This window comes from Adiantum capillus-veneris, chromosome 3 (genome assembly GCF_014529385.1).
Source record: "Adiantum capillus-veneris isolate H3 chromosome 3, ASM1452938v2, whole genome shotgun sequence".
In the NCBI taxonomy this organism is placed as follows: Eukaryota; Viridiplantae; Streptophyta; class Polypodiopsida; order Polypodiales; family Pteridaceae; genus Adiantum; species Adiantum capillus-veneris.
The window spans coordinates 123,411,100-123,555,278 of NC_140933.1; positions in this window are offsets into that span (position 1 = coordinate 123,411,100).

Sequence of the window (144,179 nt, forward strand, 5' to 3'; positions counted from 1 at the left end):
CTATTTTGGGCCTTTTTTCCTATCACCTAGTCTTCACTTATCTTGCCCTGTTCATGTTCTTGCTCACACACACTTAGTTTTGCACAAAACTACCTTCACTCTTCATTCCTAATCAGCCCTCCCAAGCTTCCATGGCTGCACTTCATCACCTTCCCCTTTCTTGTAAGGATGTGCACTAGTTAACTACACACACAATCACACAACTATGGATTCAATATGAATTCCTATTTTTCATCACAAATCCCATTTCACCCCACTCAAATCAACCATAAAACTCAGAAAATCCATCTCTTCATCTCCCACTCTCACTCATTCTTATATATATACATCTACCTCTTTACTATGCCTCATTAATCACTTCCTTCTACCAACAATGGTGAGATGAGAACTCAATATATTCAAAGGCTCAAGGGTAAATAAAATTTCTTCAAGTGGGTGATGAAGAAGCACCATTACAAGTGGCAAGGAGAAGGTTCTAGGAGAAGCATCTACAAGGACAAGGTGTTGGCTCCCAAGGCATCTCAGTTTGCCCCCCCCGGTTTAGCCTTGTAAATTGTAATTATCCCTAAATAAAATCATGCAAGAAAATCTATATAAAGAATCCCAATCTCAGCCAAAGGGGGGACTCTTGCTTTGTATATTTCCTTCACTAAGTACTTGAGTGCAACACTAGGACACCACTAGTGTATTGGGAGGCGGGGCTTTATGTATATCATTTCATTAGCAAGTTATATTTGTGTGTGAGCTTTGCTACTTGCAACCTTCCCTTTAATGGAGTTGTGATGCTTACCCTTATTCTACTCGAAATTGAGGTTTTCATAATGTTTAGTCTCTTTTCTTGTGAGTATGTGTGTAGAGCATGAGTGAGTATGTCGCAGATTGTGGAGGCTTGAGACTATAGTGAAGAATTGCATTGTATTGTCATTGATCCTTATTCCCTTCATTCTCTCCACTCTCCAGCACATTTCCATTACCCTCTCATATTATTCTCCTCTCTCTCATCCTCCCTCTCTCTCTCTCTCTCTCTCTCTCTCTCTCTCTCTCTCTCTCTCTCTCTCTCTCTCTCTCTCTCAATCACATACACACACAATTGCGCTTGCCATTGTAGCCATTTGGCAGAGTTGGTCAAGAGAGTTCTTGAATAGGCACCCTTCAAGCCTCCACAACACAAGAGTGGTTCCCTCATACCATCATCCTTACATTTAGATTTCTTTCACGTGCATGTTCTCACTTGGATGGTAGAAGTTAACCTGATGAGGCTGCAACATGAGTGCGTATCCCAATTCCTTTGTGCATGTGTACTATGTGTTAATTCTCACTTTGTGTCCTAGCCGCACTTTTAGCTAGGTGGTGCCCCAAAGTTTTTTTCCCTCCCTTGATGAGGTGCGTGTGCATCGTCTTGCTATAGAGGCCACCAAGTTTCTTTGCACGCCTCTTTAAATGGTGCCCCCACTGAGGACGGTTTGCTAAGCCTTTAGTTTCCTTGTAAATGAGTGAAGAACCCTCGACAAGCACACTCAAGGCAGAGGTTTTCTACATCGACATCCATAGTGACGAGTGCATCCACATCAAGGGAGGAAAGAGAGTAGTCAAACCTATTTTTCTTGACGAATCCTCAAAGAAGAAGAGAGCCATAACCACTCCTAAGTGGCCCAAGGGTGTTGCACGAGTGAAATAAAGGGAAGGGTCTAGACAAGCTTGAAAGTACATGGTACGCAGAGGGAAGAAGGCACTTGGCGATGCTGGTGCTTCAAGTTCAAAGCCCGTTTCAAATGCAGTGGTGAAGATTCCACCGAGGATACCATGGAGGCCGTCCTCTGAGGCAAAGCAACGTAAGGTCGCATACCGTTTTGCGGCTTGTATGCGAGTGTAACCAGTACATTTTGTCAACCCCAAAGTAAGGACATCAAGGGCACTTCCATGTCCAAAGGAAGAGTGGTTCGGCTATTGTCATCGGTGCTTTGGAGAGCGGGTTGAGAGCCTCCCTGCTTTTCCCTTGCAAATCATCTTAAAGAACCTGTCCACCATAGATGCAATAGAGTGGATTGAGAGAGATGTACACCTAAATGGAGTGCTCTTCATGCAATGGTTTGATTATGGCAACTACCAACAATTGTTATTAGCAAAAAATCTCGGAGTTATCAAGCACGTCGTCATCACTCCCTATGTGATGGTACCTGAGGATTTTGGTAAGGTGGAAGTCATGAAGGGTTGTGATCTATTGTGGATATACAACCTTGTCAAGGCCAAGAAGGTACGACTGTAGTAAGTAAGCTTTTACCCTGTGATCATGGATAACGGGCTACAATTTTTTCCTTTTAGCTTCCTACGTCATATGCATGTGAACATATATGTCGATAGGAAAAATTTCTACCAGCAGAAAATAGTCTTCTTGTTTGGACCCCAAGTATTAGATGAAATCCTTAGATCCCCACATCCTATCATGCTGCCTCTACTGGATTATCATCACTCATTTGATGTATCTATTTTCATTTTGTTCTAGCTCCTTAAGCTCAGTTCCAACCCTTTGTACAAACCATTGTGATTTTCAAATCATTGTATATATATAAAGATTTCAAAAAAAAGAAAGAAAAAAAGGTGTTCCAATTTTGAGATCTTGAGCAAATCGCTTTCCCAAACTTCTATGGGAAGTCGGGTGAAGTCGCCCCTCATTTTCTAGACAATTTAGAAATGGCCTTCTTGGTATCCGGGTGAGATGAGGAAGCTACTAAGGTCAGGGCCTTCCCACCGGTTTTGCAGGAGGGGGCCAAGGCTTGGTACCAACCCCAAAATTTCACAACAGGAGCTATTGCAACAGATTATCAATCAGCTGGAAAGCCTCTCCTTAAACTTGGTTCAAGGTGTGAGACCCCCACCACCAGCCAATGGAGCTAATCGTGAAGGTGGTCAATGGAAAGCTAGGGATAAGAGGTATGCTAATTAGCATATCTTGTTAGCTAGTTAGCACACATGGCTAACAAGGTATGCTAATTAGCATATATAATATGATAATTAGCATACTTTTTATGTTAATTAGAACATTGTGTTTAGCCATGTGTGCTAGCTAGCTAACAATGTATGCTAATTAGCATATAAAATATGCTAATTAGCATACTTTTTATGCTAATTAGAACATTGTGTATGATGACTAGCATGCAAGTATGATAACTATAAGAAAAGGTATTCTTATGCATGCTGATTAGCATACCTTTTTCCTAATTAGCATACTTGCATGCTAGCCATCATACAGTATTCTAATTAGCATAAAAATTATGCTAATTAGCATACCTTGTATGTTAGTTAGCACATTGTGTGTGCTAATTTGCATACCCTGTATGTTAGTTAGCACACAGGGTATGCTAATTAGCATACTTTGTGTCTAACTGGGAAACTCTCTATGCTAGTTAGCATGCATAGTTTGTTAACTAGCATAGGAGGTATGCTTATTAGCATACACACTATGCTAACTAGCATACAGGGTATGCTAATTAGCATACTTTGTGTCTAACTGGGAAACTCTCTATGCTAGTTAGCATGCATATTTTTCTAACTAGCATAGAAGGTATGCTTATTAGCATACACAGTATACTAACTAGCATACAAAAAATTCCAACTAGTATTCACAATATGTTAGCTAGGATAACTATCTTTGCTAACTAGCATACACAGTATGCTTACCACCATGACAATGTATGCTAGCTATATCTCATAGTATGCTTACTAGCATAACTAGGTTTGACAACTACCATACACAATATGCTAGACACCATACCCATTAAGCTAACTAACATACCTTATATGCTAACTAGCATACCATCTGTGCTAACTAGCATACCTTCTATGCTAACTAGCATAACTAGGTTTGACAACTACCATACACAATATGCTAGACACCATACCCACTAAGCTAACTAGCATACCTTCTATGCTAACTAGCATACACAGAGCTAGTGTAGGAATCAAGGCTGGATAACTGTTCCTTAACATTATCTTACCAGAACTCTGTGTGATTGGAGGTCCTTTCCCTATGTCCTTGCCACACCATTCAGCTGGTATCCTTTGCTGGCAGGTGGAAGCTCTACATTTGGTCCCCAGGGATCATGCATCAACAAAGTAGATTAGGTGATCGGTATGCTCACATGGCATTTTGACCATTGCACTGATTTCGTGTACTTCTAGTGGCAGACCATAGACAGTACACACGTTGCTTGTTGTCCCATCGCGTTCCCCTCCTATACACTCTGTAAAAGTGTCCATAGATATCTTGCATAGGGCAGTGGGGATGAAGGAGCCTTGTATCATCCTAGTTATATGCATGAGTAGCTGCAATTGACTACCGTAGGCGTGCACTTTCGCTTTCTGCACCTCCACATTGATCTACAAAACAATCAAAACAGAGGCATGGTAAGTACATAGGATAGTTGTGCACATAATCAAAACATAAGGTTCAATCACAAAAACCATCGGCACTTACATGAAGACATGTTATGTCAATATCAACAGTAGTGGGGTTGTCCTCACTGTGAGGAAACCCCAAACCATCCAATGTCTCCTTCAGTGTCTCAATCTTTACCTTGAGCTCTATTTCTCTCCTTGCATCCACATTGTCATTGAGGCCTAAACACCGCAATTCATTCTCAGCATCATGAATCTTATGTCTCATAGCAAGTACTACAGGGCTGACCATATCATGGCTTGCTTTCAAAACCCTCGCAGCTTCAAGCTCCTGACCCGCATTCTTGAGCTGCTGTTTAGCATCCTTTGCCCCTCGACTACAAAAATTACACAAAAATTTTCCTGCAGTGGGATGTTCAACTTGGTAGCTTTCCATCGGCCTGCACATCACACAGGATTATAAGATTAAAACCTTACAAAACCCCACTAGAATAGGGCTGTCAAGTAGTTTATACACAGGCAATTGCGCGGGCTCTCCTTAGATGCAATCATCTAAGCATGCACCTTGAATGCCTAAGGCAATCCACAAGCACCTGATTAGTGTGAGAGAATCCACAACTAGATTGCAGCCAGGGGCTACTACAAAAAAAAGCATATAAGTTGAATGCATAGTCCTCTTTGTTGATTGCAGCATATGCTTACCAACACAATTTTCTCATGGGTGAGAGGATTCACCTAACAGATTAGTAGTCGGGGCATGCTGGAGAAATGTGTCATGCTTTGCTTGATTTACAACTTCCAAATGTGGCCCCCTCATTGAAGAGAGAGAGAGAGAGAGAGAGAGAGAGAGAGAGAGAGAGTACCTGAGTCCTGCTTCCCCTTTCCTGCATGCATGTACTTTGACATTGGGGATCCATGGGAATTAGAAGCATTCAATCTTTTGTAGGGCGGAGGAGAAGCAACAGAACCTTTGCCCCTCGACTTCCTTCTCGGTGGAGTACTGTCAAGATTGCTATCAGAGGTGGTTGGCTCAAGTGATGAGCTATCCTCCACTTGGGTTGACTGCTGGCCTCTGACTGCAGACCTGCTTGCATCTCGTAATCACTTTCCTCCCTCTCTCTGACCTGTGGCCCCTGCGTTGTGCTTCCCTACATGCTTCATGACTACACCACTACCTCAACGTAACCCGGGGCGGTCACTTTTTAGAATGTGTATGATATCACATGAGTTAACCGGAGAGGATTATTAAAAGACCAAAATGTATAAAAATGTATACATACAGAGGGGTGTGGGGTTTTTTTAAATATGCTCACAGTGTAAGTATAGTATGTATATTGGGGTATTATTAATTACCTCTTGAACGCACGTGACATAGGGGTCTTTTGATAAGTGACTGCACCGGGCAACGTAATGACTGAGCTTAACTATTAGAGATTTTAAAAATATTACGACTCATTTTTTTGAAGTCCAAGTATTACACTTTGTATAGTTCATGATGGTGGTGCACACACTTGAAAAAACATGATTGTCCTATCCATGTGTTTGTTATGCTTATAATATGTGCTTGTTGGCATATGTTAACCAAAGCACGACACATTAACATGCTTTCACCCATATGACCCTATGGCAGATGTTAGTAAGCAAGGGCCGAAGATCACTTGGCAGAAACTCCTTCATCCCTCATCTAAGATGAGGAGGGCTTGGTCCAAGATGGTGAGCACTAGGAGAGCTAAAGGTAAGTCTGTTGAGGCCATCAGTGCCCGTGGAATCAAATATATTGTACCAGTAGTAGAGTCTGAGATCAAGGACCAACAGATATCTAATGCTTATGTGGATGGAGGAGCAGAACTTTGTGTAATGACAAAAAAGATTATGCACATACTTGGGTTAGAAGTGAATGAGCACACTTCCTTGTAGGCAAAGATGGCAAACAATGTTTGTGTTGCATGTGTAGGCAAGGTAAATGGAGTAAGGGTGTCGGTTTTTGGGGTGAGTGTGTCAATAGATGCATACGTGATCTCTACCAAGGGGGAGGGCTACTCATTAATCCTTGGGAGGCCTTGGCTCATGGCAATGAGGGCTAGGCAAGACTAGGAAACTAGAGCATTGGAGTTGCAGCTAAAAAGCAAGTCTGATGGGAAGCAACAAAAGATATTTTATGACATGAAGTTAGGTAGGCAACAAGTCTAGAGCTAGAGTCTTCTGCAGATGAGTGGAGTACGAGTGATTACTCCTCATCTAATGAGCAAACGTCCGAGGATGAGGCAAGCTCTCTAGAGGTGATGGGTATACTGTTGCAAGATCCATAAGAGGAGAAGAGCCAAGACATCCAAGGTGAAATAGATGAAAAGGTACTAGAGACCATGCTAGCCAAGGACTTGCCTCAAGAGGAAAGGGAGTCTTACATACAAGTCTTAAAGAAAATGTTGGCCTTTTCATCACAGATCATGAGCACATCAACGGGGTCACATTGACACAACATCGCATTCAGTTTAAGGAAGTTAGTAGACCAGTCGTGCAGAAGCTAAGGAGGCTTGGAGTGGTCTAGCAAGACGCACTGCTAAAGGAGGTAAAGACGCTGCTTAAAGCAGGGCTCATTTATCCCGTAGAGGATTCAGAATGGGTATCCCCAGTGGTGGTAACTCCAAAGAAAAATGGTAAGTGGAGAGTGTGTGTAGATTACAAGCCGCTAAATGCTACCACGAAGAGGGATCATTTTCTTCTCCCTTTTCAAGATGAGATCTTGAATGAAGTGGTAGGTCATGAGAGGTATACTGTGTGTGATGGGTATTCAGGGTATTTTCAGATAAGGATTGCAAATGAAGATCACCGGTTGACAACTTTTATTACACCATGGGGATGTTTTGCATATAGGGTTATGCCATTTGGCCTAACTAATGCCCCATCTACCTTCCAGCGGTTCATGAAATTTGGTTTTTCAGCCCTATTTTGGTAAGTCTATTAGAGGCTTCATTGATGAATTTTTCATCTATAGCTCTAGAGCATTACACTTGAGCAAGATAGATGAAGGGTTTACACGACTAGCTCAATTGGGAGGGAAACTCAACAAAGATAAGTGCCACATTGGGGAATCCAAGGTAACTCTTTTGGGCCACTGATGTAGTGTCTAAGAAAGGGATAGAAGCTGATCCCAAGAAAGTGAAGTCACTTCTTGCTCTACCTTCACCTTCAAACATGAAACAATTGGTATCATTGTTGCAAAAGGTACGCTATTTGAGTCGCTTCATTCATCGCCTTTCACAGGCAATCTATCCACTGCAGCAACTCACAAGGCAAGCTACCTTGGCATGGGATGGGAATAGTGAGAGGTGTTTTGAGGAGGTTAAGAAAATTTTGGGATCTTTACCTACTGTCTTGCAACCTTGCTGGGAGGAGACCTTCTATGTCAACCCTAGCCTTGGCTGTGAGGCATTGGGGGCAGTTTTGATGCAAAAGGACCCAAAGACACTCTTGATGAGACCTGTCTATTTTGTAAGTAGAGTTATGACTGTAGCGGAGAAGGGCTTCACCTCTACATAACAGTTGGTCTTGGCATTTAAATTTGCAGTGGAAAAGTTTAGGGCTTACTTGTTACCAAAAAGGTTTGTTGTGCTTACCACTGAGGATGTTTTCTCGTATGCTTTGCAACACATGGAACTATCCCCAAGGATAGCAAAATGGGTGGTGCCGCTACAGGAGTTTGATTACACACTACAAGCGGAGAGAACTACTATGGCATGCCTAGCAGATGTGCTAACACAATGATGCTATGAAAGACCAGAGAAAGTGCAGCCTAGCAAGACTTCCCCCTTAGCAGAGCCTGAGCTTCTTTTGGAGGCTCACAATTTATACTTTGATGGTGCCTACAAACGGGTAAAAGACAGAGCGTCGGCAGGAATTGTTGTGTTAAATCCTTTGGGAGAAAAGTTTTTTTGCAAAGGGTTTTAGCTGTAAGAGGCTCACTCTAATAATGAGGTAGAGTATCAGGCTCTCATCTTGGGGTTACAATGGTGTCTCTCCAATGGCATAACTAGGTTAAATGTTTTTGGTGATTCCATGTTGATAGTGAAACAAATGATAGGGTAAGAGTGAAAAACTAGATACCAAAATGAGGGAGGCCAAATCTCTAATGAGGAAGTTTGAGAGTGCACGAATCCACTTTGTGCCAAGGGAGAAGAACAAAGAAGCAGATGCGTTGGCTACAAAAGAATTGCAAAATGTCATGTTGGGAGCTATCACTGTAAAGGTCCCACTATTTCAAGGCAAAGAAGAACTAGAGGACATTCTCTATTTCTTGGAGAACTGCGAGGCTCCTAAGCACATGAGTCAAAATGAACGGAGATGGCTAGCTAGGAAGGCTACCAGGTATAGCATAGTGAATGAAGATTTGTACTGCAGAGGAAAGGATACACTCTTCAGAAAAGTTCCTTCTACCAAAGAGATCAAGGGGATTCTAAGTAGTTTTCATGAGGGAGTGTGTGGTGGGCATTCTGCTCAAGAAATCACTAGTAGAAAGATTCTCCAAGCTGGTTTTGTTTGGCCAAGTCTACACCGAGATGTGCAACACTGGTGCCGCACTTGTGAGGTCTGCCAAAAGGCTAGTCGTAGGAGGTTAGCCTATGAGAAGCAGAGTCCTATCTCAGCTTATGGCCCATTTGAGAAATGGGGTATTGATGCAATCGGACCATTACCATGCACGCAGTCCGAAAAGGAGTATGTCCTCATGGGGTTAGACAACATGACTAGATGGGCAGAGGCACGCTCTACTAGGAGGATCACTGCCCAAGATGTGGGTGACTTCATCTTTGAGTGCATTTGTTGCCGGTTTGGTACACCTTTGGAGATCCTATCTAATAGAGGACCTGGGTTTCGAGCAGATCTAGTAGGGGAATGACTGGAAAAATTGAAGATAAAGCGTAGGCACTCTACTCCTTATTATCCTCAATGTAATGGCCGGGAACTAAGCAAGTGCATATGCACCCAAAGGCCTGGGACATACACTTAGATGCAACACTCTGGGCTTACAGGACATCTTCAAGACCTCTTTGGGGTACACCCCTTTTCACCTAGTGTATGTGCAAGAGGCTCTTCTACCCATAGAGGTAGAGTTGGCAAGTCTATGAGTTTTAAAAGACTACCATGAGAATGATCAAAAGAAGAAGGCGGAGCAAAGAATCATCGACTTGGAGTGGCTAGAACTAGATAGAGAATCGGCAATTCAACATTATGCTACACACGTAGAGAAGTGACGAAAAAAGTTCAATAGCTGGTTGATAAAGAAATGTATCAAAGAGGGATCTCTTGTGCTGCGCTATGACAACCGATTCGACCATAGGAAGGATGGTAAGTTTTTGTTGAAATGGGAGGGGCCTTTTGTGGTAGTGCAAAAGTTCCTAAATGGAAGTTATAGGCTACGAGATCTGGATGGAAAGTTGCATCAAACCCCAATAAATGGATAGTGGCTTAAACCATACAATTTCAGATTGGTTGAGGAGTGTGTTGACACTTTTCTATGCAGTGCTCATAACCTTTTAGATTGGGGCATAGGCTAGAGACATGAATGTCTCCAGCCAACAGGGGAGGGCTATATGATGCATGCTTTTCACGACCCCCCCAGAATTCGTCACTTGTACATAGCCAGGAGGAAAAAAAACCAAAAAAATAAAAAGAGAAAAAATTAAAAAATTTCATCTTGCATTTTGAAGGCTTCCATCACGTGCGGACAGAAAGTTATAGCTAGTTGGTGACAGGATACGCTTGAGGGATGCTGCCTAATCATGACTCCGTTTTTTTGCATGCATGAGCTTCATGGGAATGAGTTCCACACATTGGTGAACTCCATTTGTAAAGGGAATGGGAGCTAATTTTACTTAGGGAAAGAGTGAAGTTTGGAAGGTCGAGTGGCAGGATCCACCATTCCAAGATTTTCTATTCATAAAATTCCTTGTGTACAGATAAGATGCTTGGTGACATCATGGGCCCTTGAGGTATCCTAAGGTGTCAAGCCCATGTGGTGCATAATGGAAGACTCCAAATTAAGGTGCATGTGATATGGGCCACCTTCCCCTTTGGCTCATAACGAAAACAAGCCTTTTTAATCATTTTTTTCCGATATTTTTCTAAATGTATGGATCCCATATCATAAGTAGACCCCCCTAGGACCCCCTCCATGCCCTCCCCTTGCCACCTAACCTCAAAATTTGGATGGAACCCTTTGGGACCCATATTGGTGGAAAAACACCTATTTTGGGCCTTTTTTCCTATCACCTAGTCTTCACTTATCTTGCCCTATTCATGTTCTTGATCACACACACTTAGTTTTACACAAAACTACCTTCACTCTTTATTCCTAATCAGCCCTCCCAAGCTTCCATGGCTGCACTTCATCACCTTCCCCTTTCTTGTAAGGATGTGCACTAGTTAACTACACGCATGCACTAGTTAACTACACACACAATCACACAAGTATGGATTCAATATAAATTCCTATCTTGCATCACAAATACCACTTCACCCCACTCAAATCAACCATAAAACTCAGAAAATCCATCTCTTCACCTCCCACTCTCACTCATTCTCATATATATACATCTACCTCTTTACTATGCCTCATTAATCACTTATCCCTACAAACAATGGTGAGATGAGAACTCAATATATTCAAAGGCTCAAGGGTAAATAAAATTTCTTCAATTGGGTGATGAAGAAGCACCATTACAAGTGGCAAGGAGAAGCGTCTAGGAGAAGCATCTACAAGGACAAGGTGGTGGCTCCCAAGGCATCTCAGTTTGCCCCCCCTCGGTTTAGCCTTGTAAATTGTAATTATCCCTAAATATAATCATGCAAGAAAATCTATATAAAGAACCCCAATCTCCGCCAAAGTGGGGCTTGTGCATTGTATATTTCCTTCACTAAGTACTTGAGTGCAACACTAGGATACCACTAGTGTATTGGGAGGCGGGGTTTTATGTATATCTTGTCATTAGCAAGTTATATTTGTGTGTGAGCTTTGCTACTTGAAACCTTCCCTTTGATGGAGTTGTGATGCTTACCCTTATTCCACTCCACATTGAAGTTTTTATAATGTTTAGTCTGTTTGCTTGTGAGTATGTGTGTAGAGAATGAGTGAGTATGTCGAAGATTGTGGAGGCTTGAGACTATAGTGAAGCATTCCATTGTATTGTCATTGATCCTTATTCCCTTCATTCTCTCCACTCTCCAACACATTTCCATTACCCTCTCTTATTATTCTCCTCTCTCTCTCTCTCTCTCTCTCTCTCTCTCTCTTCCTCAATCACATACACACACAATTGCCCTTACCATTGCAGCCATTTGACAGAGTTCGTCAAGAGAGGTCTTGAATAGGTACCCCTTCAAGCCTCCACAACACAAGAGTGCTTCCCTTATACCATTATCCTTCCATTTATATTTCTTTCATGTGCGCATTCTCACTTGGGTGTTAGAAGTTAACCTGATGAGGCTGCAACATGAGTGCGTATCCCAATGGCTTTGTGCATGTGTACTATGTGTTGATTCTCACTTTGCGTCCTAGCCGCACTTTTAGCTAGGTGGTGTCCCAAAGTTTTTTTTCCCTCCCTTGATGAGGTCCATGTGCATCGTCTTGGTGTAGAGTCCACCAAGTTTTTCTACACGCCTCGCCAAGAATTGCACAAAAACATGTGTTTTATATCTCTACAAAAGTGTTCAAGTGTACCCCTTTGCGTTGAACTTCCTTATGGATCCAAGAGTACACAGATCATGGGGTATGTACACACAGCCTTGAACCTTGAGTTTTGTTATGGCTCCAAGTGACCTTGAACCTTGAATTTTCTTATGGCCCCAAGAATACACACATCATGGTATGTAAACCTGACCTTGATCTTTGAAAAGAGTGCCTATGGTTTGCATGCATCACAAAAAGAAATCAATATCAATTGAAAATAAAAAATAAAATGGAAAGTATGAGAAATATAGTAAAATCATGGTAACTATAGCATCTAGATATGAGATGAAAGTATAGGTTTAAAATAAACTCATAGAGCTGTTAAGGCTTTTTATCCTTGTAAATCTCAACAATAAATTTTAGAAAGTTACCCTGAAGGTTATTAGGTACATGAGACATATAACTTAGCCTTATAACACACATATATTGATGCGAGCACTTATGTATATTATTACCAATGCTATCATGCATCTCAAAATTGAATCATAATCATTAGGGAAATTTTGGACTCTCAAAGGGGACCTATAAGGACTTTGACTTTCTCTCTTTTGTCCAAATGGGTGCATGGCAAAAGTTTTAGAAATGAAATCAAAACTTGTTGGACCTTTTGGATTTAAAATGTACTCATTGAGATCTATCCATTGATATATAGCATGCCATCATATTCCTTATATCCTAGAAGATTCTAGTTTTTGATATGACAACTTCGTCTTATAAATGGAATCTCTCCTCACATTTCAACTTCACTGGGGAGGCCATAAATTCTACAAATCAACTCCAAATTTGTCAAAGTTTGGGGATTTAGAGCCTACTTTCTAAGATCTTTCCAATGGTATGCTGTTGATAGGGTTTTGACAAACCGATTATCTACTATATTGGGTTACCCACTTTAGACAAGAGAGGAAAAGTCAAACCTCCTAGTAGGGCCCCTTTGAGAGTCCAATTTTCCATAATGGTATGTTTCCATGATACCGACGCCATGGTGCAATAGCAAACCCTCGAGTTTATTTCTACGTTTTTGCCTCATTATTATGTTTCTCCTCCTTCCTCCTCCTCTATGATTCTCCTTCATACTTGCATATCTACTACATTGGGCCTCACCTAACCTTGGATTTTCACTCACTCAAGCTATTGCAAAGAAAAGATATGCTTTTTTTTTTAGGTTTATGTTTCTCCTCCTTCCTCCTCCTGTATGATTCTCCTTCATACTTGCATATCTACTACATTGGGGCTCACCTAACCTTGGATTTTCACTCACACAACCTATTGCAAAGAAAATATATTGTTTTTTTTTGGGTTTATGTTAGAGTGAGTGTGTATTTGTGTGTGTTTGTAACATAGTGTATGTTTCTGTTTTCTTGAAAGTTTTGCTTCAATCCCCCAAGCTCTTTGTCTCACATTGGTCAAATGTGAATGCTTTTTCTTTCTTTTCTCCTACACACACACACACACACACACACACACACATAATCACATACACATGCACATAAACACAAAAATAAATACACACACATATTTTATTTGCACATAATTATACATAACTCACACACATATATTTTCAAATAGAATGCTATAATTAATAATAAATTTTTACATTAAATTTGTCATTTTGTTAATTTTGACATAAATGTTACCATAAAGAAACTAATTGAAATTTGTTTCATAAAAATATTTAGTCAAAGAAAGAAATTTTTTTGATATGTTTTTGTTTAGATTCATTTATAATTATAGTTAGGCAATTTCATTTTAAGTTTATGTGGTAGTACTCTTAAGTTATGTTAGCCACATGTCAAACTGTTATGCTAGCGAATTATGGTTATCAAATGCAAAGTGGTTGTAAAGGTTATTGTTAGAATTGGCTACTTAGGGTTAGTGGATTTTGGTTTGACCGCATAGGGTTGGGGGCATTTAGTTTGGCCGCTAAGAGTTTTAGGTTAGAGTGTTAGGGTTAGAGTGCTAAGGTTTGCCCACTACATTCATTGTCTTGTAGATGTGGTTGTGTACCTATGTTGCACCCACAAATATTAAGCATTGACCAATAAAAGACGATATTATAACCTGGTGGTCTTGATCTCCATGCACCTCTAGATCGAAGTGTCCGGGGATCGAGCATGGCTAAAGAATGTGAGATGGTTTACACTGTGCCAATTAAGAAACTCTAAAGGGCTAGTGTCTTTTGGTTTTCACGCTAATAGTTAATCATGTTTAGCCGCTTAGGATAGCCGTGTTTGGCTGCTTAGGATTGGTCGCTTAAGGTTAGTGGCTTTTGGTTTGGCCACTCTAAATCTGCTTGGGGACGCATTAGTTTATTTTTAGGGCTAGTAGCTTATGGTTTCAGTTCTTCTTGGTTTGGATGTTTCAGTCTGCTTAGGGCTAGCCCCTCACGGTTAGTGGCTTTTGGTTTGGACACTAATAGTTAGCAGTGCATGACCGCTTAAGCTTGGCCCTGTAAAGCCGCTTAAGTTTGGTGGCTCTATATCACGGTAGGGTGGAATAAGTAAACTTCAATCTATTTAGGGATAGCTACTTAGGGCTAGCGGCTTTTGGTTTGGTCGCTTAGGATTGGTGGCTTTTGGTTTGGCCTCTAGGATTTTTAGATTAGAGTGTTAGGGTTAGAGTGTCAGAGTGATAGGGGTTTCCCACTACATGAATTATCATGTAGACATGGGTGCGTATGTATGTCACATCCACAAATATAGGCATTGACATAAAGATGATACTATAACCCGATGGTCTTGATCTGCGTGCATCTCTAAATCGAAGTGTGTAGGGATCGGACATGGCTTTGATAATTTGAGGTAGTTTACACTTTTCCAATGTAAAAACTTTAAAGGGCTAGCGAATTTTGGTTTGACCGCTTATGATTAGCTATTTAAGGTTGACGGCTTAGGATTAGCAGCTTAAGGTTGGTAGCAGACCACTTACACCTTGGAGATCGCATGAGTTTGATCCCAGCAAGGTGTACAAGACCAAGGAATCATAGAAAGAAGGATTTAAGACAAGAACAAAGATCTTAATAAACGAAAAACTTGTCACAAAAATTATTGGTTCCACTGTGTCTTCATCAAAATTCGATAATTGAATAGCATTTATTCGCAACGGTGATCCACTTTGTTTTTGTTGTCGTAGAAGTCTTCTTTTTGCAATGCGTTCTTTTGCTTCTGCTTGTGCTTCTTCTCGTACCCTCTGTTTCTCCTTCATCCGTTGTTTTTCTTGATGGATTTGTTGAAGCATATCCTGTGTTAGTGGTAAATGATACTTTTTAAACCGACACTCACTAATCCAATTTGGCATTTCTTCTGCTGCCAATGTAGCAAGTTTGACAGCTCCACTTTGTGATAAGTCACTAATCACAAAGGGTCCCATCCCTTGCTTTTTAAGTTTTTTGGCATGTTGCTTCAAAGTATAAACAAGTACATAATCACCTATTTTGAACTCTTTTGTATGCACATGCTTGTCAAAAAACTCCTTTTGTCTTCTCTTTTTAGCATAGATCGAAGCTACACCTCTCAATCGACGTTCATCTAGCTTTTCAAGATCATCTATTCTTCAAGAGAGCTCATGCCCTGTCCATTCTAAGTGCTTCGCTACTCGTAGAGTTGGAACTAAAAACTCTATGGGTAATATAGCGTTTAGACCAAACACCATGTTGTTCCGATTGATGTTTTGTAAGCTACCCTGTATGCCCATAGTGTTGAGTGTAACTGCTGATCCCAGTCTGTCCTTGACTCTGATACAATTTTAGTCAAAACAGTGCATAGTGTTTTATTTGTGGCCTCAGCTTGTCCATTTTCCTGTGGATGATACGGAGCACATTTTCTATGTATGACCATGAATTGCTCTAGCAGATGTTCAATGACTTCATTAAGAAAATGTGTTCCTCGATCTCACTGACAATTTCTTTTGGTAATACGTATCGTACAAAATACATTCTCATACAAAAATTGTGCACTGGTTCTTGCGTCTGCTTTTTGTGTTGCTTTGGCTTCCGTCCATTTTGTGAGATAGTCCGTAGCCACAATGATATATTGGGTATGGATGCGATATGCAGGGGGTGAAATAGGCCCCACAAAATCAATTCCCCATTTTGCAAATGCCCGTGCTCCCATCATTGGCCGTAGTGGCATCTCATCTCTCTTTATTGGCACCTTAGTGCATTGACATGCGTCACAACGCTTTGCAAACTCCTTGTCATCCATGTGCAATGTAGGCCACCATATTCCTACGGGGTTAAGACAATTTTGCCATCTTATCACCTGAAAAATGGCTTCTAGTTATTTCTCCATGTACGTGTTTTAGAATCAGCAGGTATCCTCGCTTTCACTTGCACAGATTCTAAGTTGATTGTCCTTTCCTCGCTTGTAGAGTTGATTTTCAATTAAATTAAAGTCGCGAGCCTCCAGATCTATAGCCCTTTTTCGCGCTTTTGTTATGTTTTCAGGAAATGTCCTTATTGTTAAGAAATCAATGATATATTGACTCCATGCAGGTGCAATGTTTACTTGAAATAATGTCGCGTGATCCACCGATCATTTGGCACTACATATAGTACAATTGTTAACATAAGCATGTGTGTCAGCATACATAGTTGGACACCCAATAAACTCCCAATTGTTTCAATCGGTGTGTTTTCATTGTTGAACAATGAAATGCACAATTTTGGATTTGTGCTTCTTCAAGATAACACTCAAATTCCTCTAGATTTAAACATAATCATAGAATTTGGTCCGAGCCTAGATGGTACAGTCATCCTGCAATCAACTGAAAGTTTTTTGTTTGTCAAAATCTTTGTTGTTTGGATCTGTCTTCCTTATTATCAAATCTACCTCCAAAGGAAAGAATGCTAACAATTTCCTGAGACCATTTGGGTATCATTTCAATATTGAAAAGATAAGCATCAGGCATGTCGTCATCTACTCCTTTAGGGGCTTCCCCGTTTTGTAGCCTTGAAAGATGATCCGCCCGTAGATGAATTTTACCCTTTTTAACTACCACTGTGAAGTCAAACTCTAGCAATATAATAAACCAACGTACAATTCTTTCAGTATTGCATGGTTTATTTACTAGATACAAAAGATCTTGATGATCTGTGAAGAACACAAATTTGTTTGCAAGCAAGTAATGCCGAAATTTATTTACAGCATAAATCATTCCTAATCCCTCTCTTTCAGTGATGGTGTAGTTCTTTTCTGCACTATTTAGCTATCGGCTCGCATAACAAACTCGGAAATCCATTGTTCCGTCTCCAGGTTGAGCCAGCATACTCCCAATTGCATATGCAGATGCATCAATGTGAACATGGAATATCTTTTCCCATTCTGGTGCTTTAGTACAAGTGCTGATACCAGGTTTTCCTTAAGCTTTTGGAATAAAGTTTCACACTCATCAGTCCAGTTGAAACTGACTAATAAGCGATACAGAGGTTGTGCAATGACTGCATACATATATATGAATCTTCGATAATATCTGCAGTGTCCCATGAAGGATTATACTTGTTTGGCATTAGTTGGCCTGGGCAAGTCTACTATGACTCTAATTTTGTCTAGGTCAATGGTTATGCCATTTCTCGAGACAATATGTCCTAAGATGCAGCCTTGCCTAACCATAAAAATGAACTTTTTCGGGTTGAGACAGATTCGATATGTTCTGCACTTCTCAAATACCTTTTGTAAATGGTCAATATGTTCTTCTCGTATGAGAGAGTGGACACAGAGATCATTCATATATATTTCTAAGAATATTCTCAGGTATTCTTTGAACGCATGAGTCGTTAACCTTTGGAAGGTTAGGCATTGGTTAGGCCAAAAGGCATAATTCTATACGCATATATTCCCCACTCTGTGGCAAATGCTGTTTTGTGTTGATCCTCTATTGCAATTTCCAATTGGTTATAACCCGAAAACCCATCTAAAAAAGAATAAGCCCATTTTCCAGCCACCCTTTCAAGCACATGTTCTGTGATCGGAAAGGGATAATTATCCCTTATTGTGGCTGCGTTCACTTTTTTGAGGTTCACACACATACACGCAGCTTTTTGTTCTTTTTGGGGACAACCACTATGGGTGAAACCCAATCTGTATGCTCGATTTCATAGATGAATTCAGCATCCATCAGCTTGTCAATTTCCTCTTTGATTCGTTTAGCGAATGTGTCATTATATGTGTAAGGACGCTGCTTGCTAGGTTTGGCATCTGATTTCAAAGGAATTGTATGTTGGCATATCGATGGATCAACTACTTTGAGGTCTTTGTAGGACCATGCAAACACATCTTTATACTTCTTGAGAAGTTGTGTTAGCAGTTCTTCTTCTTCAGGCTCTAAATCAGTTGCTATATAGACATGCTGAGGCTCTTCGCCTGGTGCAGCGAGGTCTATCCGTTTTGCATTTTTCGGCCCATCGTAAGATTCCTGGTTTATTATTTTCCTTATTGGTGGCATCATTATGGTTTTTCTGTCTTGGATGGTGAATTTTCGATAGTGGGATGGTACATTCATGTTTCCTTTTTCTGAATCCTCCTTACCATCACTTTCTCCCTCACTAGTCCATACCTCTCGTAACGACCGTTTTAGTTCTTGGTATTTCTTTTTACGCTCCATTCTGGTCCACTCTGGATCTTTTTTCTTTTCTTGTGTTGATTGTTGAGATTTTCTCAATTTTGTTTCTGTTTTAGTCTTTCGTGCTTGTTTTATTTCCTCACGCATCCTTTCCCTTCGAACTCTTGAGAATCTTCCTGATAATTGGTCTTTTACACAATCCTCTGCCTTGACAAGCATTAGATAGAGTTTTATCTTTTATCCTAGGCATCAGGTTCTCTCTAATTTTGTTTTTTGATCTTTATTTTCTATAGCATTCCTGGCGTCTAGGGTGTTGATTTGCAAAATCATAAAACTTGATATTCACAGTTGTCTCCCCACGCTCGCTTGAGTTGTCTAAACACTCGTTATCTGCATCATTACTTAATTCCAGGTGCTCAGAGGAGTCATAAAAATCTTCTTGTTTTGGTGAGTCTACATTCTCATCTCCTGCTAGTATAAGGCTTACCATGTAATAGGGTAGCACATCATAGCCATCCTTATCGCAAAATTTTGTCGTTGGGCTATCTGTAATGGTACAGACATCCAATGTTGGTAGTATGTGTTCCCATTACAGAGGTTCTAAGGCATCTTCGGGAAAAGGTTCCGGAATGTAATCCTTGTCCTCAATAGCTCTTTCTAAGATGCATTCCTCTCTTTTTAAGCTCCCACAATGTGAAGCTCCGCACATCCATAGCTCTTTTTTCTGTCCTAACCATGCTGGGAGTTGGGACCCTGCCAATGTAGCTGAATCAAACTCTTCCACTGGTGTCTGGCCCACATCCTTGTAACTATGGTCTTTTAGGTTTATTTTGGTCGTAGTGTCCCCATGTATGAGGTATATGTAGTCGTAACCCCAATCCTGGACCATCTTTAATTGTCTCATGAACGGTCTTTCCAAGATGATCTCGTAATTGTTCTTTTTGTCGAAATCAATTATTGCAAATGTATGCTCATACTCGATTCCGCAAGAGGTGACAATTACTTTTTCTAAAAGTCCTAGTGGATTTTCCATGAACCCATTTGCCAGTTGCAATTTCATTCTGGTAGCTCTCAAAGTTGGTTTTCTCCATTTTTTCCAGATTTCCTTGGTGGCGATAGTGACTCCTGCTCCACTGTCAAGAATAGCTTTGGAAACTACTCCTTGGAATTCTAGTGGTAGTGTGGTATTTCCATCTTCTCCCTCGTAATATTCTCCAACCTTGTTTAAAGGTACTGGCCTAGTGTTTAGTTGAGGCTTGTCCAATTCTCTGATCCCTTCTTGAAGCTTCGAGGTGGGGTCTTTTACTCCAAATTTTTCTAAGCATTTGCCTACGGTGGTCCACATGTTTGGTCGTAACCTCAGGAGTTGAACTAACGTGATTGTGCATGCCAGAGGGGTGGACAATAGCTCAATCAATCCTTGTGAATCCATCACTCTTTTGGAAGAAAGTCTTTGAGATGGGATTCCTCTCAGCTCATACTTAGCTTCATACTCCCCTACGTAAGAGGGTAGATTTTTTAGCGAGTCTGGTTGGTTGTGCCCGAACTAATTGAACCCTAGTCTCCCCCTTGTGAATGCATATCAAAGTTCATTTGTGATCTCAATGCCTCAAATTCTTCAATGGGAGGTAAGCTCTCATTTTCCTCCTTTCTCATGCTATTTATTTGTTGGCTCATCCTGTTAGCTTCATTTGCTTCCACAGGTCATCTAAACTGTTACAATCTTTACCCATTTCTACCAATGTTTTAGGCTGGAAACCATCAATTGTCTCATCTGTTGTATTTGGCACTATGATAGGTTCTCTCCTAGACTCAGAGGCAGTCGTGAGTCTCTCCTTCATGTCTACTTGTTTCTCGAGAGTTGGTTTGATAGGGGTTGGAGCTGGTATCTCGTGCGAACTTGCAGGTTTACCAAGCGGATTTTCTATCAAGGATTGGGCTGTTTCTATCATGTTTCGACACATTTCCAACCTCTGTTTTTCTATTTCTGCATATGGATAAGTCATCCATCTTTGCTCTTGGGTTTGGTTGTTTGTGAGTCTGGCATCGTATGCTTTTAAAAATGTCTCTAACTGCTCATTTACTTTTTCTACCAGCATTGATCCTCCTGATCCTGCACTTTTGGGTTCTACTATTTCCTTGGCCCTATTGTTGTCGCAGTGTGTGAGTTTAAACTATTTAGATTCTCTAACCACTCTAATCTATCCTTTGTGTGTTTTAACTCCTCAGATAGAGCCGTTTGCTCTCATTCTCTCCTGGCCTTCATACACACCTTTCTAGCTTTCCAAGTGCTTCTCTGATTTTTCATTTCTGCACTTGGGGCATTGGTCTTTGGCTCTTCAATTATGTGTTCGTTTGTCATTCTTTGAGCTTGGGCTCGTGTCACTGCCTGAATAGGTATTACTGTCTCGTTTTCTGATCCTCCACTGGAAGGCACTGCTTCCAACATGTTCAAAGTAGTTTTTGCTCCTTTGCTCGGGTTCTTAGGGCAATCAAGAATCAAGTGAATAATTCCACACTCAGTGCAATAAACGTTGACTCTAATGATTTCATCGTGAGGACAGTCTCTTAGCCAATGATCTCCACTACACTTGTATAAGGGTCCCTTAGGCTGTTGAGGTGCTCCTTGAGCTCCTCTTTGTTGGTATGCATGCCTCTGCCCGCCCATGCCTCCGTTGGCTATGAACAACAATGTTCGCTCATCCAAGTTGTATCTTCCTTCTCCTACTGCCTGTGCAGCTGTTGCTGGTCCTGTACTTCCAATCATGCTCGAAGGTTCTGGCGTTGTGGGTTCTTCTAGTGGATAATAGACAAGATTTGGAGCATATCCATTGGAATCTTCGTAATATGCATGCATAGGTACCAAAGCCTTCTCTTCTGGTTCGTTTATCATTGGTGTGTATCTTATGCCGACTGGTCGTAATCCTGGTAGGGGTGGTTGTTGCCCCAATACTGATTGTGGTCTTTCTACACCTACAGGTCCTGGTAGGTTGCCTGCTTGATACCTAGGCATCGGTGGAAGTTGAGGAGATGCTACCTAAACTTGGGGAGCATATGGTCACTCTCTCACATATCCCTTGTTATAATAACATTCCTCCGTCACATGGTTTGTCCATTTTTGTTCAATAGCACACCACTTCGGCTGTTTAGCCTGAGGCTTGGCATATATATTAATTTTTTAGCACTTCCTCCACAAGCTGCTCCTGGCTTACAACTACTTCTCCTTTCAGTGCTGTCTTAGCAGAAATTCTTCCACTTTGTTTTGTGAGGATGAATCGTCATTAAGATCCTTGAATTCACCCTCCTTGTAGACCGCACAATTGTCTACAAGGTAAAGAGCCTCCTTAGTTAATTCATTTAATGTTGTGCTCCTCTTCATATGTAAGTCCTTCTGAAGATCTTTGTTCCTTAGTCCTTGAATAAATATAAGCATAAGTCTGGACTGAGTTGGCAGTTCTTCCACAGGGCAGAACTTCACATATCTTTTTAGTCGTAGGGTTGCCTTTCGCACAGATTCCCCTTCTTTCTGTTTGAACAAGATTTGTCCAAGTTAACAACTATTTAGCGTTCGCAGACTCAACTTTTGAGAATCTGGCTTAAGTCTTACTTTTGTGATTCAAATTTCACCAAACTTGATATGTGGAGTCTACTTCATATGATTGACCTTGTGGCATACTCATCTATGCAAAAAATCTCAATTCTTGAGAAAATGTAATAAATTTGATTATTTACTTTTCTTAATTTTTCTCACTTTTTAGAATTGTTTTACCATATAGACACCTTGTTGTAGTGTTCGGATAAGTTTCACTGAGTTTGAACAAGATTTGTCAAAGTTATCAACTGTTTAGTGTCCAGAGACTCAATTTTTGTGTTCTAAATTTCCCCAAATTTGATCTGAGTAGTCTACTTTATATGCTCGACCTTGTGGTATGTGCAAAAAATCTCAGTTATGGAGCAAATGTAAATAATCCGATTATCTAATTCTGGGATTGTTTAGTAACTTTTTGCCAAATTGTTGACATAAATAGGTAGAGCAACTCAACTTAACTCCCTGGCCAAGTTTCACCAAGTTTCAATAAACTCTGCTCAATTTGTCAACAGTTTTGTGATTACAAATCTGGCCACAACTTTCACTTTATAGATCCAAATCATACCAAATTTGATGTGAGTGCTCAATACAACATGATAGAACTTGTGGTATGCTAGGTGGGCCAAAAATGTTTTAAAATTGGACAAAAGTAAAGTATCACGATTATTTACTTTTTGTCCTCTGAGCATACACACATGTTAAACACTTTAAATTAAGTCTCTTGGACAAGTTTCACCAAATTTGAACAAGATTTATCAAGTCAAACTCAATTTCTTGACTCAAACTCATAGGTGAATAAAAAAAAGAATCTTCTAAAATATGAAGAATCTCATGGCATGCTATATATTAGTAGATAGAGCTTGAAGAGGACATTCTAACTGTCAAACCTTCTCCAACTTTGCATTTTGTTTGCAAAAATTTATCCATGTGCCCGTTTTGGTAGAGAGAGGTACAGTCAAACTCCTTAAAGGGCCGCTTTGTGAGTCCAAATTTCACCTAATGTCTATGAGTCTTCAACAAAAGATGTGTGTAATCATGGATAGAGTCTTTGGTATCAATCTTGATCAATTTTGAGCTAAAAGTAAATAATTGCAATTATTTACTTTTGGCCTAAAATGAACACTTTTTGTAAATTTTTCACTGGTCAGTCTTTTTGTGACATGTTTTAAGCCTCTGACTTAAGTTTCACAAAATTTGAACAAGATTTATCAAGTCAAACTCAATTTCTCAACAATCAATATATATTTCAGTTTTTTTCAAGTTTTTTGTTTACTTTGTGATCCAAACTCTATGAACCTTCACAAAAGATGTTTGTAATCATGCATAGAGTCTCTGGTATTAATCTTGATCAATTTTGAGCTAAACATAGATAATCGTGATTATTCACTTTTGGCCTAAAATGAACATTTTTTGCAATTTTCTCAATCGTCAGTCTTTTTGTGACATGTTTTAAGCCTCTTAGTCAAGTCAAAACTTAATTTGGTCTAAATTCTCAAGGAAAATGTAAATAATCTGAGTTTTTGTAAACTTTTGAAAATTTACCTCAAATGCATCTTTAAGCTTACGCACTCGTCCATGCAACTTTTATGAGCATAATCTCCAACTGATTTCAGTGGCTAATAGTCTTTTGGTGCTATTTCAAGCCGTAGACCTGAAATTCTACAACTTCACATAAACAACTCACAGATGATTCTTTTGGAGTCAGCAACGATTTGAGATCCCAGCTTGGATTCTACTTACCCTACTCCTAGGTTCTACTGCAATTGGGTTGTGGTAGGTATCCACAAACACTTGTTTTCTTGTTTTTTATGGTTTGTTGAGCATTGATCTTAAGACTTGTCTTGTCCATCAATCATTCTCAAAATCCTTACCTAATCCTACAATCCTACAAGGTACTTAGCAAGTACAATCTACTTCCAAGCTACCTCTACACAACAAAAGACAACACTCTTAAGCTATGCGGTTTTAAAGAGAAAGTTTAACTCTAGTTGATCCTAGAGGAAGTTAAAGGACAACTACACAAGACACTCTTTTTTTCCCTAGTTTAGGTCTATTCATCCCCGGAAACGGCGCCAAATGCGGATGGGTTTTCTAACCTCACTCTTACCTTATTGCAGACATAGCAAGAACCACGAACATAATTGTCAATCCATGGGACGAATTTGACGCGACTAGTGCATAGAGGCTACAAGAGGGTGTTAATATCTTGGAAAACAACAGACAACTCGCATCTAATGCAAGCTACACTCAAATGACCTAAGTGATCAAAATATAATCACTAATCGGCAAACAAAACATGAGTGTTACAGCATCAAACGACATTTGAATGTTACGAAACTTCTAGGGAAAGTATATAATACCTAAGAACACATGCTTACAGTCTCAAATATCACTTTTGATCAAGTGCAAAAAATGAAATTATTAACAGCAGCAACAGTGAGATTTTGACCTAGTTGTTTCTGACTCCAAATGCATCTTAATGCGTAGCAATGATGCCCCAATATCCCACCTATACTTATTTTGTGATTTTCTAGCTTAAATTTCTACTTGTGATGAAATTAGACCGTGGGTTGGAGTCCCCAAAAGCTACAATTTACCATGACATGTTTACGTCAATGTGTAGAGCTCTTACCTATTGTTGCAATGCAACAGATGGCATTGCAATGTGACGACCGGAAAGGGAGATGGAAGCATGAGAAGGAGTGAGCGCCGCTAGCTCACACTATGTATTTATTATCCAAAAACATAATCAAAACTTTACAAAGCTGGATTTTATACCTTAGTCAAAGTTTAAAATGTGTAATGTCCCAACACTCAAGACCTTTGAGGCTCCACAACTTATTGTATTTGCAACCTAGGTAGACTAACTGACCTATTCTTTACATCTAGGAACTCTTATTGAGCCTATAACACGTTACAATTATCACAATGGCTAAATAAATCAGGAGATTACAATACATGGCCATTTTGGAAAAATGTGAAAAGTGTATAACTCCAATCTTCAGTGCTTCTTCATATTCATCTTCGTTGTGTATTCATAATGCTTTTTTATCTTTAGCAGCTCCTATTAACTGAACTCAGCTCAGTTAACAAGAAAGGTTTACAAAAATAATGTACTCTAGATTATTTTTAAATTAATAAACCGAGAAGGAGAGCAAAGGTCCAACTGATGACGACAATTGTGGAATAGCCCATTTAGATTCTTAGCCTTTTTCCAATCACTTATGGTTAAATGGAGTGATTTCTATTCTCTCTATGCCATGTTACTCTGGTAATCTAGAGAATGAAACTTGAAATATAAGTATGATCTCTAGTCACCTGTGGTTTAAAGAGAGTACTTTCTTCTCTCTCTATGCCATGTTAGTTTGGGAATCTAGATAGCTTGAAACAACGAAACTTGAAATAACATCGGGGTTTGTTGTTAGTAACATGGTTAGTTATGATTAGTAATGAACCATAATTAGAGGAAAACAACAAAATTAAGTAGTTATTTCTTCTTCCCAAGAAAAATGCTTGCATATGGAAAAATCATAGCTTAAGCATAAATTTATGTAAGCATGAGAGTAGATCGCTTTCAAGCAAGTGCAAGGGCATAAAAAGAATAAGCAAACATTACCTTAGTGTGTGTATGACCTAGTATTCTCCTTGCTTTGGATGTAGTCGGCTTTTCACTTTGCTTGAAGACTACCAATTTGGCTATTTGGAATGAGAGAATGGTATGAGGCAAAGGGGATTCTGATAGGAAATATGACGTAGCTAAATAGATATTTGAGTAGATTACTTAATGAAGAGAGATAAATTTCACACACAAGAGATTATAGAGTAAAGAGAGAGAGAGAGAGAGTACACACGATATACGTGGTTCACCCAATGTGGGCTACGTCCACGGGAAAGCAGCCACTGAATGGCTTTAGTACTTCAAAATAAGAAGTAGTCTACAAAGGGATTATTCCCTTAATAGAGCTCCCTCCCGCCTTGCTTCACTCTCACCACCTCACACCCACCTTGTTGCATCAACTTCACACTATGAAATGTGTGTAGAAATGGCCTCCTTTTATAGGCCAAAAGGGCTACCCTCTCTTATGAGAAGCAACCATGTGTAGCCACCCTTGTGTAGATAAGTCCAAATCGGACCCTCCAATCCGTCCATGTATGGTCGTCCTTGAAAAGACAAGTCCGCTTTTGAATTCAGCCACCGGCCATTGATTTCGGCCACCAGCCCGGCCACAAGCCCACCGGCCATTGACTACCGGCTTTCGGCCAACCGGCCAACCGGCCAACCGACCGGTCGTTTTCCGACCACTTTTCAGCCGCCCTCCGGCCATAATATTCCGGTGAAAAGGAATATTTCGACATGAAAATTTTGGTTTGCGGCGAGTGATTTTATTTTCTAGCAAGTTATTTTTCTTCACGTATGATGGCTTCTCCTCATAATGAGGGCCTTACAAATGTGCGTTTTTACCACAAAAAATTACAAGGGGTAAATGACGCTCCATACTTAATAGATTGAAGCTATGGAAATCTTGAGAATTAAGAGAGAGGAGAGGGAGAGTGTAGTGTGAAGAAGAAGATCAAGTTTAGGCAAACTTGATTAGGTCTTTGGCCATGGATTCTCTTGGAATGATGTGTGTGTGTAGGAGGTGTGTGTGTGTGTGAAAGAGGTTTGTGGCTATGGCTTTCTCAAGCTTACTCTCAAGTTTGCACCTTGAGAAAAATGAAGTAGAGAAGTGAAAAATGAGAAGAGAAGCCCTCTTTTTAAGCACATTTGTTATAAGTGTTTTCACTTATTTTCATAATTTATCTTCCTTATCTTGATAACTTATCTTTCTTTAATAGCTTATCTTACTTATCAAAACTTTTTCAACAAGTTACCTACTCACCTTATCCTTATCTTCTCTTTTTCTTCTTTATCTTTTTCTTTTCCTTTTTCCTTATCTTATCTTTTCCTTTATGCTAATTCTCTCAAAATGAAAAGGTAATTTCCTATGCATTGGTGATGTCTATGTTCCCATGGCATAAGCCAAAAGTGTCTCGTGAGTATACTTTGGTGCTTGAATTGAGCCCGAATTTTCTCAAAAAAAAATCTATCATTTTCTTTTTCTTTTTCATCTTTTAAGTCGGTGGCTTAGATGTAAGTTGGCCTTGCATAAGGGCTAGGAGAAGGACCTTGCAAACTCCCCAACAAAAAGAAACAGTTATTCTCAGCTCAAAACAATAAAGAAAGGTAGTAAATATTTAACCTCAAGTTACACCTTTGACTTCTAGATAACGCTAATTCATTCATCTCTAGTTGTTTCATCTATATAAGACATAATCTATCCTCATCTCTTATGGTGTTATTACCTCAATCTTCCTCCCTTGTTTCCATCTTCTTGTTGAGAGTTTCTTAGGATTATCTCTTTCAATCCTTTACGCTGTCTCTTTGTTCATTACCTTACTTCATGGATCAATGTTGTGTGCAAGAGCTGATCTTATATGTGGAAATTCCTCATGTGCAACAAACAAGCGAATATGTGAGGAGAGATTTTGTGAGGCGGTATGAGCGCATGCTTTTTCCTGACTTTGGAACTTCAATAGCTCAAACCCAATAGTGGATGTTCTGAGACATAACAAGGGTGACACTTTGGGGTCAATATAATTTTTGCAAGAATGTCCTATTGGCTATGGAAATTGAAGCAATGGGTTTGGGTCCTCAATACTACTGTGTGATGAAGTCGATGTATCGTGGGTTCTCTAAGCAAGTCTTTTCTCTTGCACAGCTTCTTCCTCATCAGAAGCTATAACTTTACACTCATGTTGGTTTACCTCTTAGAGGGACCTTTATCTTCTCACCTCATACTCAGGAGATCACTGCAACAATTTCACAATGAATTCTTCCTATGGTTGAAAGGGCTAATATATGCCCCGCGTGTGATAGTTTCTTTTGTGATCATGTGATGGAGGGGCTTATTGACTTGTAAAAAATCCAAGCTCAAGCAAATCGGATCTCTTACAAATTATATAAACAGCTGAAGCCCAAAGATCAACTACATCCTACTCCACAAGTGCTAGAAAGTAGTACATCACATTCGCTAGGAACATTGGGCTGGACAATATTGCATGTACAAATAAATCAATATGTTTACCCCCACAAGTTTTATGTGGTTGAGGATGCGAGCACACTACACCCCATGTTGTTGGGACAACCTTGGCAGAAAGAGTATAATGTGTAGATAGATTGGAATTCGGATACAATCAAAATTCAGCATGCACAAGATCAACAGGTGGTAGCCTTTGCTCATCAAACCCGGAAGAACCAGATGACAGCACCACCATCACTGGATAAAGAACAAAAAGGATGGGTGCCAATAAAGCACAACACGATACCCATGGAGAACAACCAGGAAACTGCCAACCATGTTCACTACAAAAATAAGACAACACAAACAACAGTGAATAGATCAAGGTTAGCAACACGCGAAAAACAAGTATGGGTACGGAAGGATAGAGGTGACCTGGCATACAAACCACAATACAACACCAAAAGTCAATAGAAGAATACAGTTAAACCAACAACCATGGGAATAAAAAAGATATGGATCGCACAGAGAATGCTCACTAAAACAACTTACATGCGACTCGCATTTGGATCCCAAAACCAAAGCAACAGGAACTCCCTTCAGTACAAGCAATACGAGTAGGCCGACACTCAATACAGATGAAACCGGCAAACTGATCTATGTGGGTGTCGATCTGCAGAACACAAATGATGACCAAGGACGAGGAAATAAACCTACAAAAGCCTCCAAAACAAAGCTACAAATGGCAAGCAAAAGTGAAAAAGACTACGGCCAATTCAGCCACGACAATTCTCCCCACGGAGACAACCACGGCCATATCGACAGTAGCAGCAAAGCAGACGATCAAACAGAGAGCTGTAGAATTACAACTGTTACTTGCAAAGAAAATCATCCAATCAAATCAACAACAAAGAGGAAACCTCGACGTCGAATGCCAATAAGGATCTTGCTTCCTCTCGCACATCATTGATTTTTCCATGCATTGACTGAGTACGCATCAAATAGGGCCACCTTACAAGGCCGCGCATTAGCACAATTTTTTTAATCCATGCACTGCACATACCCCGAGGCAGTACCTTGTCGTCTAGGAGGACTCCGAATAGGAGGGGGGGAGGCATTCTCAATGCGGACCCAATGAAGGTGAAAAGAGCAAAAAAGGGCATGTTTTTTGACTATTTTGAAAGGTTTTCATTTGATTGCGAAATTTTATGGACTAACCTGAGTACATATGCCCTTATACAGCACGAATCTACAAGTACATGGGACCATACGCCAAATTAGGCCCCTAGGTGTGTGTATATATGTAAAAATAACCATTTTTCGGACAAAATATTGGTAAAACGAAGAAATCCCGCCATAAAAATTGCATGTGAGTGTATAAAGTGTTTTGCGGTGATGTTTTTGAGTTATTATAATTTTTGGGGATTATTGGGGTTTAATTTGCTATTTTCTTTTTAATTTTACTAATTATCGGCAGAAAAACTTAAAAAATATAAAAAGCAGGTGAAATACGGTCGTAATGAAAAACAAAAAATATGGGGATAATCAGTGACTATAGGACAACCTATGGTACAATGGGGGTGCAATTATGTGAATGGAGCGGAAGGCATGTTTTGGCCAGATTTTGACCGAAACGTCAAATTTCTCGGAAACTGGGCTACCGGAGTTCAAATCAAGAACTTTTTGAGCCTAAACCACATCTCGCAAGAAGTTGGGAGCACATGTCAAATTTCATAGAAAGTGGTTTGGGGACCCCCATTATAAGATTTTTTTCACTTCACTTAGAGCTCATTTCTACTATTTCCTTCTTGAGAGAGAGCTCTTGCCACCTAGAGCGAACTAGACTCCCAGCTGCTTCTATGACGCGCACGACCACCCGACAGGCTCCAAATATGAGAGGTAGGCTCACCACCTTGAACTTTTTGTGTATGTTTGATGTTTTGTCGCGAAAACTAGTATAGGGTTCACACGAAAAACGGGCAGTAGAGACCTACAGGAAGAGGTGTCCACCTAACGGCTAACCAAAAGCAATAAGGCTTCATAGGGGGTTTACCCTAGCATAGGAAGCCACTCTTGAATGCACAAAGGTGGCAAAACACCATTGGAAAAAACCCTAACTTCTAGAGCCCTGCAAGAGGCCAGCAAGTGGTAAATCGGTGGAAAGTCACCCAAATGCTACCAAAACTCATGGGTAGGAGCATCTCGACATGCTCTACAAGGCTATATAGCCCACATGACCATAAGGCGACCCGAAGCGGGACTAAGCTTCAGAAACGGCATCAGACACACAAAGCGTCAATTGGCTCTCATGGCCAAACTGGATGTCCGTTTGCCACCAAACTTCACGAGCGGCTTTCCTAGACCATCAACAACCAATTCCTATGGTGGTAGACCACCAGAAGTCATTGATGACTTGTAAAAGCAACCACGAGCGCTTCCAAACCGACAAATTGAAACCATATGGCAAGGATCCCCAAGGAACCATGAAGCTATGGAGACTAACATCAAGAAATTTCATCGCCGAAAATCACTCCAAGAGTCAGAAAACGACTCAAAGGCTCTAAGCCAAACAGGGAGTTTCTATCTATCTTTTTAACTTTTTTATTGAAATAGGGCTTAAAGGGGACTCATGGGGGCTCAGGGCATGAACTAGTAGCATTTCTCATAAAAAATTCATCAAGAGGCATCCTACGCGTAGGATGTCTCAAGGCCATGTTTGGGCACCAAACTCAACATCTCACCTCATACACAGCTTCTACATAGCTTATACATGCTAGCCGTCAAGTTTCATTACATTTGGACAAGAGTTGACCTCATATGCATAAAAAACGGAAAGTCAGATCATAGAGGCAATAATGGGTCATAGACCTACCAAAACTAGTCCAAATCACACGAAACTTGCACAATATATTCATTATCACATTACCAAGCTAACTGTGGGGTCAGATATGAAAATTAATGAAATAGACATGCTACGCGTAGGATGTCTAAATGACCTATTTGACCTCCAGTTGGTATTTTTGAGTTCCAGATATCTTTATTACATCTTCACAAGCTCATATATCAAATTTCAAGCGAGACAAATCACATTTGGCCCCCAAAACCTCAAAGATGCACTTTTCTGAGCCAAAAACACTACACATGCTCCTAACAACACCAATGCTTATCCAAATCAAAATCTAAGAGTAGGGCCATGTTCTACATGCTAAGGGCTACCCACAGAACCAAAGTCAAGTCATTCTGAGAAAGTAGACATCCTACGCGTAGGATGTCTCTAGTGTCATATTGACCTTCTGTGCAGGAACTGACTTCATGGGAGTCTTTTACATGGTATAAGAAGCCTATATATCAAACTTCAATTCAATTCAATATCATTTGCCATCCATATAGGACATCCTACCCAATTTGTGAGCCAAAAGTCTAAATATACTCAAAATTGCACTTTTTGATGTCCAAACCAAATTCCAAGTACATAGCCATGTTGCACAGGTCAAGGGCCACAAGCCTCTCAAGTTTCATCAAAATCATAGAAGGTGGACATTCTACGTGTAGGATGTCTACATGCTTATTTTTTAGCCAAAAATCTACTGTGGGCACATGCATGTTTTTCCTAGTCCCTTTTGAGTTCTTATTTCAATTTTCAAGTCATTTGGGTAGTCAGAACTCATTTTATCAGCTAATCTGTAAAAAACGCTAGCTTTGGACTACTGAGTGCAACAGGATCAATGGCAGCCACAAAGTCACCTGCAAAGAAGAAGAGGATTACTATCAAGGACTACTTAGAAGAAGTGGAGCCTTTTGTTATCCCAGAGGGAACCCTGAAGCCCACAAGCACTTGGATTCAAGATGACTTGCTAGAAACCAATGATCTGAGAATCTACCAAGGAGTATTTAAAGATCCGGAGGGAAACGCAGTGGAGCTACCCATGATACCTCAAGAGCTCAATGAATTTGTCAAGAGCAAGATGGGGGACTACTTGGAGAAACTGGATCTCCACAATTACTTTGAAGCCTTGCCAGCAGGGATTCATGTTAAAAGAGTGTGGGAATTTGTCACCACAATCAAAGAGGATGGCATAGCCAGAGTTACATATCTGCAATGCTAGCCTAATACCATGATCATCATCACAGAGAAAGTGGTGGCAGCAGCACTTTGACATCTCTAACAAAGGAGACAGTGTGACCAAGAGGCGAGATGACATTAAGTTCTACTCGGAAAAGAAGAATAACTATACATTTGAAGATATTGCAAATCCGAAGGTGGCTATCATGAGCCAACTATACAATCAGTACTTCCACATGTGTACCAAGCGGCCATAGAAATACAGGATGCCACCTGGAGCTATTGCCACCACTTTCACCTGGGCAATGCAGAAGAGCAAACCAAAGGAGATAAACTATGCCGCTTACATTCACGAAAACCTTGTGAAGATGGGGACAAAAAATCCCACCTATATTGTGCCTGGTGAATTGATAACCAAAGTCGTCTATGGAGCATTGCATGCCAAGGGAAATTGGCCTCTACCTCCCTCCCAAAATGATTGGCTCAAGCTGAAGGAAGACAAGGAAGAAGAACCTCCTAAGGCGCCAAGGGTAGCCACAAGGTTGAAGCGTCGTTTAGAGACAGTGCTAGAAGAGCCGCCAGAGCCAAAGAAGGGAAAGAAAGAAACTCTACAGGTGCCAGTAAAGGAAACAAAGTCACAGAAAGCAGCAAGGCTATAAAGACTAATGGAAAGTTTCAGAGCTGAGAGAGCGCTAAAAGGGGATCTGAGCGAGTTATGGAAGCCATCAATTGAGGTTATGTCTGGATCATCTCAAAGGATTCAAAGGGATCGGTTTGAAGATTATTTCGAGATCTTAGATGCTACAACGGAGAATATCCCAAATATACCTTTTACAGAAGAAGAGGTTGATGATGTGAGATGGCAGCTGCTAGAAGAGCAGGAAGGCCAAGAAAGAGAGAGGAAAACAAAGGTGGATCGGGATTTCAAGAAGAAGCAACCAACTCCACCATCAAGCTGAGAGTCCAGCCCACCACCGTCACCACCTCCTCTTAGTCCTCCCCAAACCCGACAAAAAGAGGAGTTGAACAAACCTCATGGGCAACAAGACTCCAAGGAAGAGAAGAACAAAGAGGAAGAGTCAGAAGTTGAGCCAAAAGATGAGAAGCCAGATCCAGAAGAAAAAAACTATAGAATATTTCTTGATCTCCTAGCTGCTGGATACTCTTGAGAAGAGGCATCTAATGCAGCTTTTGAGTTGTCAAGCACTAGACCCAAAGAATACATGCTGAGCCCAAAACTCACTGGGCTCAGAGCAAGATCTATGGCCACTAAGATTGAAATTGATAATCTCAAAGCAAATGAAGTTCAAATCAAAGCCGAGGTGGACTCGCTGCAAAAGCAAGACCAAAAGAACACACAGAAGCAAGCCACGCTGTAAGCCGATCTGGAAGCGGCACTAAAAAGATGCCAAGAGATGGAAAGACAGAGTCAAGCAGTAGACCAAAAGCTTCAAAGAGCAGAGGAGGAGTACAAGAAAATCAGAAAATCACTGACGGATGCGGAGAAAGAAAGGGACAATTTGACGCTCCAGCTTGCTGATGAGTCCAAAGAAGTGGAAACTTTGAGGAATGCTAAGGAAAAAGGTGAGCTAGAACATGAGGCAAGCCAGGATGAAGTGATAGAGCTAAAAGATCAAATAAAAGTGAAAGATCAGACCATCCAGAGACGAAGGGAATCTCCAGGAAGAGTCAGAGCTGCTACCTGGATTAGCACTGCTTCAGAGAATGATATATATGAAGAACAGATGAAGGAACTCCAAAAGGAGTTGACACTAGAGAAGAGACAAAGACTCATGCTGGCCAAGGGCTCCCTAGTAATGCAAAGCCGTCTGGAATATGAGAACAAGGCCATGAAAGATGAGCTAGAAGCCTTGAAAAAGAAGATGGACGAGGATTTAAAGAGGATGCAAACAGAAAATGAAGACACCAAGAGGAAGCTAGAAGAGGCTGAAAAAGCCAATGCAGAATTGAACGACCTCTTAGTGAACATGGGGGATCAAGATGAAAAGGAAAATAAAGCATATCAGAAGCAAATTGATGAGCTGAAAGGCCAACAGCAAAGACTGAAGAGTCACATATGAGCACAGGGCCAACAACAATGGAAGGAATTGACATAGACAATGTGTCAGATCCAGTGGACACAACAATGCAAGAGGACATCCTTGTGGGACCATCCCAAGAGCCCAAGGATCTAACACAAGAAGAAGAAGAAAATCTACAAAAGGCAATAGAAGCGGCAATAAAAGACACGGCCAAGGAAGCAATGGAGTGGGAGCAGACAGTATTGAAGTCTATGACCATTCAGAAGTTAGATGCCAATGTCGTTCGACATGAATGGCTACAACCTTCTCTCCCATATCCTCTTCTCAAGTATGAAGCTGCTACAATAAACAAGCGGATCAAAGAAGAGCCAGTAGTACCACTATACAAAGAAGATATCTCCAAACCAGAAGGTGTTAAGCTTATTGTTGACTCTCAACCAAAATGGAGAAAGGCATGGCTAACCAAATACCCACAGTATTTAGTTCATCTAGTAGAGGCGCCTAAAAGAATCAGAGACAACCTTAGCTTTTGCCCTCTACCAAGAATGCGGACCTGGAAAGAACAAGAGCTACTGCAAAAAAGCCACCCCATGTGGCTCAACCACCCAAAGATACCAGGCTTGAAGGCAGGTGAGAGAATGAGTGAACAATACATGGTGAAAACCCTAACGGGCGCCATTAAATTGTTCACTGGCTCGCCTGACCTCTCTTGCATCATGCTCATAAAAATCTGTAAAACCCTTCTGGCAGACAACATCTCTTCTTTCAAGACACATATAGATGTGCATATGAACTGCCTGTTCAGTCTTCCCATGAGGTCATACATGCTCTCTACCAGCGAATCATGTTCTTACCCTCGTATCATCTCCAGGCCTTTGAAGAAGCCTTCTACACCGGTTTCTTCACCATCAATACAAAAATATTCGACCCTACATTACTGGCCCAGCATGCACAGTATGAGTCTCTTCTGAAGATGCACGAAAGCCTCCACTGAAGAAGCAACTATATTGCCATGTCAGGGACGACATGATCTAGGAGGGGGGGAGTGTTAACTGCTAGACACACCCAACGGAGGATGAGTGCTTGGCGGGATATTAATTTCCTTTGTAATTATTCCTTAATTGAGAAGAAACTGTTATTTCACCTTTGTAAATAGTGGGGCTTGCAGAAGCTTCCAGATTGTATCCCATTTTTGACATTTAGACTGAGTAAATGGTTAAATTGAAACATTAGGGTTTGAGATTGTAAGGTATTTATACCACTTTTGACCTTAATGCAAAAAACCTTGGTCATTTTTATAAGTTTTTGTCTGTGTGAGTTGAGCGTACTCTGTGTATTAGAGAGAGTGAGAGTTTTATCATGATGCTACGCGCGCACTGGTGGTCGGAATCAAGTGCGGAGAAGTACAGCGTGTTTCCCCCGAAGAGAGCTACACGCCAACACCTACATTGCAGGTGTACGGCTCGGCTTCGTGAGATCCACCCACGAGCTATATCTGGTGATTCGGTGAGCATATGTTGTCTGTTTTTTCATTTCAACATATCCACGTGTTTGCATTGAGTAGAGATACACATTAGGCACTTTATTTTTTGGAAACGACGACCTGCAAATTTCTATCAGACATCTTACGTGATTTTGCACCGGGTGTTTAGGGTTGGGGTTTGGGTCCATGGACCTTAGGGAGAGCGACCTATTGGTGTTAAAAGGGTTTCCTTCAAGTTCCATGGCTTTTCGAGAACGTTTGATGGGTATTTGGATCTTGAAAGCGTTGTAGGAAATCTCCTCTTATGTACTCTTGAAGGCTGTAGCTTAGACATTGGGTAGAGACCTCTGTAGGAAGTAGTCGAGAGTCGGTCAAGTGTAAGTTGACACCCTATGCTTGCTTCCACGCGCCTGCGGGTCGAGCTTAATCCTTAGCTAACAAATCTTGTTAGGTGAGTTCTCACTGTGCTTTAACTGACGATGTGACAACTCTGTCAAAATTTGAGTGAATCAAAAAAAGAATCTTCTAAAATATGAGGAATCTCATGGCGTGCTATATATCAGTAGATAGAGCTTGAAGAGGACATTCTAACTATCAAACCTCCGCCAACTTTGGATTTTTTTTGCAAAAATTTATCCATGCGCCCGTTTTGGTAGAGAGAGGTAAAGTCAAACTCCTTAAAGGGCCCCTTTGTGAGTCCAAATTTTGCCTAATGAATGGTTTTAACATTCCTGAAGCTTTTGATCTGCAATCCCCATACAAGGATTGCACATCCATGTTCATATCAGAAGGTAGGTTATCCAACCAGACTTCCTCTATAGGAGATGACTTTAGAGTTAGGCTCCCATCATTAATCTCTCTTTAAGGAATCTTCGCTTTTAGGCACTATAAGCTCTGGTTCGTTTAGTTCAATGTGGGGTTCTTCTACCACATTGGATTTTTCTTTAGTGCCTTCTACCAAAAGCTCTTCAGGTTTTGTGATACTTTCAAGCTTGGGTTTTTGTTTTTTCAGTATATCTTGCGTGATTCTTACCAAATTTTGATAAGCTTCCAGCTTAGTTGCTTCCATGTTTGGAGATGGATTGTTTTTCCATTTGTTTTTCATGTTTTGGCTTGCTTTAAGTTCTGCTTAGCAGGCTTCCAAGTTGGAATTAATAGGCTCAAAGTTTTATCAACCAGAATGGATCCCCCAAATTTCACAGTTGTTTCTTTAAACTCACTGTCAGTAAAACAAATAACTTTTCCTGGAATAGCTTCTTTGCTTTCTCCTCGATTTCAACCCGTTTTTTTTGTTTTCTCATATCATATCGTTTGCTTCTGCTCCTTTTGATTCTTTGAGAAGAAACTTTCATATTTTCCGAATCATCAGAGGAGTTATGTTTCTTTTTCTTTGTTTGGGCTCTAGTCATTACCTTGATTGGAATAATCAGTTCACTCTCTGATGAGCTATTAGGTATCACTTGGACTACGTTTACTACCGTTTTACCCTTGTTCAAAGGATTTTTTGGACAATCTTCTGGAAAGTGTCCTCCCTTTTTGCAACATTGTATGCACTGAAGGCTTCAATTGGTTTGAGGTTTTTGTCAGGCTCCGGACATTCATTTTTCCAATGATCATTAGCACCACAATTATGACAATTTCCTGTTATTGGCTTCATCATGGGTCTTACCATGGGAGGTCTGACACCTTGATTAGATACATAATACATTGGTGCGAGCTCTGGTGGAGCATAAGTCACTGTTTCTTCCATTGGTGGTGGATGTGGATTATACCAATCTCCTTCTACCATTACTGTAGATGGACTAGGCTCTGCATAGGGTGTAACCGACACTAATGCTTGTTTATCTATGACTCCTTCAGAGTGCATGTACTTTACATGCACTGCATTATGTCTTGGATAGGCAGGTTGTAATCCCAACACAGGTTGATCTCTTTCCATACCCATTGGTGGTCTTTGAGCTTGGGCCATATTAGGATGATATCTGTACATGGGTTTTCCTTGTGGTCGCATGGGCACGTACTAAACATTCCCATCATACTTTGGTATGAAGTAGCACTCATGGGTCTCATGGTTGGTCCATTTACCCTTGATTGCACACCATTTTTTTGGCCTAATTGGTTGTCCCTGTGGAGTTATCCTTTGTCCTGGTCCCCTCATAGGTGCTTTTTGCATGTTGTTCATCATGTCGTTCATCCTTTTTAGCATATCTTATATGGATGAGAGTGGTACTGCAGAGGCCGTTCCCACTTGTGTTGGTTTAGTGGATGCTGTTTTCTCATTTTGGTTATCCTTAGGGACATCTTCTTCATTGAAAATCTTGCAATTGTCTCCTAGGTCAATAGCATCCAACACACACGCTTCTAGGGTTGTATGGTTTTTACTATAGAGTATAGCATGAAGTTTTTTGTTTAGCAGTCCCTCCAAAAACAAAGATACAAGTCGTTCTTCTGCAGGTATCTCCAGCTCTGGGCATCTGGCAATGTATTATTTCATTCGATTTGCACAGTCCCTAATAGACTCACCATGTTTTTGTTTAAAGCTGTAGATTTGAGCTACCGTATTATGTTTGATCCCAGTTTAAAAACAAGCAGCTACAAATCCTTGAGCTAATGTGTTCAAGTCCATGATTGACCTGGGTGGAATGTTTTGGAACCATGTCAATGCTATTCCTTCTAAAGTCATTCCAAACCCCTCGAATTGAGTATGGAAATCGAATATACGCTCTGCTCTTAGCACTTGCTTAAAGCTTGCTAAGTGGTCGTATGGATCCCCTGATCCACTTTATTTTTTGATCCATTTCTACAAATCAGCTGGTCTGACCCATCTGCTTGGTTCAACTCCCAGTCTCCTGGTAGTTGGTCCTATTTTGAGTCCTTCAAAACAGTCTGTTGGAAATAGTGACTCATGTAGCTCTGGACTGGCCTTAGTATCACCCGCTTTTCTACGTGATGAGGTGGTTTCTGGTTTCTTCACATTACTCTCAGATGATCTCTCATGGTGTTCATCTCTTGGAATTGTTTCTGTTCCTTGCCCCAATATCCAATCCCATATGAAATACCCTTGGTATTTGGTTTGTTCTACCTCCTCAGGAGTCATCATAACAAAGTTGTTGTTATAACAATCCCTAAACATGTAGGTTGGTAGGTCCACTGATCCCTTATCTTTGATCTTGAAGATATAGATGATCTTCATGGCCGTTAATTGTCTTGGTTTGGCATGGGAAGTCCACAAAAGATGTTTTATATTTCTATCTTCCCAACAATAGACCCCAATCCTAGGATTATCCGTACTAAGCCGTTTCAAAGGCTTCAAGTCTACTTGATCATATCCCTCGAATTCTAAAGTTGGTGGTCCTTCCTTTGCTGACATATCTAGGATTATGGTGTTTACTTCTAACCCCCATTTTTCTATCTCATCAGGGTTTTCACCTTGTAAATACTAAGTTCCGTTTCGATCCATGTACATTTTTCCTTGTTTATTTTCCCTAACCTCTTCTTCGAGTCCACAAAAGATGTTTTATATTTCTATCTTCCCAACAATAGACCCCAATCCTAGGATTATCCGTACTAAGCCGTTTCAAAGGCTTCAAGTCTACTTGATCATATCCCTCGAATTCTAAAGTTGGTGGTCCTTCCTTTGCTGACATATCTAGGATTATGGTGTTTACTTCTAACCCCCATTTTTCTATCTCATCAGGGTTTTCACCTTGTAAATACTAAGTTCCGTTTCGATCCATGTACATTTTTCCTTGTTTATTTTCCCTAACCTCTTCTTCGAACTCAATACCATGGTCATCAATGCGAATAGCATACTCCTAGTTAGGGTCCAAGTAAACCTGGGCTCCATGATGATTAGTTTTGTAAAAAGATAGTATATTCTTATAGCGCACTGTCATTCTGTTTTCTGAGTGAATTGAGTAAGAAGACATTTCGGATGTTGAATTTGAAAAAGTATCCGAGACTTCTTCAAGAACTGTGTGCAAGAAATTGCCTTGATTCCTCGTTTCTTTGGTAGATACTCTAATGGAGGTTTCTCCGAGTATGCCCTGATTTCCTAGTACACGACCAGATCTATGGTTCATATAGACTTATGAAGCCCTCGATAGAGTACTCACCTTTGGATTGACTTGTCGTCAATTTCCACTTGATTCAATTGCAACTTTCTGTCAAGCCATTGATTCCTCGTCTGCAACTTGATTCCTGTATAAATTTGATCAAGCTAGCTATTCTTCTATAAAGATAGTAGAGTTTTTTCTACTCTCGTGATCGGCCTCTGTGTATCACTTCAAATCGAGCTATGGGAGTCAAAATTTGACTTTCAGATTCGACTTTAGCAAAAATTCAAATGTTTGATCTGCAACCTGTAAACTCACTGTACATGTATCAATTTTGATTCGATTGAACCCAAAATTGCCATGTGGCTATATATTTTGTTGGTCTAACACTGTATAAGTTCAAAAGTCAAAATTGATGTCTTTGGATAGCAGAAGTAAATAATCGTGATTATTTACTTTTGCCAGTTTTTTGCACTTTTTTAATGGGGTTGGCAAGTATACAACTTGTTAAAGTCCTTGGACAAGTTTGGACAAAATCCGATCAAGTTTATGAACTGTTTTGTGTCCGCAGACTCTAATTTTGAGAATCTATCTTAAGTTTCACTTTTGGGATCCAAATTTCACCAAAATTGATTTGTAAAGTCCACTTGGTATGCTTGACCTTATGGTATACTCAAATTTGCAAAATCATCAAGTTTTGAAGCAGATCTAAATAATCGCGATTATTTACTCCAGCTATATTCTTACAAGTTTTTGCTCCAACTTTGATACAGATCTGTTAAGCACCTTAAGTTAAGGTCACTAGCCAAGTTTCATCAAGTTTGGACAATTTTTTATCAAATGGTCATCAATTATCTGATTGCAAACTAACTTTGCAATTTTAGTCACAATTTTCAATCCAGTGATCCAAATCTTACCAAATTTGGTTTGTGAGCTTATTACAACATGGTAAAACTATTGGTATGCTGATTGGTCAAAAGAATTGAAAAAGTGGGTAGATGTAAATAATCACGATTATTTACTTTTGACAAATTTTTGGTCAACTGAGCATGTACACATGTTTATCACATCAACATAAGCCTATGAATCAAATTTCAACAAGTTTGGATAAGTTTTTTTCTAATTTATACTCAAGATTCAAAAAGTCAGTACAAACTTTAGTTTTTACCCAGTTTTTTGCCAGTTTAGTGATCGAAATCTCTTGGGCCTTTACAAAAGTTGTTTGTACACATGCAATGAGTCAATGGTATGAACCTTGGTCAACTTAGAGAAAAAAGTTAATAATCGTGATTATTTACTTTAGGCTTAAAATGAGCACTTTTTTCAATTTTTTCATAGATAGGCTTTATATGAGCTATTTTAAGCCTATGAATCAAGTCAAAACTTAATTTGGCCTAAAATGTCGAGAAAAAGTCAATAATCTGAGTTTTGGCCAACTCTTGAAATTTTTACCTCGAAGTGTCTTTGAGCTTATCAACTGGTTCAGACAACTCTTAAGCTTACACTCCAGTCGGATTGAGTGGTTTTGAGTCTTTTTGAGCTATTTCTCGCCGTAGACCTAAAATTTTGCAACTTCCAATAACAACTCACACTTGATTCTTCCAGAGAGAGCAATGTTCTGAAATCCACCTTGGATCCTATTGACCCTACTCCTAGATTCTCATGCAATGGGATTGTGGAAAGTGTTCACAAACACTCGTTTTCTTGTGTTTTTTATGTTTTTCAGAGCCTTGATCTTAAGACTCGTCTCACCTTTCAATCATTCTCCAAATCCTAATCTAAATCTACAATCCTACAATCTTAAAGGCAGTTAGCAAGTACGATTACTTCCAAGCTACCTCTACACAAGAAAAGACGACAATCTTAATCTATGATGGACAACTACACACGACGCTCTTGTTTTTCCTAGTTTAGGTCTATTCGTCCCCAGCAACGGCGCCAAATGTGGGACGCATGTTTAACACTAGGTTGGTAACCTAACAGGACATAAAAGTGTCCTTTCAGGGTTTTGAAAAAAACCTCCAAAACCATAGTAGATCCACTCATTTTGTAAAATCCTTTCATGAGGTTATAGTTCAAGGCCTACTAAACATGGAAAAAATAAAAAAATTGTAAAATTTCTCATCTTTTGGTCACACCAAGCCTCCAAAGTTGATGGACCAGTGAATTTTCATAAAAACAGTCATTTCTTACGTTTTGTTGCATAAAAATAAGATTAGGGATTTTTGTAGGACTTGAGATAAATTCCCTAGTTAACTTCAATGGGTTGGTGATCAGAACATATGATTGCTTCTCACTCACTATTTTTTGTTTTTCCAAAATAAATAGGTACAAAAAAGTTGAATTTTTACCATTCTGCAAACCTATCATCAAAGTTTCTATAGCCATGCTCAATACAAATAATATATGCATGTTTTCTTAGTTCCCTATTGTCCTTTATGTTCATAAGGAGCCATGGAGCATGTCAAAAGAATAATACATCTCTTACCAAGGGGAATCTTGGGGACAAAGATGAAGTGTTAAATACAGCAAACCTAAAAAAACTGGGTTCAACATTATGAGTTGTAGAATCCCATAGAAACTATTCAATATCTAGCCAAATTTGATCCTTATGACTATATATGGTTATTACCTACAAAATGCATGTAGTTGTCACAAGAAACTAACAATATTGAAAAAGCTATACTTGATATACTAGAATGTTTTGTTTTCTTCTATAATTGAAAAAACCAACCATCATTGTGTACTATGAAAAATAGGGTATTAGGTGCCCCAAAACTCAAGGAATGTTAGCTTTATGTTACAATATGCGACAAAGAAAATAAAAAATGCATTTGGATATCATGAAATCCACTTAAAAAATCATAGAAGAGCTAAAATTGGCTAAAAAACAGGATTTGACAATTTTTGTAATTTGGTCATAACTTACAACTTTAATAATTATTTCTCCCTAGAAGCATCACGACATGTTGAGGACTACTAAAGATAGTTCTCTAGCATTATAGACCTCACAAACATGAATTCTACAGTGGTATAGATGCAGAAAGTTGAAAAAAGCCAAAAACAGGACCCGTTTTTTCACACAGTTTAGGTTGTGAAATGTTGTGCAAGGACAATGTTAAAGATGGAATTGATGTTCCAAAAAAATGTCGAGTTTTTTTCAGCTCATGAGACAACTTTCTAGATAGATAGCACCTCAAAATCAATTTTGAAACTCTTGACATAATTCAAGGAAAATGGTCACTTAACAGGACATAAAAGTGTCCCATTACCAACCTAGTGTTAACCTCACCATCCTATATTATTGCAGTATTAGCGAGAACCACGATTAATTTGTCAAACCATGGGACGCAGCTGACTCGACTAGTGCATAGAGGCTACAAGAGGCTGTGAATCTCTCGGAAAACACTAACAAACTGGCATCTAACTCAAGATACACTCAAGTGACTGAAATCACCAAAAGCCAATCTCTCATCGGCAAAAAATTCACATCCTTTATAGCATCAAATGACATCCAAAGGTAACGAGACTTCTAGGACATGTTCATAAGACCCAAGCACACATGCTTATGGTCTCAAACTGGAAATATAATCGTGTTGCAATTATGATTATGATCATTTTTTCCATCTAGAGATTGAGATTATGATTGAGATTGAGAGTGTGATTGAGATTGAGAGTGTGGTTGTGAAATTGAGATTGTGCACAAGATTGATATTGAGATTGAGAGTGACAGTGTGATTGAGACTGAGATTGAGATAGCTCGTGGGTGGTTGGGAGGTTATGAAAAGAGATATGTTTGTAATTATTATCCATACAGGCTTTTTATTTCATCTATTTATTTTGCATCCTCTATATTTCCCTTGTTCATCGATCTATTTCTCTCTTCCATGTCACGTCACAAGTGGTATGGGAGCAATTTTGATTCTACAACATCAATGAAAGAATGCAAGAAACAATTGAAGAAATAAGAAGATAAAAGTGGAGGTAAACTATCAAAGGAGAAGAAGCAAAAAAGAACCAATGACAATGACGAGGACTCTGATGCGGGAGAAGTGGTAGTCAAATAATTCTTCAAGAAGGCTAAGCTCAATGAGTTTGATGGCATAGGAAAGACATACAAAGATTTAGAAGCGTGGATTGAATAACTCAAAGATTTGGATTATGCTTTCAATGTGTAAAACAAGACCACCACACTTTCAAATGTCCGCGAAAAGTATCAATAAGGAAATATATACCAAGATGGCTCAATCGAAGACTACTGGCAATGCATATGATAAAAGTAAGTCATCTAGCCCTTCTTTGTGATGCTTTATGCCTTTGGTACGTCATTTGAAAGCTTTTGTGTGGTCAAATTCATGGATTAAAACAGAAATCTAAAATTAAATTTCTTAATGGATTCAGGTAGTATACATTACTTCTTGTCCTTTGAACTGATTGAGAAATTAAAAGACTTGTGGACTTAACTAGTGCTAGTAAAAGTTTCACCAAAGAATTTAATTCAAAAGCACATTTTGATTGATTATAAAGAAAATTAAAAAAAAACTAAAAATCTTTTGATGGGAGTAGAGAAGAAAGAGATAGTGAAATTAATAAGGTGACTTAAACAAGGAGAAAGAAAAAGAGAAAAAAAAAGTTGTATATCTTGGAAGGGTAACTTGAGAGAGGGTATCCACATTGATTCTGACAAGGTCAAGGCAATTGAGGAATTACCGATACCAAAAAAAAAACTAAGATAGATATGAGGATTATTTTGGGGTTAGCACCATATGAGCAAGTACATAGTAAGAATTTTTCTAAGATTGAGAGACGTGTAATTGAATTAACAAAGAAAAATAAGGAATTTGTATAATCTGAAAGATTTAAAGCTATATATTTGAAATACTGAAAGAAGAGAGCTTTAAAAATTATATTTTGAAGATTCTATAATTAGAAAACCTTCTTTGGTTTTATGTAATCCAAGTGGAGAACAAACGGGATGTGTTTTATATGAGCAGAAAAGAGTTGTGATATATGAATATAGAAAGTTGAGAAGGCATGATTTGAACTCTTCTTTGTATGATTGAGTATTCGTTAAGAATATATCTTCACTCTTCCATCACTCAATAATAGGTAGAAGATTTTATGGAGCGTCTTGTCCTTGCTAACACTTGCCCAATATTTTTGCACAAGTTATGCAATGTAAGACGCTTTGTAGATGATCTTTTTGTCCCTGACGTTCCTTAAAAACCGATATATAATATCATTTATGTGGTATGTAGTAATTTGATTGATTGAATTTGATATGAAGTGAGTAATGATCGTTTTTACTCTAACATTATCTCTTATCTAAATTCTCATGTGGGAGGGATGTTTGAGAGGATTTGTTTTCTTACATAAGGGTAACTTATATTAACATGATTGCTTATGTGTATCTAAAATTTCCTCTTTCATACATCAAATTTTGTGTGAATGCCAAAAAATATATATTTTTAGATAATCTTGTTCGAAACAAAAGATATGAGATAGTGAAATAGTCATTCTGAAGGGAGAACTAGAAATCAATATGATTGTAGAGCTAGATATCTTAGAAGTAGGATTCTTCATGAAGTTTTGGTTAAGTGAGATGTATCATGTAAAAGATGCCTCTTGGATTGACTTTGATGTTTTATATCTTGAAAACCTCTCTTTCCAACTCCAAGGACAGAGTTAATTTTGATAAGGGAAGAATGTAATAGGACTTATTTATGAAAATTCTTAAAGTAAAAAAGAATGTAATTGGCCATATCTTTCCTTAAGCATGACTTGAAAGATGGTTGAATAGTCTATTAGATGGAGATTATTAGTCATATATAAATAACTTTAAGATATTGAGGGAAAAAAATCTATTCTCTTCTTTTTAAATAATATATTAAGGACATATTTGATAAAGATTAATGTATAATAAATAGTCTACCTATGAATAGTATAATAAAAATGTAGTTAAAATTAATGTTTTTTTAGTATCAATGTTTTATTTTTATGTATTTTAGCTTAAAATACATGGGTAAGCTTAAAATAAGTTGAAAAAGTTATGGAGACGTAAAAATAGTGTTTTTTTGAGTTGCAATCTAAAAGTTGCTTTTTTAGCCAAAGAAAAATATTTTTCATGCCTATGTTGCCTTGTAGATTAGACCTACTAGTACAACGGCGCCGCCTTCGGCGGCGGCATTGCCTCTGGCAGTGCTATGCGGATTTTCTTACCATAGGCATGCCAACACTATCTACAATATCTGGAGAGACACCATCACTTAGCATCTACTGAAAAACACCCAAACCTCCTTGGTCCTGCCTAAGTTGGACATAACTTGCAATTAGTTCATTCAAAGAGAGGACATCCTCAACACGAAGCACCTCAAGCACCTTTTGTGCTTTATGAAGTGCACCACATTTGGCATACATGTTGATCAAGGCAGTTTCAAGACGTCGCATTCGTCGAAAGCTCCTTGACCCTCCTGCCCAGGTTAGGCATATCCTATAGTCAATGCATTTCAAGAGATGACATCCCGGACAGGAAGCTCCTCAAGCACGTTTAGTGCTTTATAAAGTACACCACATCTGGCATACATGTCAACCAAGGTAGTGCCAAGCATGCCATTCCTTCAATCAATCACTGACTAAGGATATCATTGTGAATTCTTTTGCCCATATCAACATTTTGTGTAATGCCCCCATCCTTCAAGCTGCAAGTGTACGTGATTGCCTTTAGAAATATGCCCTCTCACTGCTTCTACTGAAAACAAATCTCTCTCTTCCTGACCTGACCCTATTGGACATATCCTACAATAAATGCACTCCTTGAAACAACATTGCATCTAGAGAGATGCCCGCTCTGCATCAGGTAAAAACATCCCAAAACCTTAAAACATTTGGAGAGAAACCCTCGCTTGCAACCGTCATTGAAAAATGGCCAAAGCTCCTTGGCCATGCCCAAATTGGACATATCTTGCAATCAATGCATTCTAAGAGACCACATCTCGGATAGAAAGTTCCTCGAGAACTTTTTGGATTTTGTTATTGTAGGCACTAAATTTCTCAAAAAGTTAAAGGTTTTTACACTAAATTTCTCAAAAATTTGCAAGGTCTCTCTCCACTGGTTGTGGTTGGATGCTCCATTTAAAATTTGCCTCCATGTTAGACGAAATTTCTTGAGATTTTGATGTTTTACGCTAAATTCTCAAAAACTTGTTGCACACTTATAGGTTGTTCTATGTGTGTGTTCATGTGCGTATATGAATGTGTGCATGAGAGAGAGAGAGAGAGAGAGAGAGAGAGAGAGAGAGACGTCTATGATAGTGTGAAAAGTTAATAGAACCTCAATAAATTTTCTAAACCTTCCTCCTTGGAAGTTACAACTAAAGGTAAAAGTGTGCAATTACAAAAATGATTAATTTTCCCACGAACTCTCCTATATCATGTTGCTTACTCACCACCACCCATAGATGGTAGTGGGGGCATGAGGCTACATGGAGCTAGGGGTTCAAAATTTCTTGGCCAAGGCTCAAAATCATGTCGAACATGGAGGGTTGGAAGAGAGTGATGAAGAGCCCTTGTGCAAGCTAGGATGGGGGTTCAATTGGAACCTTAAAGCATTACACGTACCAATCCACCATCGAGGTTTTGTTGTAGGCTCGCATCACCCTCTCCCACTTTGGAGATTGCCTGGTGGGTGTGTAATTTATCCCCATTCCCACAAAGGGGTAGATACCCATGACTCATGGTTGTGTGAATCTAACCTCATCTACTACTTGCACCAAAAAAAAAAAAATCATTATGTTTTGTTGAAATTTCCTTAATTTGTGGTGTGTTAATGTCTTGTGCACCAATTGTGTCATTGCTATATCATTGCATCGTCCACACTACCCCAACCGCTGACTGCTATTACCAAAGGCAATCATCTCTAGAGCTACAAGTAATACTCGATGCCGCAACAGGTTCTGCCACAATCCAACGTCAATGGAAAGTCATCATTGGCCAAACTTGGTGCCTCTAAAGTCCCAAATGCTTGATCTACACGCACATACAGATACCTTGAATGGGTTGCATGCATATCCCACGCTCATTTCATGCACTTAGCTCCGTTGCACACAAAGATGCTATCATGAGAGCTCATTGCCTTATTTCAAGGATGCAATTTACATCATGAGAGTTCCATGTGATTTACTACCTCGTTTCAAGGTTGGGGTTGGGGGGGGGGAGAGAGAGAGAGAGAGAGAGAGAGAGAGAGAGAGCCAAAAGAGAGAGGGGATCAAAAGACTTTGCAGTGGCCATAATTAGGCAGTCTTTATTTGTTTAAAACTTAGATTCCTCCACGAAATCTTTGATCACGGGTTAATCAATCCGTTAGCTTCCTAAATCAGCACAGAGTATTCGATCCTAGCCCCTTAATCGAATATCACCCATTCGAAAACCAACCCACCTTCGCGAAATCTGTGTTTCTAACCTTAGTGTTAACATATATAAAAATCACGTTGCTCGTCAACTGCACACTCGTCCACCTGGGCTCCCACATGGTCCCCGTCTTCGTCCCTTGCTTCAGTGGCGGCGCAATATAATATTTTATTCGCCTATGTTTTTTTTTTTTTCCGAAATGGGTAACACCTACTATAGCAAAGCACGAACGCCAACATGCCCAGGTGAAGAAGGATACAATACACCAGTAAAAGCAAGTGTGTGCGCACGCATGCTACAACTTGAAGCCAATAGGTGTGCGTGCATGTGTACAGACAGTGAGAAGTCAAACATCAACCATCGGAGCCTGTATTGCGCACACCATCAGGATGAGTGCGTGTGTGTGTGTGTGGGTGAGAGAGAGAGAGAGAGAGAGAGAGAGAGAGGATGTCACATGTGCTTGTGATGCCCTGGAGAGACACCATCACTTACCAAAAAACGGGGCTCTATAGTCGGTCTCTCTCTCTCTCTCTCTCTCTCTCTCTCTCTCTCTCTCTCTCAACACACGCACAGAACATGCACGCATGCCCATGCAAACCGCACTTCGTGCTCAAAGTCGTTGTAGCTGCTACTGTTGGAGCTGCAGACTCTCTCTCTCTCTCTCTCTCTCTCTCTCTCTCTCTCTCTCTCTCTCTCTCCACCTCCACACGCACAGAACGTGCACTCCCCTACTCTTCGCGCTCAAAGTCACCGTAGCTGCTCCTGTCGGAGGCATCCTAGGTGCTCTTGCTGCGTGTGTGTGTGTGTGTGTGTGTGTGTGTGTGTGTGTGTGTGTGAGAGAGAGAGAGAGAGAGAGAGAGAGAGAGAGAGATGTTGCCGCTCATAGGTGTGTGGGCCATGGCAATGGCAAGCTCCAAGCACCGGCACAGAGCAACGGCTATTGCTTAGCGCTCTGCAGGTGTTGTTCGCCATAGGAGCAGTTGGATTGCCTCACATAGTACTCCAGCCTCTCGCCCTACGCCTCCACCATGATGGCCATACTCAGGAAGAAGTGATGCAACTCCACCAGACTCTTGCAGGAGGTGCGTGCAACAGAATTGAAGTGGAGGAAGATGAGGAAAGGCGGGACTCGGGAGAGAGTGAGGAAAGGAGACCCGAGGCAGAGAGATTTGAAATTTGTAGGTGACGGCCGTCCTGTGGTTAATGGCTTGGACAGGTCTGGCACCACCCGCTCCTCCGCTCTATATTCAAAGAGAGTAATGCCCGCAGCCTGTACCTTGTGCCTCCGTTGCGACACGTGTAAAGGGATAGTTTCCTATGACGTTAAAACTCTCTTCTTCTTCTTCTTCTTCTTCTCTCGCATAGTCACCGAGTTGCAGGCTTTACTCACCGGATGCAAGAGCTCTGGACACGTGTCAGGGAGGGGGGGGCGGAATCCCTCCCCCCATTATTAATAGTATAGATTCCGTCGTTTTGAGTACCTAGAAGTTTATGTTCTAAGCTTGTATCACAAAGTTATGACAGAAACAAATTTCTAGAAGCAAAAGGATAGCCTACAAGTAGCAACATGTTAGCTTACAAACAGATATACACAGGCAATGTCTCTTTTGTTTGATCGAGCCAAGAAGTGAATGTACTCTTTTATGATGGTACAAAATTATATTTTCTAATTTGATTATCATGTTGAATTGTTTGCATGAGTATGTTCTTTTGGCTATTTTGTATATATTCTAGAAATCAATGTGATATCTACTCTATAATGCAAAACAATATTTGTGCAGGGTGTCATGATATTGAGATTGTGATCGTGTTGCAATTCCGATTATGATCATTGTTTCCATTCACAGATTGAGATTATGATTGAGATTGAGATTGTGCACAAGATTGAGATTGCGATTGTTATTGCGAGTGAGAGTGTGATTGAGACTGAGACTGAGATAGCTGGGGGGTGGTCGGGAGGTTATAAAACAATCTATGCTCTTCTTGTAATTATTATCCATACATACTTTTTATTTCATCTATTTATTCAGTGTACTATGTATTTCCCTTGTTCATCAATCTATGTCGCTCTCCCGTGTCCCATCACACTCATGGGAGCTATACACATTATTCTCATCAAATTTCTATTTGGTAAAATGACTGAAACAAGCCTACACCTTGCCCAACAGATCACCTTTAGTACAAGTGGATGGGTGACGTCTAAACACTGGGATAAATGCTTCTATCAAATTTGGTGGAGATCAAGTACTTAATGTAAAAAAAGCATGGAAAATCAATATTTTTTCTCATAGAGTGTGACCAACATCTCAAAAATAGATTTGATCCTAGGCCAGATTTGGTATAAGTTTATTAATCAATCCTATGTTGCTAAAGTGGAAAAAAGGTCACATATCCATCACACATGATGCTAAGAGCTTGAAGCAGATGCCTGATACCTTGATCATGAACAAACCTCCTACCCAAATCTCATCAAACTAGAGAAAGAGCCTTTAATTGAAGTGCTCGTCAAGCCCATGCAATCAACATCTCAAAAAAATCCCTTGATCACAAGTTTGAGAAATAAACGTGTTTTTTCTCTGTTTTGCATGAAAACATAATTTTTTCAAGTGTTGAGATTTTGCAAGATATGTACATGAGTTTTGAACAAGGTTATCCTTTAACAAGCTTCTCAAATGTGACAAAATAGGAAACACATCACTTTTGGCTCTAACAAGTCTCTGAACTGCAACAATTGTTCACATGAGGCCAAGCGTAGCAAGAAGAAGTGCATCCACAAGAAGAGGCTAAGAAAAAATCCCCAAATTCACCATACTCAAAGATTCTCTGAAAGAATCCTCCACTTATATTGAAAAGGAAAGACAAGAGCTTGAAGGAGCTATGGTGTATGAAGCGGTCTATTGGGATGCAAAAAACAATATGGTCATGCTTCCCATGATCCCTTGAGAGGCTTACAGACTAGGAAGGAAACTGCTCATTGAGGAAGCACTGGAAAAGACGGATCTACTAAATTACTTTCAGCTACCTCCATATGGGATTGATATATAGAGAGCGCAGGAGTTGTACACTAGCATTACAGAGGAGGGTACAACTGAGATATGCACACAGAACAGTGACAAACTCCAAGTAAATGTCACATTGGAATTGATTGATGAAGTTTTATAGTTATTAGATAGAGGAGCCACAATGAAAGAAAAAAAAGAGATGGGGTTGAAGTGTTTATAAAGAAATGACATGCCGGGAAGCAGAATTGTCCTCCCGCATGTTCATGCAATTCTTTTACATCAACGACAAGAGACTAGGCCAATACACTGCACCCAACCATACGGTGGCCATAGTGTACGTACACATGGGATTATCAACAAAACACACCGGTGACTATTTATCATGCCCAATATATAATCAAGATGCTCACAAAAAATAAGAAACCTACACCATGCTCACATAACTATGAGCTCTGAAAGTATTGAGCTGAATAGCTTACCAAGCTATTAGAGCAGCCTAAGATTTACCAGAATCTCCACCTCAAAATGATTGGATTCAACTCTGGAAGGAAGATAGTGACAAGGAGGTGACAAAGTGAGGCTCTACTTAGACCATTGCTTATACAAGATCTAAAAGAAAACATCAAGATTCAGAGTCGTTGAAAAAAGAGCAAGTAGATAGGAAGGGTAAAACACCAATGCACATGTCTAAACCCGATAAGGAAGATAATTCACAAAATAAATCTCAAGGATAAATATTCACTAAAGAGTTTAAAAAGCAAAGAAGGGGATTTTGCTGAGAAATGGGTACCCCACAAAATCTACACCAAAAACCCATCGGCTACTTCTGACATTGCTGAGAAATTAAAGGAATTGTAGGCTCAGATGGACCAGACCAAGATAGCAGAAGAGGAAGTCAAGAAAGAAATCAAAGAGTCAAAGAAGGATGAGGAGAGACCAAAAATATACAGCACCATCAAGGGTGCGCTCTCTAAGTCAACAAATGCTTCTTTGAACATTTTTTGAACAAAATGATACAAGGAGAGACCTCTCAACCTAAAGCATCACAAGTTCAAGACACCCAATAGGAGCCAAAGGATCAAGATAGCTTCCCAAAACCACAAAATCCTCCTGTCGTCACACAAGAAATCATACGGTTGGTCCCCATACCTAGAACCTCTGCTCTTGACAATGGAGCATGATAGACACGTATTACCAATCCCTACAACACGTAGCTGTAGACAAGTATAATGTGGGTATGCAAGAGCATGCACATGATCTCAACACCATCCTTACACTATAAGGTGAGCTTAACGAAGCTTATGTTGAGCTACATACACTCAAAAATGAACAACAATACATAGACATAGAGGCTTTGATCACAAGGCAGGAAGCTCAAGAGTCAAAGAACCAGCTACTTCCCCAACAACAAAAATAGTTGACACCTATGAGGAAATAGAAACTCCCTAGAGAGCTATTGCCACACATAAAGAAGTAATCAAGATTTTTAGGTGGTATTTATAGATGTCCTCAACCAAGCTGACACACTGGAAAATCAATTAGCAATTATGAAAGTTCAATTAGTGTGTGCTAAAGAAGAGTTAATGGATCAATGCCACATAATGAACAAAATCAAGGCCAACCCTTGATTGACACGAGTAGAAAAAACCAACACAACACCTTCAAATGCAAGTTCTAGAATTTAAAAGCTAGAGAGGGAAACTAGAGTGCAAGAAAGAATGCGACATGATGCCACTGCAGTAGCCTTATCTCGAGAGGAGAGTCTGCAGCATAAAATGTATCTCTAAAAAAGAAAACCTAAGGTTTGAAAGCTTTAGTAGCTACATTACAGGCTAAGCTTGACTGTAAGCTACCAAAATTCACAGCCACAGGTGATCATGGAGACGATGCCCAAGGTGGGAAAAGTCTTTGGGGGGTCACTATATGTATATTTTGTATATCCCATGCGTTCAAGAAACATTTCTCAAACTCCTTACTTGTAGATTTTTGACAAATAAAATACACCCCTTTCTTATTCAACCTACAATTTTTTTTTCGAGTGCATTTTATGGTACCCTTTTGTATGTGAAAATGTGAAAAAAATGGAATTTAATACGTCCTTCTTTTTCACTCTACCATGGCATAGATAAGACTACCTACTACTAAACAATAGGACATATTTTCCATTTCCTCTTTCTTAAAATCAAATGTCAAAGCATCATTTTTATAAGTTTATAAGCATATACATGCATTAGGGTACTCAATGTAGCCTTCCTCCTTGCATATTAAAACACTACAAGGCCTTGTGGATATATGTTTCCTGAGATAATCCAGTATTCCATGTTTCCTATCCCTTTTGATATGCATACCAAGAAAGTAACTTGCATCTCCCAAATCCTTCATAGTAGCTGTGTGCTAAGTGAATTCTTCAAGATAGAAATTTGAATGAGAATATCTAGAATATAAAGTATCAAGATGATAAATGATCCATCATTCAACTTTTGGATATACAAACAGTGATCTTCTTGGGTCCTTGCATAACCATGGGACTTCTTGTACTGGTCAAATTTTTGGTACCACTGCATTGAGACTTGCTTTAGGCTGCCATACATTGCCCTACGCAATTGTTACACGAGTTCTACCCTCGTAAGCTTTGGCTATTTAGGGTGCAAGATATGATAGTCCATCTCTCCATCTACAACATATTCAATAAAGATGCTATTAATAACATCCTATTCTAATGAAAGATAGCATGAAGTGGGAGGAGGCAATGGAATCAATGTATAGCTCAATTATAACAAAGGAGGATTGGAAATTGATAGAGTTGCTAGAGGGCAAGAAATCCTTGCCTTGCAAATGGGTATATAAGAAGAAATACAAAGCAGAAGTTCCTGAGCCTAAGTTTAAGGCTAGATTGGTTTTTAAGGAACTCAAGCAAAAGAAAGTCGTGGACTTTGATGAACTTTCCTCTTTAATAGTCAACATGACAACATTTCATCTTTTTTTTGGACTCATAGCAACTGGTAACACGGAATTTATCTAGATGGACATGAAGGCAGATTCCTTTCATGGCGAGGATCTAAAAAAAGATGTCTACATGAAATAGCCAAAGCTTACGAGGGTAGAACTAGTGTAACAATTGCGTAGGGCAATGTATGGCAGCCTAAAGAAAGTCTCAATGCAGTGGTAGCAAAAATTTGACCAGTACAAGAAGTCCCATGGTTATGCAAGGACCCAAGAAGATCACTGTTTGTATATCCAAAAGTTGAATGATGGATCATTTATCATCTTGATACTTTATATTCTAGATATTCTCACTCAGATTTCTATCTTGAAGAATTCACTTAGCACGTAGCTACTATGAAGGATTTGGGAGATGCAAGTTACTTTCTTGGTATGCATATCAAAAGGGATAGGAAACATGGAATACTGGAGTTATCTCAGGAAACATATATCCACAAGGTCTTGCAGTGTTTTAATATGCAAGGAGGAAGGCTACATTGAGTACCCTAATGCATGTATATGCTAAACTTTTAAGAATGATGCTTCGACATCTGGTTATAAGAAAGAGGAAATGGAAAATGTGTCGTATTATTTAGTAGTAGGTAGTCTTATCTATGCCATGGTAGCCACCAGACTAGACATTGCATTTGTAGTGGGAGTTGTTAGTTGTTAGTAGTGACTAGCACTTCATTGATTGTGCACAAGAAAAGGATGTGTACCATAATACTTTCCATTTATTTTATATAGGTCTTGGGCTCATTGGAGTTCCAAATTGAATAAGCTATAGGAAAAAGGGCTTAACTTAACTCTATTGCAAAAAGGCTTGGAGTGATAAGGCATTCCTGGGTGAGCTTTGCTCTTTGTACGATTGATTGTCATGAGATTCTTGGGACCTCCATTCCCTTGAACTCTTGATTTTTCTATCAATGAATCATTCTTTTTTATTAATCCACTTATCTTTGATTATGTGTATGTGAAGTTGTGTTAGTGAATTTTAGATTTCTAATCCCTTTCTAAGTAATTTCTTCTAGCCACACCATTGACCATGGTGTGTGAGTTCTATGCCTTTCTTCTCCTTCTTTCTCTACAAAGAGTGTAATTAGTGCTTGTGCATGCATAGTAGCATTGAGGGATTGGACCAGAATGTCCACACTAATGTGAAGTAAGCGTGCTGATTACATTGCTTGTGTATGTGTGTGATTGAGAGTTCTGAATAGGGTGATTGATAAAAAGACTAGTTTCAGTCACAGAATGTGTGCAAAGTGATTAATAAGTAGGTTTACATGTTTGATTAGAGGAAGCCCCTTCCATGGATTCTCTCTATGATGGGTAGAAGGATCCATTGAATCCTCCATTCCAATGCATTTGATGATGCTGGTGCCTCCAAGCCCTATCTAGGTTGCTACTCCACGGAGATAATTTTGTTGGTCATGGGTTGCAAAAATTAAGCCAATTCTACAATGATCCCCAACATTTGGCATCGTTGTTGGCAATCAATAACCTAAGATAGTGAGTAGAGGATGTTAAGAACCGAGTAATTTCGTTACTAATTTCGTCGGTTTTCATATGTGTACCTCAAATTAGTATGATTTGATGATGCATGTGCAAGGAATGGAAGTTAATTTGTGAGTTATGATAACCCAATCCCCAGTTTCACTAATTTCATACTAACCATTACTAATTTTACTTTATTCCCATGTTAAGTTTACTAAATCAATGATAATTTTCATTAACTTTTGACCAATTTCACTAACCTAACCGCTGCTAACCTTCGAAGTGTATTGTATGCATAATGCCTTGATTAGAGACACTATTGAATCCAAACCTTTTAAATCAATTTATGAGCAAAACAATGACCTATTGGAAATTTACCTTGAATTGAGCGACCTTCTTCTCTCTCTCTCTCTCTCTCTCTCTTTGAGCTCACAAAAACTCAATCTCTCTTTTGTTGTGGCTTGTGGCGTTTAGCCCCTTGCCACCTTGATATGTGAGCTCTATGTGCGGAGCTCACAATTCCTACATAGATATGGAAGGTCTAAGCTTTGACGTGTTGGTCATGTGAAGCTTGCCGTGTAGAGGGAAACACAAAGAGAGGAGTAGCACCACAATATTCAGCTTTGATACCACTTAAAGAGTGAGCTTGCATGGATGCATGAGTGCAATTCTATGTGAGGATGGAGAGCAAGGAGTGGATGCCGAAGAACAAAGAGTGAATTATCCTCTCTTGCTCCTTACTCTATATTTAAGTAAAGAATAAGTGATGGGTTACCAATGGGCATTTTTGGCCAATTGGCATGAACCCCAACACTATCAAGGGACATAAGGTGCATATCAGGTAGATAATAGTGCCTCTCACAACCTCCTTATTTATAGTTAGTTAAGTCTATTATAGATGCAAGATCACAACATGATAATAGAAATGATTCTCATAGAGGTCACCTAAAATGCATGTATGTGTCACAAGGGTTAAACATAAAGAGATTTTTAATTCCAAATATTCTTGCATTTTTATTAGAGAGGGCTATCATTTGACGAACTAAAAAAAATGTTTAGAAAATGAATATGAAAAGGGTGTGTTATAACCATAGAAAAGCACATAGATAGGTCATTTTCATGATACTGTAAGGTCTCCACTACCCTAGTAGAGGGGGTCTCCATGAAAAATAAAACAATACAAATTTATCAGACCATTTTGGTCATAAGAAGTAAGTTTCTATTTTTTGTAGTTTTTTTCACTTTTGATGAGTTATTGATGTATGTATTAATGTAGGATTTTCAAAATTGAAACTTTTTGATTTTTTGTCACTTTAGTTTAAAAATAGTAAGTTTTGAGGTGCTTGAACCTAGCTAGACGCGATCGTCTCATCTAAATGTACCCCCACTTGAATTTCCATAAAAATAGTGTTCTCCTCTAAAAAATGATAAATATAGTAGGTGTTTGCATCTGACACCTTAGTTCGTTGTCCTCAAGCTCCCCTTTTAAAAGAACCTTTCAGAATTGCATTCTGATAAGCAAAGGTCACTCTAGTCAATAAATCATTATCCTAATGTAAATGGAATTAATTCATAGTTCTAAGGTATGTATGTGTATGCATGTGCATGGGCATGTGTATTCATGTCCATGGATGCCCATAGAATGACCCATAACATAGAAACTCTCCGCTCCCTATTTGTTTAGAAAAAGTAAAATTAGAACCTCATTGCACCAAGAGTGGAGAAGTCTCAAACATCCATTGATATATACCATGCCATTCGATTCCTTATATTCTAGAAGATTCTATTTTTTAATGTCACAACTCCATCTTATAAATGAAATCTCTCCCCACTTGCCAGCTTCAGTAGGGAGGCCATAACTTCTATAAATCAGCTACAAATTTTTCAAAGTTTGCGGATTTAGAACCTACTTTCTAAGATCTTTCCAATGTTATGTGGGTTGAAAGGGTTTTGACAAACCGTTTTTGTACTTCACCAGGTTGCCCACTTTGGGCAAGAGAGAAAAATTCAAATCTCTTATAGAACCTCTGTGACAGTCCAAATTTTCCCTAATGTGATTCCTTCCTCTGAAAGATATGGGAAAAAAAGCATTTGAGTTTCTCTCTTTTGGAAAATGAGATCTAGGAACGTTTAAATAGTCATGAGAGATCATGTTTCCCCTATGAGATAGGACTAGGGAACCTTTCTAATGGCTCAGGCTCGAGTAACCTTGTGAGGGAAGCCTATCCATTGGAATTGGTACTATCTTGACCATGTTTTTATTTTAACAATTTAGACCGAGTGACTTGTCAGGTACCCTCCAGCTTGCCAAGAGGATTTGGTGACAGGACATGGACCTCACACATGATATCATAGCTAGGTGAAGAAACTAGAAATCCAATATTGTTTGAACATTTGAAAGAAAAAAATAAAAATAAAATTTAGAAGCTCAAGTTCAAGAACTTACTAGCATTGATGTTCCAAGATGATGCCAACACTGTATATCGCAAGTTTAAGACTTTTGAAATAATGTATTTGGAGGCTTGCCACTCTTCAAATTTTACATTATGTTGCAACATGATGAAGATTTTGATGAAGGCTTTGTCTCCTCCATCAACGAGAATCCAAAGGGGATGGGATCTTGGTTGGTACTGTGAAAGTGGCATATTCTACATCAATGTAAAGAAGCTCCGATGTCTTTTTGTTGATTTAAAGAAGATTTGATGAGGAGAAGAGCTACGAGTTATCTAGCTTTACTACTTCCTTGGACGTACCACTAGGGATGACTATGTTGTTATCTTTGAAGATGGCTTTATAATGGGTTTTCAATCAAGTGGTCAAAGTGATCCCTAGTTGCAGGATAAAATCCATTTCTATCCTTGATATTTTTTCCCAAAATAAGAGCCTTGTATTTTACAATCCTCTCCAGGATGTGTACAAGAGATACTACTCAAATGAAAAAGTGGATTGTAAAAACTTAACTACAAACACCTATTGATTGTACCACTATGCTCCTAGGAATCCGGCTCTGAGAATTATCTATCTTTTACCAAAGCTAACACTTGTATATATCATGATATACCAGAGAGAGGATTGTCTAGCTTCTCAGAAATAACAGCTTCTGTATATATCTTGAATAAATAAAGTTGTGACCCCTTGAATTAAGGGAAATAAATGGGTCACAAGTTTTTGTCTCGAGTTTTTGAAGTTAAAATACTTAATTTTGTAATGAGTCTTAAGTTAGAATTCAAATAGGTGTATTTTTTCATAGGTACCATCCACGACTTTGTACAATTCCATTCATGAGAAAAAACGTCTCCTTAAGAAAGCCCAACCTCCCAACTTTAAGGACAAAGGGGCTAATATAGAATATGATTCTGAGGTTTGGATTGAGGCAATGGAAAATTATTTTGAACTTGTAGGGACTCAACCTAAAAATCAAGCAATGCTTCCAATGTTTTGTCTCACTAGAGATGCAAAGACCTGGTGGAAGCAATGTTGTAGGGATCTGGGTGTTTTGGGATCTTCTCAATCTTGGGAAAATATCAAAACTACAATAATACGATGCTACGTTCCATCAACTCATAAATATATCAAAATGAATGAATTTTCTTTCTCTTTGATTGCCAACTATCTTTAAGAGTTGAGGAGTATTACTCAACTTTTCCTACCCTAAGAAGATATGCTCCCAATATCTCCCTTGAGAAACAAGTAGCATGGTTTTGTCAAGGGCTCATTGAATCGTTAAATAGTGGTATTGAAGCCCTTAGACCAACATCTTTACATGATGCTTTGCTAAGAGTGAAGCTTTAGCTGTAAAAATTCAAAAGACCAACCAAGGAAGACGAAACTATATGGCAAAGAGAGCTAGATCAAATGGTTGGAACAATAGTCCAACTATCTTCACTTACCAAAATCGACATATAGTAGCTGTAACTAAAACCACTAAATTTCCAAATGTGCAACGTTATGAAGTCCACAAGTATGGACATTATAGAAATCATTGTCCAAAGAAAGTTCATGCTTCTGGTGCTAATAGAGTTCCCTTATCTACAAATGGAGGAGTTCAACCAAATGTTCACGTAGGATGTGGAAGAGCAAATAAAGGTCGTGGACGTGGAACTCTTGCTAGAGGAAATACCGTAATTGATCAGCCAATTGTAGGAGATGAAGCAGATGAAAGAGCAGTGTTGCATGTTTCCATTGACAACCCCATAGCTTTTCAACAATATGCACTCATCCAAGAACTAGGATCTTCCTAAGGTGAACGAGTGTACTTCTTAATTGATTGTGAAAGCACACACTCATTTATCTCTCCTAAATGCATGAAAAAATTGAAACTAAACCAATATCTTGCTAAAAGGCTAGTTGTAGAACTAGAAAATGGGAAGGAAGTTCTAACTCAACATACAACAAGACACATAGAATTTGAACTAGGGGGATACTCTACATCTTTGCATTTTTGCACTTTAACTCTAGGAGTTTATGATGGGATATTGGGAATGGATTGGTTGAAACAAAACCAATCTCACATTCATTGTTAACAAGGAAACGTTACCTTTATATATGACCTTGGGAATGAGGTTCTAGTTCAAAAAATGGGAAAAGTAAGGCTCACTAAGAAGGCCAGTAAACTTTTGAAGGGGCTACAAAAGGGTCAAAAAATATATACCATTAATCTTGACAAAGTAGACTAATTAGACTCAAACTTTTGTCTTGACTTGTTGAAAGAATACTCTGATGTGTTCCCTGAGCACCTTATAAGTCTTCCACCACCTAGAGATGTTGATCATGAAAGTGAGACTATCCCTAATCGTGAACCCAATTCAAAGAGACCATATAAGTTGTCACTCCTTGAGGCAATTGAACTCAAAGAGCAACTCAAGAAACTTAGTGAGCAAGGATTTATCAAAGCAAGTACTTTGGGTTGGGGAGCTTCAAACCTTTTCCAAACGAAGAAGAATGGTTCATTGCAACTTTTCATAAACTATCGTGGACTTAATCAAGATACCATTAAGAATAAGTATCCAATTTTGAGGATTGATGAGCTATTGGATAGGCTACATGGGGCTAAGAACTTCTCGATCTTCCGTCTATATACTACCAAATAACAATTAAAGAATCAAACACTCCAAAGATAGCGTTCAATACTAGGTATGGACCTTATGAGTTCACAATAATGTCTTTTAGTTTTATGAATGCTCTTGCAAGTTTCAATGACTGATGCAAGATATTTTTAGACCTTACCTAGACAATTTTGTCTAGGTAAGACAATTTTAGACCTTACCTAGACAATTTTGTCTTGGTTTTCTTTGATGATATACTGATGTGGTCTAAAGATGAGACATATCATGCAGAGAATGTTTGTAAATTTTTAAAGCTCTTACGTCAACATCAAATTTATGCTAAGGAAATTAAATGTACCTTTTTTCCTCCCCAATCCAGCTATCTTGGCTCTATTAAATCTTCTGAAGGTATCTCAATCGATCCCAATAAGATCAAGGAAATTATGGGATGGCCTCAGCCTACTTCCGTTCACTGAAGTAAGGAAATTTCTTGGGATTACAGGATGGTATAGGATATTTTTCAAGGATTATGCTCTTATTGATGCACCTTTAATAGAGTTATTAAGAAAAGGTATGAGGATCCAGTGGAGATTAGAACAAGAGACCAACTTTGCATAATTAAAAGGATACCAGATATCAGCTCCTATTCAAAAGCTTCTTGATTTAAGTAAAGAGTTTGAGGTTATAATTGATGCCAACAAACTTGCCTTAGGGTAGTGCTTACTCAAGAAGGTAGTCTCATAGCCTATACTTTCCAAAAGCTCAGGGACCATGAGAAGAATTACCTTACTCATGAATTGGAACTCTTAGCAATCATCCATGCATTAAATCTATGGAGACATTCTCTTCTTAGTCATATATTTCAGTTAGTCACTGATCATAAAAATTAAAGTGGATCTTTACGCTATCGAATAGTGGGCATTCTTGCAAGGAAAGCGTGGGTCTTCTCTCTATAAGAGCTTGCAAGGATTTGTAGGATACTTTGACACATTGTAACTTATTAGTTAAAGATAAAAGCTTTGAGCATGGCCCTATGAGCTTAGCTCTCTCACACACACACATTGAGGGCGAGCTTTTTGAAATGGGGCCTCTTAACCTAAACCAATGGGCCTACCCTCACAAAATGTTCGTAAAGAGGTACGCACACTACTTGGGGCACCACCTTCTTTTGGGAGTGGAGAAGGAAAACAATCAAAATAACACTTGCACTTACCCACTCAAGCAACACACTTTGAAAACCCCCTTACTCTATATACACTTTGGACACTTGAACACCATCAACGATTATGCAACCCAATGCCGTGCATCAAAATGAAATATGCAATTTGTGGAATAACATTCACCTTCTCCCCATAAGAATACCCATAATACATCCAAACTCTTCCTCTCTCAAGCACTCATCAAAAAATTATGCGCACAAGACTTGCCTCTCAAACACACAAGAGAATCACTTACATCAAACTAACACAATTTGCATAGAGAGCTCATCTCCATCTATGCAATGCCGTGACACAAATAAAATCACCATGAGAGGTAGCCACATGCATATGTAATGAAGCAAAAGAGAGTTGGAGTGAGAAATTTCTTTAGACCAATTGAATAAGTGTGGAGAAACAAACCAATGGTAAATTGAGAATAGAACACTTACTTGATTTCTCGCACACCTTTTAAGGGTAGGACAGACGCTGGCTAACCATCACGGATTGTGACACTTGAAAGTTTTGAAGATGACTTCATGATCATTAACATAACCATGAGAGAGATAATGATGTATTTACAAGTTATTGAGGTGCTACAAATGATTTATTGGGTTGATGGAGTAAGAGATTGTAGAATGGAAAGAGTGGAGAATAGAGTTGCACTTCCTCCAAAGAGGAGGGTTAGGAGGGAGGATGTGAAAGAGGGAGAGTTGGGGTTTTCTCTACTATTGATCTAGAAAAAACATGAAGTTGAAAATATAGGTGTGTGTCCTTGAGTCTCTCCAAGGGGGGCTATTTATAGTTGTGTAGGAGTGGGATTATGCTACACTTAATTAGAGTAAGTGATTAGACCTAATTAAGTGTCCTTTGACCACTCATTGAATATTGGACATAAAAGGGACTATTTATTCACCAAAAATATCATTTTAGACTGTGAAGGCTCCATAGGGGTGCATAATGTAGATGGGACCCACCATGAGGCCCTACGGGTGGCTCCTGCGGGGTATCTCAACTTGTCCGTCTTCGCATTTAGAAAGCATCGTTAGGTTGGTCCCATCACATGCAAGTGACCTTGAACACTCATTTCTCTTCTAGAAGATGAGCAGGGGAAAAATAAGATCTCACCCTCTTGATTTACTTGATTTATAGTTCCCTTTTGCTGCGAATCTGACAGATTTACACTATTTTGACCATAACTTTTTACCTGTAGCTCGGAATGACATGCTTCAAAAGGCAAAATTGACCTTCTCAACATGTTTGATATGAATTTGGACTATTCTTCACGCCCATGCACCAAGGAATTCGGTTTGGAAGGTCCACACTAGGCTAGGGAACCTTTTGCTTCCAAGTCTTCTCGTATGGACCCTTTGCTTGTATGCATCCAAGGAGAATCATGTTAAGTATGGAGCCTGATTTACCCTTGTAATTTTCTGTGGTAAAAGCGCACATTTGTAAGGCCCCCATTATGAGGAGAAGCCATCGTGCGTGAAGGAAAATCACTCACCGGAAACCAAAATTTTCATGGACAAGAATCAGGGGCAACTTTAAAGGCCTCGGGGGCGGAGGCCCCCGAGACTTTTTTTTTCGCCGGAATATTCTTTTTCGCCGGAATATTATGGCCGGACGGCGGCCGGAAAGTGGTCGGAAAACAACCGATCGGTTGGCCGGTAGTCAATGGCCGATGGCCGGTGGTCGGAAGTCAATGGCCGGTGGCCGGAAGTCAATGGCCGGTGGCCGGTGGCCGAATTCAATGGCCGGTGGCCGAATTCAAAAGCGGACTTGTCTTCTCAAGGGCGGCCACACATGGGCGGATTGGAGGGTCCGATTTGGACTTATTCGCTCAAGGGCGGCTACACATGGCTATCTCTCATAAGAGAGGGCAGCCCTTTTGGCCTATAAAAGGAGGCCATTTCTACACACATTTCATAGTGTAAAGTTGATGCAACAAGGTGAGTGTGAGGTGGTGAGAGTGAAGCAAGGAGGGAGCTCCATTAAGGGTATAATCCCTTTGTAAACTACTTCTTGTTTTGAAGTACTAAAGCCATTGAGTGGCTGCTTTCCCGTGGACGTAGCCCACATTGGGTGAACCACGTATATCGTGTGGACTCTCTCTCTTTCTCTCTCTACTCTATAATCTCGTGTATATAAATCTGTCTCTCTCCATTAAGTAATCTACTCAATTATCTATTTAGCTACGTCTTATTTCCTAACAAATCATGCTTTTTCAAAAGGCTATGATGCTTAAACAAATAGAGGAGGGCCCAATATTATTTTCTTGTGAAAAGAATATATAATTGGAGTCTTTTTGAAAGGAGAGAAACCATACGTATATTCTTAAGAGATACCACCTATGTAGGGGGCATAGAAGACTTGTAGAGAGGGACCATAATCTTTGGTAAAGACAAGTGGACAGTTGATTTCCATGGGAATTTATCTATATGGGGTGGAAGATGGATATATTATTTTTCTACTACTAATTCACAAGAGGTAAGAAAATTTGGGGGTATATAGTTGGTTATTGTATGCTTATTCTATTTACAAAGCAAAAAAGAAAAGGATGGTAATATAAATATATGACTAAGGTGACATTTTTGGGAAGAGTATAATGTATGTGTCGCCACAAAGGTTAAACGAAGAGGGAGAATTTACTCTAGATAACTTAATAGCGTAGAAAAATATATACACATATGAGGAAGAGGACGTTGAGTAGGCTGACAAATGTTGCAAAAAGATGGTTACCATTTTATGCCACTCATATTATCCCTCCCCCAAGCCTAGAGATATTCATATCTTTAGGAGGACGGTGTTGCTTCTTTTTCTTCTTCTTTTTTTCTCTTTTTTTGGTCATTTTTCCTTTTCCACTTTTTTTTTTCAATAGGAGGAGTGTCATGCACTCTTTTACTCCATTAGACCTGCTTTTCATTACCTCAATCCCGTAAATCGGAGATGGAAGGGTTGCCTTGGGTATGTTCAGATTCCAAGGCTAGTTCTTCTTTGCACATCAAAGATTTAAAAATAGGTGGAGCATTTGCCAAGCCGAAGGGAGGCATGTCAATTTGGAGCTTAGACGATGTAGGCAGATGACTGCCTATCAACGGATTGATACGTTGAAAGTAGGGCTTTAATCTCCATCCATTGACTCTGGTCTTGTGGAGTTTTCCTGATAAATCTGCTAATCTGTAACTACCATTCCCAAACTTTGTTTTTATCATGAAAGATCCCTCCCATCTTTGCAAAAACTTTTTGTCAAGTCGAGTATCAAGTTGGTTATCATAGTGAAGAACCAACATACCTTCCTTCAATCCTTTCCCCTTGAGCTTCTTGTTGATTTTATCCCTTTGGCTTGTCTCTTTGGTGATGTAGTGATCAATGGACTCTTCTCTATCTAGCTCAAGTTGTTGGAGATCTAAGATCCTTTCATGTAGAACCTCTTTTGGTTTTTTTGCCACTCTTGCAATAACACGCAAGCTTGAGAGCTCTACCTCAATGGGGAGAAGTGCCTCCTGTCCATAAACTAGATGAAAAGAGGTGAATTGAGTAGATACCTTGAAAGATGTCCTATACGCCCAAAGAGCAGCTGTCAAATGGCGATCCCAATCATTAGGCCGGTCCACAACCTGCTTAGAAATGATCTTACATATCATTCCATTCACTTTTTCCACCAATCCATTGCATTGAGGATAGTAGGGTGTGGAATGCAGGTGTTTCACTTTTAACCTCCTCAAGAGATCATTCAGAAGGTCAGCCCTAAAATCCGGGCCTCGATCTGATAAGATTTCTAGGGGTGTTCCAAACCTACTACAAATATGATCAAAAATAAACTTTGATACCTCTTCAGCTGTGATTCGGGTTGTGCTTGTTGTTTCCACCCATCGTGTCATGTAGTCAACACCCATGATGATGAAAACCTTCCCTGTAGAAGTATGAGGTAGGGGACCTATTGCATCCACACCCCACTTTTCAAAAGGGCCATAAGATATTATTGGGACTCGAGGCTCATATGTTAGTCGTCTATCCCCAGCAATTTGGCATGGCTTACATGCCTTACACCAATATTGGACATCACGATGTAAGCTCGGCCAAATAAACCCTGCTTGTAAAATCTTCCTACTTGTAATATCTTGAGAAAAGTGACCACCACAGACATCATCATGACATGAAAGAAGAATTTTCTCTATCTCTTGCACACCTGGTACTCTCCTCAAGACCAAATCTTTCCCTTTGTGATATAAATCATCCCCGATCAACTGGTAAGGTGTGGCCTTCTTAACTAGTCTATGTCTTTGCACCTTGTCTAAGTGTTTGGGACACTCACCTGCTTGTAGAAAGAAGATAATGTCTTTTAGCTCCTCTTGACCTTGATATTTGGGTTCATATAGTTTCACACCTCCTACTGCCATTTGAAGCTTTTCATTTGCGAGTAAGTCTGCTTTCTTGTTATGAGTTCTCACAATGTGTTGTACCTGTGTTGCTTTAAAACCCTTCATCAAAGCTCTTACACTACTAAGCCACTCAAACAATGTACGATTCTTGCACCTCCAAGTCCCTTCGATTTGCCTGACCACTAGCAAAGAATCACCTTTTATAATAAGTCTTTGTATGCCTAATTCTTTGCATTCTTCTAACCCAAGGGTTAGAGCAGCATACTCAGCCTCATTGTTAGAGTGAACACTGGGTAGAGTGATACCTTTTCTAACCATTACCTCCTTTTGTGGGTTCAAAATGATGATTCCCCCTGCTGCTTTGTCTTGTTGGCGTTGATAAGCTCCGTCAAAGCATAAAGTATGGGCATTATCAATCTCCTTCACTTTGAACTGTTTTGAGCCTTCCTCTCTTTGTAGTCGTGATCCTTCCCTTTGTCTCACTTTGTAGGTGAGAATGTCTGCAAGTCCTGATCTTGTGCTATCTTCTACAAGGAAAGTGTATTCAAATTCTTGGAGTTCAAGTACCCACTTTGCTATTCTAGATGAGAGGCTCATGTGTTGTACTACATATGGTAGATTGTGCTCTAAGGTGAGAAAAACAAATGGCACAGGGAGAAGATACGATCGAAACTTCCTTACCGCAAACAAGATTGCAAAGACCACTTTCTCCATTTCAGTGTATCCCTTCTCGGCCGGAGTCATCACCTTGCTTGCAAAATAGATCGGCCTCATGTATGATGTTTTAGGATCTTTTTGCATCAAAGCAACACCAATTGCTTCGAAACCTACACTTGGAGTGACATAGTAGGTCTCCTTTGGATCTGGTGGCATTAGGATTGGGAGAGAGCTAAGAATTCCCTTCACTTCCTCAAAAAATTTTGCATGTTCCCTCCCCCATTCAAATGTAGATTGGCTTGCCAACCTATGCAAAGGGGCGATGGCTTCTTCTAGGAGATGGATGAAGCGAGACATGTACCTCACTTTGTGGTTGAAGGTCATTAGCTCCTTAGTTGTTGTTGGTGGAGATAATGACAAAAGGGCCTCTACTTTAGAGGGATCCACTTGAATTCCTTGTGAAGAAACCACATGGCCTAGCAAAACCACCTGAGATTCACCGATATGACACTTCTCTGGGTTGAGTTGTCCCCCAAATTGATGGAGCCTCTTAAGCCCCTCTTCAACCTTTTGGCAGTGAAGTGATCTACAACTATAAATACAGAAATCATCCATAAAGACTCTTATAGATTTTCCAAAGAATGGCTGAAATACAAATATTGTGAATCTCATGAAGGTGCTAGGAGCATTGGTGAGCCCAAAAGGCATTACTCTGAATGCAAAACATCCCCAAGGTGTGATGAAGGTGGTTTTTGGTTGGTCCTCTTCTGCTATTCTAATTTGAAAATATCCTGAATATCCATCACACACAGTGTAGCATTCGTGACCTGCTACTTCATTCAAAATTTCATATTGGAAAGGGAGAGGGAAGTGGTCCCTCTTTATCGCAGCGTTGAGGGGTTTGTAATCCACGCAGACCCTCCACTTACCATTCTTCTTGGGAGTGACTACAATAGGTGATACCCATTCGGAGTTGGATACTGGATAGATGAAGCCAGCCTTTAAGAGTCGATTCACTTCTTCTAGGAGAGCCTTTTGTTGCACAGATCCTAGTCGCCTTAACTTTTGAGCCATGGGTTTGGTCCCTGGTTTCAATTCAATTCGATGCTCTATTACATCTACACCTCTTATTTGTGAGTAGTCAGTGATAAACAAATTGGGATACCTCCTTAACATATTGATGTAGGACCTCTTCTCCTCACAAGTAAGATATTTTGCAAGCATCTTCTCAAATCCTTCTTCAAGGTGGTGGCATCTTTCATCCCCTCGTGTGTGATTGTCTGTTGTCTTTTCTTCTACAGGAACATCTTGAGTGTTGGCGTTGAATACAATTCCCATTACCTCCAAAGAAGACTCCTCTTCACTGGTTGATGCACTGGTTGATGCTTCCTCATCACTTGAGTAAGGACTCTCCTCCTCGCTCTCTTCATCTGCCGTGGTTTCATAGTTGATATCTAGTTGCTTTCGTTCTCGCCAATCATACACACCGGTTGATCCTTCTTAAGAATCAAACGACCACTTCCCCATTTTTTATCTGCATTCACAGCAATGAGCCAAGGCCTCCCTAGGATGATGGGATAGCCCTCCCCCTTAGCTGGCATGACATACATATCCACTCGTGCATCTATGTTACATACAGAGACTTTTATATTTTCAATGATCCCCAAACACTTCACACTTGAGTTGTTGGCTAGCCTAGCTTGACAATTAGAGGACTTTGTAATTTCAAGCCCTAACTTGTTCATTGATTTTTCCATGATCACACACATTTGAGCTCCACCATCAACATATACATTAGAAACCTTTTTACCCCTTATGTAAGCATCCACAATGGGTTCCACATCTTTTTGTAGCTTTGAGGCCACAAACTTAATGGAAAGATTTGCTTTCTTTTTTGGAATTCTTGTACTTACCAACTTTGGCCATTGCCTTCTTACTTTGGCTGATAGGTGTAGAAGTTGAGGCCATGAAATGTTTGGCTTTTGGGTTTGTAAATCCTCCAGGATGTTGTAGGGCTCTAGCTCCTTTCCCAATGGGAAGTGGTTGATACCAATTTCCCTTCGCCTTGATCTTTTCTTCCTGCTACTTTCAGCTTCTTCCATCTTTGACTTCTTCTTCTTGTCCCTTCTCGTTGAATTTGTTCCTTCACTTCTCATGTCTTCATCCTTATCATGTGCTCTTGTGCGTTTTTCTGCCGGCATAACATCAAAGTTTCGAGTATGCTCATCTATTACCTCTTCTAGCTTGATGATGTTGACTCCTCTTTCTTCCTCCTCATGTGGGACGGGAGGTATATTTGCTGGTGGTGGTGGTCGACGAAGGATTTGTGGGCCTTGAGCTAGTTCTTGCTGCACAGTGAGAGGAGGCGGTCTGGGGGGATATATGTCTCCCGGAAGTTGCCTTGGATGTGGACAATTGTACATGCCATGGCCCATTTCATTGCAATTCCAACATCGCAACTCTTGAGCTTGTCTTCATTGATTGCGATTCCCTTCTCTTGGTTTTTGTTGTTGAGGTAGGCCTTGTACTAGATTCAGAGTGAGGTTCTCAAGCTGTTGAGTTAGCCTTTGTAAAACCTCTTGTTGAGAGTTATCTCCTATTTGTGAAGATTGTGCAAGAGGGGCCCTTATTGTTGCTTCCATGGTTTGTGAAGACTCCCTCTCACTCACTTCATTCAAACCCCTTACTCTATGTGCTTGGAAGTGTAGTTTTCTAAACTTGATGATGGCTACCTCATGTGCTTCTTCGAAGGTGGATGGGAATATCTCTTTATTTAGAAAGTTAGGTGCACCACCATGATTTTCTAATTTTGCCTCCCACCTACCCCATAGATTGACAAAGGTTGCTTCATAAGAGGGATAGTCTTCAAGTGATACCTGCTTATGCCCAATGAGACATTTCCATAGTCCTTCAGAAGTATCACCTTGCCCGAACTTGGAGAGGAAGCTTGCTCGCAGTCTCTCCCAATTGGACTTGATTTGGGGTTGTAAGGTCTCATACCATGCTTTAGCTTCTGCTTTTAGAACCAACGGGAAGGCTCGTAGCTTTACTTCCTCTTCATCTCTCCCGGATATGAGATGTGCCATCTCCAAGTTGTCAAGAAACTCTTGCGCATCTTCCCCACTTCTTGCATAGAACGTGGGAAAAGAACTTGACATTTGTTTAGACTTTTTGAAATTTCTTTTTTTTAAAAGAAACTTTTCTCTTACGGGCTGCACAAGATTGTTGACACTATAAATCTGATTACATTAAAATGAAGATGTACACATCCATTGTTAATTCGTACTTTATCATAGGTAGAATAAATGGATTAATTGAAGCATTGATTTCATTGAGGCGAGTGGATCCAAATATCCTCCTTGTGATAGATTGAAACCTAAACTTACTTGTAATGATTATATGAATGGATTGCCAAGCAATAGGCCTAAAAGGTTCATTGTTTTGATCGTGATTCATGTGCTACTCCTCGTTGTTGGTTTGAAGACCTCGTTCCTTCATATGGCCCTTGAGCACCCCTTCACCACTCCTTGTTCCTGCCTTTAAAACAAAATGAAAACGTGAACATCAAAAGAAGTTTCATAATTGATGATTGGAAGTATAGTTGGATTGGGTGATGCAAGTATTTCTCTAAGTCTTTCTGCAACAAACATAAAAACAATGCGTTGCTGGAAAAAGACTTTTCTATCTATGTGAACATTTACTCTAATGTGTTGTGCAAAATGAAATGGATAGATGGGAACTCCATTGTTCATCACTAAAAAATTTGAAGGTAACTTGGAAATATGTTCCTCAGTGGGGGCACCACTTTATGAGGGCAAGCTTTTTGAAATGGGACCTCTAAAAACCAAACCAATGGGCCTACCCTCACAAAATGTTCGTAAAGAGGTACGCACACTACTTGGGGCACCACCTTCTTTTGGGAGTGGAGAAGGAAACCAATCAAAATAACACTTGCACTCACCCACTCAAGCAACACACTTTGAAAACCCCCTTACTCTATATACACTTTGGACACTTGAACACCATCAACGATTATGCAACCCAATGCCGTGCATCAAAATGAAATATGCAATTTGTGGAATAACATTCACCTTCTCCCCATAAGAATACCCATAATACATCCAAACTCTTCCTCTCTCAAGCACTCATCAAAAAATTATGCGCACAAGACTTGCCTCTCAAACACACAAGAGAATCACTTACATCAAACTAACACAATTTGCATAGAGAGCTCATCTCCATCTATGCAATGCCGTGACACAAATAAAATCACCATGAGAGGTAGCCACATGCATATGTAATGAAGCAAAAGAGAGTTGGAGTGAGAAATTTCTTTAGACCAATTGAATAAGTGTGGAGAAACAAACCAATGGTAAATTGAGAATAGAACACTTACTTGATTTCTCGCACACCTTTTAAGGGGAGGACAAACGCTGGCTAACCATCACGAATTGCGACACTTGAAAGTTTTGAAGATGATTTCATGATCATTAACATAAACATGAGAGAGATCATGATGTATTTACAAGTTATTGAGGTGCTACAAATGATTTATTGGGTTGATGGAGTAAGAGATTGTAGAATGGAAAGAGTGGAGAATAGAGTTGCACTTCCTCCAAAGAGGAGGGTTAGGAGGGAGGATGTGAAAGAGGGAGAGTTGGGGTTTTCTCTACTATTGATCAAGAAACAACATGAAGTTGAAAATATAGGTGTGTGTCCTTGAGTGTCTCCAAGGGGGGCTATTTATAGTTGTGTAGGAGTGGGATTATGCTACACTTAATTAGAGTAAGTGATTAGATCTCATTAAGTGTCCTTTGACCACTCATTGAATATTGGACATAAAAGGGACTATTTATTCACCAAAAATATCATTTTATACCGTGAAGGCTCCATAGGGGTGCATAATGTAGGTGGGCCCCACCATGAGGCCCTACGGGTGGCTCCTACGGGGTATCTCAACTTGTCTATCTTCGCATTTAGAAAGCATCTTTAGGTTGGTCCCATCACATGCAAGTGACCTTGAACACTCATTTCTCTTCTAGAAGATGAGTAGGGGAAAAATAAGATCTCACCCTCTTGATTTACTTGATTTACAGTTCCCTTTTGCTGCGAATCTGACAGATTTACACTATTTTGACCATAACTTTTTACCTGTAGCTCGGAATGACATGCTTCAAAAGGAAAAATTGACCTTCTCAACATGTTTGATATGAATTTGGACTATTCTTCACGCCCATGCACCAAGGAATTCGGTTTGGAAGGTCCACACTAGGCTAGGGAACCTTTTGCTTCCAAGTCTTCTTGTATGGGCCCTTTGCTTGTATGCATCCAAGGAGAATCATGCTTTTTCAAAAGGCTATGATGCTTAAACAAATAGAGGAGGGCCCAATATTATTTTCTTGTGAAAAGAATATACAATTGGAGTCTTTTTGAAAGGAGAGAAACCATACGTGTATTCTTAAGAGATATTGGGCCACCTATGTAGGGGGCATAGAAGACTTGTAGAGAGGGACCATAATCTTTGGTAAATACAAGTGGAGAGTTGAATTCCATGGGAATTTATCTATATGGGGTGGAAGATGGAGATATTATTTTTCTAGTACTAATTCACAAGAGGTAAGAAAATTTGGGGGTATATAGTTGGTTATTGTATGGTTATTCTATTTACAAAGCAAAAAAGAAAAGGATGGTAATATAAATATATGACTAAGGTGACATTTTTGGGAAGAGTATAATGTATGTGTCGCCACAAAGGTTAAACGAAGAGGGGGAATTTACTTTAGATAACTTAATAGCGTAGAAAAATATATACACATATGAGGAAGAGGACGTTGAATAGGCTGACAAATGTTGCAAAAAGATGGTTACCATTTTATGCCACTCAACATATATACAAAATACTTTACTTAATTCAAGAAAAAAATAAATACATCAAAGCTCAATTCATATCTAATCATAGGTAGGATGAAATGTGCTAATGACGCATGAAAGGCAGATAATCTTTGTGGGCCAAACATACTACAAATTGTCCTTTGGAATTGTAGTACTCACCATGATATATATATTTTGACTAGAAATTGGGGCAAGTTTTGTATATAAATCCTCTTGGTTTATAGCAAAACCAAGTAGAGGCTCAATTCTTATAGAAAAGAGAAATTTCCACAGTTGTTCGAGCTCAGTAAGAAATACTAAAAATTGTCGAAAGAGAGCTACCATAGATAAACAAGATGAGAGACCTTTATGTACTAGGCACAAAGAAATATCACAATTGGAAGAGAATGAAAGAAAAATTACACTATATGGCTCTTGCACAACCTTGATTGTGAAATTGTAAGGTCTCCGACACCGACCAAAAAGAGCACCATTGTACCATGGAATGAACATAATGGGAAAAGTTACTATTTTAGCAGTTTTTCAAATTCTGTCAGTGCCATGATGTTTAGAATGATATAAAGCTTCGAAATTTGAATTAAAATAATTTTTGTGAAATTTTTTCAAAAATAGTAAGTTTTTGGTCACACGACCCGTTTAGTTTTCACCGTCTTGAAAAACGCACCTGTATCCTGAATTTGAAAAAAATGCACTTTCGGACCCCAGGGGCTGCTAAATATGGCAGGTACTTGGACAGATACACCTTGGTTAGAGCTTAGTATAGCAATTTACGGAATTAAAATCCGACTCGTATGGCTCGTTTTAGCCTAAAACCAATTTTTCCTAAGGTTGAGCGAGGAGGCACCCGGGCTCGAGGCTGTGTGGGAACAGGTCCCAGGCCACTCAGAGCCTGCTTTAGCAGCTAGGGGGCGCCCTCTTGTCTTTTGGGAGTTGTGGGAGAGTTTCCAAGATTGACAGTGAGTGTGAGAATCAGTTACACTAGCTAATTGGACACTTGGTAGGCATGTAAGTGGACTTCCTATGCATAAGTAGAGTAGCTCTCATATGCAAATAGCAAGCCTGGAGCATGAAGGAGCCTATTTAAGAGTGTGCTCAAACACACACACACACACACACACACACACATATGCTCACACACACACCCAGTACACACAGACACACACACACACACACATACACACACACACACACACACACACACACACACACACACACACACACACACACACTTGGGGAGGTGTTGCCGTCAATCATAGTTTTTGGAGAGCAAGCAAAGGAGGGAAGTGCTGCCCGATTCTTTCCTTGAGAACTCCATTGGATCAGAAATTCGAGTGGATTTCAGCCCCTAATCATGGTAATATCGATTTAATTGATGTTTTTCTGCAAATCTCTTCATCATTCTCTTAATTCCTCATCTATGCTGCTTAATCATAGCTAGTTTCTCAATAGTTGCTCTCTAATTATCCATATCAATATTCTATTACATAATCATCATCCGATTGTTAATTATGCAAGCAATTAACCTTTCCTAATGATACATCAATGCATGATTAGTAAGCGGAAATATTCTGCTAGCCGGCATAGTAATTAATTATCAAGCCGGTAATGATGTGGATTTCGTTAATTTCATTCTATTACCACACAATATTGGTGTAGCTAAGTCAAATTCAATTTTTTCATAGATTAGGATGTAATTAAAGGAAATTAATCCGTCATTAAGTCACTAGGAAGGGAAAAGTCTTCGCATCGATGCATATGGCAATTCTGCATTTTCTTTACTTACACTAGGAAGGGAATTGAGCATGTCTAATTCATCTCTCTAGTAATTTAATTAGTAAAAATCTAAAATTCTTAACTACCTAAGCCAAGTAATTAACTTTAGATCCAGTTCCCATAGGACAAGTAAAGTATTATCCATCAAATTGCTATGTCTCGAAGGAAAGCTAATTCTCTCGTATAGAATGAATTGTTCAGTGATTCTAATCTATCATCTTGATTGTTATGGTACTCTTGGACATTAGTTCTTTTCTCCAAGTTTGTCAATTAAGTAGTGAGTAGAAAATGGCCACCGTAAGGAGAACTTGCTTTGGTGGTTCCCACGACCGTGAGGCAGGGAGAAGCATCATGAATGGGAAAGGCAAAGCTCCCATGAACGACCAAGTACCGGCCATGTCATAGGCCATTGACGAGGAAATGGAGGAGGTAGGTCACATTTTCATTCAAGTTGTTTAATTTAACATTGCATATGATAAGTTAGGAAAGAACATATCCCTAAACATGTTGGAGAAATCCGACGGAAACCTCGGCATTTGAATTCAATTGTATATTAAATTCTAAGTAGGAAATAATGGTTGATGGATATACTGTTTGAAATAGGAAAGAATGTATGCTAGGGAAAATTTAGCTCGGCATGTTCATTATATTTCCAATGTTGAACTAGTCCTGATCCCCCTACTAATCACAGGGGGCGGCTCGCGACGATTTCGCAGTAGTAGCTACAGTTACTAGCTTAGGGCCTTTTTCCAAGACTTTCTTTCTATTGAGGCGGTCCGGGGCGGGCAACAAGAAGAGCAACCTCTAGACACCCTTCAAGGCTCCCGTGCTGCTCAATGGGGCTGGGGCACAACACAACACAAACCAAAACAACAAACCCCCTGCCAAATCCCAACTACACAAGGGACACCACCTAGTTTAAGAGCGAACTAGGACGCAAAAGAGGAGAATCGTTAGAGCAACCCACAAACAAGCAAGGAATTTACACTAACCCTAACACCAATGGAACACTCTCACACACTAAAACACGAGAGAGAGAGAGAGAGAGAGAGAGAGAGAGAGAGAGAGAGAGAGAGAGAGAGAGAGAAAGATGGTGCTCGGGCTGCTTTGAAGTGTATCGTTAATGATCAAGCACACATAAATATATATATGTAAGAAAGAGAGAGAAGGGGGAAGGGGGTGCTTGTTGCACTAATGCCTCCTTACAAATCTGTCATGACTAATCAAAGTGAGATTAGTATTTGTTCAACATGGCCTGAGTAAATTACACCACAACACATCACAAGAAAAAAGCCACCCCAATCACTGTCTTAAGGCCAGGGGAGTCCTCTCCACCCTGTCGCCCTCTTACAGCATGTGGGATTTATGGCTAAATTGATAACAATACCCGGAGACAAGCTATCAAGAACTTAAATAAAACACCAAGACACTTACACATCATTATTGTCCATGACTTCACGTTGGAAGGGAGACAAGGTATCCATGCTTAGTCCAAATTCACCCTCCTTGATTCAGCAAATGTTGGGCTTACTCTAGTAGGAGAAATGATAGATTTCCTACTCTCAATTTAATGATCACTCTCTCTTACAATGGCATAGAGTTCCCTTGCTAATCACCCCTAATACAACACATACATATGCCTAATGCCAATGAGATTCCACTCAAGAGCTCCTTCTCAAGAGGTTGAGCTTGGCTTCTCAAGCTATAGCATAATGCTCTTTCTTCTCCCCTTTTTTGTGCTAGCTACACCCTCCTTTTATAGCAATTTTGAAGGCTAGGGTTACTCCTCTAACCATGGTTGGGTTAGATTTTCAGCAATTTATCTAATTTTTTTTGCTTGGAATTATCAAGAAGTTGGTGGGGAAAGAGAGAGGAGAGAAATGGAGGTGATAGGACTTTTCATAGTGGGTTAGTGTTAGTAGAGTTAGTATTAATTTACAAATGGAATTGGATATTTACAATGGGAGTATCCATGTAGGATACAAATAATGAAGAAAAAATCTTAAGAGGTAAGAAAAGGTGGATTTCTTACAAGGTTGATGCTCCAAGTGTCTTGAGTAGGGCCAATTTTGACGCTTGTTGACGGTCCACTAGCTTTGACGGTACATTTTTTCTCCACTCTTGAACTTCCTCGAGAGACAAGGTAATTGAAGCTGAGTAATCAACCACCATGATGCTGTCTTTTAAGAGAAGAGGCTGAATTTTGTGGTTTTTTTGATAGATATGGGTAATTTGGAGGAGGAAAAATGAGACTAGGTGGTCAATTTTGGAATAAAATTGTGTGTGGGAGGTATGAGTTCACCATGGTTTCTCTTATTCTTCAAGGTTGAGGAGAAGGTGAGTAGGGTGCAGAGAAGAGTGGTGAGAGAGGTGGGGATGACGAGTGGAGAAGTGTGTGTGAAAGAGGAAAATGATAAAGTGGAAGAGAGAGTGTGGCTGCATAGCATGGGAAAATTGGGGTCCACTAATAAAATCATAGCTCACAGATCGTAGCTCAAAAAAATATGAAAAACTTTGAGGCAAAAGTTCAGCCCACGAGCTACAACTTTTGTTTGTATCACCTTTTCAAATTTGGAGAGCAACTGAACTTTAAAAATTTAGCAAAACCGACCGTTTTTTTCCACTGCACAAGGTCCTTGTGGGGTCCTTCTTTGGATGATTCTTTTGAATACCTCCAAGAGTGAGCCCTCCATAGTGCATGTATGCATGCCACCTACCCTTGACCTTATTTGGTAGGTCTATAATTGAAGATATTGTTGAGATCATGATATAAGTGAATAGTACAACTAAGAAAATCAAATATTGAGGGGTCTAAAAAATATGTACATGTCAAATATAAATAATATAAGTGGAAAAAATATAAAGGGGTCAAAAGAAATCTCTCTTATTATGAGGCTACCATAAAAAGATAAATATTTTTGGTGTTCTAATTTTTTAGAAAAAAAACAAAATAGATGTAGGAAGGAAAAAATCACAATAGTGAAAAAATATACACATAAATAAAACTAGTTTTTTTGGATTTTTGTTGGGGTGGAGTTACACCAAATATAAGAGAAGCTTACATGAAAATATTTCTATATGGAAATAAGAGTATGAAAAATGGTAAGAAAAATTATGGTAATGGTGAGGCAATGTACAGAGCATAAATAACACACACCTAGGTAGAAATATTTAAATAAATATCAAAATAATTATGAAAAAATCTTTTATTTAGGCCCTATATACAAAGAAATATTTACATACGCATGGGCCATAATATACTTATATTTTTTATATTTTATATTTTTTTGTCTCAACTAGCTCAATGACTAGCTAATTGAGGGTTTTTTATTTCAGTAAGGAGATATGGGAAAAGTCTCCTAACTCACACGCACCTATATACAGTGAAAGGGTGAGGGTAACCACAGTGTTTGAGTGATTTGATAGGGTGAGATAACTCACTATGGCAATTACAAAGAGCCGAAAAACGGCTATCATTAGCCCTCCCCAAGGATGATGGTATATTCATGTACCATCATAAAGAATCTTTTCCAAAGAGAGTGCTTCAGAGTCCTTGACACGATCTTCATTGTTTGGCCGCTTGGAATTTTGGTTTGTGTTACACTCATGCTTCATGGAACAATACTTACAAGGGATAGTTGCCTTTTGCTCTGGTAGATCCTTTGGTATAAGGCGACTCAAGTAAGGCTTCAAGCGATAACCGTTTACCTTCCTGGAGTGCTCTTTCCCATTCAAGTCCATAAGTTGATATTAACTTGAATTGAAAGCCTTCTTGACTATGTATGGCCCCTGCCATCTTGTTTCAAATTTGGCATCAAAACGATTATCGAGTCGATTGTCATACCTTAGCACAAGATCTCCTTCATTGATGCCTTTGTCCTTCAGTTTCTTGTCAAGCTTCTCCTTTGTCTGTGTGGCTTTCCTCTTATAGCACTCGTATGCTGCTTCTCTTTTCCACTCAAGCTCAGCTAAGGTAAGAAGTCGATCCATCCATGCTTCTTGATCATCTTGTGGTGATTTGCCATGAAGTCGCATTGTTGGAATATTTAGCTCAATTGGCTGTAAAGCCTCTTGACCATAGACCAAGTGAAATGGTGTGAACTCCGTGGCTTCCCTATATGTGGTTCGATACGTCCACAAGGCACCATCCAGGAAGTCATCCCACAACTTTGTCTTGTTTTTCACCATCTTTCTAATGATGCCTGCAATGACACCATGAGCTTTTTCTACCAAACCATTTGATTGGGGATAGTAGGGTGTACTGTGACGATGTAGAATGCGAAGTTCTTCACAGACTTCTGTGAGCAATCCCTTTCTAAACCCTGGACCATTATCAGAAACAATTTCCAAAGGTTTTACCATTTTTTGTCCTAGGCAGAGGACCCATAGCATCAATGCCCCACTTTTCAAAGGGTCCATTTGCAAGCACAATTTTCCTTGGACCATAAATCAATCTTCTATTCCCATTTACCTGATAGTTGTGACAACTTTTACACCAATGTTGGACATCCACATGCAGACTTGGCCAAACATACCCCGAAAGCAAAATCTTCTTCACAGTTAATTCTTGGGCAAAATGACCACTACATGCCTCTTCATGCAAACCTTTTAGAATGGCTAGAATTTCCTCGATAGTTGGTACTCGTCTGCACACTTGATCCTTCCCTCTTTGATAGAGGGAGCCTTCTAGGAAGAGATACATGCTTGCCTTCTTCATGAGTCTCCTCTTCTGAGCTTTTGTGAAGTCTGGTGGAAACTCACCCTCCAAAATGTAGCCAATGATGGGAGCCAATGACTCCAATCCCTGGTACCTTGGTTGCTTCACAGCAGCCGCCACCATGATGACCTGCACTTCTTTCTTTACACATGCAACGGCTTGTTGTGCAAGTAAATCAGCATCTTCATTTTGTTTCCTAGGAATACGATATAATTGCACTTCTTCAAATTGATTTAACATCCTACGAATGGCATGAACTTTTGTCCTTAAGCTTTCATTCTTGCATGCCCAAATGCCTAAAATCTGTTTAACAATGAGAAGTGCATCTCCCTTTACCATGAGACGTTGTATCGCTTGGCCAATGCACATCTTCAAACCATGAAGTAGTGTGTCGTATTCTGCTTCATTGTTGCTAGTTGAACCTGGTAGATTGAACTTCTCTTTCATGACCACCTCTCCACTTGGGTTGAGCAACACTAGCCCTCCCCCTGCTTTTCCTATGGCTCGACGAAAAGATCCATCAAAGAACAAGGTAAAAGCATTAGGAATACTTTTTAGTGGTGGCAATGGTAGGGTCTTTACTTCAGGCACCTTAATCTCCTTTTCATGCACCCTATAAGTGAGAATCCCTGCCAATTGTGCACGCACACTATCTTCTACCTTGAAAGAGTATTGAAACTCTTGCAACTCCATAATCCACTTTGAGATCCTAGTACTAAGATTCATTTGAGATGACACCCAAGGGAACAAATTCTCTGCGGTGAGAATTACAAAAGGTTTTGGGAGCAAGTAGGATCTAAACTTCCTTATCGCAAACATGAGAGAAAGCATCATGAGTTCTGCCTTCGTGTAGCCTCTCTCTAAAGCATTCATGACCCTACTAGCAAAGTAGATGGGCCGCATCCTGGTACTATAGGGATCTTGTTGTAGCAAAACTGCACCAATTGTTTCTTTCCCAATACTAGAGCTAACAAAGAATGTGTACTCCCAACAAGGAGGCATGAGTGTTGGTAGCTCTGACAAAATGGCTTTAATGTTACAAAAGTACTCTTCAAGCTCATCAGACCATGCAAATTCTACTTGTTGTGTCAACTTTTGCAAAGGGTGAAGTAACTCCGAGGCTAAGTGAATGAAGCGTGACATATACTTCACCTTTTGAATGAATGAGATGACCTCCTTAAGAATCTTGGGTGATGGTAGCTCAATAAGAGCCTTTGCCTTTGAAGGATCCACTTCAATGCCTTTGTAAGAAACTTTATGACCAAGCAAGATTACTTCATCCTCACCTATATGGCACTTGTCGGGGTTGAGTTGACCTCCCATGTCGTAGAGCTTCTTTAAACCTTCTTCTACCCTTTGTAGATGCAATGATTTTGAGCTATAAATACAGAAATCATCAATGAACACCCTAATTGACTTTCCAAAGAATGCTTGAAACACCATATTCATGAAACGTTGGAATGTTGCAGGAGCATTTGTCAGACCAAATGGCATGACTCTAAAAGCATAACAACCCCAAGGAGTGATAAAGGTTGTTTTCAATTGATCCTCCAATGCAATCCCTATTTGAAAGTAACCTGAGTAACCATCGCACACAGTGTACTTCTCATGACCAGCTACCTCATTTAGTATCTCATCCTGGAATGCGAGGGGAAAGTGATCTCTTTTTGTTGCCTCATTGAGGGGACGATAATCCACACACACCCTCCACTTGCCATTTTTCTTAGGAGTGACAACAACAGGAGAGACCCACTCTGAATTCTCCACTGGATAAATGAAACCTGCTGCTAGAAGCTTTCTTACCTCCTTGAGTAGAGCCTGCTCCTTTATAACTCCTAGCCTTTGTAGCTTCTGAGCTTTAGGTGTGGTCTCAGGCTTTAACTCAATCTTGTGTTGAACAACATCTACCCCACGCACGTCGGTGGAGTCTTTAGCAAAAAGCCTAGGAAACTTCCTTAGCACACATTTGAACTCCTCTCTTTCATCCTTTGTAAGTGTTGTTGATAGCATACCTTCCAGCATCCCTTCATCTTGAACACCTTCATTCTCTTGAGGACCTACCTCCTCCAAGCCTTGACAAGAGGTCTCTTGGTTGCTTGGCTTAAACCTTACCCCCATGACTTCGATGGAAGACTCCTCTTCAGTAATGCTGCCGCTACTTTCTTCTTCTGAAGTGCTATCGGTCCAACCTTCTTCCATCTCACTTTGAGATGATTCTTCATGGAGCTCCTCTTGGCGTTGCTCCTTCATGTCAAAGACAACCTTCTTATGATTGTCATTCCTGCAAATTAATTTACCACTCTCCCAATCCTGCAAAGCTCGCATTTTCATTAGCCATGGTCTTCCTAGGATAAATGGATAACCACTTCCCTTGGTCGACATAACATAAAAATCCACCGCTTTCTTAATGCCAAAGGACTCTACAAAGACATTTTTACAAATGCCTACACACCTAGCCTTGCTATTGTTTGCCACCTTGACTTTGATTTCAGGTGTCTCATGGATGTGCATGCCTAGTCTTTGCATGAGTCCCTCTGTCATGATGCAAATTTGTGCACCCCCATCCACTAGACCTTTCCTAACCAATCTTCTTGATGTAACAGTCTAGCACCGGTGTAATGTCCTCATTCATTTCAGCTTGTGCAATTTTTACAACATGCACACTCTCTTTTACCTTTCTCCTAGTGCTAACTGTCCTTGTTAAATCCCTCCTAACTTGTGGACATAATGCAAGAAATTGAGGCCATGAAATATCAGGACCCTTACCTCTCATGTCTTCCAAAAAGTTGTACGGAGCCATACCATGTCCAAGAGGGAAGTCTTGGAGGTTGATACGACGTTGAGTCCTCTTGGTTTCCTTGGTTTCCTTTGCCTTCTTGCCTTGTCCATCGTCACTCTGTGATGTGACTCCTTCTTTCTCTTTACCTTTTCCTCGGCCACGCTTAATGCCATTGGCTTCCATGTCAACTTCATTTGCATTTGTCACCTCTACCACATGCACATTTGGATCTGGCAAAGGTGGAACTCCTTCTACCCCTTGTGGAGGTGGTCTTGGTCCATTTGGCCTTTGTAGAAGCCTTGGTTGTTGACCAGCTCCTTCTCCTGCATTCATCACTGGGTAATTCAAGTTAGGTCTCCCTGGCTCTCCACGGGGCCAAGGACAATTATACATCCCATGTCCAGACTCTCCGCAATTCCAACATTGCAAGACTCTCCTAGTTCGTGGCTCTCTCTCTTCTGACTTCTTTGCTTGTCCCTTTGGACCTACAGCTTGTGCAAGGTGAATTGACAGGTTGCTTAAAGATTCATTTAACTTCTCAATCACTTCAGCCGTTACCTCAGGAAGCTCCCTAGATGTTGATGCTTGTGACTTACCTTTGGGTCTAAGACCTTCTATTGGAACCTCTCCCCTTAAGCACTTGAGTTTCCTATACTTCTCAGCAGCCCTAGTTTCAGCTGCATCAAAAGTAGCAGGTGCACCCGCCTCAACTTTTACCTTAAGGTCAGGAAAGAGTCCGGCTATGAACCTCTCCTTCTTTAAAAATTCTGCACCATCACCAGGGTTAGCAACATTCCGTATCCATAGAGCCCAAAGACGTAGAAACTCTTGCTTGTACAAGTAGTAGTCATCTAAGTCTTTTTGCTTATGAGAAACAATGTCTTGCCATAGTTTTTGAGTGTTTTGGGGATCAAAGAAGTATCTCTTAAAACGATTCAAAACTTCTGTGTAATTCCCCTTAACTTCCTCAGGCAAAGAGTCAAACCAAGTACTAGCATCTTTCCTAAGGACCACCTCAAACATTTCTACACGTTCTTGATCGGTTACTATCCTCTTGATACGGCAAGACATCTTGAAATTTGCTAAAAATAATTCTGCATCCTCTCCAGGCTCTCCAAAGAAAAGAGGATATCCAGACATTTGGCGTTGGCTCTCCATTGAATTGATTTCAAAGTGACGCGTTTTTGTTTTTTCTTTCTTTAAAAGATTTACACAATAATATTTTCTAAATTGCAATCTATTCTACAACAAAATAAAAATATTCACATCAAATGACCTATGATAATCAATAAGAGGTAGAATGACAGGGTTTGGTAATGCGAGAATTTCTCCTACTCTTTGGGCACCAAACATGAATACCATACGTTGTTGAAAATGGATTTTTCTACTAATTGCAATGTTTACTCTAATGTGTGGAGTGAAATAAAAGGGAAAAACCTGTATTCCTGGGCCATTATCCATGGTCTATGCATGACCTAATTCTTAAAACAAAACAAAAATATAGACGTCCAAACTAAGGTCGTACCTAATGAGAGGCAAAATAAAAGGATTTACTGATGCGTTTATCTCTACCAACCTAAGAGGACCTAAAATTCTACGAATTACTCGCTGAAATTGTAACTTAGTACTAACAATTATGTGTACCTTTTGCCTTGCAATGGGAATGAAGGGATCATACAAATTCTCGTGATTCATGCAAGCTACTTGATTATGCTAAAGGTTGAGCCTTCACAAAACATACACAAGCCTGTCCTCAGTGGGGGCACCAATTTGAGGCGGTCCGGGGCGGGCAACAAGAAGAGCAACCTCTAGACACCCTTCAAGGCTCCCGTGCTGCTCAATGGGGCTGGGGCACAACACAACACAAACCAAAAAAACAAACCCCCAGCCAAATCCCAACTACACAAGGGGCACCACCTAGTTTAAGAGCGAACTAGGACGCAAAAGAGGAGAATCGTTAGAGCAACCCACAAACAAGCAAGGAATTTACACTAACCCTAACACCAATGGAACGCTCTCACACACTAAAACACGAGAGAGAGAGAGAGAGAGAGAGAGAGAGAGAGAGAGAGAGAGAGAGAGAGAGAGAGAGAGAGAGAGAGAGAGAAAGATGGTGCTCGGGTTGCTTTGAAGTGTATCGTTAATGATCAAGCAAACATAAATATATATATGTAAGAAAGAGAGAGAAGGGGGAAGGGGGTGCTTGTTGCACTAATGCCTCCTTACAAATCTGTCATGACCAATCAAAGTGAGATTAGTATTTGTTCAACATAGCCTGAGTAAATTACACCACAACACATCACAAGAAAAAAGCCACCCCAATCACTGTCTTAAGGCCAGGGGAGTCCTCTCCACCCTGTCGCCCTCTTACAGCATGTGGGATTTATGGCTAAATTGATAACAATACCTGGAGACAAGCTATCAAGAACTTAAATAAAACACCAAGACACTTACACATCATTATTGTCCATGACTTCACGTTGGAAGGGAGACAAGGTATCCATGCTTAGTCCAAATTCACCCTCCTTGATTCAGCAAATGTTGGGCTTACTCTAGTAGGAGAAATGATAGATTTCCTACTCTCAATTTAATGATCACTCTCTCTTACAATGGAATAGAGTTCCCTTGCTAATCACCCCTAATACAACACATACATATGCCTAATGCCAATGAGATTCCACTCAAGAGCTCCTTCTCAAGAGGTTGAGCTTGGCTTCTCAAGCTATAGCATAGTGCTCTTTCTTCTCCCCTTTTTTGTGCTAGCTACACCCTCCTTTTATAGCAATTTTGAAGGCTAGGGTTACTCCTCTAACCATGGTTGGGTTAGATTTTCAGCAATTTATCTAATTTTTTTTGCTTGGAATTATCAAGAAGTTGGTGGGGAAAGAGAGAGGAGAGAAATGGAGGTGATAGGACTTTTCATAGTGGGTTAGTGTTAGTAGAGTTAGTATTAATTTACAAATGGAATTGGATATTTACAATGGGAGTATCCATGTAGGATACAAATAAGGAAGAAAAACTCTTAAGAGGTAAGAAAAGGTGGATTTCTTACAAGGTTGATGCTCCAAGTGTCTTGAGTAGGGCCAATTTTGACGCTTGTTGACGGTCCACTAGCTTTGACGGTACATTTTTTCTCCACTCTTGACCTTCCTTGAGAGACAAGGTAATTGAAGCTGAGTAATCAACCACCATGATGCTGTCTTTTAAGAGAAGAGGCTGAATTTTGTGGTTTTTTTGATAGATATGGGTAATTTGGAGGAGGAAAAATGAGACTAGGTGGTCAATTTTGGAATAAAATTGTGTGTGGGAGGTATGAGTTCACCATGGTTTCTCTTATTCTTCAAGGTTGAGGAGAAGGTGAGTAGGGTGCAGAGAGGAGTGGTGAGAGAGGTGGGGATGACGAGTGGAGAAGTGTGTGTGAAAGAGGAAAATGATAAAGTGGAAGAGAGAGTGTGGCTGCATAGCATGGGAAAATTGGGGTCCACTAATAAAATCATAGCTCACAACTCGTAGCTCAAAAAAATATGAAAAACTTTGAGGCAAAAGTTCAGCCCACGAGCTACAACTTTTGTTTGTATCACCTTTTCAAATTTGGAGAGCAAGTGAACTTTAAAAATTTAGCAAAACCGACCGTTTTTTTCCACTGCACAAGGTCCTTGTGGGGTCCTTCTTTGGATGATTCTTTTGAATACCTCCAAGAGTGAGCCCTCCATAGTGCATATATGCATGCCACCTACCCTTGACCTTATTTGGTAGGTCTATAATTGAAGATATTGTTGAGATCATGATATAAGTGAATAGTACAACTAAGAAAATCAAATATTGAGGGGTCTACAAAATATGTACATGTCAAATATAAATAATATAAGTGGAAAAAATATAAAGGGGTCAAAAGAAATCTCTCTTATTATGAGGCTACCATAAAAAGATAAATATTTTTGGTGTTCTAATTTTTTAGAAAAAAAACAAAATAGATGTAGGAAGGAAAAAATCACAATAGTGAAAAAATATACACATAAATAAAACTAGTTTTTTTGGATTTTTGTTGGGGTGGAGTTACACCAAATATAAGAGAAGCTTACATGAAAATATTTCTATATGGAAATAAGAGTATGAAAAATGGTAAGAAAAATTGTGGTAATGGTGAGGCAATGTACATAGCATAAATAACACACCATAGGTAGAAATATTTAAATAAATACCAAAATAATTATGAAAAATCCTTTTATTTAGGCCCTATATACAAAGAAATATTTACATACGCATGGGCCATAATATACTTATATTTTTTATATTTTATATTTTTTTGTCTCAACTAGCCCAATGACTAGCTAATTGAGGGTTTTTTATTTCAGTAAGGAGATATGGAAAAAGTCCCCTAACTCACACGCACCTATATACAGTGAAAGGGTGAGGGTAACCACAGTGTTTGAGTGATTTGATAGGGTGAGATAATTCACTATGGCAATTACAGAGAGCCGAAAAACGGCTATCACTATGTGGTGGGAGCCCACGCCTTGCTTTCTATGCGGTGGAAATGTCCATGTCGTGCTTTCTATGCGGTGCACAAACCTAGTTGTATGGGCAGCTAGGCGACAACGGGAGGAGTAAACTCTCGCTGGAGGGGGGATGTTGTACCTCCTGAACATTGGAATTTTAATGAATAAGTTTGAGTAGAGTTTTATTAGAACTCTGTCTTGGTGCCTCTTTGCAATACTGCTTGAAGGGCTGTCTTAACGAACCTTGTGAATCGGAATTTAATCAAAGAACTTTTATGTTGAACAACCACTGTGGTAGTAATTAGGACACACAAGGAAGTGTGAGTGTGGGGGTGCAAAGTGGGGGCTTGGCTCAGGTTGCCAATGCCTATGAGAAGGGTAGTCCCGATTGGTGGGAACTCTCTGTCACCATAGTACTTAAATCGACACTAGTATTACTCATTGCCCCTAGAGCAGCAAAGTCTCAAGTGTACGTGCCTCTGAGACATGCACCACTGATGAGCTAATATAGCGAAACGCGTTTGGTGTTAAAGGCGGTCCGGGGCAGGCAACAAGAAGAGTGGCCTCTAAGCACTCTTCTAGGCTCCCGTGTTGCTCAATTGGGTTGGGTTTGGAAAAAAACAACAAACACACACACAAACCCGTAACCTAACCCTACACAAATTTGGGGCACCACCTAGTTTTGGATGCGAACTAGGACGCGTAGAGAGAGAGAGAGAGAGAGAGAGAGAGAGAGAGAGAGAGAGAGAGAGAGAGAGAGAGAGAGAGAGAGAGAGAGAGAGAGAGAGTGCTCGGGCTGCTTTGAAATGTATCGGCCGTGATCAAGCAAACACAATTATATATGTAAGAAAGAGAGACAAAGGGGAGGGGATGCGAACTAAGACGCGTAGAGAGAGAGAGAGAGAGAGAGAGAGAGAGAGAGAGAGAGAGAGAGAGTGCTCGGGCTGCTTTGAAATGTATCAGCCGTGATCAAGCAAACACAATTATATATGTAAGAAAGAGAGACAAAGGGGAGGGGATGCGAACTAAGACGCATAGAGAGAGAGAGAGAGAGAGAGAGAGAGAGAGAGAGAGAGAGAGAGAGAGAGAGAGAGAGAGAGAGAGAGAGAGAGAGAGATAGTGCTCGGGCTGCTTTGAAACGTATCGGCAATGATAAAGCAAACACAACTATATATTTAAGAAAGAGAGAGAAAGGGAGAGGGGGTGCTTGTTGCATTAATACCTTCTTACAAATCTGTCATGACAAATCAAAGTGAGATTAGTATTTGTTCAACATAGCTTGAGTAAATTACACCACAACACATCACAAGAAAAGCCACCCCAATCACTGTCTTAAGGCCAGGGGAGTCGTCTCCACCCTGTTGCCCTCTTATAGTATGTGGAATCTATGGCTGAATTGATGACAACACCCAGAGACAAGTTATCAAGAACTTAAAAAAAACACCAAGACACTTACACATCATTGTTGTCCATTACTTTACGTTGGAACAGAGACAAAGTATCCAAGCTTAGTCCAAATCCACCCTCCTTGATTCAACAAATGTTAGGCTTACACTAGTACGAGAAATGATAGATTTTCTACTCTTAATTGAATGATCACTCTGTCTTACAATGGCATAGAGTTCCCTTACTAATCACCCCTAATACAACACATGCATATGCATAAGACAATGAGCTTCCACTCAAGAGCTCCTTCTAGAGAGGTTGAGCTTGGCTTCTCAAGCTATAGCATAGTGCTCTTGCTTATGCCCCCCGCCCCTTTTGTGCTAGCTACACCCTCTTTTTATAGCAATTTTGAGGGCTAGGGTTACTCCTCTAACCATGGTTGGGTTAGATTTTCAGCACTTATCTAATTTCTTTTTCTTGGAATTATCAAGAAGTTGGTGGGGATAGATGAAGAAGAGAGAGAGGAGAGAAGTGGAGGTGATAGGACTTTTCATAGTAGGTTAGTGTTAGTTGTTAGTAGAGTTAGTATTTTTATTGATTTACAAATGGAATTGGATATTTACAATGGGAGTATCCATATAGGGTACAAATAAGGCAGAAAAAACTCTTAATAGGTAAGAAATTATGGATTTCTTACAATGTTGATGCTCCAAGTGTCTTGAGTAGGGTCAATTTTAACGCTTGTTGACGGTCCACTAGATTTGACAGTACGTTTCTTCTCCACTCTTGACCTTCCTTGAGAGCCAAGGTGATTGAATATGAGTAATCAATCAACATGGTGCTGTCTTTCAAGAGAAGAGGCTGAATTTTGTGGTTTTCTTGATAGATATGGGTAATATGGAAGAGGAAAAATGAGACTGGGTGGTCAATTTTGGAATGGAAGTGTGTGTAGGAGACATGAGTTCACCATGGTTTCTCTTATTCTTCAAGGTTGAGAAGAAGGTGAGTAGGGTGCAGAGAGGAGTGGTGAGAGAGGTGGGGATGACGAGTGGAGAAGTGTGTGTGAAAGAGGAAAATGATAAAGTGGAAAAGGGAGAGTGGCTGCATAGCATGGGCAAACTGGGGTCCACCAATAAAATTATAGCTCACAGATCCTAGCTCAAAAAAATATGAAAAAATTTGAGGTAAAATTTCAGCCCACGAGCTACAACTTTTGTTTGTATCACCTTTTGAAATTCAGAGAGAATGTGATCTTTAAAAATTCGGCAAAACCGACTGTTTTTTTCCACTGCAGAAAGTCCTTGTGAGGTCCTTCTTTGGATGATTCTTTTGAATACCTCCAAGAGTGAGCCCCCCATAGTGCATGCATGCATGCCACATACCCTTGACCTTATTTGGTAGGTCTATAATTGAAGGTATTGTTGAGATCATGATATAAGTGAATAGTACAACTAAGAAAATCAAATATTGAGGGGTCTAAAAAAATATGTACATGTCAAATATAAATAATATAGGTGGAAAAAATATAAAGGGGTCAAAACAAATCTCTCTCATTATAAGTCTACCATAAAAAGATGAATATTTTTGGTGGTCTAATTTATGAGAGTAATAGAGAATAGATATAGGAAGGAAAAAATCACAATAGTGAAAAAATATAGAACTAGTTTTTTTGGATTTTTGTCAGGATGGAGTTACACCAAAAATAAGAGAAGCTTGCATGAAATTATTTTTATATGGAATAAAGAGTATGCAAAATGGTAAGAAAAATATGGTAATGGTGAGTCAATGTACATAGCATAAATAACACACCATAGGTAGAAATATTTAAATAAATACCAAAATAATTATGAAAAATCCTTTTATTTAGGCCCTATATACAATGAAATATTTACACACAAATGGGCCATAATATACTTATAATTTTTTATTTTTTTATTTTTTTGGCTTAACTAGCCCAGTGACTAGCTAATTGAGGGTTTTTAAGAAGATATGGGAAAAGTCCCCTAACTCACACACACCTATATACAGTGAAATGGTAGGGATAGCCACAGTGTTTGGATGATTTTGGTAGGGTGGGTTAACTCACTATGGCAATTACGGAGAGCCGAAAAACGGCTTTCAGTGTATACATTTGAGTTTTTTTCTCTGTCCCCCCCCCCCTCTTGTCTAAAGCAAGTTTCGGTCACCATGAAGTAGTATTACAAGAATATCTGTCTTAGGATCGCTAGAGGTTAATCACGCTTCCCCTGTGAGGTGGAGCTAGATCTCATTGCTAGTAGGCTTGAACTCAACTCACTTTGTGATGAGAGATCATCCGCTAGTTGAAACCCGAACCACTTTGTTTGCTTCAGCTATAGATCTAGTGGCGACCATGTTTACCATCAGATCCGTCATTTGAGACGATGGGGTGGGGACTTAGACCTGGTATCAGAGCCAGGTTAGGTTAGACTGAGGAATAAAGTTGTATTGTTTGAATACTTAAAAGGAACTAAGGGTATATAGGTATCTTATCCGAATTCCTTGCATCGGTGTTGTAGGAAGACCCCATGATAAAATATCGGAAGTTCCAAGTGTTTGAGCTTATTTACGAACAAGCTCGACGATCCCCAGTTTACCAGTTCAGGCGAGATGTCATGGAGATGCTGATGAAGGCTCATACACCGCACTCCACTCGCATCGATAGAGGATGGGGGTTCGATTGGACACTTACAAGAGGGGTTTACTACATCAACACTCAGAAGCTAGGATGCCTGGTTACCGATTTGAAGAAGATACGTTGGGGAGAATAATTGAGGGTGGTACAGATATTCTACTTGTTGCCTACAGGTCTGGACCTGACTATCTCTGACGGCACCAATCAAACCCTCAACGAGTGGCTTTTGGAGATTCAGGTCACTAATGTAATCCCAGCAAACAGAGTTAGAACTTTTGGAGTACCAAAAGAAGAATCCCGGCTCGACACCATAGTTTACTATCCTCTCAAGGATGAGTATAGGAACTACTTTATGAATAAAGTAGAGTATCATGTGAACACAACCTGCTGGGCGTATCTTATAAAGCCATGTAATAAATTGATCATGAGTTATCCTAAATCTTGAGGGGTTTTGATTGTAATAAATTTTCATCAATAAAGTGTTTTTGTCTCTGAATCTCTGTCTCTTGATAAAGTGGGATCTTCAATTTTATTGAAGTCTCGTGTCTATTTAAAATCCAAGAAATGGTATCGAGAATCTCGTATAACCCATGTAGGCACTGCCTGCTGCTCTCTACTCGGCAACGCAAGAGAAGAAGCTCCTCCTTAAGCAAGCCCAACCTCCACTCTTTAAGGGCGAGGGGGCAAATGTGGATAGAGATGCGGAAGTGTGGATGGAGGCTATGGATGACTACTTTGAAGCTGCGGGAACCCAACCCATGAATCAAACCATGCTTGCGATGTTTTGCTTGTCTGGTGATGCCAGGATATGGTGGAAGCAACATTGCAGGGACTTGGATATCAAGGGATCTTCCCAATCCTGGGAAGACATCAAGGATGCAGTGATGGGGCGATACTTACCACCCACCTATAAAACCTTGAAGATGAACGAGTTCTTTTCACTTCCGTAGGTGACTAAATCTGTCAAAGAATATTATGCAAAGTTCGTCACCCTTTAGCGGTATGCTCCTAAGATGACCTTGGAACAACAGGTAGCGAATTTATGCCAAGGGCTAATCGACCCTTTGAATACTTGGTTGGAAGCTCTCAGGCGGACAACTCTGCAGGATGCCTTGTTGAGGGCCAAACCTTTAGCTCTTGAAGTACAAAAAGTTAATCAAAATAGGAGGAATCATTTGGCAAAGAGGGCAAGGAAAAATGTTTGGAATAACAAACCAGCCAACCAAGCATATGACCAGCGCCCTATTGTGACTACCACCACAACCATGGAGTTCCCAGATGCTTGATACTATGGTTGCGGCGAGTTTGGACATTACAGATCCAAGTGCCCCAGGAACACTCAGACAACCAGTGCTAATGCCATACCCTTGAATGCCCATGGGCGTGGCCAATCTAATGGAAGAGGAGGACGTGGAAGGATGAACAAAGGGCGAGGGCGTGGAGCTACCGCGAGAGTGAATGCCATAGTGGTACAACCAACTGTGGGTGATGAAGCAGTGGAGAGAGCAAACTTGCATGCTGCAATTGATAACCCCAATGGTTGCGAGCAATACGCAGTCATTCATACGCCAGGATCTCTCAGAGGTGAAAAATTTAACTTCCTTATAGATTGTGGTAGCCTCTTTCATTTCTTTCACCTAGATGCATGAGGAAGCTTAATCTAGATAAGTATCCAACAAGCAAACTAGTCGTAGAGTTAGCCAACGGCAAGGAAGTAGTATCTCAACACTCTGCAGGAAAAATCAACTTTGATTTAGGGGGACACCCAACTTCTGCACAAATTCGAACCCTACCCTTAGGATTCTTTGATAGGGATGGACTGGTTAAAGCAAAATAAGGCCCACATCCATTGTGCACAAGGGAACTTTACCTTTATAGATAACTTGGGTAAGGAAGTCTTAATCCAGGGGAAAAATGGGAGCCCTAGGGCTACCTTAGTTAAGGCCAATAGACGTTTGAAGGGACTGAGAAAGGGTCAACAAATTTATGCAATAAAGCTCAACAAGGTGGACCAATCAAACACCAAACTTCGACCAAACTGGTTGAGGGAGTATGATGATGTATTCCTTGAAGACCTTACGAATCTTCCACCACATAGAGAGGTAGATCATGAGATTGAGACTATCCCTGGGTGTGAACCTATCTCAAAAAGACCTTATAAAATGTCACTTCCAGAGGCCATAGAACTCAAGGAACAACTTAGGCAACTCATTGAGCAAGGATTCATTCGACCCAATACTTATCCTTGGGGTGCACCAATTATTTTCTAGAAGAAGAAGAATGGAACCTTAAGGCTATGCATAGATTACCATGGATTGAACCGGGTAACTGTCAAAAACAAGTATCCAATTCCAAGGATTGACGAACTCCTGGACAGACTCCATGGCGCCAAAATGTTTACAAAGATTGATCTAAGGTCACGATATTACCAAATCAGGATCAAGAAATCAGATATTCCAAAGACAGCGTTCAACACTAGGTATGGACACTACGAATTCACAGTAATGTCTTTTGGTCTAACAAATGCTCCTCCAAGCTTCAATCGACTTATGCAAGATATTTTCAGACCTTATTTGGATGATTTTGTCGTGGTTTTCTTCGATGACATTCTGATCTATTCTAAGAACGAGGCAGATCATGAGAAACATGTTCACAAAGGACTTGATCTTCTTCAAGAACACCAACTTTACGCTAAAACGAGCAAGTGTACCTTCTGCTCACCAAAGGTCAACTATCTTGGATTTTTCATTTCGGTCGAAGGGATTTTAGTGGACCCAGATAAAGTCAAGGATATCGTTGATTGGCCTCAACCATCTACCGTCAGTGAAATAAGAGGATTTCTTGGGATAATGGGATGGTACAGGGATTTTGTCAAGGACTATGCACGTATTGCTGCACCTTTGACGGAACTCCTGAAGAAAGGAATGAGGATCGAATGGAAGACCGAGCACGAGTCTTGCTTTGCTAATCTAAAAGAATTCTTGGTCTCAGCTCCTATCCTAAAGCTTCCAGATTTTAGTAAAGAATTTGAAGTAGTGATTGATGCTAGCAAATTTTCCTTAGGCGGAGTTTTTTACTCAAGAAGGAAGACCAGTGGCGTATACTTCACGAAAGCTAAGGGATCATGAGAAGAATTATCCTACTCATGATTTGGAACTTTTAGCAGTTATACATGCGCTGAAGTTATGGAGACATTATCTTGTTGGGTGCAAATTTCAGCTAGTGATAGACCACAAGTGCTTAAAATGGCTTTTTACTCAACCTATTCTCAAAATGTGACAACGGCGATGGATAGAGATCTTACAAGAATATGACCTTGACATAAAGTGTAGACCAGAAAAGGAAAATGTAGTTGCAGATGGACTTAGCCGAAAATCCTTTCTCGGAGCATATAGTATCATTAGTCCAACATAATAAGATGCCTGAAGCTAAAGATTACTCTCTTATGGGATGATGTGTTTACTACAGACATAGACTCTGTGTACCTAGAGACCCGGATTTAAAGAAGGCTATTCTGTATGAAGCACACAATAGCCCTACATCTGGACATCCAGGTTATGCTAAGACTCTTCATGTTGTCAGGAGGAGTTATTTTTGGTCTGGAATGAAAGGAGACATACTTCGCTATGTGAGGAAATTTCTTTCTTGTCAGTGAATAAAAGCTGAAAGGATCAAGTTACCAAGGCAACTTCAACCTCTTGACATATCCCAGATGAAATGGGAATGCATCAGTATGGACTTCGTTACAGGATTACCTTCTATAGGAGGTTATGACTCTGTTCTCGTGGTTGTTGATATGTTCACAAAAGTGGCTCATCTAATACCCGTAAAGACAACCTTTACTGCTTTGGATATTAGCCGGGTATTCATCAAGGATATTATTAGGTTACATGGTTTACCCAAGCGTATCGTCAGTGATAGAGATGCCAAATTTACATCAAAATTTTGGACTTCTCTTTTCCAATGTATTGGGTCACAATTAGCCTTCAATACAACGTATCATCCATAGACAGATGGGCAAACTGAAAGAGTTAATCCATTGAGGACATTCTCAGAGCCTATTGTTAGCAAGAGCCAAAGAAGTGGTTACAATGTCTTCCTTTTGTGGAGTATGCTTATAATCCTTTGGAACACAGAAGCATTGGAATGTTGCGCTTTAAAGCTCTTTATGGACATGACTGTTTAGCACCACTGAACTTCTCCGATCCAACCATTAGGGTAGAAGACTCTAGGAAGACGCTAGAAGATATGGAAGCTCAGACTAGAGCTATTCGCCAAGACATTCAGGCCGCTCAAGATAGACAGAAGCACTATGCAGACAAGAACCGTTCAGAAAGAACTTTCAAAGAAGGAGATAAGGTTTTTCTACGAGTCTGGTCAAAGAAAATAAACTTATCTCTAGGCAGATACAAGAAGCTAAGCCCAAGATATTGTGGACCATTTGAGATCGTTAAAGTTGTGAGTGACCAGGCCTACAAGCTAAAGTTACCTACGAACTTAAAGGTTCGTGATCTATTCCACGTCAGCTTATTCAAACCCTACATCCCTAATCCTGATCAATTCTTAGACTCGGATCAGATAGTCATGCCAGCACAAGGAGTTCTCGAACTTCAACCGGACTATGTACTCGAAACAAGGGAAATAAAGTTACGCAACAGAACAATCACGGAGCATCTAGTAAACTGGAAGGATTACCCTAAAGAAGATGCAACTTGGGAGGACGAACCAACGCTCATAAAAGATTACCCGAACACATTCTTGAGATGAGGACATCTCAAATTCTTCATGTTCGGGAGGTTGTAAGGTCTCTGACACCGACCAAAAAGAGCACCATTGTATCATGGAATGAACATAATGGAAAAAGTTACTATTTTTAGCAGTTTTCCAAATTCTGTCCGTGCCATGATGTTTAGAATGATATAAAGCTTCAAAATGTGAATTAAAATAATTTTTGTGAAAAATTTCCAAAAATAGTAAGTTTTTGGTCACTTGACCCGTTTAGTTTTGACCGTCTCGAAAAACTGCACCTCTATCCCGAATTTGAAAAAATGCACTTTCGGACCCCGGGGGCTGCTAAATATGGCAGGTACTTGGACAGATACACCTTAGTTAGAGCTTAGTATAGCAATTTACGGCATTAAAATCCGACTCGTATGGCCCGTTTTAGCCTAAAACCAATTTTTCCGAAGGTTGAGCGGGGAGGCACGGGGCTCGAGGCTGTGTGGGAACATGTCCCATGCCACTCAGAGCCTGCTTGAGCAGCTAGGAGGCGCCCTCTTGTCTTTTGGGAGTTGTGGGAGAGTTTCCAAGCTTGAGAGTGAGTGTGAGAGTCAGTTACACTAGCTAACTGGACACTTGGTAGGCATGTAACTAGACTTGCCATCCATAAGTGGAGTAGCTCTCATATGCAAATAGCAAGCCTGGTCAATTTTCAGCATGAAGGAGCCTATTTAAGAGTGTTCACACACACATATGCTCACACACACACACACACACCTTGGGGAGGTTCTGCCGGCACACATAGTTTTTGGAGAGGAAGCAAAGGAGGGAAGTGCTGCCCGATTCTCATCTTGAGAACTCCATTGGATCAGAAATTCGAGTGGATTTCAGCCCCTAATCATGGTAATATCGATTTAATTGATGTTTTTCTGCAAATCTCTTCATCATTCTCTTAATTCCTCATCTATTCTACTTAATCATAGCTATGTTTCTCAATAGCTGCTCTCTAATTCTCCATATCAATATTCAATTACATAATCATCATCCAATTGTTAATTATGCAATCAATTAACCTCTTATAATCATAGATTATGCATGATTAGTAAGCGGAAATCTTCCGCTAGCCGGCATAGTAATTAATTGTCAAGCCAGTAATGATGTGGATTTGGTTAATTTCATTCTATTACCACACAATATTGGTGTAGCTAAGTTAGATTCAATTTTTTCATAGATTAGGATGTAATTAAAGGAAATTAATCCATCATTAAGTCACTAGGAAGGGAAAAGTCTTCGCATCGATGCATATGGCAATTTTGCATTTTCTCTACTTACACTAGGAAGGGAATTGAGCATGTCTAATTCATCTCTCTAGTAATTTAATTAGTAAAAATCTGAAATTCTTAATTACCTAAGCATGGTAATTAACTTTAGAGCCAGTTCCCATAGGACAAGTAAAGTATTATCCATAAAATTGCTATGTCTCGAAGGAAATCTAATTCTCTCATATAGAATGAATTGTTTAGTGATTCTAATCTATCATCTTGATTGTTATGGTACTCTTGGACATTAGTTCTTTTCTCCAAGTTTGTCAATTAAGTAGTGAGTGGAAAATGGCCCCGGTAAAGAGAACTCGCTTCGGTGGTGCCCACGACCGCGAGGCAGGGACAAGCAACGTGAATGGGAAAGGCAAAGCTCCCATGAACGACCAAGTACTGGCCATCTCACGGGCCATTGACAAGGAAATGGAGGAGGTAGGTCACATTTTCATTCAAGTTATTTAATTTAACATTGCATACAATAAGTTAGGAAAGAACATATCCCTAAACATGTTGGAGAAATCCGACGGAAACCTCGGCATTTGAATTCAATTGTATATTAAATTCTAAGTAGGAAATAATGGTTGATGGATATAGTGTTTGAAATAGGAAAGAATGTCTGTTAGGAAAAATTTAGCTTGGCATGTTCATTCTTTTTCCAATGTTGAACTAGTCCTGATCCCCCTACTGATCACAGGGGGCGGCTCACGATGATTTGGTAGGAGCTAGAGTTACTAGCTTAGGGCATTTACCCAAGACTTGCTTTCTATGCGGTGGGAACCTACGTCTTGCTTTCTATGCTATGGGAATGTCCATATCGTGCTTTCTATGCGGTGGACAAACCTAGTTGTATGGGCAGGTAGGCGACGGGAGGAGTAAACTCTCGCTAGAGGGGGGATGTTGTACCTCCAGAACATTGGAATTTTAATGAATAAGTTTGAGTAGAATTTTTACTAGAACTCTGTCTTGGTGCCGCTTTGCAATACTGATTGAAGGGCTGTCTTAACAAAACTTGTGAATTGGAATTTAATCAAAGAACTTTTATGTTGAACAGCCACTGTGGTAGTAATTAGGACACACAAGGAAGTGTGAGTGTGGGGGTGGAAAGTGGGGGCTTGGCTCAGTTTGCCAATTCCTATGAGAAGGGTGGTCCCGATTGGTCGGGAACTCTCTGTCTACATAGTGCTTAAATCGACACTAGTATTACTCATTTCCCCTAGAGCGGCGAAGTCTCAAGTGTACGTGCCTCTGAAACATGGGGAAAAAGGCTCTCAAGATTTATCTCCTCTTGGAAGGTGGGTCTTAGGATTGCTAGATAGGTTAATCACGCTTCCCCTGCAAGGTGGAGCTAGATCTCGTTGCTAGTAGGCTCGACCTCGACTCACTTTGTGATGAGAGATCGTCCGCTAGTTGAACCCTGAATGACTTTGTTTGCTTCTGCTATAGATCTAGTGGCCACCAAGTTTACCATCAGATCCATCGTTTGAGACGACGGGGTGGGGACTCACATAAATAAGGAGTATCCCTTATACACGTTTCTTTAATGGTCAATAATATGGCTTTATTAATAAGACATAATTACATAAATCATATGAGCGTTAACAATGCTACTTGTAAGGGCAAGATAGGACGTGATGATGGTACTTCAAGCTTGGTTTGATAGAGTTGAAAAGATTGGTTTGAGAGATAGAGGGGCTTGGCTCGTGAGAGATTGGCTTGTTGAAGTAGAGGAGCTCTACTTGTTGGAGTAGAAGAGATTGGCTCACGATATCTGGGATAGGTTTGATGAACTCATGGTTGAGAGGCTATGTATTATCTTGTCTTGATACAATACAATGAAATATAATGCAATACAATACCCAAATGAGGGAGAGAGAGCCTTATTCATAGGTGAGGTTTCCTCCTTAAGAAGAAGATATTGTGGAGTATTGGACAAGTGTCAATATACTTTTGCCTCCATGCGGGGAATATGAGTGATATTTGCTTCTCCAAAATATCTCCTTATTGGTGATGAAACTTGTTATTCTAGAGGTCTTTTAGTCTTAGTAAAAGTCTTCCTTTTGCCACGTGCCCATTCTCTTAGCCGATTCTAACTTTTATAAGTCATGGGTTTTCTTAGGTTGTCACTTGCTTCCAAAAGTAGACGGATCATCGCTGATATAATCATGCTATGTAGTCCTTGACTAGAATTAATGAGAGGATTAATAAAATTGATACTTGGTAGGAAAAGACAAACTAGTGCATTGGGTTATGTCATGTTGTTTTCATACTAAATATGCATGAGGACTAATTATCATAAAGAAATTCAAAATAATTTATACAATTACTTATATATTGTGCATGCATATGTACATTTACAAAGAATGTTTCAACACATCTAAATACATGCATCATGGTACTCATCACTTGTTCCTATTATGGATGTGCTATTGCACGACATCCACCCCCTCTAAACATACACATCCTCCGATATGTGCCATACTTGAAGTTCGGTGGCTCAATCCTCATGAAGGTTCATTGTCTCCTTCTTCTGGTGAGTCTGAGTTTTCATCTTCATCAAATGTTTGCATTGTCATCCCTTGTTTTGAGCATTTTGATACTCTTTCCAGCAAAGAGGAACCTTTATTTGTGTCCCATCAAGCTCACTTAAGGTGTGAGTGGCATTGTCATGCACGTTCTTGACAATACATGGGCCAAACCATCTCTTAAGAAACTTTCTCATGATTGTATGTTGATTTTCTAGATTGCACCCAATCACCTTTATCAATGTGTTTTGACCAAATCTTGTGTTTCAAACCTATCTTTGTTCGTTGATCTTGCTTCCTTCAATCTTGATAATGATGTTTCATGTCCTCTAGTATCCTGTCAAGCTGTCAAATCCACAATGCAAGAAGATCTTTTCTAGCCACGTTTTCTTCCCAAGGTAACACATTTCATGTGGTAATGACATCCTCTATAGGCATCACAAGTTTTTGTTCGTACATTAATTTAGTATTAATATAACATGTGACTAAACTGTGGGTTGTACGATTGGCCCACAAAGCATATGGTAATAGCCTTGGCCATTCACAAGCTCTGCCTCTGCAAGATTTTTCTAACACCTTGATGATTGGGGGATGGCCCTGTTCACTTTTCCCATTCCCTTCGAGATTGCAAGCAAACGTGAGAGAAGGTATAATGCCCAACCTATTAAAGAAATTCCTTGCTTCATCAACATCCAGCTCACCTTTATCTGTAGTTATCTTTCCAACACATCATAGCTACCATATCTACAAATTACATCTTCTAAGAGGAACCTGCATATTTCTTTTGAAGTTCTAGTTCTTAATGCCTTTCCTTCAATTTGATTAGACAAGTCCTCTTGTGCAAGCACCAAGTATCTCATTTTCCAAATTTCCAAGGGATAAGTAGGATGAAATCCATCTCAATGACATACATTTGAGTACATTTGGCATGTAGCACAAGATTCTACAAACAAGGATACATCCTTATACATATCTTTCCACCAATAACTTTCTTGAATCTTGGCAAAAAGTAGCCCATACACCATGATGTCCTACCACAAGTATCCATCCTATAAGAAATATACATATGCTTTTTTGCATATCCTCTTGAATTCTTGTTCAGTCCAAGCTTCCTTCTTTGTCAAGGTACTCAAATATCGGCCTATGAGAAACCATTGTCCTTCATATATATCCTCTTCAAACCATTGGAGTGAACTTTCACAACATACATAATTACCTCTAGCGTGAGATATGGTGTATAAATTTATCCCTACATCATGAATCTCATTCATCATCTCTTACTCATCTTCATACCTTGCCCTAGAGAGCATATCTTCAATTGGATTATCTTTCCCTACAATAGGCTTGAATTCTGGATTCAAGGACTTGATGTATGCAATCCAAGAAGAGGCAAGAATCCTGTTTCCACAATTACACTTGCTCCAATCAAATATTCCTTATCAAATTTTATAGTTGTAACTACACCCCATAGTTCCCTCTTCACCTTTGGATATTTTATTTGGTCAGTATTAGGACTTTAGCTCCAAATCTCACCACATACATGTGCCTCTTGTCATCATCTTCACCTATCACCCATCCAATCCCTGTAGGGACTGTATCCACTATCACAATGACATGCCTTCCAAATGCATAATCCACCTTTCTCAATGTTGGTGCACAGTGTAATAACTCCTTCAACTTCCTCATAGATTCTACATGTACATCTCCCAATTAAAATTTGTGGTTCTTTCTTAGCAATTGATAAAGAGGATCAACTGCATTCACATAATGTGGTAGCTAGATGACATAGAGACACATGCATCTAAGAATCTCTGTACATTAGTGATACTTACACATCTCTCCTTCATTATTTGAATTGTGTCAACCTTTGCAAGACAAGTTCTTCTCCCATAGGGTTCACACAAATGCCCTACACTAAGTAATTATTTTACTCCAAACACAAGCTTTGTTCCTGACAAGGTAAGGTTGACTTCCTCTAGCTAGGATAGTAACCTTTCACAATCATCTATATGGTTTTCCATAAACCTTTGATACTCCTTGGAATCCAAAGCCTCATCTTTGTCTTTTATGTTGCATAATTTAATTGACACTTCATCTAGAAAAGGCACAGTAATCTGGGAAATGAAATCACTTAATACTTTGTTCATGCCATTTATCATATGTGCAACCAAGTTTGTTGCTCCTTGCGGTAAGGTACACATCCTTACCAATCCGAAGGGGGTCTACATGGTGTTGAGCTTCTTGCTTTCCATTACCACTTGGATCTGATTATATCCTGAGTACAAATATCCCATAGAGTATATTGCTCTTTGTGAAATTACTTTTGAAAATTCATCCACAATTGGCCCTGCACCTACTTCTCTAATTGTGTAACCTTTGTTTATTGACTGCATGTCTTGGATGAAGAGCAAGGACCCATTGCTCTTTGGTACAATGAACCATTTGTTTGAATATGGAGCACAAGAAGGCTCCAAGATGCTCATTTTAATATTTTCAATAAGAAAATGAATTAACTTTGGTAGGTGAGCTTTAGGAACTGGAATTGGTTGCAAGCTCCAAGGTGCATGAGGTATAGTGAAAACTACCATAGGTGCAAAAATGCTTGGGTCTACACATCCTATCTCACTTGGTTTGAATGAGAAAGCCTTACCATGTCTGGAATAATCTCCTCAAAGCACTTCTTCTCAATAGGTGTAGACTCTCCACATCCAATTTGAAGCTCTTTCAAAGATTCATGTGTAAACTTGTGCCCAATCTTCTTTGGATTCCTAAGGTTTGGTTGCAAGGAAGCTTGATCTATCTTTTCCTTGCAATCTACAGGTAGAGGTAAGGCCAATGGTATAACCTTCTTTGGCATAGTCTTGTATTTTATCTCCACACTGAATTTTCTCCTGGTCACTAGAAATCATTATGGATTTAAGCTCAGCCATTGTATCTACAAATGAAAGCTTTTCAAAGACACCTATCATATATTCACTATCCTTTAGCAAACCAATATTCTTAAAAGACTTCTTGTGTATTATGTACATACTGCTAAGAAATTATCTTCATTCCTTCAAGTTTTGTGAAGCATACTCATCCATTCCCTCTCAACCTATAAAAACCTGTGAAAACAGTTTCATGCATAGCTAGATCAAGCTGTCCAATTCCTCATTGTATGTGTATCATGAAAGTAGGCTATCACGGTTTCTTTCATGATACACATACAATGAGGAATTGGACAGCTTTGTTATTGTTTTTACTTTTTATCCTTGCTAAAGCCGATGCATCATCCATCACCTTTGTCTCCATCCATTCATTTGTGATGAATGGTTGCCCTAAGATGAGTGGGTAGGTTGACATCTCTTGCACAAAGAAATTTTTCTCATCCTTTACATCTCTTATAGTCACTTTGACATTAAATTAAGCTCCATATAGATCAACTGAGGAATTGTTTGCAGCTCTTATCATCCGTCCATGATCTCTGTCAATTGGCCACTTCCCCTTGATATAGAGACTTGTGGACATGAGGTTGGTTTGAGAGCCATGATCAACCAAGGATAGAAAGGGCTCATCTAGATCTCCCACCTTGACCAAGGTTTCTATGGTGGCTCTTGCCCAATGGCTCCTTGCATAATGAATCTTGTATATAGTGTCATCATCCTCAACATCCATAAAGTGAACGTGTTTTGTGCTTCCAATACAATGGTAAACCCCTGCCATGCTTTTGTCATGGTCATTGTTGTATACCTATATTACTTGTGCCTTTGAAATATCTCCTTCACCCAATGCTTGTCTCTTCCTCTTGATTATATCTATGATTTCTTCATGGAACTCTCGATTTACAATCCCAAGGACCTTACCCAATGTAAACTCAACTTGTTACTTTACCCGTTAAAGATTCTTTTTTCCAATACCTTCTTCACATTTGTAAATGTATCTATATTTGATTGCAATTTATATGCAAGAATATTTTATTTGCTCTTTGTCTGCTTCCTCTTGAGCAATGTATCCTCCATGGGTATTTTTGATGGTGGAACATAAGCTTCCCTTGGAGGAATAGTATCTTTATTTCCTCCACTTCTGGTATCCCTTTTTGAGGTTCCTTCATCTCCATTTTTGCATTTGTGCTTCTCTTCTATGATAGCTTCATGATTTTGACATCTTTCAATATATGCATGAACTGACAAAGCATCCACTGGATCATTCCACCTTGTTATTTTACAAGTACAATCTCCAAATTTATGCAATATTTTTGTAGTCAGCTTCCCCTTTATAGTAGTAGACTCCAAAACATATGGCTATAACTCATCTGATACTTGCTCATAATTGATTTCATTCTTACTTTTTGACACATGTTAAATCTATAGGCAGCCAGCTCAACCCTGGCAATAGCCTAGCTTGCAACCATGTCTTCAACTAGCTTCTGCATTCCACCTTTTCCAAAGTTGGTCCCCAAAAGCAACCTCGTTTTTGTGAGATGAATTTTTCCATCCTTGAAAAACACAAGGTCTTTGATCAAAGTATCCTTAAAGATGTCACAATCCTCACCATAATATCTCCTAGTATGACCAGTGCTATTACACCATATACACCTATTTACAAAGCCTTTCTTGTTTGATGTTCTTTTCCCTTATGGTTGTCCTAACCCCTTTTCTTCTAGCCTTGCTAGTTTCAACTTCATCTCTGTCATGCCATTTACCAGCTCATCTAGTGTGGATTCTTCCATTTTTGGAGTTGGATTAATTGTCTTTGACGGTTTTTCTTGTGTGGAAGAGAGAGAAGTACCATTAACCACCTCCATCTTGTCTCGCAGATCTTGTCTCTTGTCAAGTAGTGAGATTGCAACTTCAACTTCTTTCCATTTTGTCTTCAATCCTTGCTCTCTACTCTTGTCTTCTAGGATTAGTTCAAGCTTCTCTTGAACCTCAGCTTTGCATAACTATTCCCTACAGCTTGCAGAAATAGTTATGTCTTTTCTCTATTCAAGGTATGTATTTCTGTTGTTGATAATTGGACATATGTACGCTCAGACTCCCTTAATAATTTGGTGATGGAAGTCCCTTATTTTGGCTTTGCAACCCACTCTAGGAATGTCCCTTTTGTAACCCTCTCATCATACTCCATGAAGGTATTCATCCTTTAGAGCAACCTTGAAAGCTTCCCAATCTTCACCATGTTCAGCCCTTATGGTCTTCACATGATCTTGGATCTCTAGGACCACAACATGCTCAAAACTTCTTATCATTTTGATTCCTAGAACCCTGTTTAATTACATCGCCTTTTTAAAGTGACGGAGATACTTTGTAATATTTCCTCCATCAAAGTGATCAATCTTGTTGACAATTGAGTGAAGCACCTTTGTGATTGAGACTTTCCTCCTTTCTGTAGCTTGTTGTTGCTACATGAACATAGAAAAAGCTTGAAACATATGCATTGTCCCAACATCGCATTGCATACCTTGAGAGCTTTGTTGTTCCGCCATGGATAAAGCCTTGAAATGCACAAACCCTCATGTTGGATTTTTCACATCAGGATCACCAAAAGAATGTCAAAAAGTGGGAAAAGTGCGGGGATTCTAGCTGTGAGAGTGTTCAAGGAATTGTAGCATACTTTGACTTGTTGCCACTTAGTAGTTAAAGATAAAAGCCTTGAACATAGCCACATGAGCTTAGCTCTCTCGTATAGACATATATACAAAATCCCCTACTTAAAGAAAGAAACAAATAAATACATCAATAGCTTGGATAAAAGGTGCCATTGATGCATTAATGAAAGATAATATTTGTGGCCCAAACATACTACAAATTGTCCTTTGGAATTGTAGTTTACTACTCACCATGATATATATATTCTTCCTAGCAATTGGGACAAGCTATGTATATAAATCTTCTTGGTTCATAATGAAACCACGCAGAGGCTTGATTCTTAGAGAGAATCAATTTCTCCACATTTTTTCAAGCTCAGTAAGAAACACTAAAAATTGTTGGTAGTGAGCTAACATAGATAAACTAGACGAGAGACCTTTATGTACTAGGCACAAAGAAGTATAAGGATTGGAAGAGAAAAGAAGAAAAATTACACTATATGTATCTTGCAAAACCCCGAGTGTGAAATAAGGAGTGTGGTATACCTTTAATTACTCAATTTCCGTAAGCTTCATGCCATTTTGATGAGGTAATAAGAAGAGATTCCCTTATACACATTTCATTAATGGTCAAAAATATGGATTTATTAATAAGATATAATTACATAGAGCAATGAGAGTTTATAATGCTACTTGTAAGGGCAAGAATAGTACGTGATGATGGTAGTACAGGGTTGGTTTGATAGAGTGGAAGATCTTGGTTTGAGAGATAGAGGGGCTTGGCTTGTGAGAGCTTGGATATGTTTGATGAAAGTGTGGCTGAGAGGCTAGGGCTTAGCTTGTCTTTAATACTATACAATGCGATACAATACCCAAATGAGGGAGGAAGTGCCCTATTTATAGGTGAGGTTTCCTCCTTAAGAAGAAGATATTGTGGATCATTTGGACAAGTGTTGAGCTACTTTTGCCTCCATGTGAGGAATATGAGTGATATTTGCTTCTCCAAAATATCTCCTTGTTGGTGATGACATTTGTTCTTCTAGAGGTCTTTTAGTCCTAGTAAAAGTCTTATTCTTGCCACATGCCCTTTCTCGTAGCCAATTGTAGCTTTTAGAAGTCTTGGGTTTTCTTAGGTTGTCACTTTCTTCCAAAAATAGACGCATCGTCAGATATAATCATGCCATGAAGCCATTGAATAGAATTAATGAGAGGACCAATATGAATTGAATATTGATGCATGGTAGGAAAAGGACAAACTAATGCATTGGCTTATGTCATGTTTTTTTCATACTAAATATTCATGAGGACTAATTCTCATAAATAAATTGAAGTGAGGTAGAAAAATGACTCTCCAAATACTTTATTACATAATGTATATAAATTTACCTTATATATTGTGCATGCATATGTACAATTATAGAGAATGTTTCCACACATCTAAATACATGCATCATAGTATTGATCACCTGTTTTTATTATGGACGTGCTATCACATGACAATGTAGCAAACGTCAACATGAGGCAAAGGCTATGGATTGAAATTCCTCAAGAATACAAATTTGATATAAAATATAGACCTGGGAAGGAGAATATGGTTGCAGATGAGCTTAGTACAAAATATTTTCTTAATGCTATCTCTATACCTAATAGTCCTATCTGGGAAAGGATTAAGGAAACATCTTTAAAATATCGAGAGTACTATCAATAATTATCCTTGCAGATTCAATAAGGCAAGACACCTAAATCAACACACATTCCATTAAGGGATTACTCTCTTTTGGAGGGATTCATTTTATATCAACAAAGGATTTATGTGCCTAAGGACCCAAGAAAGAAATTTATTTGAGGGTCATGATAGCCCAACATCACGACACCCTGGGTATGCAAAGATCCTAAATGCTCTTAGGAAAATGTACTTTTGGCGAGGTATGAAGGGGGATGTTCTTTGCTATGTGCAACAATGTCTCTCATGACAACGAATTAAGACTGAGCGAATCAAACTACCCAAACAACTCCAACCCCTTGATATACCCCAAATGAAATGGGAATGTGTTAGTATAGTCTTTGTCACTTGATTAGCCATATTTTTGGGCTACAATTAAATATTTTTATTTGTTCATATTCTCACTTGATGCTTGTAAAAACTTCCTTCACTGTTTTTGATATCAACATAATCTTCATTAAGGAGATGTTTCGACTCCATGGTCTACCAAAGAGAATTTTCAGCGAGACAAGGATGCAAAATCTACCTCAAATTTTTGGACCTCTCTCTTCAAAGCTATTGGAACACAACTATTTTTTAGCACAACATATCATTTGCAGACATATGGTTAGACTGAAAGAGTAAACTAGGTGATAGAGGATATTCTTAGGGCTTATTCTCCATAGGATCCAAGAGAGTGGATTCAATATCTCCCTTTGGTAGAATATGCCTACAATTATTCTAACCATAGAAGCGTAGGGATGTCCCCATTCAAAGCTCTATACAGTGAGGAATGTTTAGATCTATTAAATTTCTCAGATCCTACTATTAATGTGGAGGTCTCAAAGAAGATGCTTACAGATATGTAAGCCCACACAAAGAAATATTTAAGGATATTCAAGATGCTTAGGACATACAAAAGCATTATGCATATAAGAGGAGATCAGATCAAACTTTTTTGATTCAAACGCAGGAAAAGAAACCTATCCTTGGGAAAATACAAGAAGCTCAGGCAGAGATATTTTGACCCCATGAGATTGTCAAAGTAGTAAGTGGCCAAGATTACAAGCTAAGGCTACCCTCTAACCTCAAAATTTGTGATGTCTTCCATGTTAGTCTACTAAAACCTTATGTTCCTAGCCCTGATCAAATTTTGGATACCAAAAAACATAGTTGTTCCAACCCAAGGAGTCATTGAACTTAAACCTGTCTATGTCCTAGAAATACAAGAAATGAAACTTAGGAATAGAAGCATCACTGAGCACCTAGTCCAGTAGATAGACTTTCTTGAGGAAGATGCAACATGGGAAGACAACTTATTATTCATAAAGACTATCCCTGCTTATTTTTGAGATGAGGACATCTCAAATTTTTCATTTTGGGGAGGATGTAAGGTCTCCACCACCCTAACAGAGAGGGTCTCCATGCAAAATTATATAAAAAAAATTTATCACACTATTTTGGTCATAATAGTTATTTTTATCAAATTTTTTCACTTAATGTAGGATTTTTAAAAATGAAACTTTTTACTTTTTGTCACTTTTGTCCAAAAATAGCAAGTTTGAGGTGCTTGCACCTAGCTAGACGCGATCGTCTCAACTAAATCTACCCCACCTTGAATTTTCATAAAAATAGTTGTTTATTCCAAACACTACTAAGTATAGCAAGTATGCGCATTTGACACCTTAGTTTGTTGTCCTGAAGATTTTCTATCAAAAGAAACTTTCAAAATTGAATTCTGGTAGCACTACAAGAGGTTATGTGCAGTTGTGACGCTTTTAGCGCGACGAAAATACATTGGATTTTTATACTCCCCGGTGTCGCTAAGACCACTGCTAACAGCATCGCAACAGGATCGTTGCTATAACCGTCGCTATATGCATCGCTATATAGCAATCCATATAGCAATGCATATAGCGATGCTTACAGTCCTTCTGTAGAGACACTTATAGCGACGTTGCAGAACCTTATATAGAGACGCTGATAGCGATGCCCGAGAGTAAATTTTTTTGGGTGGCAAGGCATTGAATTCGCTGCCACCCATCAACCATATTAAATGTTTCCACAATAGAGTAAACCTAAATGAATCCAAGATAAGCCAAGATTCACCTTTGAAAGAAAGTGCAAGGTATGAATCCAAGCAGTCACCCACAAGACAATATAACCATTAAATCCATCATGCATAGTATTGTTTGCAGAATAAAGATACAAAACTGACAAAAGTAATTGGACAAAAGTAAATCAATGACAATTATACACATCATACGCAAAATCACTTGATTGTTAAGATTTACAAATATAATATTTACAACACAATTGTCATTATTGAGAAAATACATAGTTTTCCAATAGTTACAAATAGACGTATACACGTCATCTCATTATACATGCCATAACAAAAAAAACTAATGCTATCTGGTGATAGCCGTTTTTCGGCTTTCCATAATTTCCATAGTAAGCTACCTCACCCTATCAAATCACTCAAACATTTTGGTTATCCCTACCATTTCACTGTACATAGGTGTGTGTGAGTTAGGGGGCTTTCCCTATATTTTCTTAAATACCCTTAATTAGCTAGTCACTAGGCTAGTTGAGCCAATATATATATATATATATATATATATATATATATATATATATATAAGTATATTATGGCCCATTTTTGTGTAAATATTTCATTGTATATAGGGCCTAAATAAAAGGATTTTTCATAATTATTTTGGTATTTATTTAAATATTTCTACCTATGGTGTGTTATTTATGCTATGTACATTGACTCACCATTACCATATTTTTTCTTACCATTTTGCATACTCTTTATTCCATATAAAAATAATTTCATGCAAGCTTCTCTTATTTTTGGTGTAACTCCATCCCAACAAAAATAAAAAAAAAACTAGTTTATTTATGTGTATATTTTTTCACTATTGTCATTTTTCCTTCCTACATCTATTCTCTATTACTCTCATAAATTAGACCACCAAAAATATTCATCTTTTTAGGGTAGACTTATAATGAGAGAGATTTATTTTGACCCATTTATATTTTTTCCACCTATATTATTTATATTTGACATATACATATTTTTTTAGACCCCTCAATATTTGATTTTCTTAGTTGTACTATTCACTTATACCATGATCTCAACAATATCTTCAATTATAGACCTAACAAATAAGGTCAAGGGTATGTGGGATGCATGCATGCACCATGGGGAGCTCACTCTTGGAGGTATTCAAAAGAATCATCCAAAGAAGGACCTCACAAGGACCTTGTGTAGTGGAAAAAACAGTCGGTTTTGCTGAATTTTTAAAGATCACATGCTCCCCGAATTTGAAAAGGTGATACAAAAAATGTTGTAGATCGTGAGCTGAAATTTCACCTCAACTTTTTTCATATTTTTTTGAGCTATGAGCTGTGAGCTATGATTTTATTGGTGGATCCAATTTGCCCATGCTATGCAGCCACACTCCCTCTTCCACTTTATCATTTTCCTGTTTCACACACACTCCTCCCTCTCCTTCCCACTCTCAAACCTGCAACTCCCATGTCCTAATTCACCCTCTTCACCATTGCCACATGTCTCACACCTCCATAGCCTTCATCCTCTATTTCCATATTACCATACTCTCTTCAGCTTTGTAAAGGACTTCAAAAAATCAGCAAAATCCAAGGATAACCTCTGCAAATGAAGTCTTTTATCATGAATTTTCCAAGGTTTGAAGATAACATAGCTTCATCGACACGCGTTACTTCGCCATGCTGACCGCTTCTTCTACCGGTGCTGTAAAGAGGTGAATGTCAACTTCTCCAAGCTTCAACCTTGCTTTACAAGCTTATCCCTTCTTTAAATTTTCTCATCATATATCTCACCATTTGGTGAATGATTTTGTAAATATTTTTTAGTGATAATTACTAACTACTAACTACTAACCACTAACCTTATTGTAAAATGCACCCTCTACTAGAGTAGGCACTCCCCAATTATTCACTCAATCCTCTCTCCTTTCATCCTCAATAATTCTCTTCCCTTGAGCCCACATCCATGTGACTCAAAGGACAAGAGAGACCCACCCTCATTAAGAAAGATAAAAATATGCATAATCTTTTATTCCTTCAAATAAACTTGATTAGGCCTAATCCAAATCGGGGCTTCTAAAACCTATAAATAGAGCCCTTCTCTCCCTTGTAAATCATCACATGATCACACTACACCACACCATTCTCATCACATAACACACCACTCTTCAAGCCTAGTTGTGTAGAGTGTGTGCATTGTGAGTGATCTATTCCATCACTACACATAGGTGCATGGAGAAGCTGGAAGTTAGTTATTCCATCTAGAGGAGTGGAGTGATACTATACTCTGCAATCACACTTGTAGCCTACTCTTGTCCATAGATAAGATTCATAGTTTTGGGTGCAATTGTATGCTGCAACTACGACTCTTCTCTCCAAATTGACTTGATAAGTTGGCTCATCAAGGCGGTTGAAGGTATATTGTCCTTGGAGTTTGTTGTGCCATTTCATGCTTGGTGGTTTGAGGACTTGTTGAATTGTTTGTCTAAAAGGTCAAATTGTAAGAGGGTGCTCGGTGAGAGGGTTCCCGTGACCCTAAGACAATTTGTGTATTGGCAACAAGGTCATGTTTTGTGTTGTCTCTCTATTTCTTATCAAGATTTGTGTGCATCTAGTCTTTAAGGCTAAGACTGAGTTGCTCAAGTTGATTTGTGCTCTTTACCTCTCTGTGGCATGGTGAATGTTTGTGTTTGGTGTGTGTGGCTATCTTGCATTCCCCTCTCTTTGTGCGTTTGAGTACAAGGAGATATCACGTGCGTCCTAGTTCTCATTTACAACTAGGTGGTGTCCCTTTTCTTGTTTGGTTTCTGGCTGTGGGTTGTTGTTTGTCTCTGATTGTGCTTTCCCCAGCCCCAATTGAGCAGCACGGGAGCCTCGAAGGGTGTTTAGAGGCCTCTCTTCTTGTTGCCCGCCCCGGACTGTCTCAAATTGGTGCCCCCATGCAGGAATGACTTTGGGCTTATTGTTGTTGTATTGCATGAATGCTTTAATTTTGACATAATCAAGTAGATTATATGAATCATGAAAACTTGTGTGACGGAGTTTAATTTCAAGGAAACAAAAATTGATATAGAATATGGTTTGGATTAGCATAACATAAGAAAGGGAAAAAAAAATTCACATAAGAATCTAGAATTCATATTGAAAAACCTTTCAAAACTTTGTGTAGTTAGTGGATGTCATGAGAGAAAATGATTGTTTGGAACTAATCTTTGTGTGGTTCTAGCATTGAGAGACTATGACACGCTATACCTTTGATGATATCCCAATCTTCTTCGAAAATCTAGAAGAAGATGTTGATGATTTTCTTGTTGATTTTAGAATGGTTTGTCGTATCCTTGGTAAAAGGGATGACATTGAAAAAGTGGATTTTCTATTGCTATGCCTTAGAGGCAATGCTAAGCAATGGTTTTGGAGTATGTCTTCTCAGATTGAAGATGGGTATACCCAAATTTCCAACGCTTTGAAGACCAGATTCTCTAAATTTCCAACAACGAAGAAAGCATGGGATTCATTAGGGAGACTTCAACAACATGGTGAAGACTACTATGCTTATGAGGATATTTTTTCTCGTCAATGGGGAGGATATGGTTTTAGTTCTACATTTCCAGATTATGTAAAAATGGAGTAATTTATTTCGGGACTGTCTCCTTTCCTAAAGACTAAGGTTACTTGTAGTGGACCCTCTACCTTTGAAGAAGCGGTCACTATTGCCCGAAGGAAGTTTCACAAGTACTTCTACATCAAAAATGGTTTCCATCATGCTGGAAGAACCAACCATCATGAAAATGTTTCTATCAAGGAGTCATCTCCTTTGCCATACTTGTCTCCTTCTATTCCGACAAATGTTGAAGAAGTTACTTACATGCCAACTGATTATTCAAGTGCTAAAGTGTGTGGCCAAGATTCAAATATGGAATCGTTTTCTTCTACCTTTATCACAAGCATGAAAAAATCGACACAAGATATCTCAAGTGGCATTGATGATTCAATAATGGATACATCCAACCTTTTGGCAGAGGATCAATTTCTAGTCCGAGCAGACGAAGCTTTTGTGCAACATGACTCTATGGAGAATGAAGACCTTAAAGGTAACCTTGATCTTATGGAATGTTCTGAGAGTGTATCTTGTCTAAAAGAAGAGAGTGAAGAAGAAGATGAAATCATAGGTGGGGAGATCATAGACCACATTGATCATAAAGAGATGATTGTGTACATAGAATGCCAACTCCAAAACAAAGTAGAAGAGTGTGAGTTGAATCCATGTGAGGATAATCTTCAAGAAGTGTTTGAGGATGTTGAAAAGCATTGGTATGACCCATGTATGTTAAGCATAGAGGAACCCATCATGCAAGAAGACAAAGTTTTCACAAAATCAAACAGTAATCCATCAACCTTTGAGGTAGTACAATGTGAGGAGTTACAACCTTGCCAAAGGGGGGGCTTAGAAGGGGATGAAGAACATGGGAGAGTAGTAAAAAATAAAATCATAAAAGGAAATTGTCAAAAGGGTATCATTCTCTCCAATGGTATTTTAGTGGGTGGATCTTCATTCATGGGACAATATCTTAGCAAGAAAATCCAAACTTTTGAAGCCCAAATCATCTTCACATTGGGTTTCACCTCTTCAAAGTCAACTTCTCCTCTCTTCACAGATACCTTTCATCGGGGACACTATACCTTCTTAAGTGGAAGAGGACATGAATACTTGGTGATGAAGAGATGTTTCCAAACCTTCTACATTTGGTTCTTTGGTGTATGGAGGTCGCACATTGTGATGCTTTTGGTCTTCATCATAGATGAAAAACTTGTTGATTGCTACATGTGGATATTTCATCAATCAGTTCTCTTCCAATGTGTTGGAATCAATAGAAACCTTCATCTATTATCTACTTATGTGGTAAACTATTTTCAATATCTTCCAATAGAAGTTGGAAGCATGGATCAAGCTTTCCTAAATCATGAAGGTCATAGAATTTTTGACTTGATGAGCCTACCCAGGTTGAATGAATTTTATGAGCTACAGTTTAGGAATTTGCTCATACAAGCTCTTGAAGATTGTAGCAGATACATCAACTTTACACAAAAGGAAGAGCAACCAATCTTTTATATCACATTCATAGTGCTAGATGCAATGATGGACAACAATAAAATCTACAAGTTTCTTCGACCAAAATCAGTAAGTGATTCCATACCATACATCTCTCTTTGGGAAAGATATTTCAAGATCTTTGATCCTGGGGGGTGCTTATGGAAACTTTCTCAATGGAGGAGGTTTCCTCAGTCACTTCATCCTGCTATTGGCTCTGAGAACCTTTCATATCACACAAGGTTTTCTAATCCTACAACAAAGTTTCTTCAAAGATGAGAGCAGACAAAGACAGACGTTACACAATCTACATGCTGTATGGTCGGATAAATGGTACATGAATGTACCATTATCTAAGGGGGGGGCTAATGATAGCCATTTTTTGGATTTCCATAGTAAGCTACCTCACCCTATCAAATCACTCAAACATTTTGGTTATCCCTACCATTTCACTGTACATAGGCGTGTGTGAGTTAGGGGACTTTCCCTATATTTTCTATAATTAGCTAGTCACTGGGCTAGTTGAGCCAAAAAAATAAAAAAAATATAAGTATATTATGGCCCATTTGTGTGTAAATATTTCATTGTATATAGGGCCTAAATAAAAAGATTTTTCATAATTATTTTGGTATTTATTTAAATAGGTGTGTTATTTATGCTAGGTACATTGATTCACCATTACCATATTTTTTCTTATCATTTTGCATACTCTTTATTCCATATAAAAATAATTTCATGCAAGATTCTCTTATTTTTGGTGTAACTCCATCCCAACAAAAATCCAAAAAAACTAGTTTATTTATGTGTATATTTTTTCACTATTGTCATTTTTCCTTCCTACATCTATTCTCTATTACTCTCATAAATTAGACCACCAAAAATATTCATCTTTTTATGGTAGACTTATAATGAGAGAGATTTATTTTGACCCCTTTATATTTTTTCCACCTATATTATTTATATTTGACATATACATATTTTTTTAGACCTCTCAATATTTGATTTTCTTAGTTGTACTATTCACTTATATCATGATCTCAACAATATCTTCAATTATAGACCTAACAAATAAGGTCAAGGGTATGTGGCATGCATGCATGCACCATGGGGAGCTCTCTCTTGGAGGTATTCAAAAGAATCATCCAAAGAAGGACCTCACAAGCACCTTGTGCAGTGGAAAAAACAATCGGTTTTGCTGAATTTTTAAAGATCACATGCTCCCCGAATTTGAAAAGGTGATACAAAAAAAAGTTGTAGATCGTGAGTTGAAATTTCACCTCAACTTTTTTCATATTTTTTTGAGCTACGAGTTGTGAGCTATGATTTTATTGGTGGACCCCAATTTGCCCATGCTATGCAGCCACACTCCCTCTTCCACTTTATCATTTTCCTCTTTCACACACACTCCTCCCTCTCCTTCCCACTCCCAAACCTGCATCTCCCATGTCCTAATTCACCCTCTTCACCATTGCCACATCTCTCACACCTCCATAGCCTTCATCATCCATTTCTACACCCTATGTGTCCCCCTTTCTCTCTACATATATGTCCATATTACCATACTCTCTTCAGCTTTGTAAAGAACTTCAAAAAATCAGCAAAAATCCAAGGATAACCTCTGCAAATGAAGTCTTTTATCATGAATTTTCCAAGGTTTGAAGATAACATAGCTTCATCGACACGCGTTACTTCGCCATGCTGACCGCTTCTTCTACCGGTGCTGTAAAGAGGTGAATGTCAACTTCTCCAAGCTTCAACATTGCTTTACAAGCTTATCCCTTCTCTAACTTTTCTCATCATATATCTCACCATTTGGTGAATGATTTTGTAAATATTTTTTAGTGATAATTACTAACTACTAACTACTAACCACTAACCTTATTGTAAAATGCACCCTCTACTAGAGTAGGCACTCCCCAATTATTCACTCAATCCTCTCTCCTTTCATCCTCAATAATTCTCTTCCCTTGAGCCCACATCCATGTGACTCAAAGGACAAGAGAGACCCACCCTCATTAAAAAAGATAAAAATATGCATAATCTTTTATTCCTTCAAATAAACTTGATTAGGCCTAATCCAAATCGGGGCTTCTAAAACCTATAAATAGAGCTCTTCTTTCCCTTGTAAATCATCACATGATCACACTACACCACAACATTCTCAACACATAACACACCACTCTTCAAGCCTAGTTGTGTAGAGTGTGTGCATTGTGAGTGCTCTATTCCATCACTACACATAGGTGCATGGAGAAGCTTGAAATTAGTTATGCCATCTAGAGGAGTGGAGTGATACTATACTCTGCAATCACACTTGTAGCCTACTCTTGTCCATAAATAAGATTCATAGTTTTGGGTGCAATTGTATGCTACAACTACGAATCTTCTCTCCAAATTGACTTGATAAGTTGGCTCATCAGGTGGTTGAAGGTATATTGTCCTTGGAGTTTGTTGTGCCATTTCATGCTTGGTGGTTTGAGGGCTTGTTGAATTGTTTGCCTAAAAGGTAAATTGTAAGAGGGTGCTCGGTGAGAGGGCTCCCGTGACCCTAAGACAATTTGTGTATTGGCAACAAGGTCAAGTTTTGTGTTGTCTCTCTATTTCTCATAAAGCTTTGTGTGGCGCATCTAGTCTTTAAGGCTAAGACTCAGTTGCTCAAGTTGATTTGTGCTCTTTACCTCTCTGTAGCGTGGTGAATGTTTGTGTTTGGTGTGTGTGGCTATCTTGCATTCCCCTCTCTTTGTGCGTTTGAGTACAAGGAGATATCACTTGCGTCCTAGTTCGCATCTACAACTAGGTGGTGCCCCTTTTCTAGTTTGGTTTCTGGCTGTGGGTTGTTGTTTGTCTCTGATTGTGCTTGCCCCAGCCCCAATTGAGCAGCACGGGAGCCTCGAAGGGTGTTTAGAGGCCGCTCTTCTTGTTGCCCACCCCGGACCGTCTCACTGGCTACGGCTAGACTAACGTCGTCTAATCAGACGTCTCATCGCGTCCAAGCCGCTGATCTGTCAGATTCTGTAGAAAAAACAATAAGACTTTCTGTAAGTATAAACATATAATTACAAAACAATCTATTTTTTTAGCTTATCATTAAAATACAACAAAGTAAAAGAGTAAAGTGAAATACTAAGCATGTCACTGCGAGAACTTAAAATGTCCATGAGGGCGTTCAAGCCCTTTCTACCCTGCGTACTCATGCTCGTGTACGGTGTGGGATCACGTCCTGTCATCTATCACTGTTAAAACATACAAAGAGTCCATTATGTTAGAACTTAAAAGTAAAAATAGATGTAACTACCAAACCTAAAGAGAAATGCAAAAACACTTACAAAATCAGCCTCAAATGATACTCACCCGCCGCTCCCCAAGTGGTGCAAGCTCCCTGCCTCTACTCGCGCTTTGGCTGCCTCCTTTTGTTGCTTCCACTTGTTAAAGTTCTCGCGTGCTGCTTGCTTCGCATTCTTCCAATCTTCTTTGGCCAGCCAATCTGGTCTGCTCAACCCATGCTTTATTACTTTTTGTACTTCAAAACGCTTGTGCTTGTAGTAATTTGCGCATTCGAACCTTCATCATGTCAACATTAAAGCGCTCATCTCGACTTGACACAAGAAACTTGTCATGCAACATGTTGATAAACTCTGTCTTTTAATTCATTTGTCAATTCACTCTAGGTGTTTAGTATGTAGTGTCGAAACACTTGAGAGCAAAGACCGTGCATACGCGAGATCACCTTCTTACCTTCATCATCCAAGATGATGACGCCGCTGATGTCGATCGAGTACAGCAAGCCCTCTCGCCTATGACGCATGAACCTGGGTGTCTCGGTAGGGGTCTCTAGCGGCGTCTCGATGGGGGTACAAACGTCAGGTGTCTCCACTGGAGTCTGGGCCCCAAAGCGAGGAGTGTCAACTGGGGTGACTCCCGGAGGAGTAGCTAGTGGTGCGTAGCTTGGAATGATCGATAGCCGTGCAAAACCTGGCATAGATGGTGATTCCATGGCTAGTGTGGGGGCGGGAAAAGAAAGGGGAAGGTAAGTAGCCTCGTAGAACATGAGGTGATGTTGAGGCATCAGCGATGGTATCCCCATAGCAACCGCCACCACCACCACTAGAGTGTCGGTGCCTAGACGAGTGTGAAGATCGTTTCGTTGACACCAAGGCTTTGAAGCGTGCTGAATGCTCCAAAACGGAGGGAGACACTAAAGGAGTGGAACGACGTGAATCTTCTAAAATATGAGGAATCTCATGGCGTGCTATATATCAGTAGTAGATAGAGCTTGAAGAGGACATTCTAACTGTCAAACCTCCGCCAACTTTGGAGTTTGTTTGCAAAAATTTATCCATGCGCCCGTTTTGGTAGAGAGAGGTAAAGTCAAACTCCTTAAAGGGCCCCTTTGTGAATCCAAATTTTGCCTAATGCAAAATCAGAAGGCAAATATTACTTTTGGTTAGCTGTTAGCTTTAAACCCATAGCTTTAAACCCAAAGTTGAGGAGGTAGTGGTCTACAAGTGTTAGCAACATGGCTTTGAGTGTAGGTAGACCCACAGATATTCTTCCACTTGTGGATGCGATTATAGAGAAGAGGATGCAGGTACAAGCCTACATAGACAGTGGAGCGTAGGTTTGTGTCATGGCGGAAGCAACCATGAAAGAGACCTGAGTCAAGTGAAATGTGCGCATGAGGATGGCTAGCCATACTAAATCCAGGTGTCTGGGTGTGGCTCAAGATGTGAAGGTTAAGGTGATGGGCATAGAGTTACTAATAGACTTCTTTGTGATGAAAGCAGGGGATAATGCTTATCCGGTCATTTTTTGTAGGCCATGGCTTTTGGTGATAGGAGCAAAGCAAGATTGGGAGAGCAAAGTGTTCACTCTACCTGACAAAGAGAAAGGCATACAAATTGTGCTTGATTTGAAGACCAAGGAGAGAAGTTCTCGTCCTATGGCAGTTAAAGATGAGGGCGACACGATGAGCTACAATTATGAGACAAAAAAGGGTTATGATGAAGGCTATACTAGCATAGAGGAAGAGGAGAGCGAGGATGACATGCTGAAGATAGATGCAGACTTATTCAGGGTCACCATAGATGACTCCCCGCCTAAAGAAGAAGGTATGCAACCTCAAGCTCATAGTTTAAGCATAGAGGAGGTTTCAAGAATGATAAATGAACATTTAACCAAAGGTGAAAAGGAAGGTTATATTCAATTGTGTGAGTCCTATCCAAATCTATTTGCAACAAAGTACAAGCATTTGCGAGGTGCAAAAGGGGTAGAGCACAAGATTTTTCTTAAGGAGGGACATAAGCCTAAAGAATAGAAGCTGACAAGATTAGGGGAAATCCAAAAGGAGGCCCTTTGGAAGGAGATCAATAAGCTACTGGATGCAGGCATCATATTCTAGTGAAAGAGTTAGAGTGGGTCTCGCCAGTGTGGTTATAACCCCTAAAAAGAATGGAAAATGGAGAGTGTCTGTCGAATACAAGCCATTGAATGCGGCGACCAAGATGAATCACTATCCATTGCAGTTTCAAGATGAAATCCTAAACCAGGTGGCTGGGTATGAAAGATACTCAATTATGGATGGATTTTTGGGCTATTTTTAAATAGGGATTGCACTTGAATACCAACTCAAGACCACATTCATATTTCCATGGGGCTGTTTTTCTTATCGCAGGATGCCATTCAGATTGGTGAATGCATATGCCACCTTCCAAGATTGGATGAATAGGGTGTTTGGTCCATACCTGGTCCATTTTATTAGGGTCTTCATGGATGATATCGGTTGCTACAGTTCAAGATTGGAGCACCTATCAAAGCTCTGGTTATGCTTTCAAAGACTTGATGAAGAAGGAGGTCAACTGAATCCCGCTATGCAAGCTAGCACAGCCTCGAGCGTAGCTGTTAGGTCATGTGGTGTTGCAAAACGGTATAGAGGCTGATCTCGAGAAGGTGAAGGCATTGGTGTTAATGGAGCCACCATCAGATGCGCAAGGTTTGGCTTCATTTTTTCATAAACTAAAGTATTTATCACGTTTCTTTTGGATGTTGTCACAATATGTGCATCCTCTTCAAAAGAGGGCTCATCAGGTGCATGGTTATGGGTGGGATGGGGAAGCTCAGGAGGCTTTTGATAGAGTCAAGGAGATTTTGTGTCAGTTGTTTCCAGTAGTGTGTCCTCCTAATCGAGAGGAAGATTTCTATGTGTCCATGAAAATAGTCACGGTTGCTATTGAAGCGGTTCTACTACAAAAAGTAGGGAAAAGCTACAAGCCGATATACTTCGAGAGCAGGGTGATTAGCCCAGGAGAGGCTACCTACACCGAGGCAGAGCAGTGGGTGATGGCTCTCGTCTTTGCTTGCAGGAAGTTCAAGGTGCATTTGATTGTGCGTAAGTTTTTTGTGTTGACAGCTAATAATCTATTGCCAGAGGTAGTGCTACATTTGAAGCCAGGAAGGAGGATTATGAAGTGGTTGTTGGAACTGGAAGAGTTTGAGTTCAAGTTCAAGGTAATGATGGCCGGTTTTCAAAGCCGCAACCACGAGAACCATACCCCAAGCAGGGGAGAGCATATTACCAAAGGGAAAAAAAAAAGGAAAGTTCTTTAACATTCACCACCCCTCTAGGCTTAACCACTAGCGGGGCGCCACCAATTTGGCCACACCTCTTCATTATCGATAGAAGACAGAGCCTCTCTCTCTCCTACTGCTCGTCTCCACCGATTCTCTCTCTCTCACTTACTCTGTCGTCGATGCATCACCTGGCCCAGTGGGCGCATGAGATGGGATACCACTGTCACACTCCCTTTGGCGGGCCGCCATTCATTTTATATATTCCCTCTCTCTCTCTTTCAAATATTCTCTCTCTCTCTCTCTTTGCGCGTCCACATCCCAGCCCTAGCGGGCCGCCATATTATACCCCCATGTACCCTCTCGTCCACATCCCCTTTGTTGGGACGTCATCCTAGCATAGGGAGGACATCAACATAATGTCAATCCGAGGAGTAGGATCCGGCTAGGTTATGGAAACACACAAGTGGCTTGTGCATGCCAAATGGAGGATTAGAAGGTGAAACCTACACACAAAGAAAGCTATGGAGTGGGTATGATGTTGCTACGAGGAGTGAGCACACTACTAACTCTATCATTCGACCTAATCTCTCACACACAAGCTTAATCATGCACTACTAATCAATCACTAATCCAACTCTAATCAAGCACACAATGAGCATAGAATAGCATAGAATGACCACACCGGACACCAACACTCTACACAAGCCTACACACACTTAGTAGCATGCTTAAACAAGAGAGAAACATGAAAAAAGAGAGATATTAATCGACAAATCATCCACTAATCTTTGACTAACCAACGCATTGATTACACCATGAGAAAATGAGAGAGAAGAGGTTAGAGTTTATCTATGGCATGAAGCTGAATCGTCCATGTACGCGCGTAGAGAGCTCAAGAACTCCATAGCCATCACCTTCTTCACAAAGCTTATCTCAAGTGAGTAAGAATCCCCTTTCACATTGAGTGTTTTAAGTTATATACTCACTAGGATTTTTGGAAGTGGCCGGGCACCCAAATGGCCAAACTCAATTCATTTGCTATCTGCACTGCCTAGGATCTAAAAATAGGTCAATGTTTACAACTTGGAACTCTTGATGAGCCCAAAACATAATTACAACCCGCATTTGCAGTCATTTCACGAAAAATCCTAAAACTTAAGTGACTGTCAATTGTGACCGTAACTCCATAAATAGTCATCAATTCCAACTCTTCTCTGCATCTGTTGCTTGTATTTGCTTCATCTTCATCTTCATCTTTACTTCGCATCCGTATCATCTGGCCTCGTTAGCCGCCAAACACTCCCCCCATTCGATTTCAGTGCACGTCCCCGTGCGCTGCTTGGTTGGCTGGCACTGGAGCGATTTGAAATTGGTGGTGAATGTTGTTTTGAAGAGTTGTAAGCTGTTTGGTTGACTTGTTGGTGTAATATGAGAATAGGCATGTGGGTTCAAGTGGAAGCAATTGGCTTGAGTTATTATGGGAAAAAGTAAAATAAATGGCTATGTATATTACATTAGGGTCTGGAAACCTTGGATTACCAATGGGGAAAAACCTCATGGGAAAAAGTGCCCAAAGGTATGTGTTCTTATTATGGGATTATACAATGATGGGTGTTTAGGGACTAAATTGAGTGGACTTATATAAATAATGTGAAAGTGAATTTTGTAAGCCTTCTGTCCCCTGAAAAGGTTGATTATCTGCTCTGAGTCTGGAGTTGTTTTGTTGTCACGTGTGTTGGGGTATAAGCGTCTATGCCTTGCCCGGCCGCCTAGAGTCTGGGCGCCCACTGACTTGTATACCTTATACATAGCATAAATGTATAGGGGGCTGCTCACTCTTTTGAGTCTCCCCACCCATATCTGTGTGTCGTGTGTCTCCTTCTCTCACTCACTCTCCGTCTGTGGTGCTCCCCGATCCCCTTCAATTGGTATCAGAGCTTTGGCTTCGCGACAGATGGAGTGCTACAGAGGAGTGAGGTTTCGGCTATGGTGAGCTCGCTTTCGGTGGAAGCTTGAGATCGGTGAGCAACCACCAGATCTGTGCTCATGGAAGCTTGAGGGGCATTCCCAAGCTTGAGGGAAGAGTGTATTGCAAGTGTGTATGGTTATTTGCAGCCATACTTGCAGGAAGAATGCAGATTTTCATTTCCGCAGGTCATTTTTCGGGCCCCAAAAACAGTGTTTTTTGCATAACTTTTGCATACCGAATGCGATTTATGCAAGGTTAAGGTGTAACCTGGGGTTTTGGCACGCTCCGGACGCAATGGTGATGTCCATTTGAGCTGATTTTGACCTCCAAAATTTATGCAGTAGCAGCAAGTTTTTGCTGTGTTTTTGGGTCGAAAACAGTGTTTTTGGCATATTTTGCACACTCGGACTTGGATATATGTGATCTAAGAGTCTACCTTGGGGTTTTGGCATGCTCTGGACGTGCTCGTCATATCAGAATTTTAAAATTTTGAACGCTGAATTTTATGCAGCAGCAGTTGTTTATTGTGTGTCGAAGATTCCACACATGGTTTGCTCTCAAATGTGAGAGTGATATTTGCTGCAAGTTTCCTCACAGGTGGGAGGATACGACGTATGCCTTATGTGGTTTGATGCTCAGGGAGACTAATGTGATTGCATTTTGAGCTTGGCAATGTATGCCTCGAGCATGTTTTTTTGGCAGTCACAGGTAGAGCAGATATTTGTGTACTAGATTTGCAGGTGTTTGCAATGATGTATGCAAAGTGTGGAGATTGGTGTATGCATTTGGAGTGCGGTTTGATGCGCTTTGGTTGCTCATGGTTTTGAGCGTGCAGTCAGTTTGGTTACTGGTTTTGTGGCTATTTTACTGACGAAACTCTGGCGAAATTTTCCCAGGAGTTTTATGTGCATCATTTATGCGATCTAGGTAGAGATTGCGGGTTGCACTCAGCATTTGCGTGCAGTGTTCTCTGCAGGTGGGAGATTTGTGTGTATGTATGCATCGATACCGCACAGTGTGGGCTTGGTAATTACCGCACAATGTGGGCTTGGTGATTAGCTCACGGTTTGACAGGCGTACAGTTATCTTGGCACACTCACAAGAGTGAGTATTGTGATGTATGCTTATGTGGCTACAAGCTAGGTAGCCGGATTCGAGCACTAATGGCTTGAGGTTTTTCAGCAGATTTCAGCTACAGGTTTACAAGTTTACAGGAAGATTTGCGGGCTTATTTGGGCACTGAATTTTCAGCCATTGTTTCCTCTTTACAGGTGTCCATGTATGGCTCAGTTGTAGGCTGATCTGGGACATGTTTGTGACTTGTTTATGCAGCTGTTTAAAAGCTGAATTTTGGGGCTATTTGCAGCCATATTTGCAGACTTTTGTTGATGCGATTCGAGCCAGTTTACGACTGATTTGGTTGACATTTGCTACTCATTGTTGGTTGCTCTTTTGCGAGCATTATGGCTGATTTTTCATTTGACTTCCAATGGTCTGACACAGTTTGATGGTGCAGATTTTGTTGCTTGGAAGGAGCATATGCTTGTTTCATTGACGGATTTGGGGCAGGATAAACCCTTGCGTGGTTTATTGGCGAAGCCCAAGTCTATGTGTGATGACGATTGGCAGGATCTTGATGAGCTAGCCATGTCTACGATTCATTTGCATCTGGTTGAGTCTGTTTACTGACAGGTCTCGAGGGAGACTACAACTCATGCTTTATGGCAGAGTTTACATGCTATGTACGCGACATCCATGTCTACAGGGGAGTCTAGTTCCACTTCTATGTCCATGGGAGAGATTGGTCCCACACGCAAGTCTCGACGGCATAGAGACTTGACATGTTGGCATTGCAGACATAGAGGGCACATTAGGCGTCGATGTTTCAGGCGTTTGAGACAACAGAGACGACAGATGCGTGATGCAGATTTCGGCACGACAGATGCTAGTGAGATCAGTACGGTGGTTACTGAGTATGCTTGTGACGGCGATGTCACATTTACATCTAGCTTGTCTTCAGACGATCTTATGTCTACGGATTGCATATCGGATTGCACATTGTCTTCCCATTGGTTACTAGATTCAGATGCTACTTTCCATGTCACGTCGCATCGTGAGTGGTTTAGCACGTTTTCTAGTGAGAGACTTGGTTGTGAGCACATGGCTGATGGTGCTGTGTGTGACATTGAGGGTGCAGGAGACGTATGTTTGTCCTTGCCCAGTGGTATGAGATTTACCCTGCGTCATGTGCGTTATGTGCCAGATTTGACGATGAGTTTGATCTCCATTGGTCAGCTCAGGGATAGTGGATGTCGGGTATCGCTGCTTGAGCGATTTTTTGCGTTGCATTTGGGTTCGCTAGTGATTGCGAGAGGTGCTAGAGTTGGCACATGGTACCCATTGCACGTAGTACTGGTGCGAGATGGTCGAGTCTCAATCTTGTTACAGCCATGCAGAGAGCGAGAGACCCGGATAGTCTCTTTTGCTCATGGGTTGCAGGGTGCTTTGCATGGAGTGCAGAGTAGTGAGCTTGTTGTGCACACAGTTAGGGCACAACTTGAGTAGTCACACAGAGAGGTGACAGAGTCAGACATGCATGCTTTGCTAGTGACTAAGCAAAGCAGAGAGTTAGTTGTGCGAGATACTTCTATGTAGGATAGACAGGTAGAGCGGTCTTGCTCTAGTGAGTCACGACAGGAGGATGTTGTGCAAGAGTCTATGCATAAGGAGTTAGAGAATGAGAGCTCTAGTGAGTCACAACAAATTGAGTGGTCATGTTTGCGGTGGATGATTGCAGAGGAGGCTGAGATGTCAGCGATTATGCAGTCATTTCTTTTTATGCTCGACAGTGAGCATGGGGATATAGTTGTGCAGGATATGTCTTCTAGCAGACACCTAGAGCAGCTGGTTTGCTCTGAGGTTGCATGACAGGTTGATGCATCTTTTGCGGACAGTCAGGAGATGCATGTGGCTGACATGCCTTGTAAGTCAGAGATGCCTATTGCCAGGGATATATATGTTGATGCATGCTCCATAGAGCTAGCAGGGCCCGCTAGCATTGCATCGGCATTCGGTGGTCTCATGTATGAGAAATTGATCTTGAGACCGGATATCGCAGCTGCAATGGGAGCATTTGCAGTTGGGGTTGTCAGTCGCTTGTTGACTGATGATGGCATAGTGCACAAGAGAGATATGCAGGTATTGCGTACATACTTGCAGTACGTGTGCAGTACGTCTGGTGGTGTATGGACTTACATGGGAGCAGGACAGCCGGATGCACACGATCATAGCCAGCCAGTGGGCATCTATTGAGAGCGGTTTTCTCTCGCCTTTTGTAGTCTTTAGACTAGGTTCTCTTGCTTAAAGGCACATTCGCCTTTAAGTGGGAGGTTGTTGGGGTATAGACGTCTGTGCCTTGCCCGGCCGCCCAGAGTCTGGGCACCCACTGACTTGTATATCTTATACATAGCATAAATGTATAGGGGGCAGCTCACTCCTCTGCAGCACTCCATCTATCGCGAAGCCAAAGCTCTGATACCAATTGAAGGGGATCGGGGAGCACCACAGACGGAGAGTGAGAGAGAGAGAAGGAGACACACATACGATGTGGGTGGGGAGACTGTGAAGTGGCAGCTACCCCTATACAGTATACTCACTATAAGTATAGGGTAACAGTGGGCGGGCACCCATGATCTGGGCGACCGGTCAAGGCACATAGGCCTTAACCCCAACAACAGGCGTCTATGCCTTGCCCGACTGCCCAGAGTCTGGGCGCCCACTGACTTGTATACCTTATACATAACATAAATGTATAGGGGGATGCTCACTCTTTTGAGTCTCCCCACACATATCTGTGTGTCGTGTGTCTCCTTCTCTCGCTCACTCTCCGTCTGTGGTGCTCCCCAATCCCCTTCAGCGTGTACCTGCAAGGTGAGTGCATGGGTGGAACAATAAAGAGTGTCTAATGCAAATGTCCAATTATGGGACATTTGCATTGCTTGCACAGATTTATGCATGCGTAAGATTATGCTGTGCGAGAGAAGAGTAATGATGGGTGCTCCTCAGAGTTAATGTAGCTAAAAAAGTAAAATTAAATTCACTTTACAAGCTTACACTACTCTTGAGAAGGGAGTTTGACGCAATGGTTTCCACTCTCCTAATGTGCACAAGTGCATGTGTGTTTTGTTTTGAGCACTTCGCCTCTCCACCATGATTAAAATAATACACTGACTATGCTCACCTATCTAGCATGAGCGACGATATAATTACGCTCAACTCTTCCAGCTTGAGCTATAGCGTAATTAGCTAGACTGATAGACCACAGAAAAATATTAACACTTGAAGCTTAGGTCTAACACTTTGCTCATTTATCGGCTCAACTGCCCGACTCTTAACATTTTCTCGACTTGACTATTGTCTTGAGCTCTCAACAAAGTATATATATAGACATTTAGAGCTTAGATCCTCAAAAAGAGGGTTAATTAAGGACCATATTGGCAAAGTAGGTATTTTCTGCCATACCTGGGTGACCTTGGTTGTCAAAATTGCTTGTTTAAACCTTTGATCCATTATCTGAGAAGATTGGCTAACTTCATTTTTTGGAAGTTGGAGATGACCTCAATCTTCTTCTGCTCGTTTGTCTACTTCGGCATCCATATGTATCTGCTACTTGTTGTTGGCTATTATTGCAGATGACATATTGACTTTTTGGACTTTTATCCTTGATTTGCCGCTGTTTGTAGCTGTAATTATCTTCAAATTGTGTAAATTTTGGTCTTGGTGCCTTGGGTAGCCAGATTTGTTTTTTTCCTGTGTAATATCCTTGTGCTTGAAGTATTGATGGCACAACTATTTTTGTATGTACTTTTGTATTCAAATTTATCTGTCTTGCCGTCTTTGGGAATCGTTTTTGAACCTGTTTCTAGCCCTGTTGTTCAATTTCCTATTTTGAGTTGAATTTGATCTTGATTTACCTGTTTGTTGTTTTGGTTTGAAGCCACTTGCTACTGTATAGCATGATATCTTTGGTTTAGGTAACCAAACATTTGATGACCACTGTAGTAGCCTTGCTCTTCTAAGATGTACTGGGAGGCAATCCATTCCATTTGTTTACTTGAATTGTTTGGACTAGGATCATTTACCCAAACTGGATCTTTGACATTGATGTCATTGGCCTCAACATAGGTTTTGATGTGCTGCTTGTGTCTTTGTTTACTCTGGGTTGGGTATTTTGGCTGAAAGACCTTTTTATACTTTTGTCTAGGTTGCTAGTCTGTCTTTCCCTGGGGTGTTGAATCCACTGCTGTTTGCGTTGATTGTTTAGCTGCATTTGTGACCTCCTTGTTGGACTTCTGTTCTACAGAGGAAGAGGATAAGCTGTCTTGGACTTTTGCTTTTCCCTTGTCTTCTGCTGATAAACGACTAGCTGTAATGACTTGGGAAGTTTGTACCTTTGCTTGTGGATGACATGCTTTGGTGATTTCTACATCTAAACTGACTTGAACAGTCCTTTGTGCCTCTATTTTTGACAATCTGTTTGAGTCGTTAATTTCCTCTACCAACTGTACAGAAGTATGCTGACTCTTTTCTCCATATGTAATGCTTACCGTGGCCTTTAGTTCACATTGCTCTTTATTGATATGTTTGTAGGTCTTTTGATAGGCTTCATGTGCTTAATGCACCATTTGCTTTTGATTGTTCAAGTTAATTGTGATTTGTGTCACCTTTGGTTCTTTGGCATCTTCCATTGGCGAGACAATATTAGGATCTGACTTTATGACCGCCTCTGCCTTTTGATTCAAGTCTGCCTTTGAACACATTGAGATGTCTGTTTCTTGGCTTTGAGACTTGATCTCTGGCTTTGTTGAATTCTGAGGCACATCCCTTAGCGATGAACTATCTATGCTATTAGCATTATTATGTAGAATGTTTGATTCCACGTTCTTGCTTGTTGCATTCCTCAATGGCAAGTCCTTGACTGCCCGTACCTGCTCTGGTTCTTGATAAAAAATGATTTCTTCATCCACTTCCTCTGACATTGAATCGTCCGCTGCGGATCTTTCGACTTCAGGCTTGAAAAATTCCAAGCTATTTGAGACCATCTGTTGTAGCTGATCTTTTTTGGCAGGTGGATTTTCAATTGAAATATCAGTTTGTCTCTTGTATCTTTTGACAAGATATGCTTTCTTTCTGGCGACTTTCTATTTGGAGACGTCTGCTTTATTGATTCAGCTGCTTGCAGTCCGATGTTGTCTTGTTTTTGCTGCTTCATCATATCTAAGTGCAGTTTTACTGGGCAATTGGGTATTAGATGATCAATGACACATCTGTAGCAATGGCCATCTATTCCTATTTGTTCTATACCTGGTCAAGGTATCTATCCATAATATTGTTGGTAATTCGTTGCCCATAGTATCTTTGATCAAGCATGTCATCAGCATGACATGTAGATACTTAAAAACCAACACTCACGCTGGATTTGACTGTTTGCCTTTATCTTTTTCAACTATGGCATCTTCAAGAAGCTTGTAATAGCTTCCATTATAACCCTGGTAGATGGTCGTTTCAGCTCCTGCTTCAGTGACCAACTTTAATTCTATGTTTGTTATCAACATGTGATCCTTTATCTATGGCTTCTGTATAGTCTTAGGACTATGTTGTCGACTTGAGCCTGTATGTGGCTTCTGTTGTCCGTTGAATTGTAAGAGAGTATTGTGATTCTCCTTTGTTGTTTGCAGTTGATAGGGTTGTTATGATGGTAGTAAGTTAGGTGGAGACTAGACTCCCCCCATCCGAGAGTGTTCCCTATCTGTAAGAGGTATCTTTCTTATGCCAGATGTGGATATTCTAGCTTTGTCATCTAGCTCAGCTGATTGAGCTAGGTCTTTGTGAGGTCGTGCTAACTCAATAGCTGATTCTTCCATTCAGTGTACATGTGTTTGTGTTGGTGCATTTTGTGGTGCATGTGTAGTGTTCTGTACCTGGAATGTTGTGTTGTGGCACTCATCTGTGTAATGAAAGGAGTTGAATTGTGCCCATACAAATTCAAAGTCTGATCATGTGTCAGTGGAAGCCTAGAGCTTTTAAAGTGCACTTCCCTATCTTCTAGTGATTGACTTTGTGCAATAGTGGCAGTGTGACCAATATTTTAGCGGGTTAGATATCATTTCGTCATGTGTCCGTCGCTCAATTTGGTCTTGTGGAGTTGAAGGAGACAAGATGAAAGCTGCATCTCTTTCCGAGAATTTATCTGCAATAAGATCTAATTCATAGCATCTTCCGTCTATATCATAGATCTTGTCTCTGATGTGCGTTTCCCATAGTGTCCTAGGAATGGACTCGCTAAACTTCCTTACCCCCGTGACTTCAACCCATCTTTGTCCATCAGAATCTACATAAATTGGATCTTTCCATCTCGTTTCATGGATCCAATGAAGGGATATTGATTCAGGTTGCTTGTTGACTTTTGAAGTGGTTGAAGGCAACTGTCATTTACACATGGCTTCAAGGAATTCCTTCCTGCTGACTGTGTCTTCATTTTTTGGCAGATTGATTATAGTAGGACCCGTCTCTTGAGTGATTTATCTGTTCTGAGCTACCACTGTATCTGCATTGGAAGCTAAAGGTAAGCTCATTATCAAGCGGTAAATATTACCACTTGTCGACATGTATTTGTAACCCAACTGTGAACCATCTTCATGAGCTATGAATAATTGATCTGCCTCTTCCGTCGCTTGTTGAGGTATTTCTGCTTTGTACCATCTTCCCTCCATATCTCTGTAGAGACTGCTACAATTTTTGTCCTTGTAATTTGACTTTATCAAGTGCACAGTGACTCGAAAACTGCTAACCTATGGAAGATCTTGCCCGTGCAATTTTATTATGTGCAACTCAATAACTGGTTTGAGCTTCATGTACACCGATCCTAAACAATCTTCCATTAGGTTCTTTTGCAAATTAGCCATGCCGGTAGCTTCTTCTACTTCCACAACTTGTATGGTTGGGCTTTTCAGAGCATTTTGCTTAGACTTTAGATAGCGATTATTCATCATCCATGTAGCATGGAAAGTCCTTGAAATGACCTATTAACTCTAACCTGATGCCAACTGATTTGACTGTTATTAATGAGCTTGAAGCTGCATCATAACTGCTTTGATTTGCCGATATTGCCATTGATTGTGGTTGTTGCATCTACTGCTCCATTTTGCTTTTATCCCTGTCACTAACCTGCTAAGCACTTGTATCCTTTTTCTAGCCTCTTCCACGGGTGACCAATGGTTTTCCTAATTCAAAGTTCTCTACTAGGCTTAGTTGTGATCTCTGCTCTGACTGTCAGCTGCAATGGTCTAGTTTACCTGTATAGCTGTAGCACCAGTTGGCAAGTTACTTACCACTGTACTGCAACGACTACAAGCCTTGGTGATACCTTGATTTCAGTTGATTGAGCGATGAAATGTGATCTTAATCTTCAAACTGTGGATTAGCAAAGCACTTTTGACCTGAACTAAAACTATCTCAGTTTGTCTGTTGATCGCACACTTTTATGGAATTTAATTTAAATTAAAACACCACGCAAGTGACCATAGGTCATCCGACTTCCGAAGTGTATATGTCGACAACTTAATACAGTTTTAAGTCCAGTTTTTACCATGAATTATGGTGCTCAACCAAATTCAGATATGATGACTTGTAAATAGCGCAGTCTACTAAAGATGTGTGCGTTCGGCACTGATTTACACTATTTTGCGTCGTGGCTACATTGTTCGTCAATTCTCGTTTAATTGTGTGTTTAGGACAATGCCCAGTTCTTAGAATTTTTAAAGAATCTAAACCCAATTGTGAGTGCAAATTGCAGTCACCTTTGTTTTCAGGCCTTTAAGTCCACACTGTCATTCTTTTCCCTGGCACACTCAATTATTTAGCTTCAATTGCCTATGTGATCATTCGATCAATCCTTCAACTATTTGCACTTTTAAGATGCAATTGGCTTCAAGGTTTGCTCTTTTGATGACGTGCATGGTAAGTTCTGCCTGGTAGTGCTCAATCTCAGGCTTCCTTATGGCCACTACCAGTCACTACAGCTGCTTTTGCCCAGATGTTCTTACCACATCATCACTAGGTGTAGGTGTAGGTCTAGGTGCCGTATGTAGTGGGTGTGAATAAGGTGGTGGACCTCACCGAATCTGAGCCGACAGTAGGTGACAAAGTGAGTTTGGCAGCGTGTGAGGGGAGCAGTGGGGAAGGCGGGCGACGTGGGCTTAGGTGGCCTCAGGTGGGTCAGGCGAGGTCAACGTGACAAGGCTGAGTAGGTCCCGCTCTGAGTGTTGAGGTACGTGGGTAGCTGGGCAGAGGGTGCGAGCGTGTGTGGGTGTGTTGTTGAGTAGCACGCGCCAGTAAGGTGAACGGGTGTGTGTGTGTGGACTCCGTGGGCGCGCGTCATGATGCAGCCCTAGAGACGGCGGGTATCTCGCGACAAGGCGGACAGGTAAGTCACCATAGGGCAGCACTTGGCAACGTCGGAACCACTCGCCTGCACTTGGCTGTTAAAAGTCGGGTGTGTCATGTGCTACCAGCTGTGAATAGCCATCAAGGAGCGGGTCCCAGGCCTTGGTGTGTGTGTGTGTGCGCGTTTGAAGGCGACGCTAGCGGGAGAGAGAGTGTGTGTGATTGGCGTTTGAGTTTCGACGCGTAGCAGTAGACAGTGTAATTGTGTGTGTGTTGTGTGTTGTGTGTGTGTGTATATTTAAATGCGTGCCAGAGCCAGCGTGAGAGTGAGCAGCGCGATCAACGGAACCAGCAACGCGGATGAGGGGGAAGGGACAACGATCGACGGGGAAGGAAGCAAAGCGATCGGGGAGGCACAACGATCGGCGGGGAAGGTGGTATCAAAAAAACACACAAAATAATAAAAACATACAAAAATAATAAAAAAACACAATTACATATAATTAATACACAAAAAAATACACAAAAAAGAAAAAAAAAATTAAAAATATCAACAAAATTTGAGAAAACCACACTCCAATATAGTAAATATATTTAAAAAATTAACAAAATAAACTAAAATTAAATACCAAAATCACCATACAAACACAAAAAAATCACAAAATTAAAAAATAAAACCACAAAATAAAAAAAAGTCACAAATAAAATCACACAAAAATACCTATAATTACAAATCGTCGAAATAATTACAAACAAAAATCAAATAAACACACAAATTTAAAAAGAAAAACAAGATTATCAAACAAAAACCTAAAAAAGCAAAAAAGAAAATTGAAATTTAAAACAAAAATACTCAAAAAACAAAAAGAAATTTTTCCCCGGCACTCCACGATTTACCCAAATTAGGCGATTTATTAAATTTTTGGGTATAATTAGTAGTTTTAAGTAAAAATTAGCAAAAGATTGCCAAAAATTACCAAAAATTTCCAGATCAGTTCACCGACCTAAATATTCGCAATCAAGCAATCGAAGCGTAGAAATTAATCACTTGCTAATCACAATCGCACAAAATATCATTCTTTAAGCACAAATTAAGCCGTTTTGCACACAAATCGTCTTGCAACTGCGCTTAAATTAATACAAAATTTACCATCTCTTGCACAATGATTAATCACACTCAAAACAACACTTTTCATCAATCAAACATCAAATCGATCATCCAAATCTCAAAATTAATCAATCATTAACACGCTTTTTGCATCAAATCATGCATATAAGCATACATAACCAAATTTGATCGAATTTGATCATGCATATAACCAAATTTGATCGAATTTCGACAGCATTTCAGCGTCACAACGAAATTAAAAACCATAACTCATCGACGACCATAAGCAATCACATGCTTCTCATAAGCAAATTGAACGCCAAAACAGCACCAAATTGCCCCAAATTAGGCACTTTCGCCTACACACAAGCGGGCATAAACTGCACCTAGTTTTGCATTTTATGAATGCACATGGTTCATGAACCAAACCTGCACATAAAATCAAGAAATTAGCATCAAACTCAGCACCTTACTTAGCCACAAACTCAGCGATTAAGCACTTGATTAGTGCCCAACACACTAGTGTGTGTGTGTGTGTGTGTGTGTGTATGTCGATCCCGTAAAATCACCTACACACAACCAGCACAAAAATCAATGTGTAGCATCATTTAGCATGAATGTAAACAAATGATCATCATGGACATGCATCAAACAATCAATTCAAATCAGCACTTTGCAAAATGCCCAAATAATTAGTGAAAAATTAGTGAAAATTAGTGATTAATGGGTGATTTCGGCTACGATTTGCGTACAAATGGAGTAGGACATGAGTGTGTGGATCACAAAGGCATGTTGTCCATACACCCAACTCACTTTCTACTTGTGTGTAGCACAAAAAACACTTATCAATCAACGGGAAATTAGCATCAAAGTTAGGGAAAATTAATGAAAATTAGTGAATTTGATGGTCAAAATTAGTGATCAAAATCAAGAAACTAATGATGTGTGTGGATTGTTTTGTGATGTTCTAAGCATAATCAATGCTAACCCAAGCACGAATCACACTAAAAACCACTCAATTAATCAACACACCTAATCTAAGAACGAACAAAATTAAAGGAAAATTAGGGAAATTAGTGTCTCCTAATCACACCAATGGCACCTCTAGCTTAGGCAATCGATCCCCGACAGCGGCGCCAATGTTGGGATGTCATCCTAGCATAGGGATGACATCAACATAATGTCAATCCGAGGAGTAGGATCCGGCTAGGGCATGGAAACACACAAGTGGCTTGTGCGTGCCAAATGGAGGATTAGAAAGCTACGGAGCGGGTATGATGTTGCTACGAGGAGTGAGCACACTACTTACTCTACCATTCGGCCTAATCTCTCACACACAAGCTTATTCACGCACTATTCACTAATCAATCACTAATCCAAATCTAATCAAGAACACAATGAGCATAGAATAGCATAGAATGACCACACCGGACACCAACACTCTACACAAGCCTACACACACTTAGTAGCATGCTTAAACAAGAGGGAAACATGAAAAAAGAGAGATATTAATTGACAAATCAGGCACTAATCTTTGATTAATCAAGGCATTGATTACACCATGAGAAAATGAGAGAGAAGAGGTTAGAGTTTTGCTATGGCATGAAGCCGAATCGTCCATGTACGCGCGTAGAGAGCTCATGAACTCCATAGCCATCACCTTCTTCACAAAGCTTATCTCAAGTGAGTAAGAATCCCCTTTCACATTGTGTGTTTTGAGTTATATACTCACTAGGCTTTTTAGAAGTGGCCGGACACCCAAATGGCCAAACTCACTTCATCTGCTATCTGCACTACCTAGGATCTAAATATAGCTCAGTGTTTACAACTTGGAACTCTTGATGAGCCCAAAACATAATTACAACCCGCATTTGCGGTCATTTCATGGAAAATCCTAAAACTTAAGCGACCGTCAATTGTGACCATAACTCCATAGATAGTCATCAATTCCAACTCTTCTCTGTATTTGTTGCTTGTATTTGCTTCATCTTCATCTTTACTTCATTCATCCGCATCATCTAGCCTCGTTAGCATTTACTAAAAATAGTAAATAGCATCTTTGACTAGTCTGTTTGGCCACTGTTGACTTAGCCGCCAAACACCCTTCGGACTCACTCTCCTCCCTATAACCCCCCCTCCCCCCCCCCCCCCCCCCCCCCCCTATCTTCCCCTCTCATTAGCTCTCTCTCTCTCTCTCTCTCTCTCTCTCTCTCTCTCTCTCGGGAGAGTGGTCCCGCAGACAAAAGGAGAGAATCTCTCCCTCTCTCTCTCTCTCTCTCTCTCTCTCTCTCTCTCTCTCTCTCTCTCTCTCTCAATTCACTCCCCTCCACAAAGCCACTCTTTCCGTATCCTATCCCCCCCACCCCCCCTCACTCACACACACTCTCTCACTCTCTTCCACGGTGGGAACCCTCCATAAAGATACTCTCTCTCTCTCTCTCTCTCTCTCTCTCTCTCTCTCTCTCTCTCTCTCTCTCTCTCTCTCTCTCTCTCTCTCTCTCTCTCTCTCTCTCTCTCTCTCTCTCTCTACAACCATAGTCGCCCCCCTTTCCCCCTCCGTTGAATATATCCCCCCCCCCGCCCTCTCTTCTCGCTCTCTATCGAACGAGGCTCCCTCATCCCGCCTTGCGCAAGCTCTCCCGCTTGTGTCAAGCGAGCCCCTGCGGGCGCAGTAGAACAACACATGCCCCATCTCACCCACACCCCACACACACACACCACCCTTCCCCTCCCCCCCCCCCCCGGTGCATGCTGGCCCGCTTCCTCTCACCCCCTTCTCTGTCGCGCTCGTCGTGAGCAGCCCGTGCAGGTGCAGGTTAATATGAAAAATAAATAGATAAATAAATATATATACACAGAATATATCCCCCCCCCCCGGCCCGCCCCGTTTCCATGCTCATTAGCCGCCGCTGACACACATACACACACACACTCACACTCACGCACCTATACATACACACACACACACACACACACACACACACACGTATATACGCACACTCACAGCATAAAAAAGAAGAAGAAAAACCAAATGACATCGGCATCGACAAAAAAGGAAGATGACCAAATCTCGTGACACTGACACCAAAACAAGCAGAGGTGCCAAAGGCATGCCCCGGCCGACCTCGAAAGTGATGAATGCGCTACACCGACGCACTAGCAAGGCTGTCATTCACCGGCATCACGTCCACGACTCCCTCTTCAATAAAAACCGTAGGTTGTCATGATTTTTTCCAATTTCAAACCAAGCCTTGTAAAAATCCCAAATTTGCATATCTCTTGGTGATGGTCACAAAGGCCCATTTAGAGGTTTTCCTTATAATAATTCCCAAGACAAAGCAAGGGTCAACCACCCAGGGCCCACCACCTTGCTTTGTCTCCCCTGGTTAGATTACCCTAATCACACCCAATTACCCTAATCTAAAGCAACTAGCACCTATAAAAAGGCATTGAGAGGTCACTATCTGGGGGGGGGGGAGGCAAGTTCATTAGAGGTCAGCACTTGGTAGTATTTTGGTGGGAGGAATTGGCAACATTTGCGCCATGAGAGAGGGGACTTAGTGTAGCGATTTTCTTTGGGAATTTGTACTATGTAAAAGGAGCTATGTCTACATCTTGACTCCAATGGTTGATGCACACACACTCATGTTAGCAAGGTTCTCGTGTCGGTGAGTCATCTCTAGAGAACGCACCAAGTAGGCTCACTATTTCTCCCTCTATCTCTCTATCACCATGATTTGCCACCTCGTCGGAAATAAGGTTGCTGTAAATATTGCAAGAGAATAATTCTCCTTCACACCCCCGAGGGTTTTCATCACCTGTCTATTCTCTCTCTCTCTCTCTCTCTCTCTCTCTCTCTCTCTCTCTCTCTCTCGTCCATGATATTTAAAATCACCATTGTCTGCGTCCTAGCCGCTCAAAGCTAGGTGGTGCCCCTGTTCGCTTCACTGTGACCGGCTTGCAGCGTGCATTGGCTCCAGGCATTTCAGAGGTCGTCGGGGCCTGTGTCGCTCTTTGCTCCCATCATTTGGTGCCCCCACTAAGGAGGGATTCTAAGAAACCTTCAGTTTACAATGTTGAAAGAAACGCACCTCATCAATCATGGACAAATGGCTGAAGGAGTTCTCTAACTAGAGGACGGAAGAGGAGGAGACTAAAGAGGCACTAGCCACCTTCATTGAAGTACTACTGCCAGGCTGTAGTGTCATCAGTATTCAAGAGGTAAGCTCCCCATCTTATGTTGCTCGTTCTAACCACAAATTGAGAGCATCAAGTGGGAGGCCTATGAAGTGCTATCACTACTGTCAACCAAAACACACTGTCAATGAGTGCCAGCAACGAAGGCAGCGAAGGGGCTGAAATCGTCTACATCGACATTCACCACAAGGAATTCATCCATATCAAAAGAGGAAAGAAAACGGTAAGGCCTCTCTTTGCTAAGGAAACTGCAATCAAAGGTTTAATCCCTACTCCAAAATGGCCTAAAGGAGCTGCTCGAGCCAAAGGTAAGGAAAGGCTAAGCCAGTCTGGAAACACATGACCCCAAAGGAAGAAGCATCTGGCCAAGCGAGTGCTTCAAGTTCGGAAGGAGGGGTCGTACCCAGTTTTCCAAAGAGAAGGTCATCCAAGGCTAAGCAACAGAAGGTCTCCTACCGATTTGCACGACGCATACGCATACTACCAGTCCATTTCGACAATCCTGAAGTAGAGTGGTAATAAGGTTCCCATGCCCTAAGGAAGAGTGGTTCGGCTACTGCTCTCGCTATTTTGGAAGACGGGTAGAGGGTCTTCCTCCTCTCCCCGTACAGCTCATCGTGAAGAAGCTCTCCACCACGGGTGAAACCTAGTGGGTTGGAGATGAATTACATCTCAATGGAGTGGAATTCATGCAACACGCCGACTACAGTAATTATCTGCAATTGATGTTAGCCAAAAGGCTGGGAGTAGTCAGACGCGTCACCATCACCCCGTACGTGCTGAGCGATGAAGGAAAAGTAGAGCCTATAAAAGGTAATAACCTCCTGTGGATGTGCCGACTCATCAACATCGGCACGGTAAGAGTGTAAGTAAGTGCTCCACCCTTTGTGCATGATAAAAAACAGGCCAACAGCATAGGAAGATCTTCTACCAACAGAAGACTATGTATTTGTTCGGCGCTACGGTACTAGGAGAAATCCTTAATTCCGCAAACCCTATCATTCTCCCCATATTGGATTACCACCACTCCTTCAATGTTTCCATCTTTATCTTGTTTTTATCTATCCACCCAACCCTGTAAAAAGCCGCTATGAGCCGCTACTGTCATTAATTTATATAAAACAAAAGTTTGTAATTTCCTGAGTCACTACCATTGGCAAGTGTTTCTTTCCCCACGTTAAGTGGAAAGAAGGGAGAAGACATCACCACCGACTTTCTGGATGATTTTGACATCGCTTGTGTGGTTTCCAACAAGGATGACGACGCCTCACGGCTTCGGATTTTTCCTCTACTGATGAAAGTAGAGGCCAAGTCTTGGTACAATGCTTTGCCCCAAGCTACCAAAAATGCATGGGATGTGTTACGTGCTGCCTTTATGAAGAGGTTTGGTGGAGGCACAACCTCGGAGAAGCTATGGCAGGTACTGACGGAATTGAAGCAGGGAGGTCTGCTAGAGTATGCCACCTACAAGTCCAAGTTTGTGGATTTGTGGGAGAGATGGGTTGCCTCACTGGAGGAAGGTGAAGGAGCACCTAATTTCCTAAAGAAGGACTATTTCATTGCTGGATTGTGGTCGCCGCTTAAGGAGAAGGTGAAGGGAAGATTTCTTGCAATGTATGAGTTGGCAATAGAAGTAGACCACCTTAAAGATAAGAAGCTGCGCATGCAAGAAAGAGTCAACGAGTAAGAGGAATCAAGCTCAGTCCGACTAACCCCAGTGACTGCAACGACTATTCATAGAGCCCAACCACAAGAGGCATCAGAAAGCAACAAGACCTGCTGAGTCGCATCACTACCCAACTCAAGAGTTTATCCATGCATCTGGTGAAGCAAGGGCATGCACCTGTCAGAAATCCAGAACAAGGAAGAGGACAATGAAGGAAAAACCAAGAGTACCACTGGTATAGTTGCGGGGAAGATGGACATGGCATGTACTACTGCCCACATCCAAGAAGGCAGAATTTCAATAGAGGAGGGAGACAGAATTAAATCTCTCTGCCAAGGGCAAGACCACCACCACCCAAGCAACCAGGGCCGATTCCACCGGTCCAAATCCTTCGACCACCTGTAAACAACCACAATCACAACCACAACTTCTTATTCCACCGCTACCCCCACCACCTACTGTAAACCAAGCGGTGAGTGTTATTAGCTTGGAAGCTAAAGGGAAGGAAAAGGTAGAAGAACCAGTTCAAGAGAAGCACAAAGGGAAAGAAAAAGTAGAAGAAGTGGATGCCATGGAAGTGAAGCATTCCAGGCATGAAGAAGCCTCTCAAAAAGAAGAGAAAATGAAAGGGAAAACCGAGTCTAGCACGCAGGCATCTAAGCCGTGACGGAAGATAGACATCGTTTATTTTTCACTAGGTGAATATGCTAAACCCTATGACTTAGTTCAAAATGTGTTGATGCAGGGCCCAAAGATAAATTGGCCCCAATTACTCCATCTTGCACCAAGGATAAGGAGGCAATGGACGAAGATGGTAAGTACAAGCAAATCAAGACCAAGGATAGCTGGGGCTATCTTTGGGAGGGATCGCGACGACATTCTACCAACCATGGATGCCCACATCAAGGGGCAACAAATCTCAAATGTCTACAAAAATGGTGGCGTGCAAATATGCGTCATGAGTGAAAAAATGATGCACCATCTAGGCCTAGAGGTGAGTAGGCCGGCACCCTGGCGAGCCAAAATGGCAAACAACGTAAGAGAGAAATGTGTAGGCATTGTGAATGCGGTCAAAGTAAAGGCATTCAATACATAAGTGGAGGTAGACATCTTTGTCATGCCACACAAAGGGGAGGGCTATCCTATCATTCTTGGGAGACCCTGGTTCATGGCTATGGAAGCTAAGCAAGACTAGAGTACCGAAATGATTCAGATGAAGGACGTTAAAGGGAAGTCCATATTCTATGACATGAGGACTGGGAAGCAACGCAACATGATTTTGGAGGCTTCAGAGGATGAGTCCACCAGTGACTATTCGTCCACCTCAGGAGAAGAGACAACAACAACAAAAGAGATTACAGTAGCATCGAAGTGATGGGGGTCATTCATAAAGACCCAAAAATACTGACACAATCTGAAGCACCCCCGACAAACCAAGGGGAACCATCAGGTACATAATCCTTAGAGGATACAAGTAAGTTACATCGGATTCTCTCAAATGAGTTAACCAATGAAGAGAGGAAGGAATATGTCTCCATGCTAGGTAACTTCACTACATTGTTCATTGATGGTTATGATAAGATCACAAGAATCACAGTAGTACAACACCGCGTAAAGCTCAAGGAAGGAAGTAAAACCGTAGTGCAAAAGCTCAGAAGACTTGGGGTACTCCAACAAGAGGCACTACTCAAAGAAGTGAGGAATTTGCTGCAGGAAGATTTCATCTACCCCATCGAAGACTCAGAATGGGTCTCTCTAGTCGTAGTCACACCAAAGAAGAATGGCAAGTGGGGATTCTGTGTGGACTATAAACCTCTCAATGCAGCCACAAAGAGGGATCACTTTACCCTCCCATTCCAAGATGAAATTCTCAATGAAGTGGCAAGTCATGAGCGCTACACAGTATGTGATGGCTACTCAGGATACTTTTAGATTAGCATTGGGGAAGAAGACTAGAAGAAGACAACTTTCATAACACCCTGGGGATGCTTTGCTTACAGAGTGATTCCTTTTGGCCTCACCAACGCTCTGGCCACATTCCAATGCTATGTGACCTTTGTCTTCCAACCCTACTTTGGAACGTCAATACGAGTCTTCATAGATGATTTTTGCATCTATAGTTCACGCTCCCTCCATTTGAGCAAAGTCTATGATGGCTTGACCAGGCTGCAAACCTTGGATGGCCAACTCAATGTGGATAAGTGTCACATTGGTGAAAGCAAAGTCACTCTCCTTGGATATGTAATTCAGCAAAAGGGATTGAGGCTGATCCTAGAAAGATTCAAGCTCTGGTATCTTTTTCATCACCCACCACAGCTAAGCAGTTGGTTTCTTTCCTTCAGAAGGTGAGATACTTAAGCAGGTTCATTCACTTGCTATCTCAAGTGGTCCTCCCTCTACAAAAAGTCACCCAGAGGGATGTCTTCTCATGGAGTGAAGAAAATGAGCAGCAATTTACTGAGGTGAAGCAAATCCTAGCTTCACTTCCCACCATTTCACCCCCCAAGTGGGACGAGCCATTCTATGTAAACCCTAGTGTAGGAGACTACATGACCCGATGGGCAGAAGCAGCAGCCACCACCCGCATTACAGCCCAAGAGGTAGCAAAATTCATATTTGAGCACATATGTTGCCATTTTGGCACTCCTCCTGAGATAATATCAGATAGGGGACCAGGTTTTAGAGGCGATCTGGTGGGAGAGCTGATGAAAAAGTCAAGCATTACACGCCGACATTCCACACCATACTATCCACAGTGTAATGGCCTAGTAGAAAAGGTAAACAAAATGATCTGCAAAATCATCACAAAGCAGGTGAATAACCACATAGGAGACTGGGATAAACATCTCATGGCCACTCTATGGACCTACCGAACGACGTTCCGAACATCAGTAGGTTTCACCCCTTTCCATCTACTTTATGGAAAGGAGGCAATTCTGCCCATTGAGGTACAAATAGCCAGCTTATGAGTCATGGCTAGCCAACTACAGTGCCCAATTGTAAATCTCTGCAACCACATCTTGGATCTGGAAAGGCTCCAACTAGATAGGGAAGAAGCAATCAATCACTATGCAGTGCAAGCAGAGCGACGCTGGCTCACCTTCAATCAAGGGCTTAAGGAAAAGGGCCTGGAAAAAGGCATGTTAGTGTTGAGATACAACAACAGATTTGACACCAGGAAGGACAAGAAATTTCAACCCGGATGGGAGGGACCATTCATTGTCAAAAGGCACTATGACAATGGCAGCTATAAGCTGATGGAAGTAGATGGGAGAATTCACAAGACTAGAGTCAATGGATGGAGGCTAAAAATGTATTTCCTTAGGTTTGTCAATCCAGAGTTCATGCTAGATATTCCAGAAGAGGGGGAACCCTCCAACTCCGCGACTAAAGAATCAGAGGTAGGGCTAGAGGCATGAATGCCTCTAGCCAGATGGGAGGGCTAACGACGGCCGGTTTTCGAAACCATGATCGCAAGAACCATGCCCCAAGAAGGGGAGAGCATATTACCAAATGAAAAAACAAGAAAAAGGAAAGCTCTTTAACATTCACCACCCCTCTAAGCTTAACCACTAGCCAGGCACCACCAATTTGGCCACACCTCTCCATTATTTCCAGAATATAGAGCCTCTTTCTCTATTACTACTTGGCTCCGCCAATTCTCTCTCTCACTTACTCTGCCACTGCATCACGTGGCCCAGTGGGTGCATGAGACAGGATACCACTGTCACACTCCCTCTAGCGGGCCGCCATGCATTTTGTATATCCCCCCCCCCCCCCCCCCCCCCCCCCCTCTCTCTCTCTCTCTCTCTCTCTCTCTCTCTCTCTCTCTCTCTCTCTCTCTCTCTCTCTCTCTCTCTCTCTCTCTCTCTCTCTCTCTCTCTCTCTCTCTCTCTCTCTCTCTCTCTCTGTGCTCGTCCACATCCCAACACTAGAGGGCCGCCATATTATACCCCCATCTCCCCTCTCGTCCACACCCCCTTCGGCCTCACTCTCCTCCCTATACCCCCCCCCCCCCTCTATCTTCCCCTCCCATTATCTCTCTCTCTCTCTCTCTCTCTCTCTCTCTCTCTCTCTCTCTCTCTCTCTCTCTCTCTCTCTCTCTCTCTCTCTCGGGAGAGCGGTCCCACAGACAAAAGGAGATAATCTCTCCCTCTCTCTCTCTCTCTCTCTCTCTCTCTCTCTCTCTCTCTCTCTCTCTCTCTCGGGAGAGCGGTCCCACAGACAAAAGGAGATAATCTCTCCCTCTCTCTCTCTCTCTCTCTCTCTCTCTCTCTCTCTCTCTCAATTCACTCCCCTCCACATAGACACTCTTTCCCTATCCTATTACCCCCCCCCCCCTCTCTCTCACATTCTCTCTCTCACTCTCTTCCACGGTGGGAACCCGCCATAAAGATACTCTCTCTCTCTCTCTCTCTCTCTCTCTCTCTCTCTCTCTCTCTCTCTCTCTCTCTCTCTCTCTCTCTCTCTCTCTCTCTCTCTCTCTCTCTCTCTCTCTCTCTCTCTACAACCGTAGTCCCCCCCTTCCCCCCTTTGTTGACTATATCCCCCCTCTCTTCTCGTTGTCTGTCGAACGGGGCTCCCTCATCCCGCCTCGCACGCGCTCTCCCGCTTGTGTCGAGCTAGCCTCTGTGGGCGCAGTAGAACTGCACACACCCCATCTCACCCAAACCCCGCACACACACACCACTCTTCCCCTCCACCCCCCCCCCCCCCCCCCCCCCCCGGCGCATGCTCGCCTGCTTCCTCTCACCCCCTTCTCTATCGTGCTCATCGTGAGAAGCCCGTGCGGGTGCAGGTTAATACACACACACACACAGACACACACACACTCCTCAACACACTGTCCCTCTCTCACTCAAGCTCTGGGTCGCGTTCCTTGCAGCAGTAAACCACCAAAAATTATATATATATATATATATATATATATATATATATATATATATACATATATATATATATATATATATATATATATACATATACATAATATATACCCCCCCCCCCATTCCCACACACATTAGCAGAAACACATACACACACACACACACACACTCACGCTCATGCACCTATACATATACATGCACGTATATATGCACACTCACAGTATAAAAAATAAGAAGAAAAACCAAACGACATCGACATCGACATCGACAAAGAAGGAAGACGACCAAATCTTGTGACACCAACACCAAAACAAGCAAAGGCGCCAAAGGCATGCCCCAGCCGACCCCGAAAGTGATGAACATGCTACACCGACACACTTGCAAGGTTGCCATTCACGAGCATCACGTCCACGTCGCTCTCTTTAGTAAAAACCGTAGGTTGTCATCATTTTTTCCAGTTTCAAACCAAGCCTTGTAAAAATCTCAAATTTGTAAATTCTCATATCTCTAGGTGAT